The 136,393-nt window shown below is 46.8% G+C and overlaps 5 protein-coding genes, 2 long non-coding RNA genes, 1 other non-coding gene and 2 pseudogenes across 9 annotated transcripts; 5 read left to right on the top strand and 5 right to left on the bottom strand.

The window, feature by feature from the left end:
* Positions 1-4,054: 4,054 nt before the first annotated feature.
* LOC120707510 (cytochrome P450 72A15-like) lies at positions 4,055-6,120 on the bottom strand. The gene is made up of 4 exons (XM_039992415.1): positions 5,590-6,120; positions 5,209-5,453; positions 4,655-5,039; positions 4,055-4,546 (listed from the first exon to the last, which is right to left on the bottom strand). The coding sequence occupies exons 1-4, from the start codon at positions 6,118-6,120 to the stop codon at positions 4,121-4,123; spliced, it is 1,587 nt and encodes a 528-aa protein (XP_039848349.1). The 3' UTR covers positions 4,055-4,120.
* Positions 6,121-9,395: 3,275 nt separating this feature from the next.
* On the bottom strand, positions 9,396-11,415 carry LOC120707509. The gene is made up of 2 exons (XR_005689018.1): positions 11,039-11,415; positions 9,396-10,958 (listed from the first exon to the last, which is right to left on the bottom strand). It is a non-coding gene; the product is annotated as an uncharacterized LOC120707509 (long non-coding RNA).
* Positions 11,416-11,955: 540 nt separating this feature from the next.
* LOC120707508 (cytochrome P450 72A14-like) lies at positions 11,956-15,822 on the bottom strand. Its single transcript, XM_039992414.1, has 5 exons — positions 15,422-15,822; positions 13,619-13,839; positions 13,225-13,475; positions 12,749-13,124; positions 11,956-12,592 (listed from the first exon to the last, which is right to left on the bottom strand). Exons 1-5 carry the CDS (start codon positions 15,741-15,743, stop codon positions 12,164-12,166), a joined length of 1,599 nt encoding a protein of 532 aa, XP_039848348.1. The 5' UTR covers positions 15,744-15,822; the 3' UTR covers positions 11,956-12,163.
* Positions 15,823-19,082: 3,260 nt separating this feature from the next.
* LOC120707507 lies at positions 19,083-25,580 on the top strand (annotated as a pseudogene).
* A 46,171-nt stretch (positions 25,581-71,751) lies between these two features.
* Positions 71,752-71,860, top strand: LOC120710968. Its single transcript, XR_005690133.1, has one exon. It is a non-coding gene; the product is annotated as a small nucleolar RNA R71 (small nucleolar RNA).
* Positions 71,861-81,551: 9,691 nt separating this feature from the next.
* LOC120707506 (cytochrome P450 72A15-like) lies at positions 81,552-84,355 on the top strand. Its single transcript, XM_039992413.1, has 5 exons — positions 81,552-81,919; positions 82,175-82,395; positions 82,494-82,738; positions 82,934-83,312; positions 83,733-84,355. The coding sequence occupies exons 1-5, from the start codon at positions 81,613-81,615 to the stop codon at positions 84,156-84,158; spliced, it is 1,578 nt and encodes a 525-aa protein (XP_039848347.1). The 5' UTR covers positions 81,552-81,612; the 3' UTR covers positions 84,159-84,355.
* Positions 84,356-87,207: 2,852 nt separating this feature from the next.
* Positions 87,208-90,799, bottom strand: LOC120707505. Its single transcript, XM_039992412.1, has 10 exons — positions 90,607-90,799; positions 90,395-90,501; positions 90,172-90,278; positions 89,033-89,135; positions 88,865-88,924; positions 88,539-88,601; positions 88,238-88,438; positions 88,054-88,156; positions 87,775-87,974; positions 87,208-87,644 (listed from the first exon to the last, which is right to left on the bottom strand). Exons 3-10 carry the CDS (start codon positions 90,276-90,278, stop codon positions 87,552-87,554), a joined length of 930 nt encoding a protein of 309 aa, XP_039848346.1. The 5' UTR covers positions 90,395-90,501; positions 90,607-90,799; the 3' UTR covers positions 87,208-87,551.
* Positions 90,800-100,306: 9,507 nt separating this feature from the next.
* LOC120710683 lies at positions 100,307-102,776 on the top strand (annotated as a pseudogene).
* A 3,229-nt stretch (positions 102,777-106,005) lies between these two features.
* On the bottom strand, positions 106,006-119,374 carry LOC120707504. The gene is made up of 2 exons (XR_005689017.1): positions 119,190-119,374; positions 106,006-106,741 (listed from the first exon to the last, which is right to left on the bottom strand). It is a non-coding gene; the product is annotated as an uncharacterized LOC120707504 (long non-coding RNA).
* A 4,868-nt stretch (positions 119,375-124,242) lies between these two features.
* Positions 124,243-126,124, top strand: LOC120707503. 2 transcript variants are annotated; one of them, XM_039992409.1, is made up of 5 exons: positions 124,243-124,685; positions 124,881-124,950; positions 125,066-125,126; positions 125,309-125,455; positions 125,563-126,124. In XM_039992409.1, the coding sequence occupies exons 1-5, from the start codon at positions 124,417-124,419 to the stop codon at positions 125,691-125,693; spliced, it is 678 nt and encodes a 225-aa protein (XP_039848343.1). In that variant the 5' UTR covers positions 124,243-124,416; the 3' UTR covers positions 125,694-126,124. The 2 variants fall into 2 exon arrangements, with proteins under 2 accessions (XP_039848343.1, XP_039848344.1); XM_039992410.1 differs by having other exon boundaries at positions 124,249-124,685; positions 125,566-126,124.
* The last annotated feature ends 10,269 nt before the right edge of the window (positions 126,125-136,393 follow it).

Below are 136,393 nucleotides of genomic sequence, written 5' to 3'. Positions count from 1 at the left end.
GCTTTTTTTATACATCGACAACACGTATATCTAATTAGCCCATCAGGATAGACTCTCTGATTTAAATAAGGAGAAGAGGTTAAGAAGGATAGTTACAGTAGATGTGACTGTCACTATTTTATAGACTTAAATATTCTAAAGATCTAATTTTTTCTTTAATGGCAGATGTGGATAATTAGATAGAGATATAGAATCTAAATTAGACTGGATTTAATTTTTATAATGATAGGTATGAGTAATTGAGATATAGATATAAGGATTATTTTAGGCTAATTCTTCATAATGGCGTAGGTGGGTTATCTTTAAGAAACATAGTAAATCCAATGGCTATTATCACCAGTGATGATTACCATATACTGATTGACAGGCGAATATTTTGCTTTTTTTAGAGAAATTCTAGAATCTCTCTTTTTGTAGAGCATCTACCTAAGACCATAGGTGGCTTCATTGGAGGCTTTAGAAGAAACCTCCAATTAATAATAGTAAGACAAATGTCAAATAACAAAAAATCATTGGGTGTCGTTGACCCCACCAAATAGTTAACTGTACCTTGTTATGAGGATAAAACACCTCTATATATGATGAAACTAGTCCCTTCTTTTTATTCATATTGACCTCAACCAGTTAGCAATTTACTAAGGTGGTATGGAATTTAATAGCCATGTAACTCCCCATTGAAACTGGTCCAGGTAATCTGACGCCGCAAGCCGTTATCTCTACAGTGTTACTGGGACACAGAATTACCCTGGGCAAGAGAATCTTGGTGAGAGGGATCAGTTCGAAAGTCACAGCTTTGGCAATAGGAAAAGCGTGAAAAAAATGCTATATACTCAATATTATTTTATTTCTACAAATGTGACTATTTAAAATCTGAGTCTTTCAGTGCACCCTTGTTGACGACCAAAATTGGCAGTAACCTAAACAGACCGGTCTGACCGGTCTAGGCGTCTGTAGACGGTCTGGCATATCCAACCGGTCTGACCGGTAGGTCCGACCGGTCTGACTGGTCTAGGAGGAGTCCGAGTACAATTAGAGTTCTTAATAGATTTAGATCTGTAAACAGGATTTTTTGCGGGGTAAGTCTTCCCCACCCTATAAATATAAAGGGTCACGGCCGATTGAAGGGAGAACCCAATTGAACCAATCAAATACATTTATCCTTATCGTTTTTACCTTTCTTCCTCATTATCCTACTTTTCCAACCTCGACATGATGTTCTTCTCTCGTCTCCATGGCGTTTGAGGACGCCCTAGCTGGCCTGCCGAGCCTAGGGCAACCCTACGCGCGCTTGCCCCGACGGGGTCCCTCCCAGGTGAGCATTCGTCGGATCGTCGCCGTTGTGCACGGCGACCAGTCTGACCGGTCCCTCTGACCGGTCTGACCGCTCCACGCAGGAGGTGCTGCAAGGAGCTCCTCCTCGCGTCGCGCGACCTAGCGCGATCGTGTGTTGGCCCGTAAAAGGCGTCAACATATTTTGGCGACTCCGCTGGGAAAAAAAGTGTTTCGGTTTTGCATAACCGAAATCAAGCCCTAGCAATATGGTGCAATATGAAGACATACCTATGGCGATGACTTCTGAACTATGTCAGGAGATTCTTCGAGTACAGATCGACCTGAGTTTTTCATGCTGGATGGAGAACAAAAGATCGCCATCATACCACGATGTTCTGAGAAAGGTATTGTCTACAAGTATTTTATCCAATAGTGATCATATCTATATCAAGTATTTGCTTGGTAAACCTGAACTAATTGATATAGTGGATAAAGTAAATCCAATTCCTGTTATTCAAAAGTCGGCTATTGAAAAACCGGCTAATTATCCTTGCAAAAATTTGCCTGATGTTGCTTGTCAAGATACAATTCGACCGTTCCAAGCCAAAATTGTTGAACTAAAATCCCCTAACAAGAGCACAAAGACTAAATCTAGTACTTCAACGCTCGGGGGTAACAAAACAAAGGCAAAGATGCTGGTTGCATTACAACCGGTCTGACCGGTTCCACGACCGGTCTAACCGGTTCATTTAAGGTTTTGCAAAATAAATCAAAACTTAAGGTGGTTAAGCCAAAGAAACCTGAGATCGGTGTTTGGAAAACCGTTCAAGCTAAAGGTCATAGCAAGCATCAAAAGGCGAAGCCGAAGCTTATTTGAGAGTTTCCGGCTAAACCTAAAAAACAAGAGAAAATTAGATTCATGCCACCACAACTCCGTGAAATTGGGTTTCATGTTGAAAATCATGCCACTCAATGGCATGGATTTCAACATGAAATCCAATTTCAAGAAGTTGTAGTGGCATGGATCCAACTGACCCAAAAAACAAAGAGATGCAAAAGATGCTAGTTGGCTTAATAAATCCAAACAACTAAGATCATCTCTAAAACGTCTGTTCCATGATAGAAATCGGCAATAGAATAATTTTCTTACTTCATCAATGCCGTTTTCCTCACATGAATCACCTAAGCGTATGCCATGTGGACCTTATTTTTACATGCCTTATTCTTGTCCAACATGATCTTATAATCCTTGGATGCCGGCTTCTCATAGTTATTTTGGTCAAAATCATGTTACTTATAGAGAGCTGGTAATTAATAAATCATTACTTAGAATTAATGATCGTTTTCATCAAAGAGATCGGTCTATGCAGAAAAATAAGCATAAGGTGATCAAACAAGTCTACCGTGTCAAAAGGGTTGGTAGGTTAAATAAAAATTCAGATTTAACACTAGATAAAGAAAAGCCGGTTGTTGAAGAGCAATCGGTTAACTCAATTGATGAAATTGTCCTCCATGATGATCATGGTTCAAACAATATAGTCGAACAATGTTCAAGTTCGGCTGGGAGGTAAGATAAGAGCATCTATATCGGTTCTGACAGGACCGGTCTGACCGGTTCGTCAGATCGGTCTGAACCTGGAAAGTCTGGTGGTGCAAAAAATAGGATCAAGCCGACCTTTGAGGAGCTTCTAGATAAATACAAGAAGATATATGCGCAAAAACAAAACAATCAATTGGAAGGCAAACGAAAAAGGAGTTCTTCATCACCAAGATCAAGAAAGCATCAACGGTCATCGTATTGGTCTTCGTCATTCATCCCGTCGATGCACGTACCATGGTCCGCATATTCAGGTTTGTTTAATCCATGGTTTGGTCATAATCCTTGGCTTCCATATTATGATTATCAGTTTTATACTTTACCAAGGAGCTATGATTTGTATAATCGGCCGCATTGGCCGTCTCAAGATTTTTGTTATTGAACATGCTAAGGAATGTAAAGCCGAAATAGTTTGCTGATCGTAAGCTAGAAATTATTACATGCTAGTTCTCTTAGTTCGGCTATTTTAGCATGTTTAAATATAATATATGGCCGACGTATTGTTAATCGTCGCCCTTAGACAATTTTGGTTCAGAGAAGTGTTTTTTGGCACGCAAACTTTGCCAAAGAATAGGGGCATATGTTGACGACCAAAATTGGCAGTAACCTGAACAGACCGGTCTGACTGGTGTGTCCAGGCGGTCTGACCGGTCTAGGCATCTGTAGACGGTCTGGCATGACCAACCGGTCTAGGAGGAGTCCGAGTACAATTAGAGTTCTTAATAGATTTAGATCTGTAAACAGAATTTCTTGCGGGGTAAGTCTTCCCCACCCTATAAATATAAAGGGTCACGGCCGATAGAAGGGAGAACCCAATCGAATCAATCAAATACATTTATCCTTATTGTTTTTACCTTTCTTCCTCGTTATCCTACTTTTCCAACCTCGACATGCTGTTCTTCTCTCGTCTCCATGGCGTTTGAGGACGCCCTAGCTGGCCTGCCGAGCCTAGGGCAACCCTACACGTGCTTGCCCCGACGGGGTCTCTCCCAGGCGAGCGTTCGTCGGATCGTCGCCGTTGTGCACGGCATCCGGTCTGACCGGTCCCTCTGACCGGTCTGACCGCTCCACGCAGGAGGTGCTGCAAGGAGCTCCTCCTCGCGTCGCGCGACCTAGCGCGATCGTGTGTTGGCCCGTAAAAGACGTCAACAACCCTATACATTCTTGAAGCCACAGTAAAAAGCATGACAGTTAAAGTTGTAGTTTCTCCCAAACATACTTGAAGTAGTAGCAGTAGGTATTGTCTCATGATCATATTGCCCTGAGCTTAACCTGTGCACCATGCATAGGGTGCACTGTCACCACAGTATGTGGCGCATGAGAGTACGATGGCGCGAGCTCGAACTCAAATCGCTGAAGGATCATGCACAGCGCTATCTTGGCCTCAAGCAGCGCGAAGTTCTGGCCGATGCAGATGCGTGGCCCCCAGCCGAACGGGAGAAACGCGCCAGGGTCCTTGGACGCCTTGGAGATCCCCTCGGAGAACCTGTCCGGCTTGAACTCGTGCGCGTCGCTCCCCCAAATATCAGGGTCGTGATGGATCATGAGCACGGGCAGCTCAACAATCACACCGGCAGGGTACACGATTCCTCCTATCTCCATCTCCTTGTACGTTTTCCTGGTAAATGCAATGGCCGGTGGGTACAACCGGAGAACCTCGTAAAGGATCATGGTCACCTGCACATCAAGTCATCAACCCAACAAATCAGCAAGATTTTACAATTCAGGTTGCATAGCATGGTCATTGCTGCAAAGAGATCGAGTTGTATGTGAAAGAGTGCTCACAGTTTTGACGCGGCTCAAGCCCTCAAGGTCAGGCTTGTTTTTCCCAAACAAAGAAACCACCTCCTCTCTTGCACGGTCCTGCCATTCTGGGTGCATGCCCAGCACGACCATTGTCCATGTGAGCAGCACTGACGTGGTCTCCATTCCGGCGAAGTAGAATAGCTTGCACTCCTCGATGGCATCTTCGATCGTCATGGCCATGCCGGATTGGCCACTCCCGCCTGTCTCTCTCATGCTTGACTCCAGCAACAGGCCCAGTAAGTCATCTTTTGTGCTCTCGCCTTCCCTCATAGCTTGAATTCTTTTCCCAATTAAATCTCGAAGAATTGTTTTGATCTCTTTGTTGTTTCTGTGCATCTTTCGGTTGTTTTCAGTTGGCAACAGCCTGGAAATGGCAACCAGGAAACATGTTCAGTCTAGCAGAACCTCATAGCTTGAATTTAGGATCAATCAATGTTTCAAATGGCCACCACTGTCAAATGAGTAAATCCTTGTGAGCATCAACTTTTTTTTTTTGGTGTGGGGGTAATGAAATTCGACCAGTGCTAACTTACATGTAGCCGGGAATGACAATCTTCTTAAAGCTCTTCATAAGACGCTCAGCTTGCTCAGCCTGTAACTGGAAAATTCTTCTTCCTTCAAGGTAGCTGCTGCTGAATGCGGTCCGAGAAATGACATCTCCGGTCAGGTTCTGCAGCTCTGGCCAAACATCCAGCTCGCACGAACCGTCAGAACCGAGAGAATCTGCCCATCTGCTGACCAGTTCCTCGCAGCATGCAGTGAAGGCCGGCAGCATGCGCTGTTCAAACAGAGCAGAGGTCAACCACACATACACTCGACAGTAGTAAATATTTACTCTACTTACAAACTAAATTTGTACAAGAAAAAACTGCGGAATTAGTACTGATTATTACTTACAAAAAAGAAGGGCGTACCTTGAGCTTCTCCAGATGGAATCCGGGGTTGAGGATCCTCCTGTGCTTGGCCCATTTCTCGCCGTCCTGATTCGCTAGGCCGTCGGACATCAGCTTGAACAGCGCCCTGAAGTTGAGCTTCTCGAAGTGCCCGAACTTGTTGGACAGCACGTCCTTGGCGAGGTCGGGGTCGACGATGGTGACCTTGGGGATCGGACCGAACCAGGACATGCTCGTCTTGCCATGCTCCCGGATGTTGTTGCAGAGGAACGGTGCCACGCGGGGCGCGATGTCGTGGCACCGCAGCGGCAACGGCCTGGACCACGCCTCCTGGTTCATCCGGTAGAAGTCCTTGAGGTCGCCGGTGAGGAAGCGGTAGGACGTGCCGCGGAGGCCCTGCGCGCGCAGCGCCCGCTCGAGCCGCCGAGGCTGCCACCACAGCCGGTCCAGCAACCAGCCGGCCGCCCACAAGAGCACGACGCCAAGGAGACCGCCGGCCAGGAGGCTCCATGGCACTGAGACCGCAGCTGCAAACGTGGCCCCAAGAACCATATTGCTCTTCAGGTGAAGTGGGAGACGAAAGAGCTAGTGATGCAAGTGAACTTTGACTGGGAATAGAGGCGCAAGCTTTGGATAAGTACTCCCCTCATTCTAAATTTAGGTTATTTTAATTTCTTTAGATATATAATCTTTTCTATGTATCCAGACATAGGCACTTGATGCAAGATATTCCCACTTTCCTAGGAGAGTCTTAGAGATCGATTTGGCGAGGACGAAACGACAACAAGCATGTGACTTGTGATTATCGCGGCAACATAGCTTCCTCGTTTTGTTTGTTTCTGTTGCCAGCAGCTAGTAATTTTTCGATCTCATCACCTGATCCTTTTTTAGAAGTGAGCACATCCAAAGTCCTATCTTATATTACTATTAATGCTTAGAAGCTCATTTAAAGCCTTCATATAAAACCATCTACGATCCTATGTCAAGAAATCCTAAAAATTCTCACAAAACCAGTTTCAGCAATCAATCTGACAACTCTAACCATAATAGTCATTAGATATGTTATCTTTTCTAATAAATTACCATCTCTGTCATTATAAAAATAGACTAAAATAACCCCCTAAATATGTACTCTATTTTTATTTACATGTCTTATATATAGGTTTATCCTAAATCAAACTTGACTAATTTTGACCAATTCTATAGAAAAGTATAGCAATAACTATATTATCCAACATATGCACTATCAATGTATATTTCATGGTGGATTAAATGGAGCAAATTTGATATTTTAAATGCTATTAATTTTTTCTAGAAATTTTATCAAAGTTTGCCAAGTTTGACTTAGGACAAATATAATACGATATGTAAATAAAAACAGAGAGAGAATCTAAATTATCCACCTCTGCCACCATAAAAAGAAGTAAAGTAATCCTCTAATCTTCATGTGAATTACCTACCTATGCCATTATAAAAACAATGCAAATAATCTCATAAATTTGCATATAAGTTATCCAATTATATCATTATTAAAAATTAATTTAACCACTAAATAAATCTAAATTATATTAAAGTACACCAGTATAAAATTATAAATTACTATTTTATTATTATTATATATTATGTGTGTTATTGTTTATATAAAAATGTTACCACCAATATGTATCACCATGTATTCATGTATGATGGAAGAATTAGCAATAAAAATTCACAAACAAATGATTCAATTAAATATTTATCAAACATGCATGTATGTGTGATGCAAAATGAAATCTAATGACAATATATATCTTAGACTATGTGTTAGAATATTTAATAGATGAAAGAGGGCGTGATACTAATAATTATAATTATTATCTATAAATATTGTTTTTATATTAATTCTATTTAGCCCATGTGGAGGACGAGGATGGATTGATAGACTAGTGAGTGAATATAATACGCAAACTATATCTACTTTTGTGTGCCAGTTAGTATTTGTAGGAGACAACCAGTGAAAAGTCACATCTGCCCATTGAGGTCACGTTTAAGCACAGGCTTGCAACTGTAGTGCGATAGTTTTTTTGTCCTAAATTACAATTCACTTTCAATTAACTTTTGCTGTAGAATAAGTTTTTCTTATTTTGATTAAATTTATAGAAAATTCATCAATATCTATAACATCGATAACCATTTATTTGTGAATTGGTATTCTTACCTCTTCCATCATACAAGAATATATGGTGACACATATTGTGGGTAGTGTTTTATATAAATAATATATAATAATATAAATAGCATTTTTAAAAATTTTATATTAGTGCACTTTAATATTTTATTATAAATATATAATTTATATTCAGATTTAGGTGTTAATTTAACTTTTAATAATGACCTAATTGGATAATTTATATCCAAATTTATGTGGTTATTTGCATTATTTTTATAATGGTACAGGGGGTAATTTACATGAAAATTAGGATTTACTTTAGTTTTTTTATAATGACAGAGGTGGGTAATATAGATACATATTTAGGGGGTTACTTCAGTCTATTTTCATAATAATAGAGATGGATAATTTATTAGAAAAGATAACAAATTCAATGACTATTATAATTAGAGTTGTCGGATTGATGATTGAATGTTTCTTTTTTTGAGAATTTCTCTATTTTTGTAGAGTGTCCACCTAGAATTCTAGGTGGCTTTATGTGGATGTTTGAAAGGAGCCTCCAATTAGTAATAGTAAGATTGAACCTATAATAAAATATGTCCTAGTTTATTTTATCGGGTTTTCTAGGTGTTAATATGTTTATTTATAAGTACCATGCAAAATCCGATGGAGTCCTAGTTTGTTTTATCGGGTTTTCTAGGTGTTAATATGTTTATTTATAAGTATCATGCTAAATCCGATGGAGTAATATAGATGTGCTGTTGAAAAGTATTAATTGTGCGTAATATTTTCTACGAATGCATGCGGCATGTTAATTAATATCTATATTTTGCTCGAGAGTTTTGTTACCTCATTTCACACCTGAAGGGAAGTGTGGGTCACTTTATTACCAAATAAATGATGATTTATTTCTCATTATACAATCCGTGTATTGAGTTGAGGTATGGATCTCTTCAATACAGTAGATGACATCAATGTTGTCTAGTTCATGAGTAATCCTATTTCTACTCTTTGCTAATCTAGTCCATTGATTGTTAGGATTTGTATTAGCGTGTTGTGGTATTCCTTCCACTGTTGTCACATGTTTCGGTATAGATTGTGTTGCTTGTAAACTTTCTTCTGCATAATACAAATGTAACACCCCAGGTATCACGCAACCTTGAGATTTATATAAAAAGCGTGATGCTCCACCAAGACAACTCTACATTATATACAAATATGATTTAAGTTACTACAAGATCAAACAAACTCAGACTTATGCACCAAATCATTATGAGGTCATGTAGAAGTGTGGCGTGCAACTAACCCACTTCCCTTCATGCTAGCTTCAAAGGATAACCTGTGGAGGGATAAACAAGGGTGAGATTGAATAATCTCAGCAAGTGAACTACTTTAACAAGCTATTTAAACTGCAATAGATTAATTAATGATTTGACAAGTTAGCAAGTATCAGAAGATAGCTCCACAAATCGCTAGATGTACTAAGAGTATAGCAAAGATAAAATAATATTATTTTGATATCGGGCTACTAATAATGAATAATATAAGATCCATATACGGTGATGGTAAGCAACCCTTAACACAACCATAGCATACGAGTCTCCGTAGCAACTAGAAATAAAAGTAGCAATGTGTTGACCATATAATAATAATAAAATAAAATGATATTTAACTCCAATTAAGGTGCAAAGGAATGCAAGGGAACAACATGTGCAATATATCCATAATCCCTCAAGTTATACAAGACACCCATCACTATGTAGAAGTATCATTATCAAATTATTTTCATGGCAACCATATCCACCTATATCCAAACATCCATACCATAAAACAGTGAACGTAAGAGGCACACATATGGTATATATCCAACTCTCACAAGCCACATCGCAGTGCATGTCACCATAGGCCACAGTATCTATATGTGATACTATATCTCCATCATGTCCAACATTCGGCCAAAAATGCAAATCAATGCACATGAACTCTTGCCTTCATACCCATCAAGGTATGAAGCTGCACCTTTATGCCAAACCAATGATGTATGCATATGGATGCATATGAACTCCTGCATTCATACACAACAAGGTATGAAGCTGCATTGTTATGCCCAATAAATGATGTTGTACCGGTACAGTTGCAACCATAGGTTCGCGACATAACTCCAAATGCCTTGTAATGCAGTGCAATGTAATGCAACAGGATCTCCAAAGCCAGGTATCATATACTCCAAAATCAAATACCCTGTACTACATGATGGAAAGAGAAAATAATTCATGATAGTTAATACCAGAAATGAAAACAGTACTCCCGCAACATAAACAACACCATCCATGATTGAATAGTTATATGTTCCAAACACCAACCAACCATTACTCTGTAATTATATATTTCAAATATCAACCAACCATGACTCAATAATTATATGTTTCAAACACCAACCAACCACGCTTGAATATTTATATGGCGCAAACATCAACCAACAATGACTGAATAATCATGTGTTGCAAACATCAATCAAACAGTTATTCATACGATTATATCTATAGATCTCTCTAGTCTTAACAGAATTAGGATAATATGTAGCCATTATCAATTTAAACATATAAAAGAATAATTCCATATTCCAAGCCCCAAGCATATCTATCATATAAAAACATTTCTATGTAGAGCCGGTCAGCTCAAGATTCAATCCATATATTTGAACACATATACCAAATAATAGTAAGATACTACTTCGAACCTTGCTCGTAATGCAAACTCCAATTTATCCACACACGATAGCACTAGGAGACGTAAATGCCACAGAGATTTTCATACACCAAGATTAGCATAATAACCTCTATTATAACAAGCCCACTCATTAGTAAACCTTCAAGGATTCCAAAGATTTTACTCACGGAAAAACATACCATAGGATAAATTACTAAGTATAAGTCATATGTAAATCATCCCCGGCCATAAATTCAAAATCCGTCACATATACACCACCTCATTTATCTATCCACCCATGATGAAGTAAAAAGTCACGTTACCTCTAGATTTATATTAGCAACAACATTTCGTATTTCACCCAGTCATTATGAGTCATGTCCAAATTTGTTATATCATCACTTATGTGTGTTGTATTTTATAAGTGAAGGCAGTAAAAATAGAATGTTAAAGTTGTAGCAACGCAACCGCTACGTTCACTTGTCTTTACCGAGCATGTAGACATGTCATAGGTGCCTCGCAGCGACATCACCTGCTAAACCACTCATGTATCAGAAAAACAACTCCAAATGACATAGATAAAGCAATAAAAAGTGATTCTATGCCCAAAACCTCAATCCAAAAGGGGCACCTCCGAACAACAATTCTTGTCACCAACATCGATGAAGAGCAACAATGCTTCTCTTTTTCATATCTATTTTATACAATGAATGAGGTGCCAAACAAATAGATATTCCAAAACTACAGAGGAAAACCTAAAACTTTCATGAAGAACCCTTATTTTTGTTATGGCCCTAATATGGTCAAAACTGCAGTCGAAAACAGAACTTTGAATCTGCCCAGAATCAATGTTCAAAAAGGCGGAATTAGGCGGCCGCCTAGGCGCGCTTAAGCTCTAGGCGAGGGGGTCCCGCCTCGCCTATGGGGGTAGGCGGTCCCCTAGGCGGAGTGAACGTCGGGCGGCGCTGGGGGAGGAAGCGACGTCGGCGGCAGAGGCCTAGGTGGAGGTGCGGACGTCCGGTGGCGGCGGTGGAGGTGAAGGTGTGGACGTCGGGCGGCGGCGGACGAGGCGGAGGTGGAGGTGCGGATGTCGCGGTGGCAGCATGGACGGCGTGCGACGGCGGAGGAGGCAAGGCTGGCGGCAGCGGAGGAGGAAGAGGATGCAGGGGCGAGCGGGCGGGCGGAGGAGGAAGAGGATGCAGGGGCGGGCGGGCAGGCGGAGGAGGAAGAGGAGGCAGGGGAGACGGCCATTCCGTTTTGCTACTCTCATCTAAGGATTGGGTGTTGCAGTGGGGATTTAGGGAGGAGCAGCCATGGGAGAGGAGGAAGAAGAAGGGTATGAGAGAAAGAAACGAGAAAGGAGGTCGGGGCGGATATATAGGAGGAGGATACGGCGTGGGTGAGGGAGGAGGTGGGCTTGTTGGGCCTTTTCCTCCTTCTAAAGTCTTCCTCTTTCTTTTTTCTTCTTCTTCTTATTTTTTTTCACAGTGTTACAACAAAGATGTTTGTAAACCATGTGCACATATTGATTGACATTGCTAGCAAAGAACGCGGTAATTCATTATTGGCTAGGACCATACACCGACCAGGTTGGTTTACAGCAAGCATATATCTCGTGCCGTTTATCTCCACCTCAAAGTTCAGATACACAAAACTCCCTAGCTACTGCAGTATCAGTATGTACTACTCATACAAGTTTTTGCACTTTGGGTCTGTGGCACACTCAAGCAACGATCATCAGATCTTCTTGACTATAATCGGAGCGCCGTGCTGAGGATGCAGCGTGATGACGGTGTATGGCGCATGCGTGTAGGAAGGCGACAGTTGGAACTCAAACCGCTGAAGGATCATGCTCAGGGCCATCTTGGCCTCGAGCAGCGCGAAGTTCTGGCCGATGCAGATCCTCGGCCCCCACCCGAACGGGAAGAACGCCGGCAACTCGTCCTTGGTCGCCTTGGAGATCCCCTCCGCGAACCTCTCCGGCCTGAACTCAAGCGCGTCCTTCCCCCACACGTCGGGGTTGTGGTGAACGGTGATGATGGGGAGCTCCAGGATCACCCCTGCGGGGTACGTGACGCCACCGATCCGCATGTCTTTGAATGTCCTCCGGTTCAGCGACACCGCCGGCGGGTACAGCCTGAGCACCTCGTACAGTATCATCGTCACCTGGATAACAAAAGAGAAATCATGCATCGTTACTTTCGTTAGCAGTTGATTTGGGTTTGAGGCAGACATGCACAATTTTTCTGCGAATTTGTTGTGTTTCCACGGATTTATATGTTTTCGTAGAGGATCGGAATTTCAAAAAAAAAAAAAACTTGCCGTTTTGAGTCGACTGAGGCTGTCGAAACTGGGCCTGCCGTCCCTGCCGAACACGCCGAGGACCTCCTCCCTGGCGCGGTGCTGCCACTCGGGGTGCATGCTGAGGACGACGAGCGTCCAGGTGAGCAGCACCGACGTGGTCTCCATCCCGGCGAAGTAGAAGAGCTTGCACTCCTCGATCACGTCCTCGGTGCTCATCCGCAGGCTGCCTGTCCCGCTGTCCATGTTGGACTGCAGCAGCAGGCCGAGCAGGTCGTTGCCGCTGGCCTCGCCCTTCTCGATGGCGTGCTCCCTCTTCTCGATCATACCCCTCAGGATCCCTTCGATCTCCCCGTTGATCTGCTTCATCCTCCGGTTGTTCTGTGTCGGCAAGAACCTGCGTGCAGTGCAGAGGGTATGTATATGTGAACTAGTAATTAAGCAATGGTACGATGTACTGGTAGATCCTCAGATCAGAAGATGCAGTGTGTGCTTACAGGAAGCCTGGGATGTAGATGTACTGGAAGGCCTTGATGACTCGCTCGGCTTGCTCTCCCTGAAGCTGGAAGATCCGCCGCCCTTCTATGAAGCTGCTGCCGAACGCCGTGCGGGAGATCACGTCTCCGGTGAGGTTCTGAAACTCCGGCCAGATATCCACTTCGTACGATCCGTCAGAAGCATCAGAGACCTTGCTCTCCCAGCGATCTATCAGCTCGGTGCAGCACGTCGAGAATGCCGGCATCATGCGCTGAGAAATACAACTTCAGTAATTAGGCGCACATAATCTACATCCATGCTTGAGGCTGTGCAGAGATGAAACTGAATATGCATGCCTGTAGAGTTTGCAGGAGTAATTAGATATATAAGTTGAAGACAGTATTAGAGCAGCACCTTGAGCTTTTCCACGTGGAATGCTGGGTTCAGAATCCTTCTGTGCTTTGCCCATTTCTCTCCCTCGTGACTCGCAAGCCCATAGGCGAGCAACTTCCCCAGACGCTTGTTACTGAACTTCTGGAAGTGACCGAACTTGTTTGATAGGATGTCTCTGACTTGCTCTGCCTCCGTGATGATCACCCTGGGGATTGGGCCAAACCAGGTGATGCATATACTGCCTGCAGTTCAGCGTTTATGCCGTTAACGCTACAAACATTTTAATTCACGCGAAATGAATCTTGTCCAACCGGATTCCAATCCTTTGCTCATGTTTTTTTTCAAAATTAATTTTAGAAATTCGACTCCATTTGTAAAATTTAGGGAACATTCAATTGCGTAGGGAATTGATAAATTCAGGAAAACTAGTTTATCAACTCGTGCTCCCGCACAGACTAGTAGGAGATATCTAATAATTATCCATCTAACGCTCTCTTTAGTCAATTAAGTATTCTAATCCAGTGCTGTAAAGATACATATTTATTATTATGTAATTGTAATAAATGTGATAGGTTTAGTTACTAATAATTTTTTCTTACTTTGCATTACACCTCCATATATGTTTGATATGTATTTAATTGAACACTTTGTTTGAGCTATGTGAACAATATGAAAATTGGCATTCTTATATCTTCTCTTATACATGAATATATGGTGACACACACATTATGCTTAGTATATTTATATAAATAATAATATAAATAATATATTAATAATAATATAAATATAATTTAGAATTTTATATTGATGCGCTTTAATTAAGATTTATTATAATAATACTTGATTCAGATTTGGGTTTTATTTTAACTTTTTATTCTGATATCATTGGATAATATATATATATGAAAATTTAGGGGGTTATTTGATATTATTTTATAATGGCATAAGTGGATAATTTACATGAAGTAGAGGATTACTTTAGATTATTTTTTATAATGGCAGAGGTGGATAATTTAGATACATATTTAGGGGGTTACTTTAGTCTATTTTCATAATGGCAAAGATGGGTAATTTATTAGAAAAAAGATAACGGATCCAATGGCTATTATGATTAGAGTTGCTGAATTGATGGCCGGATGTTGCTAATTTTTGTGAGCATTTGTATAATTTTTCTATTTTTTAAATTTTCCACCTTAGATCTTAAGTTGTTTCACCTAAAGGCTTTAAAAGAATCCTCTAATTAATAATAGTAAGATGAGCATGACCGCTGCTCCCTAAACTTGTGTTTTGTAGCACAGGGAGGTAGCGACAAGCAAGTCCGTTTGTGGAGCCCCGAAGAAAAGGTAAAGCTGCTATCCGGTGGCCAATAATTCGCAACACCAATCAAGCAACGTCAACCTCAGTAATCACGTCGGAAGTAAAGTTCGACAGGTACTACTCCTGTTCTAGAATCACTTCTAAAGTTTGAGTAAAGAGATCAAAATTAGTGTGAAATTATATATATACATATACAGATATAACTGAGAGAAAAGAAAGTAGAAAAAAACAAATAGATTTAGTTTAGGAGGCATCCGATCGAACGACGTGAGCCATCCGTTTTACCCTCAACAATTGGAAATTGATTGATATATTTATTTTAGGATAAATTTTGAATTTTATGGAACCGAAGAGTATATATATATATACATGCAGGTCGAGCTGTCTGAAAGATTCTTTGCTACTACTGGCCTAGCTAGTACTGATTGCTGAACAAGTGATGGACGACGCGTGGACAAACGAGAAGATTACGAGAGGGATTGAGATTGACTTTTGGACGCTACGTACCATGCTCCTTAACAGTGTTTAGGAGGTGCGGCAAGATGCGGGGGACGATGTCATGGCACAGCGGCATGGGCCTGGACCGCGCCTCCTCGTTGAGCCGGACGGTCTCCTTGAGGTCCCCCGCCGGGAAGCGGTACTCCGTGCCGCCGAGCCCCTGCGCCCGGAGCGCCCGGTCCAGCCGCCGCGGCCGCAGCCAGCACCTCTCCGCGGCCCGGTAGGCCGCCCAGACGGCGAGCAGGGCGAGGAGGCCCTGGAGCAGCAGGCTCCACGGCGACGCCGGCGAGGAAGCCGCTGCTGCGACGACGGCGTCCTCCATGGCTCCCATCCTTTCTAGCTAGTGGTGCGCTGCGGTGACCACAAGTCCGCAGCTGTGTAGTGATTAGTGAGGAGGCCAGCGCCCAGCGGGCACGGTTATATAATAAGTAGTGGCAGGCCGCACCTTGAACCTCCTACGGCGGCACGGCCCGGCGATTGGCATCACTTGTTTTTTCATACTTTTTTTTCTAAAAAGAATTCTGTAGCTGATGTGGTTGTCAAGTTTTCTTGGTGGCCAAACCATGAAAAAAAAAGTTTCTTGGTGGCCACGGCTGGTTTGTGGAACAAGACGCCCCACACAAAAACACCAGCAAAAGCAAGGCTGTTTTGGCGCTTGCATTTAGGTTGTCCGCACTGGTTTCATCTTTTATAACGGATATTTCTATCTGATCATCGAATTTCTCTCTTTTATATGTAATTTTTCTGCACCCGTCATATTCTATTTCTTTTACTCTATACCAACGGCCCGCTTGCCATATTGTTTCTCCTTTTCCCTCACCCGACGCCCTCCCTCCCCGTTCTCTCTCTCTCTCACCTCCCCTGCTCGCCCTCCTCGGCGCCCGTCGTTTTGGTCGCCCCCATCCCCACGCCGGCCACCCGCGGGCCTCCTGAGATCCAGTGGCGCGCGGCCACAAGAGGCCTCCCTGTGTGGCACAGCGGACAGCGGGGCCCGTGGGTGGTCGGGGGGCAGCTGCTCTTCAGCCTTCGGCGAGGATCCCTGGTGGTGATTGTGTGTTGAAGAATCGATTTGATGCATCTGTGTTGCTTGCCGCCGACGCTTGTGCCCACGGCTGCCCAGGCCCACCTTCTCCAGGATACCCTCGCGGCGCCGGGCGGCCGCAAGGTCTGTGGTGGACGCGAGCGCAAGCAGCTTCGGGCTGGCGTCTGCGGCCCCGATTTGTCTCCCCTCCTAGAATCGCGAAGATGACGATGCGGAGGCCAAGCCGTCGGATCCAGCGGAGCCGGGCCCTCCCCGCGCGGATCTGGTCTCCCTAGACTGGATCCGGCCCGCCAGGCCGCGATTCGGCGACGGTTTTCGGCGGTGGCGCGGCGCTGCGCTTCCTCACCCTAGACCGGAAGCGGCGGCACGTTCCGCATGCGGCTCAACAGGCGGGGTGCAAGGACAGGGCGGCAGCGGCGAGGGCAGCAGGGGGAGCACCTGGAGGAAGGGCGAGCGCGGACAGAGGGAGGAGCCAGGCGGTTGGGGAGGGCGGCCACAACGACGATATACCGTTCCCTGGAAGAACACTGAATATTGCGGAACATGAGCGGTCCTCTTTTTTAGCGGCACCAATCCAGTACCCGCTGCGAGGATTTTTACTCTATAGCGATACTGCAGTAACTGATGGAGTATCTGGTGGTACAGGACCCAGTGCGAGCAGCCTTATCCACCAGTGTGTTGCAAACTCGACGAGAAGGCCACCAGCAAGGCTAACGGCGTTAATTATAATTAACGTGTTCCCCCAGATGAAGGCAGCAGATAATATGCGTTTATTTGTTGCTACCGTGTGTTTCTCTAGGGAGAGTGAATAAGATAAACAAGATGCCTTGAAAGAAACTACCGGCTTACGTTTGCAGCTAGGTATGCCTGCCTGTTGCATTTATCTCTAGTTTATCTCTAGTGTGTTGTTTGGGCTCAGAAAATATATATGGCTGGTGAAATGAAGTGGTCAACACTCTGAGTTTTGGCCCTGGAATTTTTGGGTTGGGCTTGAGCTTGGGCTTGGGCTGGACCGACTAGAAGTTTTGGACCAACATCTGTCCATGAGTATAAAGCAGAGTGCATAGGTTGTTTCCCATCAATATTACTGTAGAGAAGTAACCCAAAATATGAACCAGCCTATTATAAATTAGTCATAGTTGCCTCTAAGGAATTTAAGCCAAAATACGCCTCGATCAATTAATGAATTAAGCACCACGGAGCAACTCCAACAGATTAGTTAAAAATTCTAGCTAAATAAAGAGGTAACAGACTAGATAAAAAAAAGTAAAAAAAGCTTTCCAAAAGGTATGGTAACCAACCGTCTCTCCAACACACCTCAAGCTCTCCCTCACCTAGTCACCCTCTACCTACGGCTCCCATGAAGCTCGACGACTCCTCTACCATGGAGCCATAGCCGCCGCCTTAGAACGCACAAAGAAACTCCATCCGCTCGGAGAGGACCCGAACACTCCACCTCCGACACCAGCGGGGACACTGGAGAGGAGGGACTGATCCAATCACAGGCAGGACCTTCCAGGGACGCCAATCGCCGGGCCCTCCTTGGCCCCACCGCGCCCCCGACCGTCACACCCTCCCTGCCTCGCTGCGTCCCAAGCCGTCCCGCCCTCCCTAGCCCCGCCGCGCCCTAGCGGAAAGGGCTGTGCCGACGCCATATGCCCACCACCAAGTTCGCCCTTGCTGCTGCGGAGCTGGCTCTCCTCTGCGGAGCCAGCCGGACCCGGAGGCGGAGGGGCCGATCACCGTTGCCGATGGCGAAGTCATCGAAGCTCAGCAGCCACTCGCCCCGGCGGTGTGAGGGTGGCAGTGGAGCGGTGGAATCTTGTTATGTAAAATAAGAAAAATAAATAAATATATCTATATATGCATAAAAAAAGTAAAATGAGATAAGAACCATCACGATGAGTGATCTATTCTCGTATTACTGAAAAAACATCTGCTCCAAGCAAAAAAAAAAACAATCTATTCTTTCTCCCTCCCGAATGACGTAGATGGGCGGCAATTCCATTGATTTGAAGTCATTGTCCACACCGTAGCAGTGCAAGGGGATAAGTTGCGGACTTGTGCGAACGGACATTTATGCCCAAGGACGTCACAAAATGCAGTATTTTGCATGAAGAGGTGAGCTCGGACCATGTATTAATTGGCGAATGATGAAGAACTCATTATCCATGAGTTTAAGGTATTTACAGAAAACACCTTGCATAATACTAGAAAATGGCCCTATTTGCTTACGGCTTTCTAACCACGGATTGCAATTATCCCTCCCTGTCTGACTCTGCCCGCATGTATCCGATTTGACGGAAACGAGACGAAGCAGCAGGGAAGCGCAGCCATCACATGGTGGGGATCCACCTCCCTGCGCCGCACGTCAATCCAAATCCGATCTCCATTGGAGTATCTTCACTCCCAAGTTCCTTCCGAGCGAGGTGCGACGACGACCTACCGCATGGCTGACCAGGCCCACGACGACCTCCATCACTACACAACAAACAATAAGCGAGAAATTCTATATAAGCGGAGCAACCTGACGCCAGAATCATCAGACATCAGGTCAGAGTCACCATTCAGTCATCACTCGCTCCGTCTTCTCCAGCCTCACTTCGAGAGCTAGCTGAGACGAAGAAAATGGTTCTCGGGGCGTTGGCAAGTCAAGTCGCCTCGACGCCGTGGAGCTTCCTCCTCAGCGGTCTCCTGGGCGGCGCCCTGCTCCTGCGGCAGGCCGCCCGGCTGCTGGATCGCCTGTGGCGGGGGCCGCGGCGCCTCGAGCGGGCGCTGCGCGCGCAGGGCCTCCGCGGCACGCCGTACCGCTTCCTCACCGGCGACCTCAAGGAGCACGGCCGGGCCAACCGGGAGGCCTGGTCCAGGCCGCTGCCGCTGCGGTGCCACGACATCGCCGCCCGTGTCGCGCCGTTCGTCCACGGCGCCGTACGGGAGCACGGCGCCGTGTGCTTCACGTGGTTCGGCCCGATGCCCCGGGTGACCATCACCGACCCGGACCTGGCGAGGGACGTCATGTCCAACAAGTTCGGCCACTTCGAGAAGCCCAAGTTCCCGGCGCTGTCCAAGCTCTTCGCCGAGGGTGTGGCCAACTACGAGGGCGAGAAATGGGTCAAGCACAGGAGGATCCTCAACCCTGAGTTCCATCTCGAGAAGCTCAAGGCACGTATATAAAATCCCTATATAAAAACTGTTTCCGACTTCCTTCAGTTCTTGCCTGCGATTATTTTTGCGATTTTCTACTTGGATCGAGCTTGTGATTGATCTGCTTCTTATTACAGCTCATGCTGCCGGCATTTTCGTCGTGCTGCGAAGAGCTTATCAGCAGATGGGGCGCAGTCCCTTGGTCCTGACGGCTCCTGCGAGCTGGATGTGGAGCCGGAGCTTCAGACCCTCACCGGAGATGTCATCTCTCGCACCGCATTCGGCAGCAGCTACCTTGAAGGAAGGAAGATTTTCCAGATGCAGAACGAGCAAGCTAAGCGCCTCATGTCCATCATTCAGAAGTTTGGCATTCCGGGATACATGTAAATTTCGATACCTCGGTCTGTTCTGGCCTTGCTGACTGAACATTCTGAAACTTATTTCCTTAGTAGCAATCTTAACCTTTCATCTGCAACGCCAAACACTACTTGCATACCGAGAAACTGCATCACATTATTGTACATTTTTTCTTCTGTATATTGTTGCTGATATGTCCAAGAGCCCATCATCACAATACGGTTTAAAGGCCCAAGAGAATATTGATCCAAGAGGGATTAGGGTTACTAATGGGCATATGAGATAGAAACCCATTAGTACGCTCTATATATACGAGGGGGGAGGGGCTAGGGGGGCGAGACCCCTGAGAGCCGCGCCACCTCCTAGCCGCCTCCCCTCCCTCTCTCTCTCGGTCGCCGCCCATGCCGTGCATGCGGTGCTAGCACACCGACGCCCGGCGTTTTATCCCCGTACGTGTGGACTCCGTGGAGGCGCTGCTGCGACTGCTGCGCTGATCGGCTGCTGGGATCAAGTACGAGGAGCTCGGTTCGTGGGACGTGATCGACTACTTCCTCTACATCGACGCGCGACTTTTTCCGCTGCGCTGCGCGTCTATTGGTAACGATCTATGATCTTCTACTCGCAAGTATCTTGGGTATATGCGGTAGTGAGCTCAATAGCCAGACTTTAGTAGATATAGCTATATCTACTTAATGAGGCACAAGTCTGAATCGTTTGAAAAGTTCAAAGAATTTCAGAATGAAGTAAAAAATCAATTAGGCAAGACAATTAAATTTCTGCGATCTGATCGTGGAGGAGAATATTTGAGCCTTGAATTTGGTGATCATTTGAAGCAATGTTGAATTATTCCGCAGCTAACTCCGCCCGGAACGCCTCAATGGAATGGGGTATCCGAACGGAGGAACCGAACCTTGTTGGACATCGTTAGGTCCATGATGAGCCAAGCTGGTCTTCCATTGTTATTTTGGGGTTATGCTCTTGAAACTGCTGCGTTCACACTGAATAGGGTTCCAAGTAAGTCTGTTGAGAAGACACCATATGAGATATGGACTGGGAAGCGTCCCGGATTATCTTTTCTCAAAGTTTGGGGATGTGAGGCTTATGTCAAAGGTTTGATGTCAGATAAGCTCACTCCAAAGTCAGACAAATGCTTCTTTGTGGGGGTATCCTAGGGAAACCAAAGGATATTATTTTTACAATAAGGCGGAAGACAAAGTGTTTGTCGCTCGCAATGGTGTTTTCTTAGAAAAGGAGTTTCTCTCAAAAGGATTTAGTGGGAGAAAGGTGCAACTTGAAGAAATTCAGGAAACACCCGAAACTGTTTCAGCAACAACTGAACATCCACGGGATGTGCAAGATGTTGCACAACCCGTAGTTGAGGCACCAGCCCCACGAAGGTCTATAAGGGTACGTCGTGCTACTGACAAGTTCAACCTCCTTATTACGGAGGAGCGCCACGAATTATTGATGGAAAATGATGAGCCCTTGACCTACAAAGAAGCAATGATGGGACCCGACTCCGACAAATGGCTTGAAGCCATAGAATCCGAGTTAAAATCCATGCATGATAATCAAGTTTGGAACTTGGTCGATCAAATTGATAGTGTAAGATCTATCGACTGTAAGTGGATTTTTATGAAAAAATTAGACATGGATGGAAATGTTCACATCTATAAGGCACGATTGGTGGCGAAAGGTTTCCGACAAATTCAAGGTGTTGACTATGAGGAAACCTTTTCGTCCGTCGCAATGCTAAAGTCTGTTCGGATTCTCCTAGCAATTGCCGCATATTATGACTATGAGATATGGCAAATGGATGTCAAAACCGCTTTCCTTAATGGACATCTAAGTGAGGATGTGTATATGACACAGCCTGAAGGTTTTGTCGATCCTAAAAATGCTGGGAAAATATGTAAGCTTCAGAGGTCCATCTATGGATTGAAGCAAGCATCTCGGAGTTGGAATATTTATTTTGATGAAGTAGTCAAAGGGTTTGGCTTCATCAAGAATGAAGATGAGCCTTGTGTTTACAAAAATGCTAGTGGGAGCGCACTTGTGTTTCTGGTCCTATATGTGGATGACATATTACTGATCGGAAATGATATTACAATGCTTGAAGCCGTTAAAACCTCATTGAAAAGGAGTTTTTTGATGAAGAATTTAGGAGAGGCGGCTTACATTCTAGGTATTAGGATCTATAGAGATAGATCAAAAAGCTAATTGGATTAAGCCAAGACACGTACATTTACAAGATATTGAATCGGTTCAATATGCAAGATTCCAAGAAAGGTTTCTTGCCAATGTCACATGGCATTACTCTAAGCAAGAGTCAGTGTGCTACGACACCTGATGAGCAAAAGAGGACGAGTACGATTCCTTATGCTTCAGCCATAGGGTCGATCATGTATGCTATGCTTTGCACGCGCCCAGATGTTTCCTTTGCTCTAAGTGTTACGAGCAGGTATCAGTCAGATTTCGGTGAAGCTCACTGGACAATTGTAAAGAGTATCCTTAAGTACTTGAGAAGAACTAAGGATATGTTCCTAATATTTGGAGGTGAAGATGAGCTCCTTGTAAAGGGTTACACTGATGCTAGTTTTCAAACAGACAAAGATGACTCCAAATCGCAATCCGGTTTTGTTTTCTACCTCAATGGTGGGGCAGTGAGCTGGAAGAGTTCCAAGTAAGATACGGTGGCTGATTCGACGACAGAGGCCGAGTATATTGCAGCTTCCGAAGCTGCAAAAGAAGCTGTTTGGATCAGAAAGTTTGTTTCTGACTTGGGTGTTGTTCCTAGTGCGTCCAGTCCAGTGGACCTCTATTATGATAATAATGGTGTCGTTGCACTAGCAAAGGAGCCTAGAACAACTAAAAAGTCCAGACATATACTGCGGAAGTATCACCTCATCCGTAACTTTGTTGAGAGAGGTGATGTGAAGGTTTGCAAGGTGCACACGGATTCAAACGTTGCTGATCCGTTGACGAAGCCTCTCCCACAACCAAAGCATGAGGCGCACATGAGATCTATGGGTATTAGATACTTACATCAGTAATTCTAGTGTGCGTGGGAGATTTTCGTGTCATGAGTATGTTTATGTAATGATAAATAATTATTATTTATTTCATGGATGATTATTTTTTACATTGATTATCAAGTATGTGACTTGTTCGTGAAACTCTTTGTTGACAATGATACGATTCTAAATTATCCCTAGTTTATGTCGTTATGTGGGACAACAACGACGTTGAGACTAGCACATGCATTAATTGATGATCATGTTTCACGGATCATGGATATAGAGATATCGGATTAATGATGTGGACACATGTTGGTGAACATGGTGTTGGATTGACCCACTCCAAGACAATGTTGGGATTGTTATTTTGTATGTGCCATCAGTTGTTCTTGAGTGTTATACCTACTGGATCCTTAGACCTGAGATCGCCATTGTTCCTCACTGTGTGTAGTGGTGCATCTTGGGGCTGCTAAATGCTACTCCGTGACTGGGTAGTTACAAAAGTAGCTTACAGGTGTGTCATGAAACATGGAATGGGATGTGAGCGGATCAAGATGGAATTTGCCCCTCCTAGATAACGGGAGAGATATCTCTGGGCCCCTCGAGATAGTTGGATTTGAAAGTGCATAGCCGTGCCAAAGTTATTAAAGAGTTAATCATGATGACTAAATGTTAGTTATGAATAGAATCCACTATTAGATCGAGAGAATGGTCGAGCTATCACAAAGGTGGCACGCATCTCGCTTTGAGCTTGACTGGTATCGTGTGGCAAAGGAATCGGTGTATGAGTATATCTAAGGTTCAGCCGATATGATCTTTATGTGTATTTGTGAGTCACTATGCCCTGCTAGGTGCCGCTATTGACTTGTGATTCGGAAATGATTTCCGATCACGACCACCTACACATGAACCTAACGGGTCACACACTTAAGGGGTTTGGAATATTGGAAAGCTTGTCTGTATGATTGTCTCTAGTGCAAGTGGGAGATTGTTGGTGATATGCCCAAGAGCCCATCACCACAATACGGTTTAAAGACCCAAGAGGATATTGATCCAATAGGGATTAGGGTTACTAATGGGCCTATGAGATAAAAGCCCATTAGTACGCCCTATATATGCAAAGGAGGGGCTAGGGGGGCGAGACCCCTGAGAGCCGCGCCACCTCCTAGCCGCCGCCCCTCCCTCTCTCTCTCGGCTGCCGCCCATGCCGTGCGTGCGGTGGTAGCACACCGACGCCCGGCGTTTCATCCCCGTACTTGTGAACTCCGTGGAGGTGCTGCTGCGACTGCTGCGCTGATCGGCTGCTAGGATCAAGTACGAGGAGCTCGGTTCGTGGGACGTGATCGACTACTTCCTCTACATCGACGCGCGACTTCTTCCGCTGCGCGTCTATTGGTAACGATCTATGATCTTCTACTCGCAAATATCTTGGGTATATGCGGTAGTGATGCTAGCGTAGCCTATCCGTTTACCAACATATATCCCGTTAGCACTTCTCATAAGTAGGAACTGAACATTCCGAAACTTATTTCCTTAGTACCACTACTCTGAAGTTTGAACCTCCTCTGCAACACCAAACACTACTTTGTGTACACTGGAACTCTGCGGCAGGCATCACATTATCACATTTTCTTCTGTATCCCGTTAGTAGTTACTAGTACTGCTCATAAGTAGTGAGTGTGCCGGTATGCCATTTTCAGGTCCTTGCCTACCAAAAACAACCGAAGGATGAGCCAAATCAAGAACGAGGTCGAAACGATTCTCCGAGGCCTGATTGGCAAAAGAATGCAAGCCATGAAAGAAGGCGAACCCACCAAGGACGACCTCCTCCTGGGCATACTGCTGGAGTCAAACATGAGGGACACGGACGGGAACGGCCAGTCCAGCCTGGGGATGACGATCGAAGACGTCATGGAGGAGTGCAAGCTCTTCTACTTCGCGGGGATGGAGACGACGTCGGTGCTGCTGACATGGACAATGATCCTACTCAGCATGCACCCGGAGTGGCAGGACCGTGCAAGGGAGGAAGTGATTGGCCTGTCCGGGAAGAACAGGCCGGAGTACGACGGCCTGAGCCGCCTCAAAATCGTAAGTAGTCCTCGATCGCCGAGATTTCTTGTCCATTTTCTTCTCATTTCTTCCGCAGCCTCTAATCTTTTCCTTGTCCATTGTGCTGCCGCAGGTGACCATGATTCTTCACGAGGTCCTCCGGCTGTACCCGCCGGCCATCGCGTTCAGCAGGAAGACGTACAAGGAGATGGTGATCGGGGACGCCACGTACCCTGCCGGCGTGATCCTGGAGCTCCCCGTGCTGTTCATCCACCACGACCCCGAGATCTGGGGAAGCGACGCGCACGAGTTCAGGCCGGAGAGGTTCGCGGAGGGCATGGCCATGGCGTCCAGGGGTCGGCTGGCGTTCTTCCCGTTCGGCTGGGGGCCGCGGATCTGCATCGGCCAGAACTTCGCGCTGCTCGAGGCCAAGATGGCGCTGAGCATGATCCTTCAGAGCTTCGAGTTCGAGCTCGCGCCGGCGTATACGCATGCGCCCCATACACTGATAATGCTGCGGCCGATGCATGGTGCCCAGATCAAGCTCAGAGCAATATGATTTGCATCTTTATCCGTCAGTCAGTGTGTATGACTTTTGGTCCAACGGGCTTTGAGCTTTCACGTCAGCCCATAGAGTTGTGTGCCATTGGGCCTTTAGCCTTTTCACGCGGTTTCTTTTTTCTTTTTCTTTTTTGATTCAATAACCTGGTATCGTGTCATTGTATCTTAGGCCACCTCACAAAAAGAGAAATGGAGAAAAACGATTGTTCAGTATGTGAATATTTATTTTAAGGTTCATTGTTTCAATCAAGACATGAGATGAATCCAAGAAATGGAGGCTGCAGAACTTACAAAGCGTCTGAATAACTATAGTTCTTTGTTCTTTAGAGGCATAAAACGTGGTACTTATCGGTTCTAAATTATAAGTCGTACTGACTTTTATAGATGCGTACATAGTTTTTATTTTACATCTATACATATTCTTTTGTGTATAATCTGAATTGAATCATGACATCATGTATGCCCTTCTTTGGATCATATACTCGTTCATTTCCATCCTCAAATCCATGAGTTGGATCACTGGAATTTTTCAACCAAGCAATGTGTAACAGAGTTAACTGGATATTGAGGTAGAGGAGGTTTTGGATGTTATAGACAGGTAGGATTCAACAAGTTTGTAAAATGATGATGATTAGTTTATCTATGTCTAAAACAGGGGCGGAGCTACACATTGAGTACTGTGTTCTCAAGCAAAGATTCCAGCTTGAGATAGGAAAGATCCCGTCCTTATTTTCAGCTGGCTTTGCTGCAATTCCATCGAGCCTCTTTTTTCTTCTAGTTAACTGCATCTTGGTGTGCGATGGTGAAGCGCCCCCTCGTAAAAGAAGACTAAATGTGATACAAATATCAGCCCCAGGAGGCTGATAACACATTTATTGAACATGTGGTACAGTCACCGTACAAACCTCCGAGGAGGCGGACACTCGATACAAATGATAATAAGTAATAAAACAGCTACGGCGATACACCACAGTATAACTCAGACGGTCTCCAGCTCGGGCTCAGAGTGATGCGCTAGCAGAAACATCTTGCGGGGGACCAACACCACAGGCAAGGTTGGGGTTCGGACGCAACCTCTACTCGACGTCTTCGACCACAAAGTCCGGATCTTCTTCTGGAGAAAAACCACAAATATATATCGGGTGAGTACAAAAGTACTCAGCAAGTCCAACCCCATCCACGGAGGGGGAATAACACAGATATACATAGGTAAATCAAGGATAAGGTTGATGTTTATTTGCGGTAAAGCTAGATTTTGCACATGCAAGGGTTTATTTTTGAAAAAAAGAGTTCTCTTAAAGCAGTTCATACTTAACCGAATAATGAGTGGGGTTGATCCTGCACAAAGGATCCATATTTTAATGCTCCCGGACTCCCCGTCCGCAGTAGCTCTCGGCACAACTGCCGAACACTTTCCAAAACAACTCACACCATGAAAACATCTCTCCCAAAAGTCTAGTCGTGTGACCAAACTGTAACTCGCCCAATACCGTGGGCACGACTATTCGAATAGGTTTTACACTCTGCAGAGGTGTGCAACTTTACCCATAAGTGGGGCACCATAGCATGAACACCTTAGTGTCAGTGCAGATCCCAACAAAGCCATTACCCACCTTAGTTAGACCTGACTAGCCGATACGGACTCCACCAAGGGGCCATTGACCTAATACTGAGGTTTAACCGGGGCATAAGTCACCACGACTTTATCTCTTCTCCTTGGTCACCCGTTGCTCTCATGTAACACCCGGTTTATAAAAGGACATAAACCGAGCAATCATATACGTGCCAGGATCAAGTCACACGTATATACAACAGAATGAACAGTATATCATAGCACATATCACGTAAAAAGACATAATAAAGCGAATACGAATGTTATTTATTACATTAATGACAAGAATGTCTGATACAGCGGAAGCGAAGTACAAATACGATAAAAGAACTCTCCGAAGCTGAGCAGGGCGCCACAGGGATGTCGACTGGGAGACGAACACCTAGAAGTCCTCGTAGTCCTGGTAGCGCTGAGCGAACTCCCTCGTGTCGGCAGGAACTGAGCAGCAGTAGCGTAGCCAAGAGGAAAAAGTAGAGAAGAGGCAAGAGTGAGTACACAACTTGTACTCAACAAGTATAACACAAACTATGAGGCTCTAAGGTTGGCTGACTCAACTGCATTAGCTTTTAAGTCTTGGTAAAATTTTATTAAAACTAATTACTACAAGTTGATGAATTACCATTAACCCAGTTACATAGTAATTAATTAGAATTAATTCAGAAACTACTGAGTACCAAACCAAACCAAGCCACCCGGGGAAACCTGCCTCGTCAAAGGAAGATAACCCCACTAATCAAAAGGAGGATCTGGGCCGCTCATGACCGTGAGCACGGCTAGTATACCAGTTTTACACTCTGCAGAGGTTGCACATCTTTACCCACAAGTCGTGAGCTACGCTAGTTGTTCATCACACTTCCTTAGGTGAGATGACTAGCAAACTCACTACGAGGCTGTTACAAAGAATCTCGTTGGTAAGGCGTAACCGCGAAGAGTTGGATCGGCGACGATGGGGCTCACCTCACGGGGGTACAAGCACAGGTGCGCAAACCAAGCACAGACCAGCCGGAGGAGCAGGGACCATTGAAGCTTACCACCCTTTGAGCAGGGACCATTGAAGCTTACCACCCTTTGCCCCGCAGGTAAGTTACTCCAAACCAAAAAGACCTAATTAGTAAGCCAAGATCGTCCCATTCCAGTCTTGTGGTAGCGCTGTTGTCCCAGGTTGTCGCTCTATGAACCGGTCCTTATGGAGAGTGGCCAACCAGGCAGTAAGCACCGTGCTGGCCCCCTAAACCATGTTTCTAACAAAACCAATTTTAACGAGAAGTGAACCACTCAAGCCACACAGAGTGCCACTCTCAAAATTAAGTTGCATATACCATTAATCAAATTAATTAAAAAGGACCAAGTGTGTTATAGCGCGGCACCTAGCACAACTAACCAAAATGCAACCCAAAGGATATATATAAAGGATATAAAGTGGCTAGGAAATCCTTATAGGCATACAGTATTAAAATGCAGTATGAAATTGTATTTAAAAGTGATAGGTTGTTCATGTTATACTTGCCTTCCTCGTACTGCTCCTGCTGCTGCTCAAACTGGTCGGAAGACGGCTGCTCCGGGTACTGGTACTGGGGCTCCTCAGATGGATCAGCGTCTACTCACGAACGCATGGCCAAAACAATACACAACAATAAGCATACACGCAAATACTAACAAAAACTACGAAATAGTACATCAATACATAAAAACAGTGCACTAAACTAGTCTAAAACTATTCTACGCGTCACAACGATCGCGTGGACATAAAGAACGCCTAAAACGGAGCTAAAACGCATAATCTAGGCTAAAAACAAGTTCTAGGGGCTTATTTGTAAGAAAACTGGAGTTCCAGGGGGTTTTCTGCAAAAACCGAGGGCCTAAACGTAAAATAAAGGGTAATTCTGGGGTCTAACTCGCGAAATCGGCAACCAAGGACGGCGGGTACTATTTTTGGAAAGGTTGGGGGCTAAAATGATAAAAACAGGGCCTATCCGTAATTTCTTTTGAACTAACAGGACCGCGGGTTGAATTCAAGGAAGGGCAGGGGCTCTTTAACAAAATTACCAGGCTGAACCGGTATCTTCGGATCTGATCCGTTGGATCGCGATCGCGTGGCTCTGGTTTGATGGTATCCGGATCTAATCAGGGCCGTTCACCTCAGATCTGACGGCCCAGATCCGATCCTCGAGAGGGCGGCGGCGGAGCTCGCCGGGGAAACCTTTCCTGCGGCGGCGTGGCTTGGGAGCTCACCGGAGATGCCCAATCCGGCGCTCCGGGGGCCAATCCGAGTGGGGCTTTGGCCTGGGATGGAGTACGCGGCATGCGTAATCCACCTGGGCCTCGTGCGCGGGGAGGGGAGGCTCGGGGCGGCGTGTGTGGCGGTGGTGGCGGGCCTACGCAGCGGTGACGCCGGTGTGCGCGCGCACGCGCTGTGCTGAGCTTGGATCCGACCGGGGTTTGGTCGAGGAACGAGCGTGCGGCCAGGCGAACTCGTCCAGGGGCCCTAGGAGGCAGGTAGGGGCGCTGGCGTGGCGTGCGGCTGTGCAGGGCGGCGCTGGCGGCCGTGGTTTGCCGGCGGGCGGTGTTCTAAATATCCAGCGCAAAGGAAAGGAGGGGCCGATGTGATGCTCACCGAGGGGTTGTGGTGGCCGGAGTTGCGGCGCAGGGAGGTCGTCGGCGAAGTCCGGCGGCGGGTCGGCGCGAAGCTCGGTGACGGGGTTGGTACGGGGGTGCTCCAGACTCCTGGGCTCCACGGGTCGATGTGTGGAGTCCCTGCGAAGCCAATGGAGGAGTCAGTTTGGCCGGAGCGGCACCGACTGCGGCCAATTGCCACGGCGGAGGAGCCCACCTGAGATGGCGTCCGGGTCCGATTCCGGTGATGCTCGGACTAGAGTCGGGGCTGGGGGCTTCGGTGGTGTTCCTGACGTCGAGGCGGGGCTCCTGGGGTGGTTGGCAGGGGCCGGAAGGCTGTGGCGGGGCAGGTCCGCGGTGGCGCAAAGGAGCCTGCGCGGCGGAGCGGCGTGGAGGCGACTGCTGGGGTTTGCGCGGCGGCTGTGGGGGCGAGATAGGATCCCAGGGTGTGGGGCGCCATTTAAAGAGGGGCGCTGGGATCTCGGCGTGCGCGTCCGAAAAGGAAGGCCGGCGAGATCACCGGGCCGTGGATCCCGGGGTTCGTTGCGCGGGCGCGGCGCGGGGGAGACGAGTCTGCCCAGCGGGTCCGGGCTGTCAGCGTAACGGGGAGAGGGGCGACGTGCGGGTGGGTGAGCGGACTCTGCGCGAGCGCGTGCTGGGCCGCGCGCGGAGGTGTGGGTCAGGCCGCGGGGAAGTGGGCCGCGGGGAAAGGCTGGGTCGGCCCGAGTGCGGGAAAGGGAAAAGAGAGGAGAGTTGGGCCCGGGGAGGGAGAGGGAGGAGTGGGCCGCGGGTTTGAGCTGGGTTTGGGTTGCTTTGGGCTGGTTTTCAAGTTTGGGGTTTTGGGCCGGGTTGCAAGGGTTTGGGTTGGGCTCACATGTTTGAGTTGGGTCTTTCCTAATTTCAAACCAACACAAACTTAGATGAATTCAAATTCAAATTTGAATTCACAACTAGCACTCAAACAACAAAAGCAATGCACCAGCATGTATGCAACAACACAATTAAACCTAAGGAAAATTTTAATTACTTAAGGAACAAAATTTTAGATTAAACGCAAGTCTAACACAATAAACCTTAGAAAATTAAATAAAGCCAATTAAATTTATTATTAAATGCTGGAATTTAAATTACGGTGTTACATCTCAGCTCTCCAGATGGCTATCAGACCAACTAGTGGGATTTATGCTAAGCCGTTGCCACATACAACAGTCGAGTGGTTTGCACGATAGTGGAGTTAGGCAAAATGACACATCAACTCGGTCCTTAATGGTGACGGGATGGATATCTCCAATCTCCTTGCTCAACCATGAAGGTACGAGCCTCCTATATGGCAATCCACACAGGAATGCCATTCGTCCATCCCATCCTTTTGTTCTTTCATAACCCAACTTCCCTTTTCTCAATACTCACGCATTTTCCCTTTTATAAAACATGTTGTAACCATTTTATGAGTGTAATAAAACGAGTACCGAGTCCTAAGCGGCGCTCTAGCAGCGATTAACATCCAAATAGAATAAATCATATTTAGACATTAATCTAGGTGGTCAAGGAATGGTTATAACAAATCAAGGGGTGGCTATCCAACCATGTTTTCAGCAGTAAAAACATATGCAATTTTGTAAAACAGGCCAATAGGTTGTGTTTATAAAACTGGGTCAAAATATGCAATCAAAGGATGAGATTGAACTTGCCGTCTTCAAATCCTTCCGGGAGTTCCTGATCGAAGTACTGTCCTTCGGGTTCGGGGTCGCGGTACTGGTCTTCGCACACCTGCTCGCGGTACTGTTTGTCGACAGGTTCTTCCTCGGTCACTCCGTGATCTACGGCACACACAAACAAACACACAATAAATAAAAAGAAATAAATGTTTTATCGTCGAGCTCGAATAAGAGAAAATTAAGATATGGAGACATGGATAATATTTTTGGGAGATTTTCTAATGGCATGGCCGAAACTATTTTAGAAATGGCGTGGTAAAGTTTTGGAGTGATTGGAGGATTTTTGGCGCATGAAATGATAGGTCGAGCGAGGTGATTAGGGGTTGAATCAGGGTCCAGGGACCTGTTTGTAGTTAGTGGAAGGATTTGAATATAATATTTGGAAATATCAGGGTCACTTTCGGAAAAGGTAAGGATTCGTTCATAATTATTTCTATATGGCAGAGGGACTGATTCTTAATTAGGGAGAACATGCGGGTTTATTTGGAAAATAACATAAAGAAAGGGGCTATTTAAAGAATAGAGGGAAAGGGAGGGGCCTTTGGGCAAAAGTGCCCTTCTTCCTCCTCTCTCTCATGACCAGAACAGGGGAGGGGGAAGGGGGCGACGGCGATACCCTGCGCCGGCGAGCCAGGGCACGGCGGCGGACAGAGCTAGAGGGGAAAGAGAGAGGGGCCCGCGGGGGATCGATTCCTCCCACTAATTCGGGCGGAGGTGGCCCGTGGAGGTGGCACCACGGCGGTGGGCGGCGGCCGGCGGTCGGCATTCGTGGTGGCGGCGCTGCGGGGCGCGGCGTCGGCCGGGGATAGAGGGGAAATGGAGAGGAGAGTGAGGGGATTCCATCCCCGTGCTCACCTCGGGCTGGGGCGGCTTGGGGAGGCCGGGCCGCTAGGGCCAGCGCGACGAGCGGACGAGCTCTGGGCGGCGGCGCTAGGGGCAGGCAAAGGGGGGTGCGCGGCGGCGGGTGAGGCGGTGGAGGTGAGGAGGTGCGCGAGGAGCCTATTTATAGGCGGAGTAAGGCGGTGGAGGAGGGGCACGGCGGTGGTGGTGGCCAGCGAGCTCGAAGGGGCACCATTAATGGTGCTCGGTCGCTTGCGTGCGTCACGGAGCGGCGTGCGCATCGAGGGCGGCTTCCAGGGGTGGGGCGCGCACGTGGCCGGTCACTGTGGCCGACGTCGAGCTTGGCTCGAGCTCTCGTGTCGAGACGGCACAGGCGTGTGTAGGGGCGCACGCGCGTGGGCCGGGGCGTGCGCGTGAGCAGAGCTGCGCACGGGGAGCGCGGCAGTGAGGAGGAGGAAGTAGAGAGAAGGAGGAAAAAGAAAAAGGAAAAAGGAAAGGAAAGAGAGAGTCGCGGCGGGATTCGCGGCGGCGACCGCGGCCGGACGAGCACACGCGCCGGTCGGCGATGCGCAGCGTGTTGCGCAGAATGAGGGAAAGAAAGGGATGGGACGGCGAATGAATTCGGGTGATCGCCGGGAAGGATTACGGGGAATTTGGAGTTCGAACAGAAAGCGATTCGAGCTCAGCGACGAAAAAGTTTTGAAAATTATTTTTGGCGTGTGATTTAATTTGATGAATTTTTGGGATGTTACAAAACCTACCCCACTTATGAATCTCGTCCTCGAGATTCGGCCGGTTCCTAAAGAGATGGGGAAACTCCTTCTTCAGGGCATCTTCACGCTCCCATGTAGCTTCTTCTACTCCGTGTCTGCTCCACTGAACTCTACAAATTCGTACTTCAGAGTTTCTTGTCCTCCTAGTGACAGTGTCCAAAATCTTGACAGGTACTTTCTAGTACTGAAGGTCTGTTTGTAGATCTATTTCTTCTTCTGGCACATGCTCTTTCTCAGGTACCCTCAAACATCTCCTTAGCTGGGATACATGAAACACCGGGTGTATATCTAACATTCCTTCTGGTAGCTCTAGACGGTATGCTACGGCTCTGACTTTCTTCAGAACTCGGTACAGTCCAATGTACTAAGGGGCCAACTTTCCATGTACCTGAAATCTTCGAGTTCCCCGAATAGGTGAAACCTTAAGATAGACGAACTCTCCCGGGTTGAAGCTTATTTCTCGTCTCTTCTTGTCTGCATAGCTCTTCTGTCGAGAATGGGCGGCCTTCAACTTTTCTCTAATCTCGGCCACTCTTTCTTCTGCTTCTTTTATGAGTGCGGGTCCAACTAGGGCACGTTCTCCAACTTCTAACCACATCAAAGGGGTTCTGCATTTTCTCCCATAAAGAGCTTCGAATGGTGACATGCCCAAGCTTGCTTGATAACCGTTGTTGTATGAAAATTCCGCATAGGGCAAACTCTGCTCCCAATCCTTGCCATAGGTAAGGACACATGCTCTCAACATATCCTCCATAATCTGATTTACCCTTTCTGTTTGGCCATCCATTTGTGGGTGATAGGCGGAGCTGAAATCCAATTTGGTGCCCATGGCTTTATGCAAACTTTTCCAAAACTTAGAGGTGAATTGGGTCCCTCTATCTGAAACAATTCTGCTAGGCACACCATGCAACTTTACTATGTTTTCCACATAAAGCTTGGCTAGCTTTTCTCCACCATAATTAGTTCGCACGGGTATAAAATGAGCCGCTTTAGTGAGTCGGTCCACTATTACACATATGGAGTCATGTCCTTTCTGTGTTCTGGGCAAACCTACTACGAAGTCCATTTCTATCTAATCTCATTTCCAAACCGGGATGGGTAGGGATTGCAGCAATCCTGCTGGCTTCTGATGTTTGGCCTTGATCCTTTGACAAGTATCACAATGGGCGACAAACCGTGCAATATCCGCCTTCATTCCATTCCACCAATATTTTTGTTTTAAGTCCATATACATCTTGGTGGATCCTGGGTGGATGGAGTAGGCTGAGTTATGGGCTTCATCCATAATTATCTGCCGGAAGTCCCCTTCCTTGGGCACACAAATCCTATTTTTATACCATAAAGTTCTCTCATTATCCACTCTAAAGTCCGGTGCCTTATTTTCTCCAGTATGCATTCGGATTTTCATCAAGTCCTTGTCCGAACTTTGGGCCTTTCTGATTTTATCCTCCAGAGTGGGTTGAATGCTCATCTTGCGAATGGAACCCTGGGGAACGATGTGCACATTTAATCGTGCTATTTCTTCTTGTAGATGGGAATCCTTAGGTCCATAAGATTTCTGGCTTAAGGCATCGGCTACCACATTAGCTTTCTCGGGGTGGTAATGGATTTCCAAATTATAATCCTTAACTAATTCCAACCATCTTCTATGCCTTAAGTTCAAATCCGGCTGGGTGAAGATATACTTCAAACTCTTATGATCGGTGTAAATCTCACACTTATTTCCAATCAGGTAATGTCTCCAAATCTTAAGGGCATGCACTGCGGCTGCAAACTCCAGATCATGTGTTGGGTAATTCTGCTCATGAGGTCTGAGCTGTCGGGAGGCATAAGCTACTACCTTCCCGTCTTGCATCAGTACACAACCCAATCCTTGTCGGGGTGCATCACAATAAACGACAAAATCCCGATGAATATCTGGTAGGGTTAGTACTAGGGCGGTTGTCAATCTTCTCTTCAATTCTTGGAAACTCCTTTCGCAGGACTCTGTCCAAACAAACTTCTTTTTCTTCTTAAGTAGCTCTGTCATGGGCCAGGCTATCTTGGAGAATCCTTCAATAAATCTCTGATAATACCCAGCTAATCCAAGAAAGCTTCTGATTTCACTAACATTAGTTGGTTGCTGCCAATTGGAAACTGCTTTGACTTTCTCAGGGTCGACTGCTACTCCTTCTGTGGCCAGAATATGGCCAAGGAAAGCCACTTTCTCTAGCCAAAATTCACATTTACTGAATTTAGCATAGAGTTTGTGCGCTCTCAATTTTTCCGAAACTACCCGCAGATATTGCTCATGTTCCTGGACGCTCTTGGAGTAAATAAGTATGTCGTCAATAAAGACTACGACAAACTTATCTAACTCATCCATAAATACCTTGTTCATGAGGTTCATGAAATAAGCAGGTGCATTCGTGAGTCCAAAAGACATAATGGTAAACTCAAATTGTCCATAACGGGTGACAAAAGTTGTCTTTGGGATGTCACTTTCCTTAATCTTGAGCTGGTGATATCCTGATCTCAGATCAATCTTGGAGAAGTACTTGGCTCCTTTTAGCTGATCGAAAAGATCATCAATCCTAGGGAGAGGGTACTTATTCTTGATGGTGACCTCATTCAGTGCACGGTAGTCTAGACATATTCTCATACTCCCATCCTTCTTCTTGACAAATAGGACTGGGGCTCCCCACGGGGATGAGCTAGGCCTGATAAAACCACTTTGTTGTAACTCTTCTAGTTGTTTCTTCAGCTCTGCTAGTTCTGGGGCTGCCATTCTATAGGGTCGCTTAGCTATAGGAGAGGTCCCTGGGACAAGGTCAATGGAGAATTCTATGTCCCGGTCTAGCGGCATTCCAAGGAGTTCGTCGGGGAAGACATCAGGGTATTCATTCACGACTGGAACTCCTTTTAAGGATTTCACCTCTATACTGAAAACCATTGGGTCTGGTCCAAATCCCCGAGTATGGTAGGTCACTTGTATCCCATCTGGGTTGTTTAGGTGTACTACCTTGTCAGCACAACCTATGAGACCATTGTGTAGGCTTAACCAGTCCATTCCAAGGATCACATCTATTCCTTTAGACTTAAGTACTACTAGATCAGCTAGAAATTCTACCCCACTTAAATTGATCCTTACCCGTAAACAACCCAGTTGACACTTGATGTCACCTCCAGGTGTCCGGGTTAATAGGGGTGTTTTTAGTAGTACTATATGGATTTTATGCTTATCCACAAAGCTTGACGATATAAATGAGTGTGATGCTCCAGAATCAAATAATATTGTTGCCAGAGTTGAGCTGACTAGGAACTCACTAAGTACAACTCCTTGTGCACTCTGAGCCTCCTGCGCATTGATGTGGTTGACGCGGGTCCGTCCGTAAGGCTGCTGGCTGTTGTTGTTGTTGCCCTTGTTGTTGCTGCCGATGGGGACACGGTTGGCTCCGGATACAGGTGGCCTAGGCCAATTCACTGAGTTGGAGATTGCCGATGCAGCATGCTTGTTTTTGGCATACGGGCAGTTGGCATTGTAGTGCCCTGTCTCACGGCAGTTGAAACAGGCCCTAGCATTGTTGTTGGTGGTGGTGACTTGGCTGGCACTACTCTGCGGGGCCTTCATGGTGGTCTGGCTCCGGAACTGTGTGTTAGGAACCTGGGAGCCTATCACCTAAGACTGAGTCCTATACTGCATTGGGGCCTGAGATCTTGGTGCAGTATAGCTGAAGCTTCTTGGTTTCTGAAAGTGGTCCTACTGGCGGGCCTTGCTTTCCAGAAACTTGCACTTGTTATCCTTCCTTTCTTCAGCTTTGGCCCTTTCTGTGAGAATGGCCTTATTCATTAGAGTGTTGAAGTCCGGGTAGATCTGAGGGGTGAGCAAGGTCCGAAGTTCTGGGTTCAATCCCTTCTTGAACATGTCCTACTTCTTTTCATCATTGTCCACTTCCTCTGGTGCATAGTGGGCAAGCTCGATGAACTGGTGGGTGTACTCTTCCACTGACTTGTTTCCTTGCTGCAGTTTACGGAACTCATCCGCCTTGTGCTTCATGGTGGCCGTGGGGATATGATAGCGGTGGAACTCCTCCACAAATTCCTTCCAAATGATGGTGGAGGCATCTTTGGCAGCGACACAGTAATTTTCCCACCAAGCTAAGGCAGTTCCAGTGAGTTGGTGAGCTGCCAGAAGAACTTTGTCTCGATCTTGGCATTCGAACGGCTCGAGCTTCCTCTAGATCACACGTAGCCAGTCGTCTACATCCAAGGGGTTGCAGGATCCGGCAAAGGTGGGTGGCTTGGTCCTCAGAAAAGCTGTCAGCTTGTCATTCATGGTCTGCTCTCGTGGCCGCTTATTGACGAGGGCATTGGCCAGTGTTTCCAGTATGGGGGTCTGGTTGTATATTATTTGTGCCAGGTCCCCGAGGGGTGGTTGTGGTGGCAGTGGTACTTCTCCTTGATTTCCTCCTTCTTTCTGGCTCACTTCCTGTTCCTCCTGAATAGGGTCTTATTCGTGCTCGTTCTGCGGTCCTCCTGCGCTAAGGGCTGCAGGGGTCCGACTGTGGGAGGCCTTCGAACCGCGTCGGGACGACATCTGTAGATTGGGTAGAGTTTTTATGAGATTGGGATTAAGTGATGTTTAAGTTATTTAGTTCATATTTTTGAAAATGCAGAATCTACCAAAAAGCACACAAACACACAGACTAGCAAACAACAAGCACAAACAACTTCATTACAACCAGGGGGTACAACACTGGGGTACAGCCAAAATGCATACTACACGTTCGGGTACAAGGCCACACTTGAGGGTACAACTTAAGCCATAGGGCTAGGAGGGCTCGTTCTAGGGTGGCGTTGGGGCATACTACTCGCGGGGCGAGACTTCTTCTGGGGCGGAACGTGCTTCCAGGGGAACGGATAACTCGCCGTGTTCTAGATTTCCATTTTCCCGGGGTTGCTCAGTAGCCTCTCCTTCGACTGCAGCAGTTGATCTTTCAGGATTCTCGGGTGGAGCTTGTGGGGTCCCAAAAAATGGTCCCCATCCTATGATGGGCGTCCCAAGTAGGACATGGTTTTCCCCAATTGCCGGAACTGGCGTTCCACTTCGGGTCCATTCTTGCATACGCCGGTCCCGGGCCTGCCTGAGGCTCTCCTGGGCAACTGCTTCGCTGCTAACCGCGGCTGCGGCTCTCGCCTCGGCTTTAGCCACCCAGATCTGGTGCATTCTTATCGCGAGCTTTGCTTGCTCGGCCCGGTGGACTTGCTCCCTCAGGATGCTGGCTTGCTCATCAAAGAGCTGATCCAAGGAGGCTAGGTAAGTAGCCACTTGGTACAGGGGGTTCTCTTCATGGCAGCACCGTTCAAGGCTTCTCATGCGGGCCTCCCATACTGGGGTTATGATGGCCGGGGAAAGAACCTCATTGGTGTGGGGGCGAGGTGTCCTTCAAAAATTTGGCATAGATAACGGAGTGCTTTCCTGACGACCAAGGGATAGGTATCTGGGTACCTAAACCCCGTGGCGGTCACTCGCCATGGCTGGATGTCGGGGTAGCGGTCACTTTTGGCGATGACCAGGACCACCCTGCAGCGGAGAGTACCATGGTGCTCGTACTCCCTGCTGTAGTACCTTGGGCGTTCTGTAACACCAAGGCTCTCCAGGGCATTGATCAAAAGGTTGGGGAAGCCAGGTGCAGCTTGGCAAATGCCCTGGGTCCAACCATCCTCGGCCATCTGAAAACAAAGATAGGGTGAACAAACTTTGCAGGAATACTTGGGTACAAAAAGGGAATAGGCGATCTTTATTATTACAACAGGGTGGGGTACATTTTTCATGGATACACGATTATTATGATAGAGGTCCTAGCCTAGCCATACTATTCCCTACTCATGGGGATGCTTCCTCAAACTAGGTGGGGCGCTTCTTTGGTGGAAGGCAGTGCTCTTCATCCTCGATCTGAGTACCCATATCCCAATGGGTTTCTTCGGGTTCTTCTTCTTCTGTCCTGGACACCTCATGATTTTACCATTGGGCTTGGAGAGCGGCTAGGGAGTTTTTGGCTCGTATGGCTCTTATCCGTTGTTCTTCCATGTCTTGGATTGCATTTTCTGCCCTGCGGATTTGATGCTTTAGTTGTGCCGCCTGTTCTTGATAGAGTTGGTCCAAGCCGGTGAGGTAGATGGACAGGTGGGAGACCGTATCTTCTAATTCTTCTTCTTCCCTTCCAAGTCCCCTCATCCGGGCAATCCATGTGCGTCCTCTTCCTCCAGTAGGCGGGAAAAATCCCATAGGAGTCTGCTGGAGATGATGCTTGTAAACCACACGCAGGCATCACAGGGCTTTTCGGGCAGCCTTCCGGTAGGTGTCTGGGTAGCAAAAGCCAGTGGTGGAGATGAACCAGGGTGCCACGTCAGGATAGCGTGTGCTTTTACCCACGAAGATCATCAGGTCGCACCGAAGGGTGCCCCTGGAGTCGTACTCCCGGTAAACGTACTCTAGTGGATCCACAACTCCAAGGCGTTCCAGACTGAGTAGCAACAACTTAGGGAGGCCAAGCTCTGCGGGGCAGATTCTGCCACTCCACTCGTCGTCAGTCATCTAGAACCAGGCAAAGGCCAAAGGTAAGTGCTGTGTGGAAGATGGGCTCGGCTGTGAAAGTCTTAGTGGAAAACTAGCTTAGAAAAGGTTTCTCGGTCCTAAGGGTCACGTCCTACGGCCAACCTCCGACTCTGATACCACCTGAAGCGTCCCCTCATAAGAGAAGACTAAATGTGATACAAATATCAGTCCCGAGAGGCTGATTACACATTTATTCAACAGGTGGTACAGTCGCCGTACAAACCTCCGAGGAGGCGGACACTCGATACAAACCTCCGTACAAACAGCTACGGTGATACACCACAGTACAACCCAGACGGTCTCCAGCTCGGGCTCAGAGTGATGCGCTAGCAGAAACATCTTGCGGGGGACCAACACCACAGGCAGGGTTGGGGTTCAGACGCAACCTCTTCTCGACGTCTTCGACCACAAAGTCCGGATCTTCTTCTGGAGAAAAACCACAAATATATATCGGGTGAGTACAAAAGTACTCAGCAAGTCCAACCCCATCCACGGAGGGGGAATAACACAGATATGCACAGGTAAATCAAGGATAAGGTTGAGGTTTATTTGCGGTAAAGCTAGATTTTGCACATGCAAGGGTTTATTTTTGAAAAAAAAGAGTTCTCTTAAAGCGGTTCATACTTAACCGAATAATGAGTGGGGTTGATCCTACACAAAGGATCCATGTTTTAATGCTACCGGACTCCCCGTCCGCAGTAGCTCTCGGCACAACTGCCGGACACTTTCCAAAACAACTCACACCATGAAAACATCTCTCCCAAAAGTCTAGTCGTGTGACCAAACTGTAACTCACCCAATACCGTGGGCACGGCTATTCGAATAAGTTTTACACTCTGCAGAGGTGTGCAACTTTACCCACAAGTGGGGTACCACAACACGAACACCTTAGTGTCGGTGCATATCCCAACAAAGCTATTACCCACCTTTGGGCAAAAGTGCCCTTCTTCCTCCTCTCTCCCGTGACCAGAACAGGGAAGGGGGAAGGGGGCGATGGCGGTAGCCAGAGCTAGAGGGGAAAGAGAGAGGGGCCTACGGGGGATCGATTCCCCCCTTAATTCGGGCGGAGGTGGCCTGTGGAGGCGGCGCCATGGCGTTAGGCGGCGGCCGGCGGTCGGCGTTCGTGGCAGCGGCGCTGCGGGGCGCGGCGTCGGCCAGGGATAGAGGGGAAATGGAGAGGGGAGTGAGGGGATTCCATCCCCGTGCTCACCTCAGGCTGGTGCGGCTTGGGGAGGCCGGGCAGCTAGGACCAGCGCGACGAGCGGACGAGCTCTGGGCGGCGGCGCTAGGGGCAGGAAGAGGGGGTGTGCGGCGGCAGGTGAGGCGGTGGAGGTGAGGAGCTGCGCGAGGAGCCTATTTATAGGCGGAGTAAGGCGGTGGAGGATGGGCACGGCGGCGGTGGTGGCCGGCGAGCTCGACGGGGCACCATTAATGGTGCTCGGTCGCTTGCGTTTGTCGCGGAGCGGCGTGCGCGTCAATGGCGGCGTCCAGGGGCGGGGCGCTCACGTGGCCGGTCACTGTGGCCGATGTCGAGCTTGGCTCGCACTCTCGTGTCGAGGAGGCACAGGCGTGAGCAGGGGCGCGCGCGCATGGGCGGGGGCGTGCGTGTGAGCAGAGCTGCGCGCGGGGAGCGCGACAGTGAGGAGAAGGAGGAAGGAGAGAGAAGGAGGAAAAAGAAAAAGGAAAACGAAAAGGAAAGAGAGAGAGAGTCGCGGCGGCGACCGCGGCCGGACGAGCACGCGCGCCGGTCGGCGACGCGCAGCGCATTGTGCGGAACGAGGGAAAGAAAGGGATGGGACGGCGAATGAATTCGGGTGTCGGGACGGCGAAAAATCGCCGGGAAGGATTACGGGGAATTTGGAGTTCAGACAGAAAGCGATTCGAGCTCAGCGACGAAAAAGTTTTGAAAATTATTTTTGGTGCGTGATTTAATTTGGTGAATTTTTGGGATGTTACAGATGAACATCGTGCAACGTGCGTGAAGCAAACCATAACTAATGCTAGGTTTGGTTTTTCAGTTTAAGTCATAAGGGCATCTCCAAGAGTTCACCAAATTTTATTTGGCAAATCTTGTGTTTTGCCAACTTTAAAAAAATATGCCAAGTAAAAAAAAAGCTCATCTCCAATAGTTTGGCATAATTCACTTGCCAAACCCAAATATAACTTACATCAGGAACCTGAGAGAGAAACAAAATTATATTTATGCACTTCCACCTCATGAAAACTTATATCAGGAACCCTGAGACAGAAACAAAATTATTTTTGTGCCCTTTCACCTCTTCTGATACGGACGGATGCGCCGCGGATACGAGCGCGCATATATACGCGCGCGGAGGCTCTTTTTCTGAACATGGCATAAATGACAACCTGGGATGGGGAACTGTTGGAGAAGGTTTTTTCTGTTTTTGCCAAAAAAATAAGAATGACAATCTGGGATGGGGAACTCTCGGAGATGCTCTAAGTCCCGTCACATCGCATGTTAAACACCAATTAGGAGCACTAAATATATATAGATTTATTATAAATTTAATTTCATAAGTTATGAATTAATCACGAGACGAACCTAACTAGTCCATAATTTGACCACTAATTACTACAATAACCATCCACTAATTGTGCATTAATTATATTTAATAGATCTGTAATGGTAATTTATACAAATAATTTTATAATTAAATTGACATTCGACCAATCGATGTGACAGCTACCAAAAAACTAAAAACGAGATCTAAAGTAGCACGGTGTTGTTCTTGCTCAGCGAAGGAACACCACCCGTTTCCTGAAAGGGAAAGCATAAACAAACAGGGAAGAGGGGAGCACAGAAATCTTTGAGAGAGAGAGAGAAAGGAGCACGGCCATAAATGCAGCTGCAGACCAGAGCTGCTACGCAAGCGCTTCGGTCATCAGACTCGTCCGTCATCCCCGTGTCCCCGCACGACTCCGTGATTTCCACGGACTCATTTGGCCCTGCCTGCCCGTGACGCAATGCGTGACGAATCCGCGCGCACCGGCTCAATTATTTCCCTGCACTGTACGGAGTACTTTGCCACTGTCACGCTAGACTGTAATAAGCCCGTGCTTGGGCCCTAAGAAATCTGAGAGAGCATGGCTTCGACGGTTGGATCAGCTCAGAGCAAGTATGTGGCAGTAGGAGAGAGAGTGAAGTCTGACGGCTCACAAAAGGCCCGATTGGGCCGGCGAAGACACTCCGAGTGAGCTCCTATTGGCTGAGCAGCCGGTAACACATTAAATAGCAGCGGGTCCGCCACCCACGCGCCCGCTTTACCGCCGGCAGCACGCCAAATCTACTAGCCATGCTCTCAGCCGAACTAACACGGAGGCCAGAAGTGACGCCTGCCAGTGCGAGCTCCATGGCCTTTTCACGCGGTTTCACAGCTGGGTCGCTGGCACGACGACGAATCTTCTATCGGCAACCGAGACTCCCTCCCCGGCTGTCGCTTCTGCCGATGCGATGAGCGCGTCCTGGGTGGGCCCCCTCGGTCAGTCGCCCTCGTTGTCGTTCTCGTCACGGAGGATCTGCCCGGACCCTGTCCATGCGATTCCCATCCAGAAGACCTAATGTGCCGACGTAGGTTCCACGGTTCTGCCTCGCTTATCTTCGCTTAGCTTGCTTCGTTCTCTCTTATTCCAATCGAATTTAATCACGTAAATATATGTTAATAAGTTTCGAAAGGGACTAGAAAAGCGCGCGACTTTTATCTTATTGAGCCTGTATCTTGTGTGGTAGTATCGTAGTGGCATTACTGGAAAAACGAGCATTCGTCCAACACATTAGTACCGGTTGCATTTTCGTCCGGTACTAACATGCGGCGTTAGTACATGTTATAAAGCACAGTGCCATCGGAGCTCATTTAGTACCGGTTTGTAGCCTCAGCCGTTACTAAATGACGGCATGAAGATCCCCTAGAAGCAATTTAGCACCGGCTGGTAGTTTCGACCAGTACTAAATAACATTATCACCATTTAGTACGAGCCGAAGACTCCGGCCGGTACTAAATCTCTTTGCCACCACCGCCGTCATTAAATATCCACCACCATGCTCACGCCACATCTTATCTTTATCTCCATTCTCCTACTACAGTGGCGAACCTAGGATTTAAAAGAGGGTATGCTACGACATTTTTTCCACTTGCAATTCGGTTTAATCCATATATAATTTGGTAATAACATTTAAGCTTCACCGAGAAATTCGGTTACCAAGAACGTAAATTACATTTGAAATCTTAAATTCAACAGTTAAATACTGATGTTGCATATAATTATAATACAAATAGTTCAAATGAATAACAGAAACAAGTTTTTTTTGCTTCATGTTTCCTAAAAGAGAAGCAATATCACCACTCCTCTTCATAGTTCAATTGTTGTACATAGTATAGACAAATATGAAAGTGCATCAATAATGTGATATACTTACTGAATCATGTACCATATAGAATAGAAATTAGAATACATATAAAAGTGCATCAATGATGTGATATACTTACTTAGCTAACTGAGCTAACATCAGGTGACAAGGAGTAGGGGGCGCCAACCTAACTGAGCTAACATCAAGGGACAGGGAGCAGGGGGTGCCAACCTCAGGGAGCAGGGGCCGCCGACCTCTAGCCTCCAGGGGAAATGCCGGCTTGCAGGGTAGCCGGCGGCGCCGACCGGGCCTGCAGGAAGGGGGTGGCGACGGCGAGGTCCTGCAAGAGGGGCAGCATCAAATCTGTGGAGAGCTAGAGAGGCGCCATGGCCGGATGCCGGATGGGAAGGACAAACCGGGGACGCGTCGCCGGAGGGGTGGCTCACCGGAGGCCTGGAGCAGGCCCCGGTGGGCAGCGGAGGGCGCAGATCAGGCGGCGTTTGGAGGTACTGAGGGAGGCGACGGGAGGGGAGGGAGGCTTCAGAAGGAGCGGTCGTCTCAATCTTGGATTAAATTTTTCCAGAATGCTTATGGGCTTGGGCTTAGCAATTGAGATGCTAACTTTTTTTTTACTGGGTGGGCTAAAAATTTAGGTATGCCATGGTATACCCGGCCCACCTACTGGGTCTGCTCATGTCCTACTAAGTCCTCTCATCGATATCCTCGCTTTCTCTCTCCCTCCCTCTCCTCAGGTAGGCCCCAGGCGCAACGGATTGGCCCTTTCCGGCGACACTGGCCTCTCGGCCTCCCGTGGAGCGCGGGGCCAAGCCAGCCTTCCGGCAGCGCGCGGGGCCAGGTCGGCCTCCGGACTACGTGCAGGGGTCAGACCCTCCTGGCGGTAAGCGGGGGCCAGGCTGGCCTCCCACGGTGCGCGGGGCTAGGTCGGCATCCAGGCGGCGCACGGGGGCTAGGCCGGCCTCCCGGTGGCGCATGGGGGCTAGGCCGCTGCTCTGCCTCTAGTATTCTTCTAAAATTTGTGATTGTGAGATGTATTCTTTCAAATTTGTGATTGTGAGATGTATTCTTCTGAAATTTGTGATTGTGATATTTATTCTTCTAAAATTTGTAATCGCGATTGTATTTGTGATTGTGATGTGATTTTTTGATTGTGATGACCAGTGTTGTGGGAAAGGAAAAAGAAAGAAAATGTGAAAAGAAAAAGAAAATGAAAATGAAAAACAGGCGGGAAAGGAAAAGCTACGTTTGGACACAAAAACTTTTAGTACTGGGCAGCTTGGCTGGTACTAAATGATGTGCTATTTAGTACCAGCCAAGTGGTACCAATCAACTACCCGGTACTAGTGGGTGGTTGCTGACCGGTACTAATGATCATTTTTCTTATGGTGTGGATATAGACTTTAGTTCTGCGTATAGTAATTATTATATTGTATGTAGGAAAATGTATATTTTTTAAGATTTCGTCGCTTCATTATTTTTCACCCTGTACATGGTCCGGTCTCAACCCGAGCAACCCGTGTAACCGACCCATGTTAAACCGCTTCCGGAGATCATGCACGGGCCGGTTTGAGTCTGGTTTGAACCGCTTAACCCGTTCAAAGCTCAAGTAGCACTAGTAGCTTGTACACAACAATCTGCCTTCGCGAGTTTGTCTCCATGCATACGGCGCTTTGTAAACACCATATTCAAGTAGCATTATATGCATGTGGCGCTTTGTAAACACCAGTAACCTCACGCCACGCACTTGCGCCGCTTCATCATCAAAAGATTCGTTCCCCAGTGCAACGGCTGGTGCCGCCTCGCTGCCCCTAGCAGCTATTTTGCTCGTGTAATTATGTTTTCTGCAATTAGCGGCGGGTTAAATTGGTAACCGTCCAACCCACCGGTTCCTAGACCGCCAACTGCGCTCCCTCATGGTCTGAGTTGGGTTTTAACCAAAAGCCGGTGAAACCGGACCATGTACAGGGTGGATTATTTTCGCATATTGTATGTGGTCTACATCCCGTTGTCGCACCTGGTTGGTATCTATTTGAGAAAATTTCTTATACGCCATTGAAATTTATACCAATCCATCGGTGGCAGATCTAGGATGAAAATTTGGTGGTAGTGGTGGGTGTGTGGGTGGGTTGGGGGGCTCCTTTCTCCTATCTTTTTCTTCTTCTTCTTTCTCTTTTTCTTCTCCCTCTTCTTTATACTGCACTCTCGTGGATCCACTGCTACAATCCCTTATGTGCTATTGAAAATTTTGTATTTCCGTCAGTGTCATTGTTTTAGTTTCATATTCCCCTAGATGCCATTATTATCATATATATATTGCTATTAACTCTTATGCAAAAAGATATATGCCCCCTATATTTTATCGTTCCTATCTATCCTGGATGGCAGCTTGTATGGTGGACCTTTCAAGACAAGGACGATTTTCTACTTCTATAAGCGCTGGCCTAATCGGAATTTTTACGCCCGGGAAAAGGACGAGCCATTGGAGGCTTGGAGCTCAGAAGCTCGAGTTCGGGGCCTAGTCTGTACCAAATCTGGAGAAAGCTGATGCAGGGATCAAGAATTGTCATGGTACTTTATTTATAAAAATAATATAGTATTAGAAATGGCGCATTCCTATTGGATTTGTACGTTTTTTTTCATTACAAGAATAGGGTCTTGGATCGTGGTGGGTTAGTTGTGTCAGATATTGAGGTTCCTTTCTTTAAGAATAATTCCCTGGATTGCGGGTTGATTTCAGTAAATAGAAGGGGGCATCTGTAGAAATGAACTAAGAAAGCATTTTGAATTTTTAAATTTACTATATAATAAAGGTGTAGCTTTCAACTTTTTTAGAAAATATTGTACTGAATAACTTTTCAGTTCAACGTGTTTTGGTGTTCAAATTGTATGTGTATGTTGCTTGAGTAGAAGTAACACGTGGAACAGGTTTCGAGGGTTTTAGCTATGAAATTATGTTTATAATTATTATTTATATATTTTTCTATATATATATATATATATATATTTACTTAAGCATATATTTAGTTCTAGTTTTATTTTTTATATATTTATTTATTAAAATATTTTTTGATAAAGAAGTTGTTTTTGATAGCTATCTTTAATATGTTGTTACACTTTACTTTGTAGTTTGTATTCTAAAACTAACAATAAAGAAAATAGCTAAATATTATATTATATATCGATTCAATATCTAAATCTGAATCCGAAGTATCCATTTTGCATTTGTATTCGAGAATATCCAAATCTGTATTCATATTCAGTTTAAAATATGGTAAAAGGTGCTATCTGAATCTGATTCCATGCGAATCTGATCTGCTTTCACTACTAGAAAACAGGCCAAAGGTCCTGGCCAAAGATACCAGCTGCTGTTGCAACCGGTACTAATGCCACGCATCAGTACCGGCTGCAAAAGCAGCTGGTACCTTTGGCCAGCGGCGATCAAAGGTAAGGTGTTTGGTACCGGGTTAAAGCATCACCCGGTACCAAAACTTCAATATAGGAACCGGTTAGTGCCACCAACCGGTACCAAAAGCACAAGGAGGAATAGGTACCGATTGGTGGAACCAACCGGTGCCTAAAGGGTGGACAATGGCACCGGATTTTTTCATGGCCCGGTGCCGCCACGTGCCCACAACAAAGGCACCGTTTAGTAACATCAACCGGTGCCTATGCCTTTTGTTTGGCACCGGTTGTTGAGCACCAACCGGTGCCTTTGAGCCACGCCTATAAATACCCCAACCCCTCCCCCCTCCCCCCTCCAAGCCGCCGTGAACTCACTATTCATGGCAGCTGAGTGAGGGGAGGGGAGGCGATTTTTCTTCTTCAAAAAAGGTTAGTTATTTTTCTCCATAACTTAGCAATGGGTTTTTAGAAGCAGTTATCATTTAATTTATTTGATAAGTGAATAGTATCTATTTATTATAGTTATAAGCATTATCAATTATATATTTGAATTCAAATTTAATATAGTATGAATGTATTATTTGTACACTACAATGATGTATATAAATGTATTGTGGACCTAGATGAGTCGGCAATGGATGTACATGGCCGATCGGCGTTCAAATGAGTTCATTGATGGTGTGCATGAATTCATAGAAGCGGCCGAGAAACACAAGTATGACGGTTTCGTTCGTTGTCCATGCAAATTCTGTAAGAATGAGAAGGATTACTTATCATCAAGAACCATCCATAGTCACTTGTTCAATAGTGGTTTCATGCCGAACTACTATGTTTGGACCAAGCATGGCGAAAGAGGAATTGAGCTGGATAATAATGTAGAAGAAGAGGACAGGATTCCTGACTTTGCAGCCAATTATAATTCTTTTTTCAACGACACTGCAATGGGTGAGCCTGAAGAAGATACTGAAGGATACGTTGTAGAAGATGATCTTGGTCAGATGCTGCGCGAAGCTGAGGAAGGTTGCGAAACAGAAAAGGAATCGAGAGATCTGAAGCGTCTGTTGGAGGACTTCAGAACATTGTTGTACCGTGATTGCAAACAAGACCAAAAGAAGTTGGGTACCACATTGGAATTATTGCAATGGAAGGCATCAAATGGTTTGTCTGACAAGGGATTCGAGGAGTTGCTGAAACTTATTAAAAACTTACTCCCTGAGGGTAACACCTTGCCGGAGACAACATACGAGGTAAAAAAAGTTGTTTGTCCTTTAGGATTAGAGGCACAGAAGATACATGCTTGTCCTAATGACTGCATCCTATATCGAGGTGAGTATGAAAATTTGGATTCATGCCCTGTATGCAACGCATGCCGGTATAAGATCCCTCGAGATGATCTAGGTGACGTTGAGGGGATGCGTGTCAAGAAGAGGGTGCCTGCCAAGGTGATGTGGTATTTTCCTCTAATACCACGTCTGAAACGTTTGTTCATGAACAAAACGAATGCTAAATTGATGCGATGGCACAAAGAAGAATGTAAGCAAGACAATATGTTGAGACACCCCGCTGATGGGTCGCAATGGAGAAAAGTGGACAGAACATTCCCAACATTTGCAAATGAAGCGAGGAATATAAGGTTCGGCTTAAGTACGGATGGCATGAATCTTTTCGGTGAGCAGAGCAGTGGTCATAGTACCTGGCCTGTAACACTCTGTATATACAACCTTCCTCCCTGGTTGTGTATGAAGTGGAAATTCATTATGATGCCGGTGCTTATCCCCGGCCCGAAGCAACCCGGTAACGATATAGATGTGTATCTGAAACCACTGATTGAGGATCTTCTATTGTTGTGGAAAGATGAGGGTGTTCGTATGTGGGATGCGCACGCAGAGGATCATTTTAACCTGCGTGCATTTCTTTTCGTAACCACCAACGATTGGCCAGCACTAAGTAACCTCTCCGGACAATCCAATAAGGGTTATAGGGCATGCACCCATTGTTTAGAAGAAACTGACAGCATATACCTCAAGCACTGTAGGAAGATCGTGTATATGGGTCATCGTCGATTTCTTCTGATCAAGCACCCATTAAGGAGGAGGCATGCTCACTACGATGGAAAGGCAGATCATCGTACCAAGCCTAGGCACCGTTGTGGGAAAATGGTGTTTGAAATTGTCAAAGATATAAAAGTAGTATTCGGAAAAGGACCCAACAGCAAATCAGTGCAGAGTGATGACGGACGTGCACCTATGTGGAAGAAGAAGAGTATTTTTTGGGAGTTACCTTATTGGAAAGTCTTAGACGTCCGCCACGCAATTGATGTGATGCACCTAACAAAAAATCTTTGTGTGAACCTTCTAGGTTTCCTTGGTGTCTACGGTAAGGCAAAGGATACATTGGAAGCGCGGCAAGATCTTCAATGTATGAAACAACGGGCCGCCCTACATCTAGAAAAAAGGGATAAAGGACGTCATTATCTAGGTCCTGCGTGCTACACTCTTAGTAAGGAAGAGAAGCAAAGTATGTTCGACTGTTTGAACAGTATCAAGGTCCCATCAGGCTACTCTTCGAATATAAAGAGGCTACTAAACTTGAAAGAGAAGAAATTCGCACACGTAAAGTCCCATGACTGTCACGTGTTGATGACGCAATTGATTCCAATTGCACTTGGAGGTATTCTACCATCTAATGTTCGAGCAACAATCATAAAGCTATGCGCATTTCTCAACATAATTTCTCAGAAGGCAATCGATCCATCGAGTTTAAGCAGGCTACAAGAGGATGTTGTCCAAAGTTTAGTCAGTCTTGAAATGATATTTCCTCCATCATTCTTCAATATTATGACGCATCTTCTAGTTCACCTGGTCAAAGAGATTGGTATTCTCGGTCCTGTTTTCCTTCATAATATGTTCCCTTTTGAACGATACTTTGCAGTACTAAAGAAATATGTTCGTAATCGGGCTCGTCCAGAAGGAAGCATTGCGAAGGGTTACGTCACAGAGGAGGTCATTGAATTTTGTGTTGACTATGTGGAAGAACTCTGCCCAATTGGGATTCAAGTATCACGTCATGAGGGGCGGCTGATTGGAAAGGGCACACTTGGAAGAAAATCAGTAAATGCCACAGATCATGCCACGTTGAGCAAAGCACATCTCATAGTTCTGCAACAATCAGCCTTGGTGGCTCCATACATGGAGGAGCACATGCAAATTGTGCGAAGTATATACCCTTTGAAGTCTGAGACATGGATTACAAAACATCATAACGATACATTCGCCACCTGGTTGCAGAAGGAAGTCATGGCCAACGATCAAATTCATGAGCAGCTAGCTTGGCTGGCCAGGGGTCCGGCAAATTCAATCCTGATGTACCAAGGATATGAAATTAATGGTTACACATTTTATACAAGAGCCCAAGATAACAAGAGCACCAATCAAAATAGTGGTGTCCGTATAGATGCCACCGACTCTAGTGGCCAAACGAACTCATATTTTGGTTACATTGAAGAGATCTAGGGAACTCGACTATGGGCCGTTGAAGATACCTCTATTTCGTTGTCAATGGGTTAAACTCACAGGAAAAGGTGTCGATATCGACGAGTACGGAATGACAACGGTAGACCTCAAAGAGCTTGGCTATCGAGACGAACCATTCATCCTAGCTAAAGATGTCACTCAAGTTTTCTATGTGCAGGACATGTCTAGCAAAACGAGAAAGGACAAGTCTAGGAATAAATCAAGTTTTGTAGGTGCCGGAGATGAGGCAAAGCGCCATATTGTTATGGCAGGAAAAAAAATTATGGGAGTCGACGATGTCACAGATGAAGAAGAATACAATAAGGTTGAAGATATGACTCCGTTTGCAGTGGAGGTTGACACAAGTATTCTTTTAGCCGAAGAGGAGGCTCCGTACGCACGTCATGATCATAATGAAGGGACGATTGTAAAGCGAACCATCGTTAATATTCCCTTAGTTGAATGATTATGTCTTGTAATATTTTCTGTGTACATTATTAGATTTCTTATGCAATTATTTGATTTATTATGCAATTAAAATAATTAGTTATGCACCTAAATGATTTATTATGTAGTAATTAAAATTATTGTACATTTAAATGATTTATTATTGTGCACCTAAAACCATAGTTAATATTTTCTTAGTTGAATGATTTACTAGGCAGTTAATAAATTTATTGAGCAAATAACAAATTTATTAGACAATTATTTTAACTATTAGACAATTATTTAAATTATTAGATAATTATTTGATTTTCTAGGCAATTATCAGATTTATTATGCAAATATCATATTTATTACGAATTATGAGGCAATTAATAGATTTACAAGAGAAAAAGAAAGGGGAAAAGAAAAGATAACCTTTGGTACCGGTTGGAAAATCCAACCGGTACCTTAGGGTCCTATTTAGGTTAAAAAAAAGTGGGGCGTCGCGCGGGAGTCGAACCGTGGCCGCGAAGCCCAAATTTTCGCGAGTTACCATTGAGATACTGACGAATTCCGTTCAAAGGGGGTCAAAGAAGATTGAAAAGTGAACTTCAAAAGGCCTAAGGTACCGGTTTTGTTAATCCACCCGGTACCATAGGGGCTTTCATTTCCCGCCCGTTGGGCCCTAAGGCACCGGGTGTGCGGAGAACCGGTACCTAAGTCTCGCCTAAGGCACCGGTTGGAGATACAACCGGTACCTAAGGCCTACATAGGTACCGGCTGAATTTTTGACCCGGTACCTTTGGCCAGGGGTATAAACCCGTTGCTTTCTTCCTCCCAATTCTCCACTGCTCCTCCATTCCTCCGGTCGACCGCCGCCGCCCTCCATCTCCACGCGCGCACCGTCGCATAGTCGTGCCGCCGCTGCCACATTGTCACGCCGCCGCCTCTTCCTCTCGGCGCTCGGTCCGGCGTCGTCCGCCCGTGCCGGTGGCCCCCGCCCCTCCTCCGCTCTAGCCGCCGGTAAGTGCTCCGCCCATGAAATTCCACGTCGCCGGCGCGATTCCGACCTCCATGACCCCTCCACCGGCTTCGCAGCTCGACCCCGAAGCTTCCCGTGGAGCCAAGATTCCCAGAGGACCCCTGCATCGACTCGTCCACGGGCACCGCACCGCCCTCGCCGCTCGCCTTCGACGCCACCGCCCCTGCACGGCTGCCTTGCTCGATTTCGAGCCTCGGTAAGTCCCCCAAGCCCCCGCCATCCTTTTGCGCCCGGACCCGAGCCCCAAAGCCGCCCAGCGCGTACGCCCCGGCGAGCGCCGCCGCGCAGAGCTGCCACCGCCGTCGAACCCACCGCCCCGAGCCTTCCCTAGCCCCGCACAGGCCATAGGTGGATCACGCATGCCGCGTAGTCCATCCTAGACCCAAAGCCCGGTCAATTTGACCCCTGGAGGGCCGAGTTCGGCCATCTCCGGTGAGCCTCCGCCGCGGGAGCGTCGTCTCCGGCGACTCGCGCCGCCGCCCCGCGCGCCCAACCGACCTCAGCCGCCCGATCTTGATCCAACGGCCGGAAACACCCGAGCCCGAGTCAATCCAGGCGGATAACGGTCAGCGCCCACATGTTTTGCTGAAGAGCCCCTCAGCTTCTTCAAAATAAACCCGCAGTCCATGCTAGTTGAAAAGTATTTCCAAATCCGCCCCTGCTTTTATGTTTTAGACCCTGATCTTCTTTAAAATTTAACCCGCGGTCCACCCAGCCGTCGCCCTTGGTCTTTTTGCATCCTAACCCCCGTGTCTACCCTTTAATTACATATAGGTCCCTGGTTTTACAGAAAACCCCTAGAAACTTAGTTTTTCTTGCAGAAAAGCCCCTAGACCTTGTTTTAAGCGAAGTTTTCACGTTCTAGCTCCGTTTTAGGCGTTCTTTGTGTCCACACGATCGTTGTAACGAGTAGAATAGTTCTAGCATAGTTTTGGTTGTTGTTTTCATGTATTGTTGTACTGTTTCTTAGTTTTTGCTATTGTTTGCATGTATGTTTATGTTGTGTATTGTTTTTGGCCATGTGTTCGTGAGACGACGTTGATCCATCTGATCAGTAGCCCCAGTACCAGTACCCGGAGCAGCCATCTTCTGAGCAGTTTGAGCAGTAAGAGCAGTTTGAGGAAGGCAAGTATAACATGTATTTAAATAGAGAGTGAATAATGCTTGTATTTATGTATTTATCATGTATTTTTGTAACTCATGTATTTATCATGTAACTCGTGTAACGACGATGAGTAATTTCGTATTCGCTCTCTAACTCACGCATTCGCCATCCCTCGACCCTCAACTCTAGACCTCGACCCTCAACCCCGTTCCTCGACCCGGTTCCTCGACCCTCAACTCTCAACCCCGTTCCTTGAACCGGTTCCTCGACCCCATTCCACGACACACACACACACACACACACACACACACACACACACACACACACACACACACACTGTCTAATACACTGTAACACACACACACTCACACTAACACACACACACACTAACTCTCTCTCTCTTTCTCTGTCCCTCTAACATACACACACACACACTCTCTCTCTCAAACACGCATATTCGTTCAAAAAATTGAATTCTCCTGCTTCATTTAAGGATGGACACATACTCTAACACATTTTTACGGTTTCAGTTAAGGATGGACCCCTTCGGTGATGAGCAGGCCACCGGGCAATACATGTTGGACGCAATAAACGAAGATACGAGGACCAACACCACCCAGCCAATCGCTGAAGAAGATGCTCGGACAGCTGATTCCTTCCTAAATATGTCTGGAGATGCCGATGAAGAAGATGATGACTTTGCGCCGCCGCCCAATCAACAGCAGCATGTTCCAGTACGAATCTTAAAACTATATGCATGGTGTCTTCAGTAGATTAGTTTTGCGATTAACATATCTTTTCTGTAATTTAGTCGACCTCCGCATCGACTTCGTTGAGCCAGTCAAAAGGGAGACGCCGGCCAACCAAGAAAATGGAGGGAAGACAGGTCGTCAGAGAAGTGGACGCAGAGGGATGTCCAAGTGCTCCAGAGGATGCTAGCACAAAATTTGTCAACCAATGTGGGGTTATTGTTCGGGCAAGAATTCCGATCACCACAAGACTATGGAAAACGACCAAACCCGAAGAATAGCAACACGCCGTGCCTGCACATCAGAAGGAAATGCTATGGGCAGAACTCAAGGATATGTTCACTCTTTCTGAAGGAGTTGACCAAGAACTTGTGAAGAAATGTGCCTTCAGAAAGATGGCCCTTGCCTTTGCAACTTTCAAGAAGAAGTTGTACACCAATTACATCAAGAAGGATAAGGAGCCGAACTGGGACGATCTTCCTCAGGTTAAACCATACTGGGAGGAGTTCAAACAATACAAACTATCAGAGGAAGCCAAAAAAAAATCCGAACAAGCCAAGGTGAATGCTGCAAATAAGAAGTACAGCCACCACCTTGGGGCTGGCGGGTACAAGAAGTCAGTTAAAAAATGGCAGAAGATGGAGCAGGACCTTATAGATAGAGGCATCAGGCCGACGACTTGGGATTGGCCGGATAGATCCAAGTGGTGGTTATTTGCTAATGGCGTGACACTAAACCAATTGGATGGATGTTTGGTCGTGCCCGAGCATATGCAAGAAGTGTCCCGCAATCTAGTCGCTGCAATAGATGAGACTCAACAAGGAACATTCCATCCTCAAAGGGAGAATGATGAGCTGACAAGGGCATTAAAGAATCCGGAACACCCTAGACGAGCCCGCGGCATCGGCGTGGTCCCATGGAAAGTTGCTTGGGCCGGAGATCCCTCTTACAAGACTCACCGAAAGAGCAAAGCCGAACAGGAAGAGAAACTTCGTGCCATAGAAGAAAAGATGAACGAGAAGGTTGCGTCCTTGGAATCTCAGATGGACGCCAGGGTCAATGAGGCGGTGCAGCTAGCTCTGAGCCAAAGGGGCACTGCTGGATCGCACCCGGATGTTGTGACAAGCCCGGCCTCTCAGTGACGCAGCAGCTGTGCATCCACGGCGGCGCCCGATGTACAAGCGGAACAGCAACCCCAGATTGAGCCAACGGCGGTAGATGACTAGAGGTATCCAGTGGATGATGTCACCATGTCGACACCGTGCGAGCTTCATGTGCGAGCAAGAAATATATCCATTCATGTCTCATACGGGTCAGCCCTGCCCCTGAATCCTTCTACTACAATTCATGGAAGGCCGATACCTCCTGGCTACACCTCCGTCACAGTCGAGCAGATAGTTGGAAACAATGAGGATCTTGAGCTCGACTTCGTTGGAGGGGATGGAGAGAAGACATTGGGAGACGTACTGCATGGGGTCGTTCTATGGCGCAAGGCCGACATCAAACTTACTGCAAGCACAACGGCTCCCGTGCAGACCGATCGCCCGTCTCCGTGGCCTACCTCACCGTCGTCCCCACTACCACCTCCTTCACCACCGTCTTCGCCGGCGCAAAGGGCCACGAGTACTCCAACTCCTCCTACACTAGAAAAGGGAAAGAAAAAGACAGCATCCCTCCCAGCGGCTGGACCCTCAAAGAAGAAGCAGAAAACAGTCGAAAGACAATTAACCTACGAGAAAACTGCTGAGGAGTTGGAAGAGGAGACTGCTCGATATATAAAAGAACAATTGAAGCCTAAAGTCCCCCCGCCGAGGGAAAAGGTACCTCTAGAACTAGGGAAAAAGCTTCTCGCAAACCTAGACAACCCACCAAAACCAAAAAGCTTACCCTTGGACTATGATCGTACTCTGACAAAGGCACACAAGGTGAGAAATCTGAAGAAAAAATGTGGCAAGACCATTCCTCAGCTTGGCACACAACAAAAAGAACTCGAGCCCCTCCGGGTGCCAGGGTTGCCACTACTACACCCGACGGACGTACAGCTCCAGGCGGACCTACATGCCGCAATATTTCTTTCTAAAACTGGATTAACGCTAGAGGAGGCAACGGGGCATGTGGAGGCAAAAATCCCTGTCGCTCGCACTATTACTCCATTCCAGCATGGAAAACCGTTTGTCACTGAGGAAGAGGAGAAAAGTCTAGGCACACAGATGTTCAATTTGCATAGATGGTACCTGCGAATGGCGAAAGACGAAGGAAAAATGTTTGGAGTCAAGTATCGTGACCATGATTTCTTCCGCGGGGAGGACGACTTCTGGGTGTACTTCCAAAATTTATATCACATTTACCATCGACAAGCCCTCGACGCCTCTATCATCACCATTTGGGTTTTGTAAGTATCACTTACCTCTACATTAATACTTTTTGTTAACAAGAACATAATTATATGTGTGCATTATAAAATTTGTATTGCATCGTTTAGACAGGAGATCCAAAGAAGCCGAAAACATGGATGGCACCATCAGATCGGCTTCATGTCTCCTTTGCTAGTCAACCAGAAATTGATCAACGAAAGTTACAAGGAAACGTGCGAAAACATGTATGATTCGTTGACTAGGCAAAGTTACAAATCCTATATATTCGTACCATACAACTTTGGGTAAGCCTTGATCGACTCAAACCTCTGTTATATTACTAAATAAATACTAAGTTGTCTAATACAGTTATGTATATATCCTATCTATATCTGCAGTTATCATTGCATTTTACTCATACTTTCCGTAGAGACCGGCAATCTTATAGTCTTTGACTCAATGAGAAATCCATATTCCGCAATCCAATATATCATAGACCCCTTGAACAGGTAAGTTCAGTTTGCACAATCAAATCTTTTTTCTGTTAATAACAATTCCTGAATATCAAACTTAACTTTGAGCGTAGGGTTTGGAAAAAATTTGTGAAAAATAACAAAGGACGTGGTCACTGGAGGCCCGAACTGAACGTTAACATGGATTATCCGGTATGGTCATTCATAAAGATTTTTCTTGTTAAGTATATAATCCCAAATTATTCTAAATTGAGTAATTTATTTGTTTCTCCTTAAGTGTGCGAGACAACAACAAGGAACTGATTGGTGCGGGTACTACGTATGCGACTACTTGCACATCATGACTCCATGCGGGAAGGCTACTGATGAAGAAACGAGAGTACGTCCAAACCGTTCACTAATATATTTTCATAATTGTACTAACGCACAGAATGTTAATGCTTTTCCCCTAAATGATAGATGTCTCAAATGGGGGATGAATGTTACCCTACTGATCGGATCAACGCCGTGTGCGAGCAGCTCGCCGGATTCATTTTGAACGAGATCTTGGATCCTAGAGGCGAGTTCTACCATGACGGTCACATCGATAGAGGACTTTCATCGACATCCTGAGGGGACTAGTAGTTGGACAGCTAACATGACTTGTACATTTGTAAATATTTTTAAACATTATGCCTTGATGTTTGTAAAATTGTAAATATATTAGTTCATGTAATTAGCTTAATTATATGCTCGCATTTCACTTTTAGTTAGTTTCAAATATTTGACCAGTGATTTTTCTTTTCCTTTACGCCCGTCGCTGGCGTGCCGTGCACCCCTTGCCGTGCCAGGGTGCCCAGGAGGGCGCCGGTGGCCCGGCCGGCATGACGTCTACTTGATTTGACGAGGCAGACGGCCTAGGGTAGGGCTCACTGTGGCACGCATGCCACGGGCCCGACTGTGGACTTGCTCGCCTTGGCGCCCATGCCTCATCGTCAGCACTGCGGCTGGGCACGTGTGGCAGAACGGGAGCGACTGTTGTGCTTGCTCCGCCCTGCCAGTGTGTCAGCCGAGGGACAGAGAGGAAATGGGAAGGGCTCGGCCGAGTTGGAGCGCACTTCCGCCCGGTGGATCCTTCCAGGGTCCCTCCGGAAGACCCTGGTCGGTCAGTCCTTTACTCCCTGTTGGGCTATAAATAGCCGGGCAGGGCGCTTCTTCTTCCCCCAGCACAGAATGGGAAAACCATCAGGCCTAGGGTTAATGGCAGGGCTCCGGGGCTCCTCCCCGGGGCCATCACCACATCCGAGTTCCCCATCGCTAGCAGGGGACCCAGGGAGCGGTTGCTGCCCCTTCCTTCCATTGTAGTGGAGTAGGGTCGAAAAGGCATCGTGGGCGCGGGCAGCCACGACGCTTCTGAAGCGTGGAGGAGGCGGTCCTCCGGGATCTCCGGCGGCTGCCCGGGCAACCTCCCCCTTCCAACATCCCCCTCTGACTCGAATGTAGTTGAGTGGGGTTGAAGGCTGGCCCATTTCTCGGGAAGCAGGCGCGGGGCCACTGCACGCATTCTGTCTCAGAGCGCGCTCGGCGGCACGGCAGAAGCCTGAGTCGGCTCAGAGCTTCCACTGCATCTTCATCTACTGTCACTGCTGGAGTCCCTGGCCAGCCCCGGCAAGTGGGGCAGCTGCTCTACTGCATCGCCTGCTGCCCATCCTCTTCCATCAAGAAGGAAGAAGACATTGTGGGTGTTCCTGTAAAGTAGAGCGGAGTCGAGGGCACCGCCATCGCCGTGCCCGTCCCAAGGCGTGAAGTCTTGAGGGGCGCTAGTGGTGCTCTTCTGGTCATACTGCTCCCGTCCGGGGCCTTGTGAGCCCCCGGCCCGACGGGAGCAGTCCGTGTCCGCCGTGGGCCACCGTCGAGCAAGCATCTTCCTCATTGTCCTCACCGTTGTCTCGGCGAAGAAGATTATTGAGAGTCTTCCTTGCTCTCTTCTTCATCATCCTCGCTACCGGTTGCCTCCTCCGGGAAGTTGTTGCCGCTGCTGCTGTGTATGAGGTAGGGCTTGTAGCCTTTCTCATCCTCCCCAGCACGACTGCTTCTCCAGCTACGCCCCATGGTGGGGCGTAGGACGCTTCTGCTGCTCCGGGAGTTTGTTGGGGTCGCCTCCAACTTCCTCCTACGGTGGCTAGGCGTGGAGCGACTACACCTTAGTAGTTGCTCCAATTCCGGAGCTCGAGATGCGTGGGGTGAGGAACACCCAAGTTTCTTTCCCACTGATCCCGAGCTCTAGATTGCCCCTGCTGCCCCTTCTGCTCGTGGCCTGCGCGTGTGCCCTCCTGGCCTCGCTGTAGACCCGCTCCGGCCACAGTGTGGTACTCCCGGCGTACAGGAAGTTCTTCGCGGCAGCTTCATGTATCTTTGTCTTTGTAACTCTATGATGTTCTTAAACAAAGCAATAAAGTATCCCCTTTTCGGGATCTAACGATCCCGGTCGTTTTCGACCTTTAATTTTGCGAAAAAACTCTGACTATTGTTTTGCTGCTTTTACTTTGCCCGTAAGCGGGTTAATTTACCCCGGGGTGGATACTTGTTTTGCTACTCGGTGTTTCTTTGCCGCTGAGTGGAAATGACGAGAGCATAGGATTCCTTAGCAGGCAACTGATCCCAGGGTCCGGGGGACCAAGCTGGGAGTTGGAGTTGGCCAGGAAGAGCCTGCGAGCCCCTAGCCAAATCGGCCCTTTTGGCTAAGAGTGACCCTTTTTTCACAAAGTTTAGCTTCTGACCCCGGGATTTCCAAGCCGAAAAAACTTTCGAAATGAAATGAAACCATGCTTGCTGAAAATACTGAATGGTACAAAGGTAGAGGGAGCCCCCAGACCAAGTGTGCCGAGCTTGACCCGGGTTTACTTGGTCCATGTGCCGGAGCATTGGAGTACTCCCCCTAACTATGGGTAAAACTTACGGAGGTGGTCGATGTTCTACACGTTGGGGACATGCATCTTGTCCTTGTCCGTGAGCCGGAACACTCCTGGCCGGCGCTCTTCCATCATGTGGAAGGGTCCTTCCCACATCAAGGGGAGTTTGTTCATCCCCGACCGTGATTGGAAACGGCGGAGGACCAAGTCCAAGACTTGGATGGTTCTTGGTTGTACGTGGCGCTGGTGGTAGCGGCGGAGAGTTTGTTGATAGCGAGATGCTTTCAGTGCTACCCGGCATCGAACTTCCTCGAGGTAGAGGATGTCCTGCTGCCACCGTGCATCTTGATCCTCTTCTTGGTAAGCCCTGACGCGGGGGTCTTCCCAAGGTCACTTCGCCTGGGAGGACTGCTTCGGCTCCATACACCAAAAAGAATGGTGTTTCTCCGGTTGCACGGCTCGAGGTGGTCCGGTTAGCCCAGATGACTGCAGGGAGGTAATCAACCCACCCAGAGCCATGCTTCCTCATATCGTCGTACGTCCTAGTATTCAAGCCCTTGAGGATTTCCGTGTTGGCCCTCTCCGCCTGACCGTTGCTTTGTGGATGAGCAACAGAGACGAAGCACAGCATGATGCCCATGTCGTCGCAGTAATCCCCGAAGAGCGCACTGGTGAATTGGGTCCTGTTGTCGGTGTTGATTCTGTTCGGGACACCAAAACATGCCACCAGGTCTTTAATGAACTTGAGTGCCGAGTTCTTGTTGGCTTTGACGACGGCTGTTGCCTCCGGCCACTTTGTGAATTTGTCGATCGCCACATACAACCATTTGTATCCTCCGATGGCTTTTGCGAAAGGTCCCAAAATGTCGAGCCCCCAGACCACGAATGGCCATGACAGGGGGATGGTATGAAGTGCCTGTGCTGGTTGGTGTCAGTGGCGGAGCTTGAGTAGCTAATGAGGGGGGGCAGCTATGGTAATCTTATATGAAAATCAATGAATAGTAGTCGATTTACTGTTCATTTCGTGGTAATTTTCATTGACCAGGGGGCCATGGCCACCCCTAGACTCCACTAAGTTCTGCCAATGGTTGGTGTATCTGCTTTGCATGGAACTGGCACGCCCTGCAGCGCCTAGCCAGTTCAGCTGCGTCCTGGAGGGCTATTGGCCAGTAGAAACCTTGCCGAAAGGCCTTCCCAACCAGCGTGCGGGAGGATGAGTGACTCCCGCACTCGCCCTCGTGAACATCGATGAGAAGCTTGCCGCCTTCTTCCTGAGTGATGCACCGGAGAAAGACCCTGTCCGTGCCACGTCGATATAGATCCCCATCTACCATGGCGTAGCGTTTGGACTACGTGCGATCTGTTCCGCAGTGGCTGTTGGCATTTCTTAAGTCGATACCAGGTTTGCGAAGACCTCGGTAACAGCCTCAAAATTGCCTGTTGGCGGTCCTTAGTGCAATCACTAGAAATGAGGGCGCCAACCCATCCTAGCAACTGCACCCAAGGGGTGCCACTCTCGTGGTATAATCAATACGATTACAGATGGGTCCGCAAGCGCACGGATATACCATTGTAGCATTTCACCCGGAGAATAAGGGTATCGTTATTTATTTGTTTCCCAAAGGATGGCAGTGGCAAACGTACTGTACTTAACATTAACCATGACATTGTGCCTCAAGCAATAGGCAAAACTCTAACAGGGGTAAGTCTAGGTAAAGAGATAAGTAAGGGTAATGTGACACATCACACAACTACACTCCAAGAGGAAGGAATAAAAGATAGAAACGACAAAACAAAGGACTAATCTATCATATGTTAAGTCAGCTGGAGCTTAGGCTAGGTTAGGTCTCCTAGTGCTTCTATCCAAAGCTGGGATTATGTTAGGACATGTTTAGGACTACAGGTGCTAGGAAAATGGGATAGCAGGGAGAAGGTCCTGCACGAGAGTACATCCAGTATTGTTACCTCTTTGCATGAACTCCTACACCAAACTCGAACATCGAGGAGTACGCTAAACGCAACACAGCTGTTACGCCGGACGGACAGGGCTGTCACCACCTGCCGTCTACCCCAGTCACACCGTGGAGCACAGTCATATCCGAAGGATCCCGCATACCAGAGCACCACGCTCGTGCATGAAGTCACTACCCTTGCATCCCCGGGTCTCCCACCCTTCGGATGGACAAGTAAAATGCTAGAGCAAGCCCGAAAGCACAACGAACACGTATCCGTACCCGGATCATCTGTCCTAACCAAGACCTTAGCATAACTCATGATCAAACTAAGCATGGATTGATAAACTATCAAGATAGTAAAGCAACCATGGCACAACTCTATATTATGAATAGAAGTCTGACAAGTCGGATACAAAGCCATACCTGGAGCCGAGGATTGCTCAACGACCCCAAAGACGACTTGCTCGCTAAAGAAGAACTAGCCTAGCTCCACTACCTAGCTAAGAGAGCAAGAGAGAGGAGAGCCTTCTTGGAATGGTGGAATGAGAGTGTGTGTGTGTGTGTTGAGAGGGGGGAGAGAGGCCCTATTTATAGCTCTAGAGTTCGGTTCCCGCCAAAAGCATATATGGAAGGTGATCAGGTGCCTTGGCAGCCACTCCACCTCGAGATACACCTAGACGGGAGGCAGGGCAGGTTCGGCCGACCCCTCCTGGCGCCCCTCGTCCTTATCCCCCTCTAGGAGGCTAACAGGTGGGCCCTTGTGTCTTTCCTTCTGTGCATTATGCGTGGCGCGCCAGTTTGCTCTGCCAGGTGGGACCTTCTTGTAACTGGATGACGCTGGATGCGATCTTCTGCATAGTTATGTGGCATCTACTATGTGTTTTCTTCTTATTCCGCTCTTGCTCATCTGAAATGTACAAAGCTCAAAAACAACTATGGAGCAAGGTTAGTGATACAAATATGTGACTAAGGTGTATAGTTTTCCTTTATTATGAGTCTGGTTAACGGTCGGATTTCGCACTTAAGACCGTCAACAACTCCCCCATGCTAGCCCTTTGCTCATCCCGAGCAAAGTTTTAGACTTAGGTTGTTGATCAGGAGTTGCTACAATGTCGCATTCCTGACTTATGCACAAGGCACAACCGAGTGTTCTTACCTTTATTTTGAATAAGTTGGCCTTGTTCGCACCTTTTTACCTTACTCCTGTGGGTCTTATAGCATCATCCTCATCTTTGGCGTTTGAGGGTCAGAACGGCTTGAAGAGTACCATTTACCCACTCCTTTGTTCAACCGTCAATCCGGAGGTTTTATAAAGTTTTTGAAAAGAATTTTTGTAAGTTCCTCGGGTGATCTCTCGGATCGCTCAAATGTGTTTCATTCCTCACCAAGGCCTTTTTGTGTGCCTTTCTTTTCCATCCTACTTCTAATGGCTTCTTTTTGGTGGATCTGTAGGTATGGAGGTTATGATGGCAAACCTGCTTCTCATATTTTGCTAAGTCAAAGACCGGATCCAAAGGAGAAACAAGTCACAAACCTTGATCAAGCTGTGTAAGTGTGTGGATATTTTTGGTGGATGGTGGATGAAACTCTATTATATGATTTCTCTCTTCCTTGTAATATTTTTTTGGTATGGGCTATATTTTCTTTTCCTTCTCTTTTTTTCATGCCTTGGAGGCATGTGGCATACCTTCTTTGGGTATGCATCTTTTCTCTTCTTTTTTTTTGATATGCCTTGTGGGCATGTGGCATACCTTCCTTGGGTATGCATCTTTTATTTCTTTTTGTATAGCCCATACATTTTGGTGTAACTTGGAGAGAGAGATGGTTATGCTATGTCAAGGTGATTTATTTGTGGATGGATGGGGGATGTACTTGCTACCTTCCAGTGTAGAAGTATAGCATGTGAGTGGATGTGTACGTGATCTTGATCATGGGCGTATGAAATGATTCTCTCAAAGGGTCACAACAATTTGACAAAGCTCAATGAGAAAACAAGTTGCATATGTGGAAAGGCTTTTCAAACTTGTAACTCATATGGATCTAGATGGGAATTGCATATCACCGAGGAACTTTATTTTATTTTTGTATTTTTGAAAAGGAATACTCCGGATATCAAGCATCACGTAGGAGAAGTTCATAGCAACTCTTTTCCACCATATCATAACCCACAACAACCTAGATTCGGATTTCTGCTTTTCGCTGCCCACAAATTTCAAGCTTAACGTTTGAACAACTAGCCACCAAACTCAAAACTTTTGTTTGGTTTTATGCAAGGTTTTGTAACTAGGCATATGAAAGGAACTAACAGAGCAACTATTCATCATCTCAACAAGGAAAAACTACACATGCTTACTACACATATTGGAAAGCAAGTAAATATTTTTGGGTTTTTCTAAGTTTTGCCAATTTTTATTTGATTTTAGTATGCAAATTTTTATGGATTTTCAGAATTTTGCAAATTTTTGTTTGGTTTCATGCAAGGTTTTGAAAGAGGTAAAGATAGAGTTTGATACAAGTTACCTCTCGTAGGGGTCCTCCCCCAAGCTAGCTTCAGGCTCACTGCTGTTGGTTGGGGTTAAACCCAGCCCAATGGTAGTAAGCCCTCCACTCCTCCTAGGTCTGCTGCTGTTACTGCTCCAAGTTGTGGATCCTCTCACCTATGTATCGCTGCCAGTTCTGAGTTGACTCAATGTGCTGGCCCTGCGACTCATCGATGTTGGTGGTGCGCATGTTCAGCTCGCCCATCTGCCGAGTCAGAGTGGCGAAACCTCTGGACGAAGTGGAACGTCTGGAGGAGATCGGGGGTCCACTAGAACTGGAGCTGGTGGACCGGCGCCCTAGGGCCTGCCGTGCCCACTCAGTGGAGCTAGCACTCTGCCATGACGAACCTCCAGCCTCGTATTGCTGTGGTTGAGGCTGAGGTTGCGGCTGCATAAATTCTTTCCTTCTGGCCCTGCTTCTTGTAACCCTGCCAGGAATACCAGAAACACTTTGCCTGCGGCTCTCCTCTTGTGGGACAAGAGGAGTGATTAGCGAATGACCGTAATACAAGTGATACCCCACGTTTGGCAACGGGATTACATTTGCATAACCGAGAGAAAAGAAAACCAAGGAGTCATCCAGGGCTTTATTGAGTATGTGGCCTTGAACAAAGTACGCCTCATCTATCATAACACGGGGCTCCTCAATGAAGGGAACAAAGTTCCCGTCTAAGATTCCCATGTTTGACGCGATGCGGGTAACCAAAGAAGTGCATTCAATAGGACCTATCATCCTAAAATTGGTGAGCCATTGCTTAACCATTGCTCTTGTGGGGGAGATTCGGATCTTGTTAACCATGGCGTATAATATCATCAACTCATCGTTCCGCACTGGTCGTGGATCATCTCTTGGAAAGAGAGTGATAGCCACCCACTTGTGCATCAAACGAAGAGTCAGATTTTGAATGTCATTGCACCGGGGTGCAAACTTTCCATGGACAACTTGACTCAAAATAAAACCACAAAACTCATGTCGATCAAAATCGCGGCAAGCTTTTGCAAGGGAAACTGGCAAGCGCGTGCTAAAACCAAGGAGGTGGTTGAAATTTGTCCAATTAAAATAGAGTTCAACTCCAAAAAGTCGGAAAGAAACACCGTCATCCACCTCCCTAAGAGTGCAAAGAAATTGGATGGTGAGGAGATGAGAACCATTCTCCTCAACGGGCATAAAGTCATCCCATCCAACCGCATGCCAAACACGAGCGAAGCCAACGTCCATACCTATTTTCTCTAGAAGCTCCGGATCGAAGGCTATGGTATAACCAAAGCTTCTATGCTTGATCATGGTGTAGGCTTGACGCTCGCGGTCATCACGCAAGTCGAGGTACGGTGAATCATCTTCATCTATTTCCATGTCCTCGTCTTGCGGTTCTGCAGCTTGCTCCTCAAATTGTTCTTCTTGTTCGTCTTTCTCATAGTCCATCGTGGTCAGTGTTGGTGTAGGTTCGGGGGAATGACAAGAGCTCGACTCACCTCGTGAACAGGATGAGCCTAACCTCGTCATCCTCTTGAGAGCTCTAGATATCTTCCGTCCTGCACCCTTCATGCTTGCAACAAGAACAAACAAGGACAAATGAGAGCAACTGAATTCGGGTTACGTTAGTGAAATGCAAATGAAATATTACGCAAAAGTTGTTCCTCCAAGTGTGTGGACAATCTTGCAGCAAAGAAATGAGAGAGAGAGATTTCTTGCAATCAAACTTGAGCCAAAATCCAATGAAAACCTGAGCAAGAATGTGAGAGGGAGTGTGAGTGAGTGTGTGAGCATGAGAGAGCTCAACACCCCTCTATCGGCCTCTATTTAAAGAGAATCTGGCGAGTGCACCCGAGGAAAAGCCAGTCACAACGGTCATGAAGCAGTTGGAGACGGTGGGGCCCAGGAGCCGTTGGCCCTGGGTCGACCGACCTGTGGGGTCGGCCGGCCCCAGGGTGGTCCCCCCGGTGCCCCCCTTTGGTCGGGTGCTTCCTCAGCGGTTGTGAACTTTGAAAAAATGGTGCACGTCCAAAAGTTTGCTCGAAAAGATGTCCAAATTATTTTCCAAGGGATTTTAAAACTCAAAAAATATTTTTGGTATTTTGGTAAAGTGGAAAAAGTGCTAGAAAAATTCCAGCATGCAGAAAACAATTTTGAAAATTTTAAACATGTAGTGGGGAAAACAGCTCAGGTGAAAGAAATTGAAAAGACGGAGAAAGCAAATATGACATAAATACCAATTTACCTTTGGTGAGGGCGCGTCGTTTAGAGTCCGACGTGCATGACTTTTCTCTGTCGTTCTTACCACTAGTCGGCTCGTCCTGGAGAACTGGACGAAGCCGAACTCTCGACCTTCTGCCACACCTTCTTTGCTTTCTTCTTCCTTTTAGGTGTGGGGGGTCAGTGCTCTGGCTGGAGTTCTGGTGTACCCCAGAGTGCTTGCCCTTCGCTATCATGTTGTATCATGAAGTGCTGCTGTAACACCCTGGTGTTAATTTTGTGTTTAATTTGCTAATAATGATCCTAATTTGGTCATTAGAGTTAATTAGGCACGCATAGTGTTCATCAACTTAGCTATGTTCGATCTTGTTTTTCTCCCTAATCCGAGCTCCAAATCAACCTTCGCCCAAAACAAAAGTTGTAGACCTTCTCTTCCTCTGCAACTTTTATTTTGGCCAAATTTCGAGTTTCTATATGAAATTTTGAGTTTTGCCTGGTCAAATCGAGTCCAAAAATTGGTCAAAATCAGTCACTGTTACTCCATATTCTCCCCTGTGCTGTCCATACCGCGACCGATAGCCCGCCGGCGACTCCATGCGTCGCCACGCCGGCAATCCCCGCTCTCCGTGCGGGCGTCCTTATCCTCTTCCTGAGGCCGCGTTGCCCATTCCCGAATCTTCTCAAGCTCATCTCCTCGCCACCTCCTCTGTGCGCTCGCTGGCCGCCTGCTCTACACGCCGCGCACATCCCGTGCAGCTGCGCGCCATCCGCCTGCCTGCGCCCATGCCGCACCTGCGTCGCTGGCGCACGCCATGTGGTGCTCGCCCTGCCTTCTAGCGCTGAGCCATGGCCACCGCGGCCACGTGCCGAGCTCGCCACCGCTGCACGCCATGGCCGCCGCCCCACCGAGCTCGCCGTGGAGCCCTTGCTTCGGCCTCCCTTCACCCAACCCAACCCGTTAGCGAGCTTTCCCGTCGCCTGCGGATGCTCGTCGGCCCGGCTACCACCACCCAGAGCCTTCGGTGCGCTGGTGCTGCCGCGACCAAAGCTCTGTCAAGCGCCGCCCCGAGCTCTGCCGTCGTCGATCTCCTTCATCGACACTTCTCCCCGACAACAAACTACCACCGGAGCTCGGCAACGTGGTGAGGAAGCCCTGGTCTCATTTCCCCTCTCTCTCTCTTGCACCCGTGCCTCAGAAATTGCTTGCCAGAGCATCATGCCCGCACCCCGCCGCCGACGGGCATGCTCCGGCCGCCTCCTCGCCGTTTCGACCCCGCCATCGCCTTCCCCATGCTATCCTCTCCCTCCCCGGCGTTTTCCTCACCCGAACCGGCCCCGGAGCACCATCCACGGCAACTCCGGCGATCCCGCCGCCGCACGCCGCAGACTGCCGGTGCCCTGCGCCGCTCGCCGTCCCGGAACCTTTATTTATGTTCTAGCCCCTCGTTTCTTCAGATCCAGCCCCTGGAAGCTCTGTTTTCTCGCAATCAAGTCCCCGGAACCTTGTTTTAGCCATATCTTCCTCGTTTTAGCTCCGTTTAAGCTAGTTCTTGTTGCGTTAGTTTTGTTTTAGCATAAGCCATCTTTTAGTAGTGCCGTTGTGTCATGGTTCCTGTTTTTAAAATTTAATATAGATTTAATTTGATTAATATTCTCTCATCTAGTTTTTCTAATTAAAAGTTAATTAGATGTTTACTTTGGTTGTCATAACTAGTGTTAATATGCTTAATGCTAATTTAAAGGTGTTGTCTAATACTTTGTCTAGTTCCTAGCTATAGTTTTCTTTTATATTGTTAAGTAAATCCTTTTTCTGCATGTGCACTTTTCGAAAATATATTTTGTTTAGTTGTAGATTATTCCAACTCTGTTATGATCAGTTCGTAGGTTGCTTTTGTTGGGCTTGCTGAAGTTACTTGCTAGTAAAATAAATTATCCTTATTGTTCTTTCTTGCTTTATATCCTTGCTTAGCCATTTCTAAGCAAGCTAGTAAAGCTTTTTAGTAGGAAACACTTCAAGCTAAAATACTTGAATGAATTATCTTATTGCAGCACCAACCCTTTTGCCTTTTGAGTTTGTTTGTTGTGTTTACTCAATAAATGATTGCCCAGTCATGTCTTTCCTTTAATCGCATTACATTTGCATCGTTGCATATCATCTAGGTACACTAGATGTGCGACACGTGGAACCGGAGGGCAATGTTGAAGCCGAGCCAGGAGATGGTGCACGGGTGGACCAATCCAGAAGACGGAAGGACCGACTGGAGTGCATGCTTGGACTAGGATGATGTCAAGCCGGTGCAAGACTACAAGCTAACTAACTGACTTTGTGTCAAACCCAGGCAAGCCCCGGAGCATAACCCTAATTTTAAGTATTCAATGTTTATTTAAGTATTTCGTGCATTTACGTTCTAGGAGTTGTATGGAACTCTAGTATGCATGTTCTCCCTAGGTACCTGAGGGTCAATACTAGTATGCAGATGTCGTTAGAAATGCTCTGCTAAGTAGGATCTCGGTAGAAGTCGAGTGATTCCTGTCACTCGCGAGATTTAAGATCTTGTTACTTGTGGCAATGTGGTTTGAGAATGATTCCATGAGGAAAGAGAAATCAAGACCAGGCGGAGATGAATTGGTTCTGGATATGAAATGGATGGAAAGTAAGCCTCCGCCTGTGTTGATTGAGGACCGTACCGTTGTTGGCATTGCTGACCGAGTTTGAACAATACTAACCACATGCCGGAAGTAGGAGGTAGTCGAAATCGGTAAGCTAAATACCTGATTTGCAACGATACTTTGAATCGCGACCTGCTACTCTGGGAGTGGGATGATGGCGGGTGTTGGAGTGTATGTCGCCTCCTAGTTCTCTGGGAGTTCGCTGTGAGGGACCCTTCACCCGGGTTTTGGCAGGCATGATTCAGACGTCGGGGTAATGATGGGAACGGTTGACATATGTGGTCCGGTGTGGCTGCACGTGTCGTGTGAGTTAGGTCCACCTTGTAAGGTTAAATCGGATCGATTCGCCATCTCTCTCGGTTAAGAGAACCTTGGTCACTATGTCACATCGTAGTAAAGAAGTGAAAATGAGAAGAGAAGTATGATGAGATATGTTTGTGGTACTCTGTAAAGATTAATGTGATCAACCATGCTTGTTTTAGATGTTCAGGCAAATCTAGTTGGTACTTGATAAACTTAAATTGAGCTAAAATATTGAAAGTAATGATCTAGTATTAGTAGCTGTTCAGCAAAACAAACTTCAGAGCCAAAAAGCTTTGCATGTCTAGATAGTGGGCTAAGTATACCCGTGTCGGGTAAGTCTTGCTGACTATTAGTATACTCAGAATTTGTTGTTACCCTATTTTCAGGTAGCTGCTGCTGGTTGGAGCTAACCAGGGTTCACATTGGTGGGCTCGATGTGACATCCTCACGTCTTCATAGTATCTTGATTTTTGAATCAAACTTCTATTTAAATTCCACTGCTTTTTGAACTATGATATTTTAGATAAACTCATTTTGTTAAGCTCTATTTTGTAATTTAAATTTGAGAAACTTCTGTTTGCATGTAATCATCTGTGCTCGCCTTCGGGTGAGACTTCCGGTGTTTTCGATCCATAACCCAGCAGGCTACCGAATTACACCGTTTTAAGTGCGCGGTGGCTTGATTAATACTTAAAATGATAGTTAGCGCACTTAAGCCGGTTTAATTTGGGCAGTTCTGTTACAGCTGCTCTTCCCTTCTCTTAAACCTGAAAAACATGTCCCCATTTCCGACATGGAAACGGATTTCTCCCCTTACAACATCGATCCTTGCCTTGGCGGACCTTAAGAAAGGGCGCCCAAGTTTGAGGTCGACTCCAAGGTCGCCCTCCATATCCATTACCACGAAATTGGCAAGGATGAAGGAATCTCGGACTCGTATGAAGATGTGTTCAGCTATCCCTTCGGAATATCGAACTGTTGAATCTGCGAGCTGCACGAGCATTGTTGTTGGGGAAAGAGCAGGATATTAAAGTTCTTCATATATTAAATTGGGCATAATGTTGACACTCGCCCCCAGATCGCAGAGACATTGCTCGAAGTGTTTGACATAGATCGAGCAGCTAATCATGGGTACCCCTGGATCCTCTTGCACTGCTGCCACCATGCCATCCCAAACGTCGTTCCTTGGGGGATTGTACCTACCTGCATGATTAGTGTGTGGTGGCCTCCGGGAAGAGTTACCCCATCCGGTGGACACCATGCTAACATTTTCAACGGAAGTCTCAGGTTTCCCCGGGATCTTCCCGCTTTCAACAGCAGGTAAAGCAGCAGCAATTTGAGCAAGTTGGGTTTCGATCATTTTGTTGAAACTTACCTAGTTTTTAAGCATAGAAGACAAAGTTTCAAACTTTACATTCAAACTTTCCAGGGTTTTATCATTGGCCAAAAGATTTTTATTTATATGTTCGCTAATTTTAGTTTGGCCATGAACAAGCTCTCTCAAGGGAGGTTGGTTCGAATTGGAATTCGAATTGAAAGAAGGATTGTAGGTATTACCTCCCTGGAATGGTGGACATGGCTGGTTCCACCCCTGGCGTCCTTGTGATGGACGATACCCGTTGTTGTTGTTGAGGTAGGCGTAGTCTTCATGGGTTTTGGGGCAGTCGTTCCTCGAATGTCCATCGTTGCCGCAGACTTCGCACGTGAAGTGCGATTCCATGGCACATGCATAGTTTTCTCTATTCTTCTTGAATTCGGCCCTTTCGCCGAGATGCTTCAGCAGGAGGTCCAGCTTGGCAACGATCATATTTGTCTCCTTGATGGTATGCGTGTCCTTTGTGTGGGGTTGGAGTCGTTCATCGCTCCACCCTTGATTGGAGACCATTTTCTTGACCAATGCTTTGGCGTTAGCTATGGTCAGGTCGAGAAAGGCTCCTCCAGCAGCAGCATCGATGTTGGCTCTTGATGTTGTCATGAGCCCATTGTAGAAGCTTTGTAGGACGAGCCACTCGTCCATGCCGTGGTGGGGACATGCCAGGATGTATTCTTGCAGCCTCTCCCAAGTTTCTGGGATGGATTCCATCCCTGTCTGCTGGAAACTTGATATCTTCCCATGCAGGGCATTTGTTTTGCCCAGCGGGAAGAATTTTGCAAGTAATACCTTGGAGAATTTGGCCCAGGTATCGATATCTTTTTCCTTGTGGAACCACTATTTCGCCTTCCGCAGTAGGGAGAAGGGAAACAAACGAAGCTTGATAACCTTGGCAGCAACACCCCGTATCACTATGGTGTCGCAGAGCTCCTGAAAGGTTTGCAGATGTGCATTGGCATCCTCATTTGGCTTGCCATAGAAGGGGCTAGCCTACACCATGTTGATGAGGCTGAATTTCAGCTCGAAGTTCACAGCCCCAACATTGATGCTGGGTCCAGTAGCAACATTGTCAGTGGAGGGGACGGAGAACTCGCGGAGAGTCTTTTCAGCCATAGCCTCAAGAACAACTGGTGCTTCCAAAATGGGTTCTTGTGCTAGGAGAATAGCGAGAGAAGAAACGATGCGAAGTCGTGCCCTTCTCACGAGCTTCTCTGGATTGTCTGTGTAGTTTTCCGGCAGGGAGAAGCCAGTCATACACTACCCCTGTCTTCTTTCAAATCAAAAATAAAAGAAGACATAAAGTGAGATTGGCCTGAAAGAGTAATGACTATATCCTGAGTACAAAGCCTAGATTAATATCAGCCCAATAACTTTGTTCACATGCCATACCCAGCAACGACGCCAGAAATGCTTGTCGGCATTTCTTAAGTCGATACCGGGTTTGCGAAGACCTCGGCAACGGCCTTAGAATTGCCTGTTGGCGGTCCTTAGTGCACCCAAGTGCACTCTCATGGTATAATCAATACGATTACATATGGGTCCGCAAGCGCACGAATATACCGTTGTAGCATTTCAACCGGAGAGTAAGGGTATCGTTATTTATTTGTTTCCCAAAGGATGGCAGTGGCAAAGGTATTGTACTTAACATTAACCATGGCATTGTGCCTCAAGCAATAGGCAAAACTCTAACAGGGGTAAGTCCATGTAAAGAGATAAGCAAGGGTAATGTGACACAGCACACAACCACACTCCAAGAGGAAGGAATAAAAAGAGAAATGACAAAACAAATGACTAATCTATCTTACGTTAAGTTAGCTGGAGCTTAGGCTAGGTTAGGTGTCCTAGTGCTTCTATCCAAAGCTAGGGTCATGTTAGGACATGGTTAGGACTACAGGTGCCAGGAAAATGGGATAGCGGGGAGAAGATCCCGTACCGGAGTACATCCAGTCCCGTTACCTCTTTGCATGAACTCCTACACCGAACCCGAATGTCGAGGAGTACGCTAAATGCAACATAGCTGTTACGCCGGACGGACAGGGCTGTCACCACCTGCCGTCTACCCCAGTCACACCGTGGAGCACAGTCATATCCGAAGGATCCCGCATACCCGAGCACCACGCTCATGCAAGAAGTCACTATCCTAGCGTCAACGTGTCTCCCACCCTTTGGATGGACAAGTAAAACGCTAGAGCAAGCCCGAAAGCACAACGAACCCCTATCCGTACTCGGATCATCTGGCCTAACCAAGACCTTAGCATAACTCATGAATTAACTAAGCATGGATTGATAAACTATCAAGATAGTAAAGCAACCATGGCACAACTCTATATTATGAATAGAAGTCTGACAAGTCGGATACAAAGCCATACCGGGAGCCGAGGATTGCTCAACGACCCCGAGGACGACTTGCTCGCTAAAGAAGAACTAGCCTAGCTCCCCTACCTAGCTAAGAGAGCAAGAGAGAGGAGAGTCTTCTTGGAATGGTGGAATGAGTGTGTGAGTGTGTGTGTGTGTGTGTGTGTGTGTGTGTGTGTGTGTGTGTGTGTGTGTGTGTGTGTGTGTGTGTGTGTTGAGAGGGGGGAGAGGACCTATTTATAGCTCTAGAGGTTGGTTCCCGCCAAAAGCATATATGGTAGGTGATCAGGTGCCTTACCAGCCACTCCTCCTCGAGATGCACCTAGATGGGAGGAAGGGCAGGTTCGGCCGAACCTGGTGTTCGGTCGACCCCGCCTGGCGCCCCTCGTCCTTATCCTCCCCTGGGAGGCTGACAGGTTGGCCCTTGTGTCTTTCCTTGTGTGCATTATGCATGGCGCGCCCGTTTGCTCTGCCAGGTGGGCCCTCTTTGTAAGTGGGTGACGCCGGATGCGATCTTCTGCGTAGTTATGTGGCGTCTGTTGTGTCTTTTCTTCTTATTCAGCTCTTGCTCATCTGAAATGTATAAAGCTCGAAAATAACTATGGAGCAAGGTTAGTGATACAAATATGTGAGTAAGGTGTATAGTTTTCCTTTATTATGAGTCTGGTTGACGGTCGGATTTGGCACTTAAGGACCGTTAACAGTGGCATCATCCTCAGGAAGGAACTTTTCTTTCAAGTAGTCGCGGATGTCATCCATCCACGACCCGACCTGAGGACGTGCCGATGCCAAGTGGTTGGCTTCAGTTGATGGCAAGGCCTGGGTGCCCCCCCCCCCCCGCTTGGTGGCGGGCTTCCCCCTTCAGCACAGTCGGCAGCCGTGACGGTTGGGCGGTGCAACTTTTCTTCGAACACCCCCGGGGGTAATGGAGCTCATGAGGATGCAAGCCGGGACAGCTCGTCAGCCTCAGTATTCGCCTTTCTTGGAACCTGTCGAAGCTCTAGTCCGTCAAAGTGCCGCTCCATGCGCCTAACCTCGGCTACATTGGCATCCATATGAGGATCGGCGCACTAGTATTCCTTGGAGACTTGCTTCACTACGAGCTGGGAGTCGCCCTGCACCAGCAGGCGGCGAACTCCCAGTCCGGCGGCCGCTCGCAACCCGGCAAGGAGACCCTCGTATTCTGTCATGTTGTTCGTGGCTCAGAAGTCCAGTTGAATGGCATACTTGAGGGTGTGACCGTCCGGGGAGGTGGGGACCACCCTAGTGCCAGCCCCTTGCAGAGTGAGCGATCCGTTGAAGTTCATGTGCCAGTACTACAAGGTCCATGGTTTGTCACTGTCGGACGGCGCGCGCGGCAGTCTCCTCCTCTGGTTCCATGCCGGGAACCGCATCCACTACGCGACGAAGTCGGCCAAGGCTTGGCTCTTAATGGCATGGCGCGGCGCGAACTGCAACCCATGTTCTACTAGCTCGATGGCACACTTGACCGTGCGCCCCGTACCCTCTTGATTTTGTAGGATCTGGCCGAGGGGGTACAACGTGACCACAGTGATCTTGTGTGCTTGGAAGTAGTGACATAATATTCGTGACGCCATGAGGACGGCGTACAACATCTTCTGCACTTGCGGGTAGCGTTCCTTGGCATAGCGGAGTACTTCACTAACGAAGTACACGGGGCGTTGTACTCGGTGAACTCGTGTCAGGTGAGCCCCTAAGGACGTCTCGTGGTCCGTCACGTCGGGTGTCGGTGCTGCCTCGAGCCTCGGGTGGACCTCCTCGGGAAGGGGGGTGTCGTCGTGCGGGCCAGCGCAACCCCTTCAGGTCCCGGGGTGCCTGTCCCGAGAACCGCCGCCGGAGCGCCATGGCTTGGCGCCCCCACGGCGCTGTCTTCTTCCTCTTCCCTCTCGGCCACCAGCACTGCACTGACAACTTGTGGCGTGGCTGAGATATACAAGGGAAGGTCTTCTTCTTCCTGGAGTGCCACCAGTACTGGGGCGAGGTGACGTATTCCTTCAACTCCCGAAAAGCTTTGTCTGCGTCTTCCGACCAGTCAAAGTGACCAGTCTTCTTGATCAACCTGAAGAGGGGGAGGCCGCGCTCCCCAAGTTTGGAGATGAATCTTCCAAGGGCCACCATGCAACCGGTGAGGCGTTGTGCCTCCTTCAGCCGGGTTGGTGGTTGCATGCGGTCTATTGCTTCACCTTTGCTGGGTTCACTTCGATGCCTCGACTCGATACTAGGAAACCCAAAAGCTTCCTGGCTGGCACCCCAAAGACACATTTCTCGGGGTTCAGCTTGAGCTGGGTGGTGCGCAAGCTATCGAAGGCTTCTGATAGGTCCCGCAGAAAGGTTTCCTGCCATCGGGTCTTGACCCCAATGTCATCGACGTAGTTTTCGACATTGTGGGACTGCAAGTCCTGAAGAGTGATGTGCATGGTCCTTTGGAAGGTCGACCCAGCATTCTTGAGCTCGAAGGGCATGCGGACGTGGCAGTATGTTCCCACCGAAGTGGTGAACGATGTCTTCTCCTCGTCCTCCTTTGCCATGCTTGTCTGGTGGTACCCGGAGTATGCGTCCAGAAAGCAAAGGAGGTCGCACCCAGCCATGGAATCGACGACTTGGTCAATGCGGGGTAGCGGAAAGGGATCCTTGGGGCAGGCCTTGTTGAGGTCGGTGTAGTACACACTCATGCGGAGTTTGCCGTTGGCCTTGGGAACAACAACCGGATTGGCCAACCACTCGGGGTGGATGACCTCTCGGATGAACCCGGCCTCGAGCATCTTCTACACTTGGTCGTGGATGAAATCTTGCCTCTCCAGGGCCTGTCGTCGTACTTTCTGTTGAACTGGCCGTGCATCGGGGCGCACGGCAAGATGATGCTCTATCACCTCGCTAGGGACCCCGGGCATATCTGAAGGTTTCCACACAAACACATCGGCGTTTACCCAGAGGAAGGTGATGAATGTGCTTTCCTATTTCTCCCCCACCTCTGCCCCCACAATCACTGTTTTCTTGGGGTCATCCCCAAGGCAGACAGTCTTCGTGAGGGCGGTGCTGTCGGGAGAAATGCGCTGTTTCATCGGAGGACGTGATGAGGACCCTGAGCGATCCGCGTCGTCAGGGGGCGATGCCGCCACCGCTTCGAAGAGACGCTCAGTGCAGTACACTACTCCCTTCACGTTGGCTTTGATAGAGATGATCCCGATCGGGCCGGGGATCTTGAGCACGCTGTAGGCATAGTGGACTGCCGCCATGAACTTGGCGAGCGCCGGGCGCCCGAGAATGGCATTGTAGGGGAGGTCGAAGTACGCCACGTTAAACGTGATGCTCTCGGTGCGGAAGTTGTCGTGTCTACCAAATGTGACGGGGAGCTCGATCTGTCCCAACGAGAGGGTTTTCCCATTGGTGACCCCGCAGAATGGGGGTGAAGGAGTGAGCTTGCGCTCCCCGGTCTGTATCTGGTGGAACACTTTCGGGGATAGCAGATTGAGGCCGGCTCCCCCATCCACGAGGGTCCTGCCGACCCCAATGTTGCAAATCGTGGGTGTAACCACGACAGGGAGGAGGCCTACCCCGGTCGTGTTGGAGGGGTGGTCAAACTGGTCAAAGGTGACCGGGGTGTCCGACCACTTCAGAGGCGGGGTACCCTCGGGGGCTGGCACCGCTGCATAGACCTCTCTCCAGAGGAGCTTGGCCTTTCGACGGGAGGATGGCGTGCCCGCACCGCTGAAGGTGGTGGCCACCACATGTTGGGGTTCCTGGAAACCTAGTCCGGCCCCATCAGGGCCAGGCGGGCCGCGGCTGTCGTGGTCGTCACGGCGTCGATCATCGTGGTCCTTCCGTCATTCTACCGCCAAGTCCTTGACCAGGCGGCACTTGGTGAGGTCATGGTAGTTGGTGCCTTCCCCTCACCGGTGGGCTTGCCACCAACCAGGGGCTTGGGGCGTCCTTCTGTCGCTAGGACAGTGGCAGCTTTCCTCTTCGCAGGCGCACTTGTCCGCGAGCGTGAACAGTTCGGAGACGGTTTCCACGTTGTGGGTTTCCAGCTTACCCACCAACCATTTGTTGGTGACTCCTTCACTGAACGCCATAATAACGGCAGCTGGGGAGATGCGGGGAATGGTGTTGCGAACCTGATTGAAGCGCTGGATGTACTGTCGCAGCGATTCGCCTTTGCGCTGACGGACGGCGAGAAGGTCGCCGCGCGTCCCGGGCCGGGTGAACAACCCGGAGAAGTTGGTGACGAACTGCTCACACGGCTCTCCTCAGGACCCGACAGATCCCGGCGAAAGATTCATCAGCCATGACCTGGCGGTTCCCCGGAGAGCGACATGGAAGTAGTTGGCCATGACCCGGGGCCTGGATGGCGGTGGTGCAGGTCAGGTCAGAACTTTGTTTGCCAGTCGACCCATCACAGGTCTACCGTGACCGCTCGGCAGCAGACCCCGTACGGGCCGATGTCGTCGTCGGAGGCGGCGACCGTTTCAGCCGGCACGCCTGAAGACGCCTATTCGTTCTCCGCCAGGCGCCGCCGTTCTCGCCCTCGCTCTAGGATGGTGCGGGTGTCCTCGTAGGCCCTCAGGCTGTTGAGCTTGGAGCAGAGGTCGGAGCCCCCTACGGCGTAGGCAATCAGGGCCGGCGACCGCGCGGAGGGTTCACCCTTTGATGGCGCAGGAGTGCTGCCCCTTCGGTCCAGGGGCGGCCCTCCGCACCAGGCTTGCCAGTTCGTCGAACCACTTCCCCTCAGGGGTGCCCGTCTCCTCCCTTAGAGGTGGGTGACGCAGCAAAGCACGGGCCGCAGCCAACGCTTTACTTGGGGGTAGGTTGGCGCGGCTGAGGCGGCTGCATGCCAGCAGCCTCCGCTGGGCCGGTCGGCCCCGTGGCTCTACCCTAGTCGGGGTGGCGCCGCCGCCGGTGCTTGCCGCGTTCCCGGATGCAGCTTCCGGGGCATTGAGCCACGGCGAAGCGGTAGCGTGCGAGACGGTCTGTCCCACCGGCAGGAATTGAAGAGGTCAAGCCCCCAGCTTCCATGCGAGGGGGAGCGCTGGGGAGCCCACGGCGTGGTTGTGCGCATTTGCTGCCGCTCTCCCCGTCGGAGAGGTTAGAGCGGGTCGCCATCGATCTTGCACGGTGAAGCTTTGTCGTAGGGAAGATTTCACGCGACAACACCCCCTACCTGGCGCGCCAGCTAACGGTGTGTGACTACCGTCTGCAGGTATTCCGGGGAACCACCGTTTAGAGATTCGGATGGGGGTGTAACACGCAGCGAGATCTTCCTACGGGAAGGTAGGTGATACAGTGTTTTAGACAGGTTCAGGCCGCCGTTGGAGGCGTAATACCCGACGTCCTGTGTTCTAGTTGATTAGTTCTTGCTCCTGTCTGTTGGTTTTCTGGGATCAAGAGCCGATCCCTTTACATGTCCTGGGACCTTCTTATTTACAGCATACAATAGGTACTAGGAATATTCTTCCTTGGGTGTGAACGCTCCACGCCTAGGGCGGACGCCGTCCACCAATTTGCTCTGCTTCTTGTCAGCCGAGAGGCCAATCTGTCCGGCCCACCTGGAGCCATCCGGGGTGCACCCCGGAGGGACGCGAAACCCCAGGAACCCTGGTGTGCGGCCCGAGGCACCGCGGACGCCCCGGGGTGGCCTTCTCCTGACCCGCTGGGCCCGTCTTTCGCCCGAGGTGACCCGAGTCAACCCCGGGCAGGCGGCCGGGGTCGGGAGAGGAGTTACCACGATAGGACAGGCAATAAATGGAGGTGGACCCCAGCCACCGCCCACTTACCCCTGATGTGACGCGGCTTAGAGATAAGCTTATCCAGCCGGCTCAGCGCTGCACGGCTCCTCCGTAATCATGATGTTTTTACGGGAAAGATGCGTCTTCCCTCGGGCTTTGTGTAGGCTGCGGCGGCGCGGCGCGGTAATCCGAGGGGACGCCCACACGGTAAAGACTTTTCTACCGGGCTGGTGTCTTCGTTGGGAAGGAAAGGGACCTTTTCAGGCCGCCGTGAGCGGCCCGAGCTCGGTCCAGCCCAGACAGGTGTGGGTTCCACCGGAGAGGCCCTGACTGGCCCGATGGTGCACTTGCGAGTGGACGGGCGCTCCGCCTCCCCTCCGCGTATTTTTCCTGGCGAGTGGGGCCCCCGATCCCACTACGCTGACACCTACTTTAAAGAATACATCGGTGTTTATTTTATTTCATTTTCATGGATTAGAATAGTATGAAATGATCTCGACATATAAAAATAATTACAACCCCCCCCCCCCAATAAAATTGTGTAACTAAAAAAATTAGAGAAGACAAATCAATTTTTTCCTCTGAAACTATACCCTATATTCGTGAAAAGCCCTTGAAACAATCTAGTTTTATGATAATGATATCAAATGGCGTACCAATAGATTAATGTGTTTTAGGGCAGTGCCAACCCTCCAACTCAGCTAGTTTCTATAGTATTAAATACATTGCCATATAACCAAAAAGCTGAGGTGGTAAGAGAGTTAACGAGGAAGGAAGGAAAAGATGAAGAAATCAGGTCTCATGCAAAAAATCATGTTTACACAAAAACCAAGACAAAAGAAGATAGGATTGGAGGGAGAAAAGAGAGAGAAGAGATGATTGGATAGCAATTTCTTTGAAAAAAAGTCTAAATTACTCCCCTGAACTATTGACAAACTTTGGATAACCCCCTAAACTATAAGGGTGTGTTTAGTTGGTGAAAAATTTTGGTTGTTACCAGACAAATAATGCTCAATCATGAATTAATTAGGCTTAAAGATTCATCTTGTGGTAACAAGTTAGACGGTGTAATTGGTTATTTTTTCAACTACATTTAATGCTTCATGCATGTGTGCGAAGATTCGATGAAAATTTTTTGGGGACTAAACAGGGCCTAATTTGGTTCAATTTACCCCCTAAACTATGCAATTTAGTCCATTTTACTTCATAACATAATTTGTATTTTTTATTTCTTTATACACAAGTTGAAGTTTAATTTTAAATTTTGCAGAATAGTAGTGGACACCACACTGCATATTAAGAAAAATTGTTATAGATTTTTCATCGTTTATTTTCATATAGTTTTGAAATCCAATGATCAATTTATTATTAAATATCCTAATCTATCAAAATAATAATAAAAAGTAATTATATATTTTTCTAAAATGTGTTATGATGTTTACTATCATCTTGTAAAAATTCAGCTTAAGACTCCACCTATGCATAAAGAAATAAAAAAACAAATTGTATTAGGAGTTAATTTGAACCAAAGTTCATAGTTTGGGGTAAAATAAACCAAACAATAGTTTAGAGGGTTATTCAAACTTTGGCTATAGTTTAGAGTAGTAATTTAGACTTTTTCCAATTTCTTTTAAAAAAACATCTGACTTTTTCAGATTTCTTTTGAAAAAATATCTAAATGTGTAATTTCTATGAGTAGTGTCTATGTGACATGACAAATATAGAAATCACTAGTATATGATGATCCTATAACCTCAAGACCTACTGGACTAGCATGGCGACCATTTCACCATTGGTGGACTAGCAAGCAAAGCCTTCTCGAAGACGACGGACGAAATACTCATAATGTTATGGATTTTTTTTATCTTGGATTGGGAAAAAAAAACACACGAAGACTTCCAAGTACAACCGGGAGGAGAAGGGGGCAAGACGCACACGTGTCCGCCCATCCTCCAGTATTAAGCAGACGACACGAACCTCGCTCCCAATCACAATTCACACATAGCCCGTGTTTGGTTACATTTCACGTTTTTACTGTAGCACTTTTGATCAAAAATTTAGAGTAGCAAACGAAGTCTAATTACAAAACCACCTCCACAACCCCCGTGTAAATCGCGAGACAAATCTAATGAGGCCTTTGACCGCGCGATTAGAGGATGGTTACTGTAGCATCACTGTAGCAAATCATCAATTACTTACCGCCATTAGATTTGTCTCGAAAAGTTACACCCATCCCTGAAAAGATTTTGCAAATAGACTTCATTTAGTACTCCATGCACACGAGATTCTCTTCTCGAAAAACGTGCGCAAAAATTTGGTGAGTAACCAAACACGGCCATACACAAACAGATTCCTCTGATCCGCTCTCCTTTTCTGCTTCTCTTCCACCGCGCCAAGCCACACCAATGGCGGCGCGCGCTCTCTTGATGCTGCGGGAGGCCTCCCCGTGGGCGCTGGCCGGCGCGGCGGCGGCCGTGGCGTTGCTGTGGCTGGTGGCCTGGACGGCGGAGTGGGCCTGGTGGACGCCTCGGCGGCTCGACCGGGCCCTGCGGGCCCAGGGCCTCAAGGGCACCCGGTACCGCCTCTTCACCGGCGACCTGGCGGAGAACGCCCGGATCAACCGGGAGGCTCGCACCAAGCCGCTGCCGCTCGGCTGCCACGACATCGCCCCACGCGTGCAGCCCATGCTCCACAGAGCCATCAAGGAATACGGTAATTTCAAATCAACCGGCTCTCTGCAAATTTTATCCCTTTCGTTTCATTTTCTTCATTTCTTGAGGTGTTTTAGTATCGGGACAAACATGCTTTATTGCAATTCTTGTGACGATGTACTATACTTCCGGATCGCATTAGAGTAAGAATTTTAATTTGTGCAACGAGTAACAAAAAGAGCAACAGTTACCTGCTCTTCTGGTCTTACTACTATTTCAGGCTATATTTATGGTGATTTTCGAAACTCCATTGCAGGGAAAATGTCGTTCACCTGGTTCGGTCCAATACCGAGGGTGATGATACCAGACCCGGAGTTAGTCAAAGAGGTTTTATCCAACAAGTTTGGCCACTTTGGAAAACCAAGGAGTAGTCGTATCGGGAAGCTGCTAGCCGATGGGGTTGTCAATCATGACGGCGAGAAGTGGGCAAAACACAGGAGAATTCTCAATCCTGCCTTCCACCATGAGAAGATAAAGGTATGGCTTTCCCTTTTTTTTCTCATTTCGAATTACAGCTTGTTGTATATTGGGTACCAGTGTAAGAAAGACTTGTGTCGTTGATTTCTTATTTACAGCGGATGCTGCCGGTATTTTCCACTTGTTGCGCCGAAACCATTACTAAATGGGAGAATTCAATGCCTTCTGAGGGGTCTTTTGAGGTAGATGTCTGGCCGGAGTTCCAGAATCTCACGGGAGATGTTATCTCAAGAACCGCATTTGGTAGCAGCTATCAAGAGGGGATGAAAATTTTCCAGCTGCAAGGAGAGCTAGCTGAACGCCTTGTACAGTCTTTCCAAACAATATTTATCCCAGGATATTGGTTTGTTCTTCTTTCCTCTAAACTGCAGAAAAGTTTTATTCATTTCAAGTTGCACATAACAGCATTTGAAAGATGCCTATATGTTTCTACATATGAAGATTTTTAATAATTACTCATGCATATCTGTGTAATAGAATGCTGCTTCATTTCCATCTTCAGATTTCGCAGTACCATAACACTTTCGAACATATTCAGGTTTTTGCCCACCAAAAATAATAGAAGGATGCGAGAAATTGATCGGGAGATCCGGAAAACTCTGCGCGAAATAATTAGAAAAAGGGAGAAGGCCATTAAAGATGGCAAAACAAATAATGATGACTTGCTGGGCTTATTACTGGAGTCAAACATGAATGAATCGAAAGGGAATGCAAAGCTGGGATTGTCAACGGAAGATGTGATTGAGGAATGCAAACTATTTTACTTTGCCGGTATGGAGACAACATCAGTCCTGCTTACTTGGACTCTCATTGTGCTAAGCCTGCACCCAGAATGGCAAGAGGGGGCAAGAGAAGAAGTTCTGAACCACTTTGGTAGAGCCAAACCAGATTTTGATAGCTTGAACCACCTGAAGACGGTAAGTAAAAAACCAACGTTCTATTTTCTTATAAACTTCCAAAATTTTGGACTACTAAAGAGATTAGGGATATCTGATTCATTCTTTATCAAAAGAGAGAGATTAATGGATTTCTTACATGTTTTTTGGGATGCTTATTTTCATTCCATTTGATGCTAGCTGATAAACTTCAGAAATGTTGCTCGAGAACTACAGGTTTATTTCTAAAATGATAGGAATTGAATCTTAAATCTGAATGAAGCATTATTACTGTGAATCCATGACAGACTCTGTGAATTTGCTATAACAGCAACAGCATGCTGCGGTGAGAAATACTGATCAGTGTTAAACTGGAACCTTTTAGGAGGAAAAGTTGATAAGTTTTCTATCCATATCGGATAACTGAAGCACCAATCCTGATCTTGTGCCATGTCTGTGCAGGTAACCATGATTTTGTACGAGGTCCTTAGGTTGTACCCGCCGGCAACCTTTATAGTCAGAAGAACATACAAGGAGATGGAGCTCGGCAGCATCATATATCCTGCCGGAGTGAACCTTCAGCTGCCCATTCTCTTCATCCACCATGATCCGGAGATTTGGGGAAAAGATGCGAGCGAGTTCAATCCTGCAAGGTTCGCTGACGGCGTCTCCAACGCTACCAAGCACCAGGGCGCCTTCTTTCCGTTCGGAGGGGGTCCCCGGATCTGCATCGGCCAGAACTTCGCGTTGCTGGAAGCGAAGATGGCGCTGTGCACCATCCTCCAGCGCTTCTCCTTCGAGCTCTCACCATCCTACACCCATGCGCCGTACACCGTGATCACCCTGCACCCTCAGCACGGCGCTCAGATCAGACTGAAGAAGCTCTGACGACCATGACGCTCATGCCGGGTAGATGCCATCATATACTGTCAATTTGCATGATGTATGTAAATTAGATTTTAACCTTTGAAATGAATAAAGCAGGGAGAAAATGTACATGGATAGAGAAATTTAGGTACTCATTCAAACAGTTATACCATGTATCGTTTGCTAATGGGTGAACTTGTATGTCTCTATCAACGCTTTGCGGTGTGGCCTCGTCTTCTTCTTTTTCTTTTTGCGAAGAAACTTTGCATATGAAACTATGTATAAATTTTGCACAAGTTTCTTAAGAGTTTTACTGGAAATGGTATACGCCAATGCTGTAGATTACTTAAAAATTTTGCTGATATTGATGATGTAAATTTTGCACAAGTTGCATCCGAGCGTGAGCCAAGACATCATGGTGACTAAGAAAGTCGAGAAAAGACCACGCGTGTCGCCCTCGTGACGCAACGTGATACATCATTTGGCAGAACGTAATGTACAGACTAGCTAGATTTATTATTCTAAAATAAAAAATTTTGTGGCGAGAACTTCGCGCTGCTCGAGGCTAAGATGGCGCTGAGCATGATCCTTCTCCTTCTCCTTCAGCTTCGAGTTCGAGCTCGCGCCGGCGTATACCCATGCGCCCCATACAGTGATAAAGCTGCGGCCGATGCATGGTGCCCAGATCAAGCCCAAAGCAATATGATTTGCCTGTGTATCTATCAAGGTTTTAAATCGCCGACTAAAACACTTAGCGGCAGAGCTGTCGTCACGGCATTTAGCGGGGTATAGCCGGAATTTAGCGGGCTTATAGCGGAAGCTATAACCTGCTATTTAAAATCTTGGTATCTATCCGTCAGTGTGTATGACACTATTACTTTTGTCCAACGGGCTTTGGGCTTTCACGTCAGCCCATAGAGTTGTGTGCCATTGGGCCTTTAGCCTTTTCACGTGTTTTCTTTTATTTGATTCAGTAACCGGTGTCGTGTCCATTGTATCCTAGGCTACCTCACAAAAGGATAAATGAAGAAAAAAAATGATTCCATCGGTATGTGAATATTTATTTTAACGTTCATTGTTTCTATCACGACATGAGATGAATCAAAGAAATGGACACCGCAGAACTTACAAAGCGTCTGAATAACTATTGTCCTTTATTCTTTATTAGAGGCATAATACATAGTACACATCCGTTCTAAATTATAAGTCATATTTAATTTTATAGATATATAATTTTCATTTTACATCTAGATATATGTTATATCTATAATATGAGTTGGATCATAGGAGCTTTTCAACCAAGCATTGTGTAACATGTAGTTAATTGAATATTGAGGTAGAGGAGGTTTTGGATCTTATAGACAGGTAGGATTCAACAAGTTCGTACAATGATAGGTAGGATTCAACAAGTTCGTACAATGATGATGATTAGTTTATCTATACCTAAAATAGGGGCAGAGCTAAAAGCATCACCAAGAGCTCTTGTATCTATGAATAGTTAAAATTTTAATATAGCTATTATGTAAAACGGAATAGCTAGCGAAAAAGGGATGAAATCTAACAGCTTCTCCAAAATCCAAAAAGGAATGGCTAGCGCTCAGCATAGGCAAAGATGACCAATGACACCCTTTGGATAAAAAATGATGATAGAAAACGAGGTAAATAGAGTTTCCGTTGAATGGGGATTTTTTGTCTTTCTTTTCTTTTTTTAAAAAACTCACCCAAAATACAAGAACTCTTAGATATGCTCTAAACATAACTCGACCCCCGATGGATTTATGAAAAAATAGTAGGAATCACTGTTCATTACTGTTTTCTAAAGCAAAGATTCCAGCATGTGATAGGAACAATCCTATCATTATTTTCAGCTGGCTTCACTTCTGACTAAAATGATGCTTACTCCCTCCGTCCAGAAAAATAAGTTACTCTAGAATTTAAAAATTGTCCTAAAATTAAATTGTCCTAAAAATAAATTATTTTATTTAAAAAGTATATGTGTATGAAAAAATTAATTATTGCCAAATATAAAATAATTTGTTTTATTAATTTATCATAGAATTCCTAGGATGATTATGTTTTTAGACGGAGACGGCAAGCGCAGTGCCGAGGTGCTGCCGCCGTCTCCATCGCTGCAATTCCACGAGTCTTTTTTTTCGAGTTAACTGCATCTTGGTGTGCGACGGGAATCGTGCGTCCAGCAAGCGACTAGGGCCTTGTTTGGTTAGAGGTTAAAAAAAATTTATAAAAACTTTTTGCCGCAATTAGAGGTATTAAATGAAGTCTAGTTATAAAATAATCTTCGTAATTATGGTACTGTAGCATGTGCTGTAGCTAATAAGGTCTTTGACCATATGATTAGAGGATAATTAGGGGCGGTTACTGTAGCATCACTGTAGCCAATCATGATGCATTCGTAAAAAAAATTTTACAAATAAATTTCGTTTAGTACTCCATGCATGCATTCGTCTTTTTTTTTAAAAAAAATCAGAATGTGAACCAAACATGTCCGGCACGGCGCTGTTCTTGTTCCGCGAAGCAGCACCTGTGTTTTTTTTTTTTTTGATAAAGAAGCAGCACCTGTTGACTGAAAGGGAAGGCGTCAAGCAGCACAGATGCAGTTGTAGACCAGAGCTGAGCTGCTACGCAAGCGCTTCGGTCATCCGACTCGTCAGTCATTGTCATCCCCGTGCGCGAGCACGACTCCGTGGTTTGCACCGAGTCCGACTCGTTTGGCCCTGCCTGCCCGTGACGCAATGCGTGACGAATCCACACCGGCTCAATTATTTTCTCCACCGTAGGGAGCAGGAAGAAATACTATATTACTATTTTGCTACAGTCACAGTAGAGTAAAAAATAAGCCCGTGTTTGGAGTTCATCCCTGCCTCATCAATAACAAAAAGAAACTTCACTAAGCATGAAAATCACTAAAATGGGCAAAGGTTTGTCACTCAAATGCATTGCAGTCTCACCATAGATGTTGACATCACAAACAGACACAATTCAGTTTCATTTGAGGCACAAGGTGCAAGTACCAAGTAAATAGACGTGACACATGCTTAAGCACAGTAACTTTTTATCCAAATAAATAACAAGATTCAATTTTATTTGATGCACAGTACCATCTTATTGGTTACCTGAATTTCAGGTTATTCACAGAGAACACTGGAGGCAGTGGAATGTTTGGTACAACACAAGCCTCACACATGTATTTGTTTGCAATAACTCAGCTAGATCTACGTAGAATATTACACCCAAAATTGAGCACATTGTAAATAACAGTTGGCTCAGTACAATACACAAGGCACTTTGGAACAGGAAACTAACAATATCCACGGTGGAGACCAACAAACGTCGGTCATTCATACTCCTTGTGCATTGCCGAGATAAGCTCCCATATCCTGCGTTAAAGTGCAATCAAGATTCCTGGGGAGCTTCAAACCTCGAGGGAGTATCAATTCCCATCATACACATGAGTCCTGATATCAAGATGATAAGAAGCACAATTCCCTGCACATAGTAGACCAGTGTGAGAAAATGATGAAAGGATACAAGGTATACTAATATACAAACAATCATTTTACAGGAGAGCGCACATTTAAGAATAGAGTTAACCAGTAACAGAATACAAGTTACTTACAACAAAAGTTCCTTCGAGAAGAGTTGATTTGACTAGGCACTCTCCATCACATTTGGCCCGTCCAGCTTTAGTAGTATTGGTCTTCTCTGCAAGATACCTGCCACGATTCTCTAGTAAACCAGATGGTTGAGAAGCATAAAGAATGGTATATTTAGCTCCAGACTTCTTCAGCATGGCGACCAGCTCAGAAAGCAACTCTCCTGCAGTGACGTAGTACTAAATTAGCTTTCAGCTGTACAGTTAAAAGTAAAAGAGCAATGCTAGTAGTAATATCCTAACCTTCTGATTTTGCAGGGTCTAAATCCTCAAAACCACCACTGCAGAAGACAACCAGATCGGTCTGCCCACTTGGGTTGTTTCCCATCCGTGACGTCACTAAGTCCTGTAATGTACAGGTTGATTGCTGTCAATGTACAGAACAAATATAGCATAGAAGAACCAAAAAAAATATATAAAAACTTACACGAATAGAATCCATGCTGTGATGTTTCTTCAGATCCTGACCAGTTACAGTACATGTGTCTGTGTAGGTGACACGATTTCTTTCCAAACAACTGTTACAATTCTCAGCAAAGCCGGACAACAATGAATTCTCCAATTTCTCATCATCTGATGTGGAAACATAGGGGAATGCCATGGAAAACTCTGAACTTGTGAAGGAGAGCTGAAAGAAGCATAGCGATTATAACTTATAAGCCATCGAAAATTCGATGCTTGAGTTAAACAATAACCAAGAGAGAAAAACAATGAGTGCCTACAATTACCTTCAATGTATCTGCCAAAGCTGGATCAATTTGCTTATCTTTAGATATGTCTGACGATTGTAGCTAAGGAAAAAGGAACAGGTCAATGGTCAGTGAAAACTGGAAGCAATGGCTGTCTTAGTAATAACTTCACCATATAGATTGGATAATTTGCTAGTTTCATGGCTTCATGGAATTAAAAAAAAAACTATTTATATCAACTTTCAATTTTCGAAATTTATGTACAAGCAATGATTTAGTTTAAAAGATTATTTAATTAATATATATTTGCACAAGCAGATAATTTAAAGGCGGTAAAAGAAAATACATGAGTATCGAATAAGTACCTTTGAGCCAAGAAAAACAATGGCGACATCAACATTCTTCTGAGCATCCTCCTTTGAACACTAAAAACGAAATGAAGACATCAGGGAACTAATTAAACTTTGTTTCAATGCAAGAGTTGACAAATTAAAAGAAGTCGCATCAGAGCTAAGTTTCACCAATGGAGATACCATCAAGTTTGACCAGCCACCTTCCTCAAGAACAGACTTAGCTAAACCCTTTGGTGACACTGTCTGATAGTGGACTACTTCCTTAGCATCATCAGAACAGAACCTGGATGGTAAAGGTTGATGGAATGCCAGTAAATTCTAGAGTAGTGAACTGAAATGCACTTGCTAAACTAATAATTCGAACATAAAAGAAATTTTTGAGATTAGCTTGTAAGTTTGGCTCAAGTCAGCAACTAAAGGAACTGGCAAGACAACAAGGTTGAGGAAGATATCATTGGACCTAATCAGCAAGCAACTGAACTCATGGCACCATCAGCATCAGAAACCAGGTATGACAAGCTGACCTGTAACCTAGGTAGAAAACGTCCGGTGCTTAAGATGTGTAAAATTCTCTGATAAAAGAAATTCTGCATAGCTAAGAAGTAAGAACTAGTCATTCTTTTGTTCAACTGAATTCATGGCTTCAAGTTCCATTGCAATGTAGTGGCTAAAGGTGGTCCAATAAAAAATAAGAGCCCAGAAGTAACCCTAGTTCATACTCCATGTACCAAAATTAGGGCATACAGTATTTTCACACCTAAGCATTAGTATCCCAGTGCGCACTGTGCAACATCAAAATAAAAAATTTCCCTTAGTCTTTCCACTTTTGAGGAAGGCCATTCATTTTTTTTGTTTTCCCTAGGCCTAAGATCTCAATCTTGATTTTTCATTGATACATTGGACGAACAAACTTTTCTTTCCAAAATTAAAAGAAAGTCATCTGATACAATGTGATCATGCGCAAATCAATTTGCACAAAACAGCTGTTTCCGCACAATAAAATGATTCTATGGCATAGAAGCAGACAGGCAAAGTAAGGCCGTAAGCACATGAGCTAATTAACCCATTGGTTTTTGGTTGGACCATCATCTATTTATTTAACAGGGCAATGACGAAACAATCAGCAAATAAAGAAACTATTCCTTGAACAAAGAAAATGAAAATGCATATGTGTCATGACAGCGGTTTGTATACCTATGCACAATTGCTTGTCTAAGTGAAGCAGAGCAACCGGAATCCCTAACATTAACATCACGCATCTCATCTAGCACGAGATCTCAAGCTAGGGACGGAAAAGATAAGCTGAACAAGTTACCAACCCGTAGTTCTTGGGCGCCCAGAGGAAGGCTGGCGCCACCACCGGCGCCGCCGACGCCGCCTGCGCTGCGACGAGCAACACCGCCAGTACCGCCCACGCCGTGGCCATCTGATCGAATCGAATCAGGCCGATCGCCAAAAACAGAGGCCAAAAGGTTGAGGGAAATTGACGAAACAAAAAATCGAGCCGGACTATTGAGCGCAGAGATCCCGGAAAAACCTTACCTTTGGGCGGAGCAGGGATCGCAGATTGGGAATTTGTGCCACCTCGCTCGGTTGGGTTCCTCTCCTCTGGGTCTCCGTGGCCGCACACGTACTACAGAATCACAAACCTATTGGGCAGCACAAACTAATCATGACCTTGGATTCAATCCAATCAAGCACCAGCACATACCCCTATCACTCAGATTGGGGGAGGACAAGGAATCGATGAGTACCTGGGAGTCCGGGGGCGCCGCCGATAGAGACCACGCACAAGGCAGCAGCTGCAGTCCGTCCGGCTCCCTGGATCTTGTGCTCCGTGGGGGAAGGTCGAGTCGTCGAGTGAGGGGAAGGGGGCGGAAAGACGAGCGAGACGCGAGCGAGACGCCGTCCTGGATGGCGTCGTTCGGGGTTTTTTTCCGGCACCGGAGCATACAGCATGTATAGAGAATATTCGATGCATCTGGATGGTTGTTCCATCCAGCAACCAAACGTTGGAACGGGTGGGCCCCACGTCACCATCTAGGATTCAACGATCCCTGCATAGTTTGGACGCTTCCTAAAATTGGGGAGGTGACGGGGAAGTAGGTTATTGGTTGCTACTAGCACTGACGTATTGCGTATGGGTCCTAATATCAGAGGCTGTCTCATCTGTTCGAGTTCGCGTCATGACACGGACAGGTGAGCTCAGCGTCACAAATACAACTCTCAATCAAAAAAAATGGCGAGGTTGTAGCTGTAAAATTATACAAGGTGACACACAGATGAAGACGTAGTGAGTTCAGCTGTAAAACTATAAAAGATGGCGAGCTCCTTCCTGCCTTCTTCCAGGTCCTCCTGATCCATTGTGGGCTGTAAGCTGCTCCATGGCGTCACCAACCCTGGGGTGGCGCTGGTGTCGAAGCTGTGCACCAGCAAGCCTGTTCTGAAGCTGTCATCGCCCGTCGACACCTGGTACCCGGCGAGGAAGTAGAGCCGCGTGACGACGACGGCCATGGTGAGGTACAGCCGCTGCGCCGGTGGTGGGAGGCCCGCAACAAGTGCAGGTGGAGGAGGATGGCGACGGGGGCCATGGCCGCCTGCCAGAGACACAGACACTGCAACCATGAATCGAAGCCTGAGATTTGTGGACAAAAGATTCACCCATCTCATGGGTTCTCTCCTACCGCCTGTGTGTTGCAGCTGGAAGCTAAGAGCAAGTTGCAGCTGGAAGCTAAGAGCAAACGCGCTATGCTGAAGCCTAACAACACCCACATCTCCATCCTTTCGCCCCCACCAACACCCAATCCAACCAAGTCGCTGCCACATAGAGGACCGAATGAATGGTCCAGTTTAACTTGCATGGTCCACGCAGCGCATGACGGCCCAGTTTTGTTGCCATCTTTCTCATTTCCTTCTGGAACTTTAGAGATGGTGCAACGGAAGGCTGCTTCTCTCTCTCATTTTTATTTTGGGTTGCAATGTAAAACACTCCTTCGTATATTATATTAGGTTTGCAGACTCCTCTGTATCCGTTCTATCACGATGAATGATTTCTTATCGGCGCAACTACATCATGAGACCTTACCATACCCATCCAAGCATGGAGCAAATATCTGAATCTGAGAGGGAGATGTTTACTTGGGCATCCCTCGCTCGTCAGATTTCGTGGTTGCATTATTATTGCCCAACTACATGCAGTGCAAGGGAGGAACTTCTGTGTTGCGGGAATCAAGGCTGTCTCCAACAGGAGACCCATTACACAATCCAAATCCAAAACAGGTATCCAGCGCAGAACCTATAGTATCCAACAACTACCTATTAAGACTGTCTCCAACAATGAGAACCCAAATAGGATACCTATTCTCTGGTTTGGATCATGCACAGGGAAAAACTCCCCACCCAAAATTTACCATTCTCCAACAGGGAAGGCAAATCAGAGAACCCAAATCTCCTCCCCTGTCCACCACCATGGCACCCCGCCTCCATGGAATGCCGCACCTCGCCGCCGTGGCCACACCACGTCACGCTGCGCTGCCCAAGCCGCAACCTCGCCGTGCCACCGCAACCCCCCCTCCGCACCTCGCCACGCCACCACGGACACGCCCTGGCCGCACCTCGCCGCGCCGCCGCGGAAATGCTCGCCCCGGCCGTACCTCACCGCGCCGCTGCGGACATGCCCGCCCCAGCCGCAACTCGCCGCGCCGCCGCGGACAGGCCTGCCCCGGCCTCAACTCGCCGCGCCGCCGCGGACACGCCCGCCCCGGCCGCAACTCGCCGCGCTGCCGCGGACTCGCCGCACCTCACCGGCCGCCGCCGACCGGCCGCTCCTCACTGCGCCACCGCCGACCGGCTGCCCCGTCCGCTCCTCGCCGCGCCGCTGCGGACCCACCGCGGTCCCACCTGCAGCGGTTGCCGCAGAATGCGTCATGGAGAGAGAGGGACGCAAATATGCATCCCGTCTCGCGCGGTAGGCAAAATGGGTGTCGTGTTTGGGTCTTCTGTTGGAGCAAGTTTTTGATAGCCAAAACATTGTACGTGACCCATTTTGGGTGTGGGTCACGCTTTGCCTACACTGTTGGAGATAGCCTAAGGAAATCCATTTTGGGTTTTTGGGTGCCAGGAGAGGCATAACCTAAATATGAGTATCCTCTCTCCTGGAAACCCGTTTGAAGAAAGGGTTCTCCTTTGAGTCTTGTGTTGGAGAAGACCAAAAATAGGTATTGAACAATTTGCCTATACCGCTACCCAAAAGACGAATTGGTCTTGTATTTGTTGTCGCGGTTGTTGGAGACTGTCAGGAGGGTTTCCCTTTACGTATGGGCAGACTAGCAAAGGAGGTCGTGATACATCAGCTGGCCCCCTCGGGCCTGGTAGGTATCAACATCCACGACTTAACCAAAAGGGCTTTTTTTAAAAAAAAATCCTTGCCATTACAACTTTCAGGGATTGGAGATACACAGTTGGAATTCAACTAATTTGAAACATGCCATTACAATTTTTGATCTACCGCACCCATGCCATTTTCTACATCTACTGCCCAGATGGGCCCACTTGTTAGGACCCGTATTTTCACTTGAGCATGTATTGCAATGGGCTCACCAGTTAGCAAACGGATAAGTTAGGCCCCGACCCACCCCGGCTCCAGTGGTCTCCCTCGCGCCCGCCCCCAATCGCAAGGCCACACGCGCCGCCTCCACCTCCCGTGCACCCTAGCTAGCCGCCATCGCCTGCCCGTCTGGGGGTGCTGCAGTCGCCCGTGTGGAGGTTTCGATGTCGTCGCCTGCGCCTCCGATGCCCAAGTCACCATGTTGGTGGGCCAGGTGGTGGCGAGAATTGTAGCCAGGCGGGCGGTGGGGAGAAATGTATGAGGGCGGATTGGGCGGCCGGTGGTAGCCCGGGATGAGGCGGCATGACCAGCAGGCAAGCGGGAGGACGGGAGATGGTGGGTCGGGCGTCGGCGGTGACACGTCTAGGCCCGTTGGGCAACCCAAGGCCCAGCACTAAAAAGCACGGCCTGAGCCCAGCAGAGGCTGATTCCGATAGTGCCTGGACCGTCCCGGCCCTGCAGGCGGGCCAAGGTATCTGCCGATAAGCTGACCCATAGTGTTGGCCCAGCACGACATGATTTTGGAGTTGGCACGACTCCAGCACTGTTCCTTGGGATGTTCTGTGAAATTTGATGAGATTATATGATTACTTGATCTATATATGTGATGTAAATGTGATTACTTGATCTATTGTGAGATGTATAAACTTGATATATTAGATTTTGATTGTCATATTTGAATTTAGATTCAAATTCTTGATTGAATGTGGGGTTTGTTGTGGGAAATAGTGCCTGGGCAAAAAAAAAGGCTGTAGGGCCGGGCCTGGGCTGGCATCTCTTCCCATAGTGCTGGCACGACCCAGCACGAAAAGGCCACTGGGTCGCGTAGGGCCGAGCCGAATAGAGCTGGGTTGAATCGGGCTAGGGCCGTGCTACACCTCCAGGTGGGGGGGCGGCGGCACCTCTAGGCGTGTGGGTGGCGGTGGCTGCGAGGGCGCGCGGGAGCACGTGCGGTGGCGTCACGTGCGAGCGTGCGATAGGGGGCGGGTGCGAGAGAGAACACTGGAGCCGGGGTGGGCCGGAGCCTACCTTATGACATGTGGGTCCAGGGGAAATACGGGCACAAGTGAAAATACGGGGCCTGGCAAGTGGGCCCGTGTACACGGGGACATAAAAAATGGGTGCGGTAGATCAAGAATTGTAATGGCATGTTTGAAATTTGATGAATTCTAGTGGTGTATCTCCAATCCTTGAAAGTTATAATGGCAAGGACTTAAAAAAGCCAAGGTAGCTAGACATGAGCATTTCCCATTTGGCCAGAGCCCAACGGGTTTTGTTCTGCCAATGAAGTTTACTGGGTCCCTCAAAAAAATGAAGTTTACTGGGACAAGTTTGGGGGAGCGTATGCTATGGAAACCAACCACCGTGTGTAAACTATGGAAACCCCAATCAAGACCTTTGGATGACCATCCGATGGATAGGAGTGGAGGTGGGACAATTTTGCATGTAGCCCCCCCCACTCATCCCATCCTAGTCTACGCGATTACGAACACCGCCGCCGCACGTCTCGTCGCTACACGCCGCCGCTGCGCGAGTCCTCGCGGGACGACGCCGTCCGGGTCGCCCGCCGCCATACCGGGCCTCGCGAGTCGTCCTCCGCCTTGCCTGGTCACTTCGTCTCGTCGGGGGAGTCTCCACCACGGTGGCCGGTGGATAAGACCACGAAGGCGTGGTCGGCCTACATGGGGCGGCGACCACCACAGAGGTTGGGGCGGCAGCCTCCACCGGCGGCTAGGGCAGCGGCGGCGTCAGAGGCGAAACATCGGAGGTGGCAGGGGATCAAATGCGAGGACCTTCTGTTTTCTTTCCAGGGGCTTATTGGGAAAACAGCGATTAAGAAGCCTGATGGTGGGAGGGTTTAAGTAGAAAAAGGACCCACCTCTATCCCTATCCATCGGATGGCCATCCAAAGGTCTTGATTAAAGTTTCCATAGTTTGCACAAGGTGGTTGGTTTCCATAGCAAGCATATGAACCAGAAAAAAAGCTCGACACAAGTTTGGTCCGAACTATTTAGATAAATGTTTTATATTATTGAAAACCCCTGAAAACCTGAGGCCAGCCCCAAAAATAGTCTGGTCATCCCATTGGTGGGATTTTTTAGGCCCCCAAGATTGGGTTTTCAGCCCAGATTGCAAAATGCTCAATTCTACATTAGGGGGACACATCTTCAACCAGCGGCGGATTCCAGTCATTCAGGGGCCGAAGCACACCCTCCCTCCCCCCCCCCCGACCCCCACAGATCCCATTGAGCCTCCCCCCCTACATTTTTCAGCCATGGATGAAGGTGAGAAAGAAGAAAAGGAGAAGGAAGAAGAAGAGAAGGATAGGAAAAAAAAGAAATTAGCCATCTTGTTTGGATTTCAAGATCCGCCCCCGTCTCCAACCGCCAAAACTGATCCTCTTCCTTCTTGTTTTGGTGGCCTGGAACAAGGAAGAAGAAGAATCTCATTTTTCCAGCAATTGATGAACTACTAATTCTGAAGTACAACACAAGAAGCGTGACAAAAAAGCAATGGGTGGATGCCACTTGGTCACTAATTACTTAAAATCGCTTTACTTTTTGCATTGTGCCTGATATAAAGTAACACAAAAGCTAGCATCTTCTTTAATTTTGAAGACAAGGTAGATGAAAGTACAAAGGGCGCGCAAGGAGTGGAAGGCCAGGCAAGAGGGCATCCTCGACCTCTGTTGCTCTGGCGTCGGGGTGGCCGCCTTCGGCCTTGTTCAGCAGCCCAGGTTTGGTTCCAGACTTGGTTTTAATCCTGGCCAGGATGGAGTCGTTCCAGGTGTGTCACTCAAATCAGGTCAGTAATCATTCTTGGCCAGGATCAAAACCATGGATTCAAAAACTGTGTTCGGCTGGAGATGAAAGAAAACAGGGGATAGAAGAGATGAACTTGACTGAAACCAATGAACAACACATAATCCACAGCAAGGAATAACACATAATCAACATCAAGCGCACATAGAAATAGCACCGCAAATGCACTGTAGCATCATTGTGGCCACATATAAACATTATGACAACACAGAAATAGCACATTATGGCAACACAGGCATATGGAAACATGGACATATGCCATTACAGACATCATTCTTCATCTTCATGGTAGTGTTCCAGTAATACTCTGAGTTGCAGGTGTTGGAAGTAGCCTTGTGCAGATGAGAGGAAGTATTACCCATGAAGAACCTGCATCAAGAGAGCAAAGCTTGCTGTTAGGCTGGCCTTTGTCATCATAATTCACAAGGGGTGCTAAAGATGTACTCTAGTGCGATTCAGCATTCCAACAAACTGTAAAAGATATACTCAAAGCAAAATATATAGCAACTAGGCAAGCAGCTAGCAATGATTAGAAATGCTTGTGACAACAAGGTAACTTGCTATGCAGTAACAAGGATAAGGCAATATCTGATGGATAATCTGAGAACATAGCAGAACATACCACACATGTAAATCAGGATGCACTATGAACTCTCACACATCCTCAGACTTAACTGAGCATGCCAACAATTACAATACTATCCTCATATGATACAATCATATTGAAGAGTAACAGAATATAATGCGTATAGAGTGATCAGGATAACATCATCAAAGAGCATGAAAACATTATGTCACATGCTTGCTATGAACTTAGTGCTGTTTTTACCGGTATACATAAACCCATGACTGGTAAAGGGAGCACATGATATAGTTTGCCTAAGCCACTTTTCTATCAATTCATTTGTGGTTAGTTAAATCAAATAGACCAGTGTTTAATCACCTGATGAAATTCTGCAGTACTAAGTTGACAAGAGAGATTACGGCTTGCAAGATCAGCCTGAAGTTAATAAATTATACCCCCAAACCAGTGACCTGGAATCATTCCGACTTAGTTGCTACACTCTTATCAATTATACTACCCTGCAGACAGGTAAACATTCCAATAAATCAACCTACTCAACAAGCTTAAATATTATCTCTACCTTTTTTTTATAACTTGGCGGCTGCTCCATAACAACTACGATGCCAAAACTTGACCGTATAACTTGACAGTAATATTATGTAACAAGCATCGGCCAGGACAGAACTTGCTGAGATGTCAAAGAACAACAGCAAAGGAAGGAAGAAAAAAAGTTATTATAGCTGATCTTTACAATTCAGGGAGATTAATATGACTTGAAATAACAAGTAATTGATCAGCCTTTTATGATTATAATTGAAAATTAATGATGCAAGCAAAGAGACATATGTGTCCTGGTGCATCCAACATAAGAGACATGGTAATTATTTAGAGCCTAGGAAACAAGGTTAGTTAGATTGCTTTACATCTAAGCAAGATTCCTGTTTGCCTAGGGCTTATTAGTTATTACTGTATGAGGACAATGATCTAACCAATACTTCAATTCAGTTATTATTCTACATACCTGACCCAAACATTTCTCTGTTATAATGGAGGAATCAAGACTCAGATTACCACAAAGTCACCCAAAGCTGTTATTATATTACACACGATGGAACCATTATCCCCAGGTATCGGAGAACTACTAGCCAACCATTAACCATGCATACAACATAATCACGAAGTCACGAACCAAGAGGAACGAGCACAACTCTCAGATTCTTCAATCTCATGCCAAGTAGGCACCCAAAGTTGTTGGTACAAACAAAACAAATCAGGCACATGCAAGTTGTTGCAAAGCAATTAAGGGATGGACATTATACAGATCGCACGAACAATTGGTCATCACAATACGCATTAAAGTCTAGCAACTAGTCACCGCAAGCAAAATCAGAGCAAATCAAGAACCCTAAACTATAGGCCAAGAACCCTAGAACATGAGAGAAAGGAGAGAAGCGACAAGAAAGTTACCGGTGAGAAGGTAGCTATCGGAGCGAAGAGCCGCTGCCGGGGAGCCGAATCCGCCAGGCCGCCGCCACCAAGCTCGCACTGCCTGGCCGTCTCCCACTTCCGCAGCCCGCCGCCTCACGCGAGTTGCTTCGTCTGCGAGTCCCTCCGTGCGCCAGGCTCTGGATTGATTCCTGGAGTATTGAGGTGTGGATCGAATCCAAGCGGAAGAGGGCCTGGAACGGCCTGGAATGGCCCGTTTTCATTTCAGACTGAGCCAAAACGAACGATGATTTCAGGCCGGACCTGATTTCGAACCAAGCCGAATTATTTCGGGTGGATTGGGCCGCATTCCAGGCCGTTCCGGGCCAAAACGAACAAGCCCTTCGTGGGTTTCCTCGTCTTGCTCACGTTCCGGTGACCATGCCACTCCGGCGCCCCGGGCAATCAACACGGTCACCACAGAAGCAACGTTGCTGATGGCGTTGACATGTACAGGGAATTGTAAATATGATTGTATCATACTAGTAGGTTATAACTTATATGGTCTGCTGTCACAATAGCTGAGAAGTAACAATCATCATACTGTGCCTTTTTTTTGCTAATATTATCTTGTTTAGAAAGCAAAGCTCAAGAGAAAAGAAACTTGTGCAAACTTGCCCAATCTTAAGGCTTTGGTTTTGTTATGGTAAAGTTTCATTGCTTGGAGGCATCATGAATTCAGTTCCATTGTATATGCATCAACCCAAGCAAATATGCATCGCATTGCCAGACTTTTGATTCATACACGCTCACTCGAGGAAAGCAAGTCCTATCGAACAAAAGTGGCAAAAGATAACATGTGTACTCGAGGATCTCTGGCATCGACGAGGTAATTGCTCGGTACAACCACACAAAAATAACTGAAATTTCAACGTCCTCGTACAAATTTAGTCTTACTCCACTATTCATTTACATAAACATGATATCACATTGCCAGAAATACTACCAACCATTCCTGTAAGGACTCTACATCAATCGACTAAAACTATACAAGAATTTGGGAAGGGAAGCATACAAAACTAGCACGTACTCTTTGTTTGTTTCATAAACTCTGGAAAGACGGAACAGTCTATACAAGTGATTTCTGCAATTCCCGACAGACTAAATCGATGAACTCGTCGCTCTGTTGGCAATGTGAAAAGAGTTAGATCAGATAAAGAACAAAAATATTGATCGCCCTGCTCAAGGCTGCCAAGCCGAAGGTGCCACCCGCGAAGACTGAGCAAGAGGAGGAAGAGGAGAGGAAGCAGAATGAGGACCTGGACGAGTGGGGGAACCCCAAGGGCCCCTCAACGCTCTCCAAGCTCACCACGGAGGAAGCCGAGCACCGGGCTCTCCAGGCCGCCGTGCTGCAGGAGTGGCACCAGCTGTGCAAGGAGAAAGCCATGAAAGCGCACTGAGGCCATTTTGGATCCTGTGCACCTGTATAATTTTGTAATCTGTTTAGTTTTGATTCTTGCGTGTGTATGATCCTTGCGTGTGTATGATCCCACTGATTTGTTCATTGTATTCACAGATACATTGTTGTATTGCACATGAACTTCATTTTGTAAAATAGCACTGAAATTTGGTTTGAAAAATCCGCTGTACAAGGAATCGAGTTATCCTATGTCCCCTTTGCCAATTTGTTACGAAAGAAAATATCTTTTTTCAGTTTTTAGCACATTTCTATATTACTAAAATGGGTGTAAAGAGGTGATGATCTTGCTAATGATGAAAAAAAAATTACGGAGTACTACTATCAACCTACAGGTGGGGCATATCTAGTCCAACTGTCAACGTAACATGCTTTACCGCGACTGGCATGTGGGACCCACGAGCAGGCGCCTCTCTTGCGTGGTCTGCAGTCTGCACATTCGCACCCGCTTCCCCTGTGGCCTGGATTACGGCGGCGCGACCGAGAAACTGGCCTCGCCGCCGCTGTAGTCGAGCTGTCTCCCCATGATAAGGCTGTCTCCCCATGATAAGGCTACGGCGTTGCTCCTAGAGGACCGGAAGACAGCGTGAAAGCTGTATGGGAGTCAAGGTGGCAAGCGGAGCGCAGCCGAGCCCGGAAGAGAGTATCGCGGCGGCGGGGAAGAGGGAGCGGAACCATGGCCCGGTCCCGGGCGCAGCTGGCTCTGTCCACGCGGCTGATGAACGTCGGCATTGCCGCGCTCTGCCGCGGCGGCAGCCTCGACCGCGCGGAGTCCGTCCTCGTCGACGCCATCCGCCTCGGCCTGCCCCCCGACGTGGTCACCTACAACACCCTCCTCGCCGCGCACTGTCAGGTCGCCGGCCTCAACGCGGGTCTCGCCGTCGTGCACCGGATGCGGGAGGCCGGGGTGAGCCCGGATGCCGTCACCTACTACTCCCTCATAGAGGGTGCTGCCCGCCGCGGGCTCACCCTGCACGCCCTCGACCTATTCGATGAAATGCTTCGGTCGGGCATCGCCCCCGACTCGTGGAGCTACAACGCGCTCATGCACTGCCTGTTCCGGTCCGGCTACCCAGAGGATGCCTATCGGGTGTTCACGGATATGACAGAGAAGGGCATCGCGCCATCCGCCACGACATACAACACCCTGCTCTACGGCCTGTTCAGGGCTGGCCACGCGACGAATGCATTGTGACTTACAACACGATGATCAACGGGCTCTGCAAGTCAGGCAAGGTGGGCTACGTCCGCATGGTCCTCAAGGAGCTTGGGAGGACAGAGCATGCCTCGAATTCTGTCACATACACGACGGTTATGAAGTGCTGCTTCAGGTATGGCAATTTTGATCAAGGGTTGGAGATATATTCTTGTCCCTGCTTGAAGGAGGGTACATTTCAGATGCCTTCCCGTACACGACGGTGATTAGTGCGCTTTTCAAGAAGGGCCGGATGCAAGAAGCCAATAGCTACTATGAGCTCATGATACAAAGTGGTTCCAGGCTTGACAATGTATGCTACAACACGCTGATTCACCTGTGATGCCAAAAAGGAAAGTTGGACGATGCATTGGAGCTGCTGAACATGATGGAAGAAGGTGGTCTGGAGAGCGATGAGTACACGTTTTCGATTTTGGTCAATGGTCTATGCAAGATGGGGCAGATTGGGGCTGCGGAGAAGCAGATATGGTCCATGCATATGATGGGAATGAAATCAAATGTGGTAGCATACAATTGCTTGATTGATGCGCTATGCAAATCTAATGAGGTGGATGCAGCCATCAGAGTACTTCACAGCATGAAGCTAAAGGATGATTTTACTTACACATCACTAGTCCATGGTCTATGCAAGGTGGGCAGATACCATATGGCTTCCAAATTCTTGCCGATATGCTTGCATGAAGGGAACAACGTCCTCGCATCTGCCAAGCGTGCTGTCATTGCTGGGCTACATAGTGTAGGGTTCAAAAATGATTTGAGGAAGGTTCAGTCAGCTTTATATATGGCCAGGTTGCTGCGGTCTTAGTCCAAGAAAGATCTGTAACGTGTAACCTGACTGGATGATCCTATGAAATGAACAATGCAGTGTATATTGGAAAGAGATGATCCTCCATAGAGATGGATAATGAAGCACCTGCCCCTGTCCGCTTGATCCGTGCGTCATGCCCTACAGGAAGAGAACTAGAACTGTGTCATCTCTAGAAAGGTGCTACTCCTATAGACGAGTTCTCGGCGGCTCAACAGGCTGGTTATGTTAAAGAGGATAGGAAGCCATGCCACCCTCAAAGAAATATTTATGAAATGTTCATGAACAGAAAAAGCTGATGCACATGTTACCATTTGTTGGCACAGGCTGCTGCACTCAGGAACTCTTGTTGCCAGATCATACCAGCTCCAGCTGTGCAGGTAGTGATCACTCAGTGGTTTGAAACTTCTCCTTCCATCATGTTGGTTTGAGGTGTTGGAAGATGTTATGATACGAGTACCCCAAACTTCTAACGGAAGGTATAGATTCTGTAATTCTGATAATGCTGTTTACTATATTGCATAGTTTATTATCTTCAACTTTTGGTATAATTCAACTTCTGTGGAGCATAATACTAACTGTGCCCTCTTTTGGATGGTGTGGTGGTGCTTTATTCAGAACTCAGTTGCACCCAGATGAATGACAGAGACAGAGTATAGGGTCACAAGATGCATATGTTGCAGCATTGTACAGGGAAATGAATTTACTCATCAATTTTGTGTTGTTCAATTAATTCATTTGAAGCGGTCGAGAAAAGATTCACCAAATTAATCGCCACTGCCTGAAGCAAGTTCTATACCAACTGAGGACTACACTGCACCTAATAGGATAACTATAACTATGTCCATGAGTTTTGTATTTTTGGTCTAAAACTCTGGTAATCCACCCAGAGTAATGTTAATGTAAGTGCCATTCTTTTTTTTCCATTTTTTTAACATTACCAATATATGTTGTTCTTTGCAAGTAACGCAAGATTCTTTTTCTGTGCCATGGCTAACCTTCATTTTATCTGCTCTTGAAATGGTGGAATCCGCAATGTGTTTGTGGAGATATAAATAGATACGCGTAGTTTGTAACTCTCTTGAGGCACCCCGGGCCCTCCCATCCTTCGGTGACATGGTCCGGTATTGACGTCCTTCCTTCCTTTCGATGTCGCGAGGCAACCAGCGGGGCTGTAAGGATCGTGGCCAAAGCAGGGGGGTTAAATTGGGACTTTTTCAAATTCTAGCAACCTACCACTAATGTTGCCCAATCTACAAGATTGAAACCTATCAACTTAGAGTATACTAGCATGAGATCCTTAGGTGGGTAAACACACTAACAAGCTCACCATGCTTAGTTGAAATCACTCTATCACGAGCAAAGCCTAGTCAAAGGAGCACACTAGCATTCATGAATCCTAGTCAACAAGCAAGATAGTAACAACAAGAACGAGATCAAACACAAAGTTAAATGCTTGAATGTAAGGAGAAAGGACACGAGACAACCGAAATTTTTTCCCGTGGTATCGTGGAGTTGACGCTCCCCCCTAATCCACGTTGAAGCACCCACCAAGGGTTAAGCTTCCTTGCCTCACGAAGAGCAAGTATCCACTAAGAATGCTCCTTCTCCATCTCCGGAACGGCGAGCTTCAAACCGTGTACAACATCTTCTTCTTGGGGCTCCCACAAACTCTAAGAGCTCACCAAGAACCTCCCGATCACTAAGACCGTCTAGGTGCCGTCAAACACCAAGAGTAACAAGCTCTCAAGTCTTCACTTGACCCTCACTAAGCTGGCCCAAAACTCAAGCACACTTGATACACTCAAATGGTTGATTTCTTCAAGTTTGGAACAATTTCAAGCTCTAGATCTTCATCTAATGGCTCAAAGCACTCTATCCTCTTCTCTTGGGTGGCCTCAGGTATTCAATGCGTCAAAAAGGCATCATAAATGAGCCAAGGGATCGACTTATATAGAGAAGAGAAGCTCCCATAGCAGTGGCAAACCCACTGCACAAAAGTCGTGCGCATCGGTTAAACCGATGGTGGGGCATCGGTTAAACCAATCACACTGAGGCCAAATAGTAGCCGTTGAAGTTTTGACACTGTGCAGGCTTGCGTCATTGCATCGATGCATACTCTGATCATGCTTCGGTTAAACTGATGAAGAAAGATGTTTTGATTCTCCAAAACAGACTCTCTGGAAGATACACCGGTGCTTGCGCCGATGACAGCGTCGGTTAAACCGGTGCTGAAGAGATGCTCTTGTCCCCCTCAAAAAGGAGTTTCTGGAAGATAGTACGTTGAATAGACCGATGCATGTCTTTGAGTCGTCGGTTGAACCGGTGCAGTAAGGATTTTCAGACTGATTCCTTCTGCACTGCCATATTAGGCCGATGACGACGTGTCGGTGTATCCGATGCCCTCCGGATGAACCGGTGGTTGATCGTCGGTTTAACCGGTGCAGCTGATGTTTCCTCTTTGCTGCTGAATTGATTTCTTCTTTGAGTTTTTGTTCTTCCAAGTGTTTTCTTGACTTCTTTGAGCTATCATGGGCTGAGTTTGAGTAAGTGTGCAAGATTTCTATGGCCAACTTGACTTGGATCAAGCTACTGTTGACAGCCGTTTTGGACACGTGCTGAGACCGACCTGTCTGACCGGTCGGGCTGGCCGGTCAGACCGGTCTCGTCTGTACAGTCCGAGTAGAATTATGGTTTTTGTGTAGAGCCCTTTTGTAAATCTACTCGTGAAGGGGTACGTCTTCCCCGGCCTATAAATATAAAGGCTATTGAGGTTATTCCCAATCGAATCAATCACAAAATTGCATTACTTTTTATCTCTCAAACCCTATCTCTTTCCAAACCCTAATTGCTTTCTTCCTTCGTCTCGACGGCGTTTGAAGACATTCTGAGTGGCCTGCCGATCTCAGAGCAATCCTAGCTTCACGAGCTCCGATGGGGTCCCTCCTGAGCTCATTGATTTTAGGTCTTTGTGAAGCCCTGCCTGAACCGGTCGGCGACACCGGTCAGACCAGCGTGCCCAGGGTTTCGCTGGTGTTGATCGTTTTGACGATCGTTCGCGCGTTCTAGCGCATTCGAGTGTGTTTGGCGCGAATTTGTGTCAACAGCTACTAACTCAATAACCCCTCTTAATAGAATGGTCAAGAACTAAAAACTATAAAACCTTAACTAAATCAAGTGTCCTTCATCTTCTTGTGACACTTGACACTAGAAAGGTCCTTAATTTTGAAAAACGAGTCCTTGGCACGCATGATTGTTTGAATTGAGAGGTCTCCTTTCACATTTCATATGAGACTTAACTTATAAACGATATTTCCTTCAAAACACATGTTAGTCGCATACGGTTATCATTAATCACCAAAACTTACCATATGCATCTATCGTCCTAGATGTGCTTCAGGGGCCTAAGGGCCTTGTGACGCCACTGTACCCTGATCTTTCTGTCATGCTGATGAAAGACTCCTCGTACCCTCTGACACGCCGGGGGCGAACTAGTCCCATGGCGCCGGACCACCCGGGGTCTCCTTCCCCGGGCATCCTTCGTTTGCCCCCGGGAACCCCCGGTACTCCCGCTCCGGGGTGGGGTCGCCCTGAGGCTTCCTTCGTCGTGTTGGCCCTCACCGCTGGGTGTTCCGCACCGTCCCAAACGTCTGGAGATTTTCGGGTGCGGAAGGGCCTCCGGGGGCCCCATCGGATGCTCCGCACCGCCCCGAACGTCCGGCGCCCTTCGGGCGCGGAGGAAACCCGGGAGCCTCCGTCGGATGCTCCGCGCCGCCCTGAACATCTGGGACCCCTCGGGCGCGGAAGGACCCCCGGGGGCCTGATGTCCTAAATCTCTAGAAGGGAGGGGTCTTCCAGGAGGTCCCCCCCTACCTCGATACCGGAGGGTATGGGTCCCCCAGTTGCTTCCGGAGCCGGATTCCCCAACGGTCTAACACCTAAAAATAAACTCTAACACGTCTCTTAACTGCCCAATGGTGCCTGTGCTACGTTGTCTAGGGTCCAACCTACATTCATTTAGTTGTATCAATTCTTGTGACATTGTCTTTGAGTGATGACACCACTAAAATTTACTTGCCACTTAACATCTAGCGTTGTGAAGTATTGCAAAAAAACATCTTTAGCGGATATTTCGCAGAACTAAATCTCGTAAAACATCTTAGCGGAGTTAGCGGATAAATATTGTATAGCGGAGCGTGAGAACTCTTAAAAAGCTAATGGTGGACTATTTCCAACATTGTTAAAAACAGATAGTAGTTTTATATGTGCAACGCTCTACATCCCCTATTGGTCCCCACGTGTCGTCGTAAGTGTTCTCATGCAACCTGGCACTACTACGTAAAGGATTTGTGGGGGCGGTCAAAATGCTATTTCTAGGGGCGGATGGGGCGGATCTCAGACCCGTTGCTGCTTTTCGCAGCCAAAAATGGTATTTGCAGGAGCGGGTAACGCGTCCGTCCCTGAAAACCCATTTCTAGGGGCGGGTCACCCCTTCATCCACCTCTACAAATCCATTTACAGAGGCGGATCACTCCATCAACCCCCTAAAAATAAATTTCTATGGACGGGTCACCCTGTCACCCGCCCCTAAAAATCGATTTCTAGGAGCGGGTCATCCCGTCACCCGCCCCTAGTAATCGATTTAAAAAAACAAAAACAAAAGCTGCGCCCGCCGTCCGAGCCAGCCCCGCCGCCGCTGGCTAGGCCGCCACAGCTTGTCCAGGTCGCCGCCGCGCCAGGCCGCCGCCATGCTCGTGCCGCCGAGCGAGCGCGCCCCCGCGGGCCGCGGCTCCTGCAGCCCGGCGTCGAGCCGCCGAGCGAGCGCGCTCCGTCGCGCGTGCTCCTCCGTCAGCTTCACAACGCCGTCGGAGCGCCGCGCCGCCGCAGCTTCACAACGCCGTCCGCGTTGAACAGCGCCTGCATGTCCACGGCCGTGGGCACGATCCAGGCACCGGGCCTGCGCTCGTCAGTTCCTGCCCCAAGAAGAATCCATCAAGAACTCGATTAGTGTTATGAAATAAGAAGTTACATTAGTGATCAATTAGGATGTCCTTCTATGTAAATATGTAATTACAACAAGGGATCCCACCCCCCTGAAGGGGTGCCTCCAAGAGGCACTCCTGTCTGTTCGGTGGGTATATATTGTACACAATTCATCAATGAGAATCAGTTGTTCCCTCATTTTCATTCTCTGTACACTTTCATACTCAACACGTTATCAGTCACATAGTTTCTCCACTGGGCAAAACAACGAAGGCAGAGGCGTGTTGGCCTCACGTTGGAACTCGGCGAGTTCCATCCCCGACCGAGGAAACTCGCCGAGAAGGCAAACGAGAAGGCCTCACGCTCCCTGAGCGCTAAGAGGAGAAGAATCAATCCTGCGGCACCATGTCTTTGGGACGGCACGCTGCCGGTTGCCATCACCGCATGCATGCATCATCAACCACGGTGAGGCTTCATCGTCGCCGGACTGCCGCTCGCCTCGCCGACGGCCATGCATGATCAGAATCGCTGAGTTCATCTAGAAGAACGGCTGGCCACCGGCATCCACGGCAAGAACAGAGACAGCCACTTTGCTCTTTACTGGGCACAAACCAGAAACTCGACGGGAACACCCCCGACACAGAACTCGTCGAATTGCTTTGCTCCTACCGGAACTCGACGATAACTCTCCTCTGCACCGTCACAGCAAGTCGGCAAGAGCAACAAAAACTACGCCACGAGGCTTCAACGAGTAAGAATGGACTTACCGCACCCTCATTTCTTTGCACTGGGGGACGGATTCCTCATCCTTCCGCACGCTGCCTACACTGGACGTCGCCATTTGAGTTCTCGCCGGTGATGTGGAAGCCCGGCAGCGCCGGTTACGGCTTTCAGGCCAATCCCACGAACACCGCATTAGCGGCATCGCTGCATCGCCGGTGCCCGTGTCAACATCATCGGCGGCTGGCACCACCAGGTACCGGCAGCGACGGCGCCCTCGACGCCCAATCATCCTCCTCCATCGACTATGGCGCCAGCGGCGCCCGCACCTCCACCAACAGGGGCACCCTCGGCGCCCACACCTCCGGCCACTGCGACGCCCACCCCTTCACCGGCCGCGGTAGCAGCGCACACCGGAGCCCGCGACACAGCAGCAAAGGGGGAAGAGGGGGAGAGGAGGCGGTGCATGGCGGCGCGCTGCGGATGGCAGCGCCGGCGGCGGCGCACCCGCACCGGGCAGGCGGCGGTGGTTCACGGGAGTCGGGGTAACCGCCCCTCTCCTCTTTTTCATATGGGCCTCTCACGGCTCTTGGGCCGGATCCGACCGCCAGCAGGCCGACTCGGCCGGGCCGTCACCCAGCCGCCTGGGCCGCATGGCGTGCCATCTGCTCGGGCCATGGCCAAGCCAAGCCTTTTTTTTTCCCACTGCATTCCTGCACTAAGGCATATATACACACACACACATGCTTTAACTATCGAGTTTTGCATGTACTCCCTCCTTCCCCGTTTATAAGGCATGGTGGAACATGACACGGTCTTCTAAACAACACTTTGACCATTTATTTATCATATATTATATCACTTTTGATTATAAACTTATAATCATTGTAAAATATATTTGATTATGAATCCAATCATATGAAATTTGCATTATAAAAATAAAAATTTAATAGTCAAATTATTGGTCAAAGATGACAAGGTTTGAATCTTGATATACGTGTATGCCTTATAAACAGGGAAGGAGGGAGTATATTTTTGAGGTCCTCGATTGTTCGATTTTAGTGCTTAAACTATCCAAAATTTGCATAATTATTGTAAATAGCTATTTAGACTAAGTTTGGATATTAGCACCAATATAATTTAGATGCTATAATTACTGTAGTAATTGTATATATGTGATCCGCAGATTTCACATTGGTTATGCAAATATGATTTTCGAACAATATTTTCAAGTGTTATTTATTTATTTGTATCATTGAAAATATTGCACTTAATTTATATCTACATCATGTAGAAATATGCTAAATTTAAATTGAGGTATATAAATCTGAAATTTTAGAAAAACATAAGGTAATGGAGACCTAGGCATCGGCTGCGATAAATTCTTTACGAATTTATTTGCCCTGAAACCATGCTTTTAGGCAGCAAGTTACTTGCCCATTACTAAAGGTCTACATATTACGATGACTACCTATAATGTGTATATCCAAAATATTCTATAACATTGAATTTATATAAATATGACTATCAAGTCATTAATTCCGGCAAGAATCCATTTAAAAATAGTTATACTATTCAAATCAATATACCTTAAATTATGATTCAAGAATCATCTTGATTTCAATATTTTACATAAATTTACACACAATAAATTTTAAATTTACCATAATAAATTAATTATATACATGATATTTCATGTAGTAAAATGGCAATTAGTCAACAAAGATTTCACTGAAACTGCAGTAGATAGTCACAACTATCTGCCATAGGTTATGAACATCGGAATATTGCTAACAACAAAATTATTAATTGATAACATCAATAAATCTAATCCAAAAGCCCATGTTTCAGACATAACCAAATATAATACATTACTTCTTGAGACATAATCTTCACATATATATCTCAAGATATTGGTAAAGGATCCACGTAAATTTTGAGTTGCACTCAAAATACATACAAGGCAATCATTTTGCCAGTAGCATGGCACGAGTAGTCACTACTTCGCCTTATAAAGTTCAAATCTATCGCAGAATCTGATTCTGCAGTATCAAAGATTTGTTGTAAGCTTCAACTTTGTGATCATTATAGATGATGCAGAAATGATTGAAAAGTCATTATCTATATTTTCCCTTTTTCAAATAGGTTATTGCAACAACAATACCGTGACACAAACAATGTCAAATATTCTGATCTCATACTCTAGATACAAAAATGTGATGAGCTCTTAACTAAGAGCCATCAACTACGCCCAATAGGGCTCAATACTACTACCAGAAAATCAATACAATGATCAGAACACCAAAACAAGTTTTGGTGGCACGAAATTCAAATTGAATTTCAAGGGAAAACTAAGCATCATCACAAAACAGAGTCCTAACAAAGGCAAAGGAACTTTTAGAAAAATACTCAACATGACACTTTCAAGTTTTGTCGAACATATGATTGTCACAATCATATCAATAAAAGTGCAACATATGCCAACCATTTGGTTGACATATATTTGAAATCCGTTGGCAAACAAGTTCAAGGGGACAAGCTTGAAGCTCAGTTCAATACTCGACCTAGTGGCATCAGTTGCTCCAAAGATGTCCCTACGGAACAAAATAAAGATGTTCTACAGAACATGATAATGAGGAGATCCCATTACATGGAACTACCTATTGAGCATTGTCAACATGTTCATGGAATTTCAATCCAACGATATATTTGGAGACATAACCTAATCTCCATAATCCCCAGATTAGCCATATTTATATTGTGTTGTAAATATTTGTTGTCAAGGATTATCCTACAGGAATAATCCAAATCAAGGAAGGAATTCACTTAGTGGACATGACACCACTAACACTATACTCGGGGAAATTAAAACTTCCAAACTCTCACAAAGAGTAAAGGAAATTTCACACAAATCATATACTGCGATATTGTGATCAATTGATTTTTGGTCGAGGCACATTAATTTTCTCTATGGGTACGCAATTAGCAATTGATGACACGTTCCTACATTCCAATTTAAATAATACCCTATTGAGTTACAAAAATATCCGTCACAAAGATTTCTATGTGGAAACACATAATGACGACAATAATGAATATCAATTCATCATAAAATCACGGATATATCAAGCAAATGCTTGAAAGAATTCCTTCAACATTAACGGGATTTGTCGCGGCTCTAGAAGGACGGCCACAGCCGGGTGGCGTAGTGCACCCGCCTAATCCCAGAGGGTGGTTACTCGGGAAAGTGCAAGCGATTCGTCAGATCTACCCATGAAGTAAGAACACCAGAACACTCGGGAATTTAGAGTGGTTCGGGCCGCCGGAGCGTAATACCCTACGTCCACTGTGTGTTGTATTGCTCTTGTGTCTGTGGATGAGTCTATCCTCTGCCTCTCAGTCCCTTTTTGACTTGAGTCCTTCTCTAACGGGCGTCTCGCTTTTATAGCGCAAGGAAGACGCATACACAGGTGTTGGACCCCGGCAGGTGGGCCCTACGAGGATGTATAGTATACCACGAAAAAGACATTAGTGGTGCTACAGTGGTTGAGAATCTCTCCCCGGATACGCTTCATCGCCCTGTAGTCTCTCTGACCGAGGGGTGTCTTCACCTGTCCCATCGGCGAGGTGCCCGTTGGGACAGTGTAGGTTGCGGCGTAGACTGTTGAGCCTACGGCGTAGGCGTTATGATGGGCAAAACCGAGCTATCGTGTCTAACTGGCGTAGCAGACTGACGTGTGTGGCGTGGGTGGCGCCAACGGCTGCACTGTGCGCCTTGGTAACGCGCGATCAACAGTACAGCCTGGCAAAAGTCACCTCGGGCTCTGCTGTGGCAGAGCACACTTACGTCTCCCGTAGTGAATGCGGTAGGTGGGCGAGTCTTCCAGTGAAGCTTCGCGGCTGCGCGCGTGCCTGCGCCTGTGGACACGTGGCGGCACCGGACCCCCCAGGTGGGGTGTCTGTTCCCTCCCCACTGAGGGGTCCGGATAGTATATGGGGGTCCGGGACCCCGTGGGAGGTCCGGGGCCCCCGGCTGTTTGGCTGAGCGCTTCCTTCTCCGGGACACGTGGTGACACCGGACCCGTCCCCGAGCGGGAAGCGGGTCCGGGACCGTTGGTCTAGTGTGATGGAGTCGGACCCCAGGGGTCCGGCTGCTCAGCTCCTTAGGGCGTAGTTACGGATAACTATGCGAGTCTCGACACAGTAAGAGGGGGTACCCTAGTCCAGAGGTACCGACAGTGGCCCCCGAGCCCACCTCGGGGGAGGTACGAACTCGCAGGTGGGGCCATTATCGTGACGTGTTCCGACGCAACCTGGTTGCGTTGGCGTGCTCATGTCGGAAACGGGTGCTCCGGACCCCCTAAAGGCCGTAGCACTTGTTGCTAGGTTCAGGTACTAGAGCGCTCTCTGTAGGGCGGCGAAGGTGCAGGCTTAGGGTACAGAACCATGCTAAGTGGCTGCACTGACCTCAAACCACCCAGGGAGCGAGCACCACCTTCCCGGACCCGGCTCCAGGCGACCGTGGCGAGCGGTCTCTGTCGGAGCGGGCCACCAGAGTGGACTTGGAGCGACCGTGGCGAGAGGTCTCCGCCGGAGCGGGCCACCGGAGTGGACTTTGAGCAACCGTGGCGAGCGGTTTCCGCCGGAGCGGACCACCGGAGTGGACTTTGAGCGACCGTAGCGAGCGGTCTCAGCCGGAGCGGGCCACCGGAGTGGACTTTGAGCGACCGTGGCGAGCGGTCTCCACCGAAGCGGGCCACCGGAGTGGACTCTGAGCGACCGTGGCGAGCGGTCTCCGCCGGAGCGGGCCACCGGAGTGGACTTGAAGCGACCGTGGTGAGCGGTCTCCGCCGGAGCAGGCCACCGGAATGGACTTGGAGCGACCGTGGTGAGCGGTCTCCGCCGGAGCGGGCCACCGGAGTGGACTTGGAGCGACCGTGACGAGCGGTCTCCGCCGGAGCGGGCCACCGGAGTGGACTTGAAGCGACCATGGCGAGCGATCTCCGCCGGAGCGGGCCACCGGAGTGGACTTTGAGCTGTCGCCATCGATCCACCGAGGTACATTACCGGACCTTGCGGTGGGACATAGGAAACCACGCTTTATACTAGAAAGGAGTCCGGACCTCTAGTCACGGCAGCCTTGGATACTAGGGTAGTCGTAACAGGGCAGTGAAGTGCGTAGGCTTAGGGTACATTACCAAGCTAAGCGGCTACGCAGAACTCCCCCACCCCAGGATACAAGCACCACTTCTCCGGAGCAGGTCCCTAGGAGTTCGGACCGCCTTCCAGCTAGAAGGGGTGTCCCAACCTGACCACAAGCCAGCAACTCAATTTGGATCGTTAGCAACAAAAGAAAAAAACTTCGTACGGGAGAAGAAAATAGTCAAGTCGAAATGGGTGAGCGCAATTAAGTTAAGGTAAAGATAAGACTGAGAAAGCAAATCCCCTTTATCACTTGATTCATATGTGGTGTATCTCAGAGGTCGGGATTACGAGATCGGACCTCTACCGTTCTGGACCACTTGCTGGTGTCGCCTGTTTGTGCGATGAAGTCAGAGGTCGGGTTTACAAGGGCGGACCTTTACCGCTCTGGACCGCACGTAGGCACCACGTTATTACAAAAGGAGGAACTCTCTCAATCCTATCTAGGAATAACCTTCAGCTACCATTCGTAAGGCATGCACTCCCCGGCCGGAGTGGAACTGCCACCTCGGGGGTTCTTCTCGGTCGTCGGAGGCAAAGGCGTCCTGGATGTGCTTGTACAGCATCATCTAGCATCACCTCGGGAGCTTGCAAGGCTCTTCCCAGCACAAGAATTGTCCCACGCTCAGATAGCATGGGAACAAATTCTTTGGCTTTGAATGGGAGTGGTCCTGCCGTTGCCAGCTGCCGATGGAAGCCAGCCCAATGGCCGCTCTCGATGTGCTGAAGTTGGCTTGCTGCCCTGTCGCAGCGGGAGGACGGGTGCTCGTTTGGATGAGCATGGAGCGTGGAGAAGGGCGGTCGTTCGCCGGCTCCTCCTCGGCGCCGGCACAGGGCCCCCTTGCCTCGCGGCGGAGGTCGAGGCCTGTCTGCAGCAGCACTGAGAGAGGCCTGAGCCAGACTGGGGAGAAGGCGACCGTCAACTTCCCCCGAGCCATGGCCATCGGCTCCAGGCTCCATCTTGAGAGAAAGCCTTGAACCGACACCATGCCACCGCAGGGGAACCTTGGTGGTTGTTTGAGAGGAAACCTTGAGCCGACACTGGGGTGTCGCAGGGTGACACGCAGCAGGAGTCGCCCCTGTGGGCCACCGTGCCGGCTCTGAGGTGTCTTAGTGGCGACGCACAGTAGGCGCCACTGCCGTGCGCCACCGCACCGAGGGCACTGCCGCCTCGGTGTCGGGGCATGCGGCGTAGGTGATGCCGTGCCTCTCTTCATCTTCCCGTCGTCATTGCAGAGGATGAGCTCAACCTCAGAAACCAGGAGGTGAGCGGAGATCTGGCCAACGCTTGCGCGATCCCCACGGACGGCGCCAGATGTCGCAGCTCTAGAAGGAGGGCCACAGCCGGGTGGCGTAGTGCACCCGCCTAATCCCAGAGGGTGGTTACTCGGGAAAGCGCAAGCGATTCGTCAGATCTACCCATGAAGCAAGAACACCAGAACACTCGGGAATTTAGAGTGGTTCGGGCCGCCGGAGCGTAATACCCTACATCCACTGTGTGTTGTATTGCTTTTGTGTCTGTGGATGAGTCTATCCTCTACCTCTCAGTCCCTTTTTGACTTGAGTCCTTCTCTAACGGGCGTCTCCCTTTTATAGCGCAAGGAAGACGCGTACACAGGCATTGGACCTTGACAGGTGGGCCCTACGAGGATGTATAGTATATCATGAAAAAGACATTAATAGTGCTACAGTGGTCGAGAATCTCTCCCCGGATACGCCTCATCGCCCTGTAGTCTCTCTGATCAAGGGGGGTCTTCACTAGTCCCATCGGCGAGGCGCTCGTTGGGGCAGTGTAGGTTGCGGCGTAGACTGTTGGGCCTACGGCGTAGGCGTTATAATGGGCAAAGCCGAGCTGTCGTGTCTAACTGGCGTAGCAGACTGACGTGCGTGGCGTGGGCGGCGCCAACGGCTGCACTGTGCGCCTTGGTAATGCTCGATCAACACTACAGCCTGGCAAAAGTCACCTCGGGCTCTGCTGTGGTAGAGCGCACTTACGTCTCCCGCACTGAATACGGTAGGTTGGCGAGTCTTCTAGTGAAGCTTCGCGGCTACGCGCGTGCCTGCGCCTGTGGACACGTGGCTGCACCGGACCCCGTGGGAGGTCCGGGGCCCCCGGCTGTTTGGCTGAGCGCTCCCTTCTCCGGGACACGTGGTGACACCGGACCCGTCCTCGAGCGGGAAGCGGGTCCGGGACCGTTGGTCTAGTGTGATGGAGTCAGACCCCAGGGGTCCGGCTGCTCAGCTCCTTAGGGCGTAGTTACGGATAACTACGCGAGTCTCGACACAGTAAGAGGGGGTACCCTAGTCCATAGGTACCGACAGGATTGCATATCACATACATCAAACCCGTAGAAATGTTGCGTACACGATAATTTTCATAATCTTGATATCCTCAAGACATGGCATTATTGCCTTAATCATCCTTAGATATGGATAAAATAAAAATTATTGGCAATTCAATTGGTCGCCACATAAATATTTCAAAATTTTCCCAAATCTTCAGATTTGTGTGCACAACATGTACCATGGGAAATTTAATCTTAAGAACCTCTTATCTTAAGATCAAGGCTGAACCACTATAGTTCCTTGAACGCATTCAAGGAGACATTTGTGGTCCATTCATCCATTAGTCGGACCAAATTGGTACTTCATGGTACTTTTTGATGCATCAACTAGATGGTCCTGTATGTATTGTTATCCACAAGAAATCATGCTAAGCATGATTATTTGCTCAAATTATCAAATTAAAGAGCATATTATCCAGAACACACAATCAAATCCATCAGGATTAACAATGCCGATAAATTATCCTCAAAAGCCTTCAATTATTATTGTATGGCTCTAGGCATTAATGTGGAATATTTTTGTACATACAAAAAATGGATTAACCAAATCTCTTACCAAGAGAATAACTTACTTGATCGACCATTATCATATAATTGCAGTCAACATCATGTTGGCATCATATGGTCTTAAATACCGTAAACTTAATTCAAATTCATATAACTGCTATCAAAACGATGCCTCCTGTTGCAGTAAGTACGTGGAATCTTAGCCTTAGCCAAATATTTCCCATCTGCGTGTCGGTTATATTTCAAACATACCGATATCACCACCGCAGCATACATCCATGGGCATTGAGATCCATACAAGATATTTATCCATCATTAATAAAATATCTTGGATTACTCATAAGGGATTAATTTATTCATTTACAAGCCCGTATGTTGATTATTTTTGAGGAAAATTCCAGACATTAGGGGGAGATTACTACCACACATATAGAATGCTAGGAATTACAAATTATAAAAGAGTGTTATCACATTCGATCCTCATATCCATGTATATACAAATAATATCTGAACCAATAGTTCAGAACATCTTTATTTGCAACACATTGCAAATAGTCTGCCAAATGCATTTACTAATCAAAAGTGTCATCAAATAAAATTCCTACAAGTATTGTACCAGAAAGAGTGAAGCACTTAAAATTATCACTCAACTCCCATATCAAAATAAGAGGGGGAGAAGTATGGTCACAAGCTAGGAATACAGTTTATTATAAGCATCCGCGGAAATAGGGGGAGATATCCTCCAAGATAGCAAATGCAAATCAACATCATAAATGTTGTTAGACACTTTATGGATTTATTCAAATCCAAAGCCTATGAATGCTTATCATTCAAAAGCCCAGTATATGTGCACGTAAATTAGGCACTGGGTCGTGGGAAATGCCATAGGATTCAGAAGGGTTAATTTCTCGCAAGTTATATTGTTTATGATCAATTAATCATATTAAGACTACAAATTTATCGACATATACTCCTGTTGAAAATTGCTATACACCTTTAACTGGATCCAGACCAAAAGTCCTAGGCAGAGTGTTAACAAACACTCAAATTGGGTCAAATTAAAAGGTGGCAATTAAGGAGAAGTGCTCTCATTTTCACATAAGGAAGTATTATCTACTTCTCATTATGCTTTTCCTTAGGAAATCAAGGTGGTGAGATAGCGAGAGCTTGTAGCCCATGGTTTCACGTAGAGACCGAGAAACATACCATCATGGTATGCGTGAGAATTACATTCCTATATTCAATTACTGGCAGATCAATTGAATTTGGTAAATTTGGATTTATATATATCTCGTAGGGATTTTGTATCCTAATCCAAAATGAAAAATCGCAATATATAATTATATACAAGTCATTCAATGACTTGAGATAGTCAAGTTGATTGTGGTACAACTGACTTGAAGAGTATCTCCCATAAAAGGATTACTCTAATAACTATGAATGCATATATGTGTCCATAAATAAATTCCAAACAGAATTTTCATCATCTCAACACACAAACAACAAGCATTCATTTATGACGGAATTCGAGATGAAAATTAGTTTGCCAATATTCAATTAATATTGGACAATAGTATCCATCAACACTTGTGTTTATTCCATCCCTAAAAATGGATCAATAATAATTTAGACCCTGGGATGAGAGACTAAGTGCCAAAGCGCTTTTGTATCATACAAATTGCAACAGGCCTGATATTGCATTTGTAGACACCTTGCTAGCTCAAATTAGCGCAACTCCAACAATACCATACAGGTCGGAGTTAAATCAGATATCCATATATATCTAAATGGCACAAAAGATTTTGATTTGTTATTTTCAAATCAGAACACAACAAAAGTGCGATATCGAGATATTGGCTAACTAATCCTTATTTTGCCAAAATATAAACTGATATCAAAGACTCATCAAAATAGATTCTAATGAAGAACTTTGGTCTATCATTCTGAAGCATCACATCAATATATGACTTCTATGAATGATTAAATTATGATTCCATTGAATCATTAAACATGTGCTAACACATAGCACAGATCCAGCAAAAGGCCATTGGACGTGAATTAAGAATATCTTCAGATATTTTCCAAGGCACAATTGATCTTGGCTTTAGCCAAGACAACACTATTGTTGGTTACATGGAAGCTGGATAGATGTCTAATCCCCATAATGCTGGACCTTGAATAGGTTTTATAATTTTACATGGTGGAACAACTACATCTTGGAAGTCATCAAAGCTGATTCTTGTAGCTATATCCACTAATCATTCTGAAATAATTACATTATATGAAGCTTCACGTGAATACATATTGCTTCACAGAATGATCAACCACATACAACAGTCATGTGGCATTGGTTCAATCATGAAACCAACAATTATCTTTGGAGATAATTATGCTTGCATTTGTGCAATAGAATTCAAGCTATATAAAGGGCAATATCACAAAATACATTGCTCCTAAAACTATTTTATGGGGAAATAGAAACCTTGCGAACTAAATCATGAGATTTGCAAGGCTCAGGGGGAGACTCTCTCTGAATCATAATCATCAGATTAGATAATTGTACTCTTTTCCTAAATGAGTTTTTTTTTCCTGTCAACATTTTTCTCATACATAGGTTTTTAATGAGGTAATATTATATGTCATATCTCTAATTTTCCCCATCGGGGTTTTTAAAGGGATATTCGAGACATAATACATATATCATATCTTCTATTTTCTCACCAGAGTTTTTAAGAAGATACTCAAGATATAATTTCTCCTCATATTTTCCCATCGGATTTTTGGGGGAGAATTAGTTCGGATATGATCCACAGATCATAATACATTCAAACTTATTTATGAGTTTTCCTTTCGAGGTTTTTCTCATATAAGTTTGCAATCAATGATATTCCATATCATTTTCTCCTTATATTTTTCCCACCGGGTTTTAAAGGAGTTTTAATGGAATACCAACACATATATGTCATATCAATATTTTTTCCTATTTTCCCAAAAGGGTTTAAGGAGTTTTTCCCATGACATATCTATACATCTCCTAATTTTTCCCATAGGGTTTTCAAGGAGTTATTCGATTGATTACAAGACCTCAAGAAGAAGCTAATTGATCAAGGGAGAGTGTTATGAAATAAGAAGTTACATTAGTGATCAATTAGGATGTCCTTCTATGTAAATATGTAATTACAACAAAGGGATCCCACCATCCCGAAGGGGTGCCTCCAAGAGGCAATCCTGTCTGTTCGGTGGGTATATATTGTACACAATTCATCAATGAGAATCAGTTGTTCCCTCATTTTCATTCTCTGTTCACTTTCATTCTCTGTTCACTTTCATTCTCAACAATTACTAAGAAATCAAGTAGAACTTCATTACCAAGAAATCAAGTACTCCCTCCATACTCAAAAAACCTGACGTTTAGAACAGCGACACGGTCTCCAAAACACAACTTTGACTTCTTATTCCTCTAAAAATATTTATTAAAAAGTGATATATGTATACTTTCATAAAAGTATTTTTCAAAACAAATCTATTTATATAATTTTTACATTTTCAAACTCAACAACTTGAGAGTTATTCATGATTTATATTCTCAAGGTTTGACTCAAACCTTGTCCTAAACGTCAGGTTTTTTGAGTATGGAGGGAGTAGACAAGTAGAACTCGATTACCAAGAACTCTAGGCCGCAGGAGGTCCAGCCGTCCGCACCCGCAGCAGAAGGGAGGTCTAGGGGCCCGCCGGCCGTCACGCCCACCGCACGCAGCACCCATCGGCCGCCGCACGCCGCGCCCGTCGGCCGCTGCACGCCGCTCCCGCCGCATGCAGATAAGGTAGGAGAGAGATAGAGGATAAATGAGGGAGAGAGAATGAGAGATGCGAGGAAGAGAGAAGCACGGGAGATGATAAGGATGCGGGAGATGAGGGATCGGGGACGCGGCGGGGGTGGGCCAGTCGATCCTGCTCGAGCCAATAACTTCACAGTCTTGCAAGCATACGGATCGACACATTTTTAGGGGCGAGTCACTCCATCACTCACCCCTAAAAATGGATTTTTAGGGGCGGGTGACGTCCCCACCTGCCCCTACAATTAATTTTTATTTTATTCTAAAATTTCATTTAAATGAAAATATATAGCAAAACATATAAAAAAAGTGAAATTTTTGCCATAAGCCTATTAAGACATTTAGAATTTAACAAAAATATCAAAAAGTAGATTTCTGCGTACATAATGGTTAGGTGTGTGAAACCATGATGTATAACTTACTCACTCTACTCTCTCATACAACTCAAGAGTTACATTGTGGTTTCCCCACTCATAATCACTATATACACTAAAATATGCTTTTGATATTATTTTCTAGTTTTATAGATCACAATAGGCCTATGGTACAAATTTCATCTTTTTTTGATGTGTTTTGCTATTTTTTGTGAATTAAATGATTTTCTGTCTGGAGTATCCAAACATATAGCCGAAGTATCCGGCTCGAAGATCGGATGTCCGAACGTCTGTCCGGAGTATCCGGACATATAGCCGGAGTATCCAGACATATTTCAGAATTAAACAAATTTCTATAATAAAATTAAAAATCATTTGTAGGGGTGGGTCACTCCATCACCCATCCCTAAAAATAGATTTTTAGGGGCAGGTGACATCCCCACCCGCCCCTACAGGCAAGTGACATCCCCACCCGCCCCTACAAATAATTTTTCTTTTATTCTAAAATTTTGTTTAAATGAAAACATATAGCAAAACATATAAAAAAAGTGAAATTTTTGTCATAAGCCTATTATGACATGTAGAATTTAACAAAAATATCAAAAAGTAGATTTCTGCGTACATAATGGTTAAGTGTGTGAAACCATAATGTATAACTCACTCATTCTACTCTCTCATACAACTCAAGAGTTACATTGTGGTTTCCACACTCATAATCACTATATACTCCCTCCGTCCTGAAATGTAAGACATTCTAGGATTTTTCCAACAGATTAAGAAGATAAAGAAAAGACGCATGTACCCGTATTAATATATTTTTCAGTTGTAATTATCAGATGCAATCATTAGAAGTTAAGCAGTCGCACAAAAAACAAAACATACTTGAATAGCTTATATTCCTCGGCATCCAACAAACATTAATTAGCAGAGACGGAGAGGGAGGAGCGGCCAGGAAAATTGGAAGGAGGAGACGGAGGGGATTGGGGCGATAGGCGGCGCACACTACCCAAGCAGTGCAATGGAGAAAAGAGAAGGAGAGGAGACCTCGCAAGTCGTGACTTGGGGATCTAAAGGGATAAGTTTGACTGGGAATTTTGTCCAAAGATCCTAAAATGCTTTACATTTGAGTACAAATTCCAAACCTTAGAATGCCCTACATTTCAGGACGGAGGGAGTACACTGAAATATGCTTTTGATAGTGTTTTCTAATTTTATAGATCACAATAGGCCTATGGTACAAATTTCATCTTTTTTTGATGTGTTTTGCTATTTTTTGTGAATTAAATGATTTTCTGTCCGGAGTATCCGAACATATAGCCGGAGTATCCGGGTCAAAGATCGGATGTCCGAACGTCTGTCCGGAGTATCCGGACATATAGCCGGAGTATCTGGACGTATTTCAGAATTAAACAAATTTCTATAATAAAATTGAAAATCATTTGTAGGGGCGGGTCACTCCATCACCCGCCCCTAAAAATGGATTTTTAGGGGCGGGTGACGTCCCCACCCGCCCCTACAAATAATTTTAAAATTTTATTTAAATGAAAACATATAGCAAAACATATAAAAAAGTGAAATTTTTGCCATAAACCTATTATGACATGTAGAATTTAACAAAAATATCAAAAAGTAGATTTCTGCGTACATAATGGTTAAGTGTGTGAAACCATAATATATAACTCACTCACTCTACTCTCTCATACAACTCAAGACTTACATTGTGGTTTCTGCATTGTGAGTGTCTGAGTTTGTACTGGTGTTTCGAAAAAAATAAAAGTCCATTATTGTTGCTAATTTTTCTCTCTCTTTGTGGAACTAACGGAGATTTATTTGATCAAAAATTGACGCGCCTGGCACGCATTTCATTAAGAGAACGACGTGTGCGTATCAATTTTAACAATCGTGTGTACATACCCAGCTTCTCAAAACTAGCTGCAGCACGTACGACGTGTGCGTGTAATGGCTATCCCAGTTGACTTTGCTACGTGTATGGTATAGAGTACCGTAGGAGTTACTCCTAGGGGTTGGCAAAAGCACGACCGGCCGTGCGTTTGCCGACGCACACGCACACTCCTGCACCGACGCTGACAACCTAGGCCCTTCGAACGAACGTGCGTTCTTCCTCCGCGTTCTTCCTCGTGGAACCGCACATCACCGCCCGACCTCTGCTCCCCGCTGCCGAACTCGCCATCGCTGCCCCCCGCTGCCACAGCCTCTCTCGGATCCGACGGCGACACCGCCGCCTCCGCCGCTGCCCCCACAATAACCCGGCGAAGGCGCTCGCCCCCACGCCGTCCTCCTCCTCTATCTCTGGCGGCTCTAGCCACTAGATCCGCGGCCGCCGCCCTAACCCGGCTCTGCCGGGACGGTCTCATCGCTTTCCCCCGCTGCTGCCGCCACCCAACCGCCGTCCTCCACCACCTCGGCGACGGCGCCCCCACCGCCCGCCGTTCTGCCACCACGCGCGCCTCCACCGCCTGGCCGCCGCCTCCCCCGAGGCATCCTCCTAGATCCGCCGGAGGAGGAGGTCCCCCCCGGCAACCCTCAACCCTCAACCCTAACCGGGTGGGGGAGGTCGCCAGCGGCGGCGTGAGCGGGCGGGGACGCAGCAGTTGGTGGCAGGCCGAAGCTATAGGAGGCAGCGGTGTGACGGCGACAGCAACGGCAGCACGCGTGCATGCTGGCGGGCGAGGAGGACGAAGGTGCGACGACGAGGAAGAAGAAATGGTGCGGCCGTGCGTGCGCGCTTCCGCACGACCGACCATTTTTAAGTATTTCCTTTACTCCTAATCTCCGTCCACGCCATGCATGCATTTTATTATCAGTAGAAATTAATTTGCCTTCCTTTCCAAGTCATCATCTTGGAATTCTTATCGCCAAGTGGAACTTGCACCTCTCGCCTCTGACCACGCTGAACGGACAACGACAATTGATTCGACGACCTGACCTAGTAATAAACTGCAGATAGTCTGAAAACAGAAAAAACGTTCATCAAGTCTTCGTCCCTGTCAGGACGAAGAAGCTTCGATCGGCGTACCACTGTCATTACTCATCAGTTTGTAAAGAATGACCAGGCCTGGCCAGCCAGCTCATGGCCATGTTTGGTAAATTCTTCAAATAAATTTCACGAAGGAATCTTGTATGCATGAAGTACAAAATAAAGTCTATTTGCAAGACTTTTCATAGATGAGTGCAGTTTGGCGCGACGAATCTAATGAGCCTAATTAATCCATAATTTGATACAGTGATGCTACAGTAATCATCCTCTAATCGTGCGGTCAAAGGCCTCATTAGATTCGTCTCGCGAATTTACCAAGGGTCCTGCAAGTGGTTTTGTAATTAGACTTTATTTAATACCCCTAATTAGTGGTCAAAGTAGAAAAAAATTCTTCAAATCTAACCAAACATGGCCCATGGACTACCACGGTCTGTCGATCTGTGTGTGACACGGATCGGATGGAGACCTAATTAGTGCCTGGAAACGCCTTGCATGCCAAGCATATATACTGATACAATGTGATCATGCGCAAATCAATCTGCACTAAACAGCTGTTTCCTCACAATAAAATGATTCTATGGCATAGAAGCAGACAGGCAAAGTAAGGCCGTAAGCACATGAGCTAATTAACCCATTGGTTCTTGGTTGGACCATCATCTATTTATTTAACAGGGCAATGACAAAACAATCAGCAAATAAAGAAAGTATTCCTTGAACAAAGAAAATGAAAATACATATGTGTCATGACAGCGGTTTGTATACCTACGCACAATTGCTTGTCTAAGTGAAGCAGAGCAACCGGAATCCCCAACATTAACATCACGCATCTCATCTAGCACAAGATCTGAAGCTAAGGAAGGAAAAGATAAGCTCAACAAGTTACCCACCCATAGTTCTTGGGCTCCCAGAGGAACGTTTGCGCCACCACCGGCACCGCCGAGGCCGCCTGCGCTGCAACGAGCAACACCGCCAGCACCGTCCACGCCACCGCCATCTGATCGAATCGAATCCAGCCGATCGCCAAAAAGAGAGGCCAAAAAGTTGAGGAAAACTGACGAAACAAAAAAATTGATCCGGATTATTGAGCGCAGAGATCTCAGAAAAATCTTACCTTTGGGTGGAGCAGGGGTCGCAGATTGGGAATTTGTACCGCCTCGCTCGGTTGGGTTCCTCTCCTTCTCTGAGTCGCCGCGGCCGCGATTTGAATCGGTATTGCTAAAATTCTGGAGGTGACGGGGCCAGCACGTTGTTGTTGGTTGTTACTAGCACGCTGAGGCTGACGTGTGGGCCCTAATGTCAGGGGCCGTCTCATCTGTCCGAGTTCACGTCGTGATACACGGTAGGCGCCTCAGCGTCACAGCATACTACAACTCTGAACTCTCTCTCAATAAAAAAAAAGTTTGCGAGGCTGTAAATTTATACACGGTGACACAGATGAAGACGCAGTGAGTAGCAGTAGATCTGCAGATGGCAAGGAGGAACGATTGGCTACGAGGCCAGGTGTAGGTAGGATTGTGGCCAGGACAAACAGCAGCCTCAACTCTTATCTCCAATGATCCACAGAGAACTCAACCGAAAGCAAAAGGCTAGGAACAATCCCATTCGCAAACAAAACCAAGGCCTCTCGAGCGAGCCTGTCCCCTCCATTCCCTCCGCTGCTGCGCATCAACAACGCCCGATCTGATGGAAGCTGCAGTGGCTACTACCTCCTCCCTGGTCCTCTTCTCCAGTACTCCCAGGAGATCACTCACAAGCTTCAAGACTTCCCCCTCATTGCTTCGGCCTTCTTGCAGCAGCTGCTCCGTGCCCAGTGCGAAGCAGCAGCATCCGGTTTGCCTCGATGTGCCAAGGTTACCCAGCAGCAAGAAGAAGAACAGCATCCTGAGGTGTTCCTCCAGTCTTGCTGATGGCCCATCAACCCTTGGTTCTTCAGTAAGATGGGTTCTTGGTTCATTGATTCCTCCATTCTTTCAGTAACTCTGCCTCCGAGTATGTCGTCTCCATCTGCAATTTAGCACTAGTTGCGGTCCTAAACATCCTTCTCGTATCCTTTGATTACCCACTCTGTCAGATTATTGTTCTTCCAAGCGTTGTCAGTATTCAATGGATGGAATTATATATGCTCAAGTGCACCTTACATTCTCAATTTCAGGCGACGGCGATTGGCGCCACATCGGCTACAAAGTTGCACGCCCCGGCGCGTTCGAGATAGCCTCCGTATGTGCTGTTCACCATCATCATCCTCTTTTTATTTGTACATTGAACAACTAACTGCCAAATGTTATTCAACAACCTTGATGACGGAAAGAATTGTGGTGTCCACATTGTCCAGGATGCGCTGACCGTTGGTCGGGTCGCTGACAAGGCTGACATCGTCCTCCCCGTTGCCACAGGTCACTTCACTTCTTGCAAAACTGCAGTCACTAATTAATTCTCATATGTCCATTTATCTGAATTTGGTAAGCAATCATGCATGGAATGGAATGTATGCTCTGTCAGTTACAGCAACCAGGATCAGATAAATCTTTCACCATCTGATGATCTTGCAATTCCCGTGCGCATAACAAAAATGCAGTCTCTAGCACGCACGCTAGGCTGGAGAAGAAAGACGGGAGGCTGCTGGTGACGGACCTGGGTAGCACCAACGGCACCTACATCAACGAGCGCCGCCTCAACCCTGGCTTCCCAATTCCCATTGACCCCGGCAGCCTGCTCATCTTCGGTTTGCACCAACGACTCTACCCGATTCAGTAATTGGAGAAGAAAAATAAGGGTATTGGCCATTGGATTCTGAACTTTGGAATCTGCATTTTTTTTGCATCCATCTAGCAGGTGACATCCATTTGGCGATGTTTCGTGTGAGGAAGATGATAGTTGAGGTGCCCAGCGAGATGGATGCGGCCCAGCAAGAAACTAAGGCTGAGGTAGTATCAGCTGTAGTTGAAGATACTACAAGCTAGCAAGCTCTGAAGCGTTCCTAGTGCCCCACTAGCTACTAGTAGAATATTCGGAGTAAAAACCTACACGGTCATGGTGGCATCACTATGACGGTTTCACCAGGAAATTCAGAGGAATTATGAAGTAACAAAGGCACCAATTTTCCATAGTCAGAGTTTGATATCATAAATGAAAACATTGTCTGTTCTGAGTAGTTTTGAATCTAAGAAATGCCTTGAACTTGATGAAGTGGAAACGTCACAGGGTGATTCAGCAAATTCCTCCAAGGTAGAGTATGAATAGTCAAGGAAATTTACAATAGCTCGGGTTAGCAAAAGCAAGGTGAAAGTTGTGAATATTAATGCATTTGGTCAGGCCAATGTTGATAGTAGAAAATCAACTCACACTTGCAATCTCACATCCATATATATATTGTTTCTTGTTTGTTTGGAAAGCTGGAGTGGTGATGGAGGGTGACAAGCAATGAGAATGTCTGCAGTTCTGATTTATCTTTATTTACTTTTACGGTTTTATCTGACAGATCAAGATTTTCTACCGAATAAAATTAAGTCATTTGGAGCTGCGCACAATGTGCAATTCAGTGTAGGAAAAATTCAAAGAAATAACAAATTGATAGGAAAGTAACAAGGAAATTAATTTGGGCGACAGCTCACCGGTGGCACATTTAATTTAATTTTGTCAGACAGCTCACCTGTGCCGGCATCCAAATCATTCTTGGAACATATTTCCCCGGTGCCCACTAATGAAAACTACTCTAGTAGCACAATGCACAAACACAAGCTGCACAAGGTTATCAGTTTGGCAAATGACAATGCAACACCGACTGGGAGGCGAAATAGTAACAAACACAAGGCATGCAATCATAACGGTATAGTCTGAGAAACATCAAAAGGTAACTGCAATGTATCAGATCGACATGTTGAATGAGACCCACAATGCAAAAGCTATCCCCATAAACGAAAGGAAAACAACGTTTTGTTCTGTCCTGAATCTAGCAGCTGTGTTGAATCTGATAATGCAGAGTAACGTGCTTGAGAAAACAGCGCTGCATTTCAGCAAATCTCTTCATGGAAGCAAGTGAAACTTTGTATCAGCTCCTTTGAGTACAAGCACTGCATTTCTTCATGGCAAAGCAGAGCTCAATCAAGGATGCTTCGTAGGTTTTGGGTTGTTCACTTTATAGTTGATATATAACATGTTGATTGCTCTCCGTAAGGTATTTGTAGCGCCAGAAGAAGTGAGCAGATTTGCTTACATCGGCCACAAGTTCATCGACTTCCAATTTACACCTGTAGACATCGCCTAATCTTTTACTGGCTGGTCCGATCAAGGACCTCACGCGCATCAGACCTGCAATGATTCGGGAGTACTCCATCAGTTTTTTTTTTTTGAAACAGAACCGGCAGGAGAGCTACCTGTTGTATTAATAAGAAGAGAGTAAAGCCTTTAGGCTACAAAACTAGGGCCAAAAAGAAAACTTTACAAAGAGAGTTTGAAAACGAACTCTCCTGAAGAAACTCAAATTCTACTAATTAGGCAGTCCAAGTGCTTCGCCCCGGCCAAAATCCAAACCGATGCCTCTGCCTTAATCTTTTCTGTCGATACAAACGAAGGTGCTTCTGTACCATTGAAAATACGTGCATTGCGCTAGTTCCAAACCTCCCAGCATACGAGAATGACAAGAGATTTCAAACCCTTGCGAGAAACTCCTCTTGTCGCAGCTATCTCCGACCACCACTCATGGACCGAGTTTGTGCATTTCTAGTTCGTCGGGTGCAGTGACGGCTCCCCAAGCCAAAAGGATAAGACAGCCCAAATATGCCTGGTGAACCTGCATTTGACAAAAAGGTGATTTCCAGTCTCCAGACACCTACGACAATGCGAACATGTTGTGTTATGCGGCCAGCCCCTCGCACGCAAATCTGTCCGCTGTCCAAATTCTATCTTGAACCGCTAGCCAACTAAAGAATTTGCATTTTGGGGGTGCGCATGCTGACCAAATGATCTGGTTGAAGTTGGTACTCATTGCCCCTAGGACACTGCTAGAAAAACTCTCATTAGTACCGGGTGGGAACCCCCGGTTAGTACCGGTTTTCCGCCCGGTACCGCTCCTCTGGTACTAAGTGCGCGTGCACTTAGTACCGGTCAGTCCGCCCGGTATTAAACGACCTGTTTAGTACCAGTTGGTAACACCAGCCGGTACTAAACTGCTGGCCATGCCAGCAGCTAGGCCGAGCAGTTTAGTACCGGTTGGTTATACCAATTGGTAATAAAATAAGTTTTTTTCTTTTTGATCCTTTATATTTGTTCTCTTTTCCTTTCAATTTCAATTAATTAGAATTAGTAGTCGTACTCGCAGCGGTTTGTGTATTCGTACTCGTAGTACTCGTACTCGTATCTAGAATTCGTATTTGTATATGGAGCAAAGCAAATAAAAGAAATTATATTTACAAGTATTTACATACATGGATAAAAGACAATAATATTTACAAGTATGAATTCTCATAAGTTTTTTCGACAAATTCTTCAATAATTCTAATCATCTGCATCATCATCGGCACCGGCATCCTTCTTGCGGCGTTTGTTGAGTTGATCAGCTCGAGCCACACTTATTCTTGGATCGGAATGAAATTCACCTTTTGGATTTATCATCTCATCCAACAGGAATCCACAGAGTGCTTCTTGAATTGCCCTGATTCTTTCCGGTTCGATGAGGTTCTCTTTCATATCCCAAATCTGTCAATAACAAATAAATACCAATATTTTAATTTAGGACATGCATGGAATTAGATACAAGAAATTGTTACTAATGTTATACGTACTTCAAAGTTTTCTTGTGTCACCCTCTTGGTATCTCGGCAAAAAAAGTGCATGTGCTCACATACATAGTATCCACAGAGGTTGGTTCCTTGATTCTGTCTCAAACACTATATACATATATACATGTTATGAAACATTCATGTTGTTTGAATAAATGAAAGTAGATGTGCGATATTCGTACCGGCTTGTTATAGTTGAATTCATGTTCAGTCGGTGTTGACATGACTCCTAATTTCGCTTTGAGGAACCGAGACCATGCCCTTTGCATGATGTGTACAAGATCTTGAAATTTTTCTGGTGGCTTCTTCAAGGATTCCCACACAGTAACTCGGGACCGATCGATTTCGATCACAAGTAGGATCCAGTGGAAACTGTTGATACATACATATGGATAGAAGAAATGTTAGATATATACACTTATTGGCTAATTGAAGTGACTAAATAAAGTCAAAGGACTCACTCGAAGTTGTACGGAAGCAGAATGAATGTGCGATCGTGCTGCCCTTCCAAGGACATAACTATATTATTCTCGGTCCGATTAGGATATTGGCGTACACTCTGCTCATGTATAACATTCGGATTCATGAAGCCAACATTGTAAATCACGCTCTTCCGGCATTCTTGCAATATCATCCTACACGATTACAAATAAAAGGAGGGAATGAGAAATCAAAACAACTTAGTAGAGCTAGAGTATAGAATAGATAGGAAACACTTACATATCCCAAACACTGACGAGGGACTTGTCTAGGGCGTCTTGATGCAATAGAAACAAAAAATGGTCAAAATCGATCCAAATGTCATCCATCCCCCGATAGAAATGGGTATGTTTAATTAGAGCGGCTAGCATTATATATCCCTCTGCACATGCTTTCAAGTACCACTGATGGAACTCACGCATTCTTGTTGGTAGGATGTCAATCAACTCTGGCCACATCAGAGGTTCCCCCAGTACAAATGGCTTTCTTCCTGCCCCTTTGTGAACCGGGATTTTTTCATGACCTAGGAGCTGAGCTTTTGTGAGGTTCGTTTCCTTGACAAACTCAGCAGTAGCTTCGCCGAGCTGGGGGACTTGGTTGTACCTCCGATTACTCTTCTTCTCCCATGATTTTGTAATCGAGCGGTCGTAGTCCGACATCAGTGGAGGCTTTGGTTGGCACATCATGGATAGATAGAATTTCTTTCCTGCCGAATCCATTTGTTCCTTTGGCGGAGGCTTCTTTGGCTTCAACTGCTTGCGCACGTCTTCTTGCACCCAAGCAGTCAATTCCTCTGGAGTCATTTCGTAACCTGACTTCTCTGGCGCGGGCTTCTCTTTCTTCTTTCGTTCTTGGGTCTTCTTTGGCCTTGGAGGTGGCGGTGGCGGCACCCAAGCAGATTTCTTCTTCTTTGCGGGGGGAGGAGATGGCGGAGGCGGACTAACATTGGGCTCCCCAGAAGCGGCCGGTGATGGCGATGGACTAACGCTAGGGTCCTGGGCTACGGCCAGTTACGGTGGATCCACACTGGGCCTCGGAGACCCTTGAGCAGCTGGTGATCTCGGAGACGGGCTAGGATCCCTTCCTGCAATTCTTATGTACTGTTTCTTCCAACAGATCCAAGTGTAGAGGGCCTGTCCTAACTCCTCTTCTCCATCACCTCCAGGGATCTCGAGGTCGAGGTCTTCCCATCTGTTCTCGACATGGTCAAATATGACTCTAGCATATTCTTCTGGAATCGTCATGCCATGGATTGTCCCGCCTTGAACAGGGACTTCAGCAACCCCGTGAGCGACTACTTTCAGTTTTTTACTTAGCGGACATAGAAGCTCATAGGGGGTCCTCACGGTGATGTCGTCCATGGGGTAGTGTTCCGCAACTCTTTCCTCTCGATCTGTGGCTGGGTGTTCTATTGAAGCGACGCTGCTACGACGCTGTGAGCCGACGGGGCTAGTCTCCAACTGAGCTGCAGATCTGGCTTCTTGTGGCTGCTGCTGGCTAGTTGCAAGTGCACCTTCGATCGAAGCAACCCGTTCTTCTAGGGCACGCATCTTCTCTGCTACTTTAGCCTTTCTTCTCTGTCGGCTTCGATACGTCTCTATGTCACCACTGAAGCCATGCTTCCATGGAACTACGCCCATGCCTCGCACACGTCCGGTGTGTTCCGGTGTGCCAAGAGCGTACGTCAGCTCGTCTTTCTCTCTGTCCGACTTGAATGTGCCTTCGGACACGGCCTTTAGTGCCACATCGAGTCTGTCGGCCGCTTCCCTTATGGCATCGCTAGTGACGAACGACCCATCTTCCATATTCAATGAGCCTCCATGAGCGTAGAAGTAATGTTTTGCTCGCAACGGCCAGTTGAAAGTCGCCGGTACGATTCCTCTAGCAACGAGATCATCTTCCATCTTCTGCCATTTCGGAGTCACCGACGCATATTCTCCTTGCCCAAGATGATGGAAGTGCTTCTTTTTGCTCGCATTCTCTTTGGCTTGGGCTATCTTCTTCTCGCTATCCTTGGATGACTTGTACTGCACGAATGCCTCCCAATAAGGATGTTGATTCTTGAAGTTTTTCCCGAAGTCCGGCGTGAGTCCCTTTTGAACATAATCTTTGTTCAAATTTTTCTTGAATGTCTGAAAAGCAATAGCCATCTTCTTCATGACCCAATCCTTAAACAGTTGTTCTTTGTCCTCCGGAAAGCTAAAGTGCCGTTTCACATCTGCCCATAACATTTCTTTCTCGGTCTCGGGGACGATGTCAACATCGATATCTGTGGCTTTACTTTTCTTCCATAGCTTGAAGCTAATGGGAATGTGGTCCCAGACATAACATCCATACTGATTCACCACCATCGTCTTCACACCCTTTGGAGACTTTGGTTCACCGTCAGGTTGCAATAAAGTGATAATAGTGTGCCCCTCCATGATTTTCTTCGACCCTCGTTTCCGTTTTGGTTTCCTAGTCGATCCAGATGCCTAAAAAATATGTATTTAGTACGCATTGTACTTACATACAGAATTAATGTGTATGTTTATATATATAAGCACGAATTGTATATACCTCTGTGCTATCATCTTGCACAGTCGTTTCTTCTGGCTGGTTATCATCGCCATCACCAGTATCGTTAAGGTATTGGCTGCCATCGTCCTCGGCAGCATCCTTTTCGTAGTGGTGCGTGCCTGTACCAATTATGTCCGCAAGAAAGGCCTCGTCGTCATCACGGCGAAAGGGTTCCATTTCATTTCCTATGTGAATCAACATATGTTTGATATGCAATTTTATACTAATTGACAATGTATAAAAAATTACAAGTGTACCTTCGATAAAGCCGTACAAAGCATACATGGACAAAATTTCTAAAATTTACATCATATACATCTTATATACAATGTGCCCTCGAATTTTATAAAATATGCAATGAATTTTCTAAGATTTTCTACTAATTACACCTGTTTATAGTATAGCAAACTAAAATTTACAAAGAAAAATAGAAATTCAATAAATAAAACTGTACAAGAAAAAATTTACATCATATACATTTCATAACATACACAATTCAACAATACCAAATAAAACAATAAATGTGAAGCCCGTAAAGACACGAAGTTTTCTATAATATACAAGATTTTTGTACAATATACATAATTACTATAAGATATAAAGACATACTTATGTACAATATACCTAAGAAATAATTTTCCATACATTTTCCATAATTTCTCAAAATTTCATTACATTTTCCATAATTTTCCATACATTTTCCAAAATTTTCCACAATTTCTCTACATTTTCCATAATTCCTCTAAATTTTCCATAATTTTCTACAAATTTCAACAAATTTACTACAATTTGAACAAATATCTATAATTTTCTACAAATTTTCTAAAATTTCTACAATTTTCACTATTGCATATCAATTCCTTACATTTTTCTACTATTTTCATAATTTGTACGTATACATCTACCAATTTTTTTACAAATTTCAACAAATTTACTATAATTTAAAAAAATAGCTATAATTTTCTACAATGTTTCTAAAATTTCTACAATTTTTCTTCAATTTTTTTACAAATTATAATAATTCTTTAAACTAATTAAAAAATGGCTGACGTCAGCACGTAGTCGAGCTGACATCAGCCCGAGGCCTCACGTCGGGGAGGGCGAGGCGGCGGCTGTTCGGTGCGGCGGCGATGGGGAGGAGGCAGGACGGCGGGAGGCGCGGCCGAAACAGGCTGCACGGCGGGCGCCGAGGGCATCGGCGCGGAGGAGGCACGGGCGGCGGCACTGCGCTGAGGAGGCCGGCGCCGGAGGTGACGAAGACGGGCGGCGGCGCACGCGTGAGGGCACCGGAGGGGGCGGCGCGGGGCTGACGGGAGCTATGCAGGGCGGCGCAGAGGAGGCCGGCGCGCAGGATGGCGGTGCAGAGGACCTCGGGCGACATGCGCGAAGGGGGCCAGACGGCGGTGGCGGCGACGGCGACGGGCGGCGGCTTCGATCGATCTCGCGTCGGAGGCCGTTTATTACCGGGCCGTGGCACCAGACGTCCCCAACAGGCGGGAAAATTTTGGGAGGCAGTTTAGTACCGGCTGCAACCATAGCCCGGTACTAAACTCCCAAAACGATTCTGCCTTTTTCAATTTTGTAATTGATTTGTAATTCATCTAAATATGTTTTATGTGCAATAAAATTCATCAAATGATTAAAAAATAGATATATGTACTATTTTCACCATGCAAAATTATATTATTATTGTTAAACATACGTTAATCTTAATAAGTATTAGTCTTTGCACTCAATTCAAAGTATTGACATTAAATTTTAAATTTCAATTCGTTTAAATATGTTTTATGTGCAATAAATTCAATAAAAGCCTAGAAAATAGATATATTTACTATTTAAGCACTTAATTTATCATATTGAGTTCAAAATTTGTTATATTAGTGTGTCAAATGTGTTTTAGTGTCTAAAGTATTATACAAATGCATAAAAATGCAAATATTTACTATTTAAGCACTTAATTTATCGTATTGAGATCAAAATTTGTTATATTAGTGTGTCAAATGTTTTTAAGTGTCTAAAGTATTATACAAATGCATAAGAATGAAAATATTTACTATTTAAGCACTTAATTTGTCTAAATATATTACATCAATCACTTGGTCACATAAGTATCAAAGTACAACATATTAATTACACATCATGGTTTAATGGAACGTTGATAATCTTTCTTTTTATGAATGTCCCTTGATCATGATCACGGCGCAAGGAAGGAGCGTCCTCTTTGGATAACAGGATGCTGGGGTCAACATCGACCGAGAATGGAGGACGGTCATCAAACTGATCAAAGTCTTCTGACTTGTCCGAAATGTCTTCAACTCCAATGATTTTTCTTTTTCCTGGAAGAATTATGTGGCGTTTTGGCTTGTCGTCGGATTTGCCTTGATTTTTCTTAGGTTTGCTTGCAATGTCCTTCACATAGAACACCTGCGTCACATCCTTGGCGAGGACGAATGGTTCGTCTTTATATCCAATTTTTTTTAAGTCCACTATTGTCATCCCATACCGGTCTGTCGTTACGCCGCCTCCAACTCGATTCACCCATTGGCACCGAAACATAGGAATCTTCAAAGGCCATAGTCTAGCTCCCATATTTCCTCTATGACACCAAAGTAGCTGTCCTTATTTCCATCATGGCTTATTGCATCAATACGCACACCACTATTTTGGTTCGTGCTCTTTTCATCTTGGGCTCTTGTGTAAAATGTATATCCATTGATCTCATACCCTTGATATTGGATGATTGTGGCCAATGGTCCCCTAGCAAGCCATTGCAGTTGTACATCAATCGTGCTATCACCCATGAGTTTCCTTCTAAACCAAAACGCAAAGCTATCTATGTGATGACGTTTAATCCAGGCCTCAGACTTCCCTATATTTTCAGACCGGACAATATTCATGTGCTCATCCATATATGAGGCCACGAGGGATGAATTCTGTAGAACGCTGAAATTTACACTGCAGATTTCACTTTCAGAGATGTGCATATTAGATTTCTTACCTAGTGTGCCCTTTCATTTCAGTCGGCCATCATAGCGTGACATGAGGACTCCAATCGGACTAAGTTCGTCAATGAAATCAACACAAAACTCAATGACCTCCTCTGTTCCGTAGCCCTTGGCGATACATCCTTCTAGCCGAGAACGATTCCGAACGTACTTCTTTAAGACTACCATGTATCTCTCGAAAAAAACATATTGTGTAGGAATACAGGGCCCAAAATGTTTATCCCTTTCACAATATGCACCAGGAGATGGGTCATAATATTAAAGAACGAAGGTGGAAAGACCATCTCAAAACTGACAAGACATTGGACCACATCATTCTGTAGCTTTGTGAGCTTATTTGGATCAATTGTCTTCTATGAAATTTCATTAAGAAAGGCACATAGCTTCACCACTGCTAATCTTATATTTTCTGGTAGAATACCCCTCAGCGCGACTGGAAGCAATTGGGTCATCAGAACGTGGTAATCATGAGACTTTAAGTTTGTGAACTTTTTCATTTTCATATTAATTCTTCCCTGCATATTCGAGGAGTAACCGGACGGTACCTTCATACTGTTCAAACAATCAAACATGCTTTCCTTCTCCTCTTTGCTGAGAGTGTAGCTAGTAGACGTAAGTAGTGCTGTCCATTTTCTCTCTTCTCAAGACGTAGGTCTTCTCGTTGTTTTGTTTCTTTCAAATCACATCTTGCTTCAAGTGTATCTTTCGACTGCCCATACATACCGAGGAATCCTAACAGGTTCACACAAAGATTCTTCGTCAAGTGCATCACATCGATTGCATTGCGAACCTCTAGGACTTCCCAATATGGAAGCTCCCATATTATGGACTTCTTCTTCCACATTGGGGCATGGCCGTTTTCATCATTCGAAACTTGTTGGCTTTCACGGCCCTTTCCAAACACGACATAGACATCCTTCACCATCGAGAAAACACGCTTCCCGTTTCGGAACATAGGCTTACCACGAGTTTTTGGTTCCCCTTTAAAATGTTTTCCTTTTCTTCTCAAGGGGTGGTTGAGGGGAAGGAATCGATGATGACCCATGTACACGACCTTCTTACAATTTTTTAGATACAAGCTGTCGGTTTCTTCTAGACAATGAGTGCATGCCTGGTATCCCTTATTCGACTGTCCGGATATATTGCTAAGTGCAGGCCAATCGTTGATGGTAACGAAAAGCAATGCTCGCAGGTCAAAATTTTCCTGTTTGTACTCGTCCCAAACACTGAGTGTAGCAGAGATGCGGATGTCGCCTTTTTGTCCACCAACTGAGTGTAGCAGAGATGCGGATGTTGCGGTGGTGTGCCCGCAAAACCACCGCAACATTCGCATCTCTGATACACTCAGTTGCTGGACAAAAAGGCGACATGTCCAGCAACTGAGTGTAGCAGAGATGCGGATGTTGCGGTGGTTTTGCGGGCACACAAGGAGGGATAGAGTCCGGAATGAAGTTATTCGGGATAGGGTCGGGGTGGCACCAATTGAGGAGAAACTTAACCAGCATCGGCTGAGATGGTTTGGACATGTCCAACGAAGGCTTCCTGAGGCACCGGTGCGTAATGGGGTTCTTGAGCGGGTCGAAACCAGACATCATGATGAAGCCCGTACATGATGTCAACCGTAACCTCCGATGTACCACCTGAAAAACAAAGCCACAAGCAAGGCTGAGTATACTAATACTCAGCAAGGCTTACCCGACTAAAGGTATACTTAGCCCTTAATCTAGACATGCAAGGCTTTTGGCTTGAGGGGTTTGTTTTGCCGAAAAGCAGTAAAGAGTAGATCCTTAATTTCAGGTTTTAGCTTCAAATTCTAGTTCAATTAACCATTCTAGGTGA

This window comes from Panicum virgatum, chromosome 5K, assembly GCF_016808335.1.
Source record: "Panicum virgatum strain AP13 chromosome 5K, P.virgatum_v5, whole genome shotgun sequence".
NCBI lineage: Eukaryota > Viridiplantae > Streptophyta > Magnoliopsida > Poales > Poaceae > Panicum > Panicum virgatum.
The sequence above is the reverse complement of the archived record's forward strand: the minus strand, read 5'-3'. Positions and strand labels throughout refer to the sequence as shown.

Coding starts and splice junctions, on each gene's coding strand:
- LOC120707510 (XM_039992415.1), bottom strand. CDS start 6,120: ATGGTTCTTGGGGCCACGTTTGCAGCTGCGGTCTCAGTGCCATGGAGC. Junction 5,454..5,589: donor TCCATCTGGAGAAGCTCAAG/GTACGCCCTTCT, acceptor CTGTTTGAACAG/CGCATGCTGCCGGCCTTCAC. Junction 5,040..5,208: donor ATTGTCATTCCCGGCTACAT/GTAAGTTAGCAC, acceptor TGCCATTTCCAG/GCTGTTGCCAACTGAAAACA.
- LOC120707508 (XM_039992414.1), bottom strand. CDS start 15,743: ATGGGAGCCATGGAGGACGCCGTCGTCGCAGCAGCGGCTTCCTCGCCG. Junction 13,476..13,618: donor TCCACGTGGAAAAGCTCAAG/GTGCTGCTCTAA, acceptor TGTATTTCTCAG/CGCATGATGCCGGCATTCTC. Junction 13,125..13,224: donor ATCTACATCCCAGGCTTCCT/GTAAGCACACAC, acceptor CACTGCACGCAG/GTTCTTGCCGACACAGAACA.
- LOC120707506 (XM_039992413.1), top strand. CDS start 81,613: ATGGCGGCGCGCGCTCTCTTGATGCTGCGGGAGGCCTCCCCGTGGGCG. Junction 82,396..82,493: donor TCCACCATGAGAAGATAAAG/GTATGGCTTTCC, acceptor TCTTATTTACAG/CGGATGCTGCCGGTATTTTC. Junction 83,313..83,732: donor GCTTGAACCACCTGAAGACG/GTAAGTAAAAAA, acceptor ATGTCTGTGCAG/GTAACCATGATTTTGTACGA.
- LOC120707505 (XM_039992412.1), bottom strand. CDS start 90,278: ATGGCCACGGCGTGGGCGGTACTGGCGGTGTTGCTCGTCGCAGCGCAG. Junction 89,136..90,171: donor TGGGCGCCCAAGAACTACGG/GTTGGTAACTTG, acceptor TTTACCATCCAG/GTTCTGTTCTGATGATGCTA. Junction 87,975..88,053: donor AGACCCTGCAAAATCAGAAG/GTTAGGATATTA, acceptor ACGTCACTGCAG/GAGAGTTGCTTTCTGAGCTG.
- LOC120707503 (XM_039992409.1), top strand. CDS start 124,417: ATGGAAGCTGCAGTGGCTACTACCTCCTCCCTGGTCCTCTTCTCCAGT. Junction 124,951..125,065: donor GCGCGTTCGAGATAGCCTCC/GTATGTGCTGTT, acceptor CACATTGTCCAG/GATGCGCTGACCGTTGGTCG. Junction 125,127..125,308: donor CGTCCTCCCCGTTGCCACAG/GTCACTTCACTT, acceptor ACAAAAATGCAG/TCTCTAGCACGCACGCTAGG.